The 141,379-nt window shown below is 50.5% G+C and overlaps 2 protein-coding genes across 6 annotated transcripts; one reads left to right on the top strand and one right to left on the bottom strand.

The window, feature by feature from the left end:
- Nucleotides 1-5,957: 5,957 nt before the first annotated feature.
- Nucleotides 5,958-10,177, bottom strand: PRF1 (perforin 1). The gene is made up of 3 exons (XM_007167728.2): nt 10,104-10,177; nt 8,124-8,666; nt 5,958-7,194 (listed from the first exon to the last, which is right to left on the bottom strand). Exons 2-3 carry the CDS (start codon nt 8,660-8,662, stop codon nt 6,066-6,068), a joined length of 1,668 nt encoding a protein of 555 aa, XP_007167790.2. The 5' UTR covers nt 8,663-8,666; nt 10,104-10,177; the 3' UTR covers nt 5,958-6,065.
- Nucleotides 10,178-48,914: 38,737 nt separating this feature from the next.
- On the top strand, nt 48,915-141,123 carry ADAMTS14 (ADAM metallopeptidase with thrombospondin type 1 motif 14). 5 transcript variants are annotated; one of them, XM_057531366.1, is made up of 23 exons: nt 48,915-49,288; nt 50,988-51,430; nt 74,022-74,178; nt 79,633-79,823; nt 107,818-107,901; nt 108,607-108,763; nt 110,734-110,839; nt 112,556-112,699; nt 113,357-113,489; nt 114,924-115,037; nt 117,343-117,491; nt 119,429-119,604; nt 121,870-122,003; nt 122,367-122,490; nt 123,475-123,555; nt 128,071-128,234; nt 131,354-131,522; nt 131,979-132,111; nt 133,958-134,165; nt 136,983-137,112; nt 137,222-137,332; nt 139,029-139,144; nt 139,684-141,123. In XM_057531366.1, exons 1-23 carry the CDS (start codon nt 49,207-49,209, stop codon nt 139,711-139,713), a joined length of 3,336 nt encoding a protein of 1,111 aa, XP_057387349.1. In that variant the 5' UTR covers nt 48,915-49,206; the 3' UTR covers nt 139,714-141,123. The 5 variants fall into 5 exon arrangements, with proteins under 5 accessions (XP_057387349.1, XP_057387348.1, XP_057387345.1 ...); XM_057531365.1 differs by having other exon boundaries at nt 139,055-139,144; nt 139,684-141,121; XM_057531362.1 differs by having other exon boundaries at nt 139,055-141,122.
- Nucleotides 141,124-141,379: the final 256 nt, after the last annotated feature.

Genomic DNA, 141,379 nt, shown 5'->3' with positions numbered 1-141,379 from the left:
TTTTTCTTTTGCCCTACCCAGGTACGTGGGGAGTTTCTTGCCTTTTGGGAAGTCTGAGGTCCTCTGCCAGCGTTCAGTAGGTGTTCAGTAGGAGTTGTTCCACATGTACATGTATTTCTGATGTATTTGTGGGAGGAAGGCGATCTCCATGTCTCACTCCTCCACCATCTTGAAGGTCTCCCTCCCATGACAGGTTCTTGCTTCTACTGTCAGTAACAGAGAGGAGGGTGGCTGACCGAGTCCCATGTCCACCTTGACCCAGGCAGTGTGTGGCCCTTCTGTGGCGCCTTCACACAAAGAGGAGTGAGGGACAGCCGTTGCCTGGGCTGGAATCAGCTTAGTGGTGCTTCAGCCCAACCAAGTCAGAGACAGGACCAGAGATCTAGACACAGAATCCCTGATCCACGACCAGGGCTGGACGTTATAAAGAGGTCAGTTTCTGTGTCACATGATGGTTCATGGTTAGAACCTTCTTCCTTCTGTGTAGAAGGAAGGTAATGAGTTGTTTGTCTCTGGGAGAGTTCAAGCAGAGGCTGGAAGATTCTTTGGTAGGTTTTATTCTTTCATTCATTTATCCATCTAATCACCCATCCAATATTTTTCAAGGATCAAACTTATGTTAGGTGCTGGACTAGTTGATTCAACTGTGAATAAGATAGCAATGGCCCTTGGCCTCACGGCACTGTGATGGGGAAATAATGAGGACTATGGGAGCAGGGTACGGGGGGCCATGACCTAGACCTGCAAGCCAGGGAAGGCTTCCCAGAGGAAGCCACCTTTGAAGCTGAAGCCTGAAGGCTGAGGAGGACTTAGTCCGGGTAGAGGAGAAAAGTTCCAGAAAGAGGAGGCAGCACATGTGAAGAGCTAGAGAGGGTGTGGCCAACAGAGGAATGAACATGCTCAGTGAGGCAGGGCTTGGGTGGTGGGCGGGGTAGGGGGCGGGAAAGGCAGAGTTGAGAGTGAGGTCAGCATATGGATCACACTAGGGGCTTTGGACTGTATCCCAAGAGCCCCAAGGAACCAATGAAGAGTTTCAAGCGAGGCAATGATGTGGTCAGATGTGCATCTTAGCTGGCTTCCGCAGAGACAGACCTTAAGACAGGGATTTGCAAACAGGTAGTTTATGTGGGAGGTGATTCCAGATAATACCAGTAGGGAAGTGGGGAATTGAGACGGAAGGAGACAGCCAAGAGAGCACTTGGGGTGACGCAGGTCACCATTGTGGGTACTGGAGCTTAACCCTGTTGGGAAACTCTGGGAGCCACCGCAGAATATGCCCTTCAGAGTTATCCCCCCTGCCCGGGTGGAGGGAGCTGGGCTATTTATACACCACTTCCCATTAGCCATCAGTTGAGGGCTCTTCTGGCCTCCCCGTGGGACCCTCAGGCAGAGGTGGAGGGCCAGCATGGAGCGGGGCTGAGGGGATACGGGGAGGGTGCCAGCACCACTGCGGCTGTGAGTTGGAGGGGCAGTGAGGGGGAGACAGGAGCCTAGTGATCAGTGAGGAGGCCACAGGAAGACTCGTCCAAGCAAGAGGTGTTGATGGCCTGGGCCAGAGAGGCTGTGGTTATGAGCAGAAGAGGCTGAACTGGCTGGCCTTGGTGACGGATGTGGGGGAATGAAGATCACTGCGGAGAGGACTCACAGCCTATCAGAGCTGCACGGGGCCCCCTGCCCCTCCCCCCGGGCTCTCCCCACCCCCAGACTGCTGTCCTCCAGCAGGTCCTCCTCTGCTCACACATGTCAGAGACACTGACGCCGCCGCCACAGCAGCTGGGGGCCACACCTCAGAGACCACGAGGTGTGTTTGAAGGGAGATACGGGTGCTGTGGCAACGGCTTAAAAAACAAAAACCGGGCTGTTGTCAACCACAGCCCGAAGTCTTGGAAGAGATCACTTGGGCGGGGAGAGAGAGAGAGGAGAAAAAAGCAATCCAGCCCAGCCCCCAGCCTGAGTGCCACCCTGCTCCCTGAATCTCTCCTCCGGGCCCACATCATCTCCCCATCAGACACAGGCCACAAGAGGACAGATGCTCCGCATGGCTTGTTCACTGGCCCCAGGACCTGGTTGACAGAAGGTGCTCAGTAACCATCGGTGAATGATGGAACCCATGAAAGGTCCCTGCCCTTCTGTGCTCCATGCCCTGGGGAGGGAAGTGCTGGGGGCAATTGAATGGTGGCTCTAAGGACAGGGCCCGCCAGGGTGAGGTGGGAGGATGGTTGGGAAAGGGGATGGGGGTGTTGAAGCAGCAGGGGGTAAGATGGAATGGTGTCATCACCAGGGTTCTTAGTTGCCAGAAATAGAATCCAAGTCTGGATGAAATAAGTAGAAAAATAATTCAGCCCTAACCAGTGACGCGTGGGAAGTGGTGTATGGACGCCCAGCTCCCTCCATCCCAGCTGGGATAACTCTTCATTGGCTCTGGTTGCCCATATCGTGACTTGCTGGATAAAGCCCCTTTTCTGGGTCACCCTCCCTCCCCTGGCCTACTTCCCCTCTCCCCTAGTGGGCTTCCTGGGGTCACTTCCAACATAATTACCTGTACTCTAATCTGGTCTCAGCATCAGCTTCTGGAGGGACCCCGTACCTGGGCAGCTGCATCTGACTGGCAGATCCAGTCACATGTCCTTTCCTAGTTGCAGGGGTGGTTGGAGAAAGAAGAATAGGGCATTTTCAACTTCTGAGGGGAGGTGGCTCTGCTTCCCACCAGACTCATTGGTGGTGTGTCATCAGCACCCCTATAGGAAGCTGTCCTAATCTGTTCAGGCTGCTATAACAAAATACTCCAAACTGGGTGGTTTTTTTTTTTTTTTTTTTTTAAAGGTTTTTATTTATTTATTTATTTATTTAATTTATGGCTGTGTTGGGTCTTCGTTTCTGTGCGAGGGCTTTCTCTAGTTGCGGCAAGTGGGGGCCAATCTTCATCGCGGTGCGCGGGCCTCTCATTATCGCGGCCTCTCTTGTAGCGGAGCACAGACTCCAGATGCGCAGGCTCAGTAATTGTGGCTCACGGGCCCAGTCGCTCCGCGGCATGTGGGATCCTCCCAGACCAGGGCTCGAACCCGTGTCCCCTGCACTGGCAGGCAGACTCCCAACCACTGCGCCACCAGGGAAGCCCCAAACTGGGTGGTTTTTAAACAACAGAAATGTATTTCTCACAGTTCTAGAGGCTGAAAGTCCAAGATCAAGGTGCTGGCAGATTCAGTGGGCCTGCTTTCTGGTTCATAGAAGGCATTTTCTCACTGTGTCCTCACATAGGGGAAGGGACCAGGGATCTCTCTGGGGCCTCTTTTATAAGGGCAGTAACCTACATTATGAGGGTGCTGCCCTCATGACCTAGTCACCTCCAAAGGCCCCACCTCCTAATACAATCACCCTGAGGACTACTATTTCAATACATGAATTGTGGGGAGACACAAACATTTAGACCACAGCCTAAATGGCATATTCAAATTATGGTAATTTGAGGAGGGTTTTTATTTATTTATTTATTTATTTATTTTTATAAAGGGCCTATTTACAAAGGTGTAGGGGGCTGTAGAGAAGCAGAAGGGGTAAACTCGGGTTTAGTAGTGGTGAAGCGGTTACCATCCCTAAGTCTGAAGGGATGAGAGGAGGGAGCAGTGGCTGGAACCCAGAAAGAGAGAGACATGCAGAGACTTCCCAGAGAGGGGCGGTGATACAGGGACACAGTCAACGCAAGGCCACCTCACTGAGAGGCACTGAGAGGAGCCCAGGGCCTGTCACTGTGCTCTCCCCTTCTCCCTTCCTCCCATATCTTGCTCACTGACCGGCGGGCTCAGATCGGCCAGCCTCCGGGCCAGAGCTGTGTGGAGCAGCGTACGGATGAGACCTGAGGGCAGATGGAAGACACCAGGCACAGCAAGGAACATCCTGAACAAACAAGGGGCCCCAAGTGTGACAAAATGTCAGCGAAATGTCCATGAAAATGTCTCGTAGGGCTGAGAGCTCCATAGCTGCCCCTCAACAACATCAGCCTTTCCTTTTCCTCGGTAATACCACCCCTTTCCCCCAGGGGCCCTCCTGTCGGGGTCCCACTGGTTTCTCCAGAGCTGTGCTCAGAGTGGAGTGCCCACGACTCACGGAGACCTGGCTCGGCCACTAACCTCGGCAACCACGGTCAAATCCCTTCTTCTGAGCCTCAGTTTCCTTAAATGCAAAACCAGGAGGGTTAACCGGATGAAGTTCCAGGACTGCTTCTATAGCACTGACCTTCTAGAAAGGCTCATGGCCCCCTTCCAAACAGTCCTGGGAAGGGAGTAAAACACAGATTGTCCTTCTGGGAAACCAAGGCTCAGGGGGACTTGCTGGAGGTCACTGACCACGTGGGGACTAGAACAAGCCTGCCATCTCTTGTCAGAGCTGTTTCCGGAGCCAGGCCTGCCCTGGCCCTGCTTTCTTTGAGGGTAGGGCCCATACCCATGTTTATTTTCAATGAGTGCAGCAGGCAGCGTGAAGTTGCGTGATTTCTCTTGTGCTCTTGTCTGTGCATGTGGCTGTGAAGGGAAAGGTGTAAGAACGGTGGTTTCAACCAGGCTTCTAGAGCTTGGCAATCCCCTCACCCAACTTGGGGATCCAGGGTCAGTGTAATGTCACTGCTGGGCTTTTGAGCCTGTGGGTCCACGCGGACCTCAAAGGGCTTAATTTGTAGGGAGTTTCAAAGAGAGTCAGGAGGGCTGTGTCAGCAACTCTGAACCCCACTGACAACGGCCCTTCACAGCCAAATCCTACCAGGTCTAGGAGGCTACCCTGAATCTTGCCGCCCACCCCATGGGCCTGTGTTCTGAGGCCTGTGTCCCAGGCACATGAAACAAGGACCAGTTCATTTTATATCACAAGCTGAGGCTCTGGGGATTCCTGCATGCCAAGCCCAGGAGGCCCTCAGACACTACCTGGTTGAAACCACTGCCTTCTCTCCTCGAACTGTGGGACAGGGGAGAGCTGTTAAGTCTGCCAGATGGGTTCTGCTGAAATTAGAGTTTCCAAACTGGTTGCTCCGGATCAGTCATGGCCTGCTTACATGTCCTCTTTGGCTCGTACTGTGCTTGCCCATATAGGTTTATTTTTACAAAGTGAAATGAATTGCCAACACTTATAAGTCACGCTGGGATTTCTGGTTGCTTTAAGAAATTAGAAAACCTGGCAGTACTGGGCTAACATTCCTGCCTGGGAATGTTTGGCTGGTGCAGAGCTGCCCATCTCCCCACCCCCACCCTGGATAAGCCGTGCCCTTCGGTTCACCAGAATCCTCACCATTCCCTCTTGTTTCTCGGCTCGGAGCTGAATGCGCATTGGCATTTATCACTGTTTATGCTGCTGTTTCTTGAATCAAAGAGTTATGAGGAAAGTAAAATATTTTGGGTCCCCCCATTTCCAGCCAAAGTGGAAAAATAGTTTATTTACATTATTTGCCTACCCCTGGGGTCAACCACCTGTTCTATTGGGTAGGGTGGCTAATGTAGAAGTTTATCTCCAAGGCTGTGTTTGGTCTCCATCCTCTCCTCTGCCACAACCAACACCATCATGGTCACCGTCACATCACATTTATTGGTCCTCTGTCAGGCTGTGTACACAATGAGACAGGTCAAGAGAGCTCTGGATTTGTCTGAGAGGCAAAGCTTGGTGGGCAAAGAAAACAGAGCAAACAGAGCAGCTGGGGCCAAAGGGGTTAGATCTAATATGATGAAGAATTCACCACGCTAGAAGAGGGGCTGCAAGGGAATGGTACACATGACACCAGGCAGCCTGGTGGGAACAGCCTCCTGGCCTTCTGCCCGGCTCCTGACCTGAGCTGGGACCTGTGTAGCAGTGGCTGTAGGGCGTGGCCCAACTCCAGCTCATTTCTGGGCCTTGAGAATATCGAAGAGCTAAGGTAGTTTGGACAGAGTGACTCAGGGCTGGCCTGTAAATTCAGCCACCTCGCTGAAAAAAAAAAAAAGCCTCAGTTTTCCAACTGTCTAATGGGGATATGGAGATAGGCCCTCTGGGTCCCTTCGTGAGACCCCTCCAATTCGGCACACTGGTCCTCTCAGGGCCCACTGCTCTCACCACACTGGCCCACTCCGGTTTCCTGGAGGATCCCCCAGAAGCCCTTGGGGGGCGTACTCCAGGCACGTCCCCCCCGTCAGGTGAGGTAAGCACTTAGCATGGTAGGAGAATCTCAGGTGACCGTGCTTCAGGTGGCACTTCACCTCGTGTGAGCCAGACTTTGGAGTCTGGTCACAGGTACCGAGAAGGTCATCGTCCCAGCCAGAGTCTGCATCCCAGACCTGCACCCTCAGGGGGCCCCCTGTGGTCAGGACCACATCCCCGAAGTCCAGCTGTGTCATCCACCTGGGGTGGTTATTGTTCTGCACTGTGTCGGTCCTCAGCTCCCGGCCGCCGAAGAAGACCTTCAGGTAGGCGTCCGTGGCAGTGGTCCAGTCTCCCCACAGACCCGTCGCCAGGAAGTTCATGACCTCCAGGTGGGCCAGGCCCCTCTTCCGGGGACAGCAGTCCTGGTTGGTGGCCGCCGAGCCATGGCACAGGCACTGGCACGGGTCCTTAGGGTTCTTGCGCCGCCCCGGGGGGCATGGGCGGCTGCAGTCCCTCCAGCGTGCCCTGTCCGTCACGTACTTGCTCACAGCCTGCCTGAGCGCCTCCCGCCGCGGGTCCCGGCTGTCCAGGAGCAAGTGGAGCGGCTCTAGCGTGTAGTCCACCAGGCCGGGGCTGTCCTGCAACGAGGCCACCCAGGCTGAGAACTGCTCGGGCCCAGCCTGGTTCCCGAACAGCAGGTCATGCACGGACGTGTGGTGGCCGCCAACGACCTCAGAACAGCGTTCCCGGTAGGCCTGGTGGAAGGAGGTCCCCATCTTGTGCTGTTTCTTCTTCTCCTCACACTCCTTGAATGCCGACGAGGCACTGGCGTGGCTTCTTATGCTGACCTCGGCCTCGACGGCCAGGCAGTCCTCAACCTCCTGGGCCGTGAGCCCTTCCAGGGCCAGCTCGCAGGTGCGCAGGGCGGTGAGGGCTGAGACGCGGCCGCCCAGCTCCATGGACCGGATGAAGTGGGTGCCGTAGCTGGAGATGAGCCTCCGGTAGTCGGGCTCGGTGGAGATGTTGAAGTGGGGGGGCAGGGTCTTGAGGGCCCTCTTGAACTCAGGGTGCAGTGGGGGAGTGTGCACCAGGTGGAAACTGAGGGGAGAGAAAAACATCAGATGGGCCCAGCGGTGGGTAGTGTTTTCCCCTAAATAACTCCTGTGAGATTGCCCAAGGTCACATTAAGTGGCAGAACTAGGGCTTGGACCCAGGTGGCCTGGCTCCAAAGCTCAAGCTCTGAACCACCAAGCCAGCAGGGAAACCCACCCTGCCCGTTGCCCCTTGGTGACCTAGGTACTTTGTATAGGTATTTTTGTCTTTCTTTTTCAAAAAAAGATTTTTCTTTTCTAATTTTAAAAGCGATGGTACGACACCGATGGTATCTCTCTGGCTTTGGAACCTAGTCCTGTGGCCTTTGTCTGTCTGTCCCCTGGGTTGGGCCTTGTATACCTGGGCTTCTGACAACTCTGGCCACGCAGGCAGGAGCGCCCTGTCTCACTGTGTGGGAAACACGGCCTCCCGTGAGGAAAGTCAGCGGGGGTGGGTGACTCTGGGTCCCATGGAGACCGTGCATTTCTTTGGGTGACTAGGTCCCTGAGGGCTCAGGGCATGGCTACTGTTGTTCAACCTGTAGCCCGAGTTCTTAGCACAGAGCCCGGCAAGGAGGAAATGAAGAGTGCTTGAGCGGATGAAAGAGGCCCAGGGACAGGAGGGACCCTTCCTGCCCGCAGGAAGCTAGCAATGCCCAGGGAAGTGGCGGTTGGGTGCTCAGTAGACCAGACTGACACCATCTGGGGCTCTGAGCATAGCCTTGCTCCCTTGCCCTCCACCTGTTCTCTCCCTGGGTTCTTCCAGGTCAGGGCCTCAGGGAAGGGGGTACGTGAGAACCAGGACTGCCATCTCCTCCTGGCGGAAGCGGCCGCCAGCTCCCCACGCTGCCATTCCAGGGCTCCCAGACCACCCCGAGTTTCCCACGCCTTTTCCAAGTCCCATCCAACCTCCACTCCCCCGACCCCGGCGCTCACCTGTAGAAGCGACACTCCACTGAGTCCAGGCTGAAGCGGTACTGGTCCTGGTGAGTCTTCTGGGCCGCGAAGTTGGCTGCCTGGGAGTGGGAGCCCGCCACGGTCACGCGCACGTTGCTGCTGGGCTTGGGAGTCACGTCCAGCCCCACCTGCCAGTCGTTACGGATGCTGTTGGCCGCCTCCCCAGCCACCTCCTCGGTGGAGCGACCCTCATCCTTGACCACTTTGCGGTTGCAGCCCGAGCCCTGGGCGCGCCAGTCGGTGAGCGCCAGGGGCAGGCGCTGGAGGGCGCCCTGCTGCAGGGCGTTGCGGCAGAGGGTACAGGTGCCGTCGGGCCGAAGGAAGTGCTGTGTGTCCACCGGGAAGGAGCCTGAGCGCCGGAGGCTGGTCACATCCACGCCCTCCCCTGCCAGCCAGGAGCCGGGCACGAACTTGAGGTTGCGCCGGCACTCAGAGCGTGCGGCCGTGTAGCAGGGGGCAGGGGCGGGTGCGGGCAGAAGCAGGAGGAGAATGCCGGGGAGGAGCACTCGGGAGGCCATGGAGCTGTGGAGACAGAGGGCAGAAGCCGTGGGCAGGGGCATGGAGGAGGGCCGACCCCTCCTCCCACTGTAGCTTATCAGGCCGTGTGGGATGGGGAGGGAATGAGATATCTCTTAAGTCATTGGATGTCAGTGCTGGCATGGCCTTTACAAACCTGGTCCACCCCCTACATTGTACAGATGGACCCAAAGAGGGGAGTGGACTTGCCCAAGGTCACACAGCCAGGAGGAGACCCTTGCTAGGATTTCACTATTTAAGGCCAAATGGGAATCCAGATGGATGGTTTTGTCCCCAGGACCACAGCTACAGCTGGTGGGGAGGGGGCTCTGCGTACAGAGGAGGGGACGGAGAGTAGCTGTAGAAGATTTGGGGAGGAATCTGGGGAATCTGGGAACTCTAGGGAAGCCTGGATTCTGGAGAGGTATTATTGTGGACCCAAGAACAAGCCATGCTTTCTTTCCTCACCTCACCTCTCTCATTATCTCCCCCCACCCCCATTAAGCCCTTAACAGAATTGGAAAAGATTGCATCACCCTCATTCTCCCCATTTCCCCTTTGGGGCCCTCTCTCTGAGCTCAGGGAAGAACATCAGCCTGAATTCTAGAATAAAAGCTGCCTATGCGCCTGTGCCCCTAGATCCTGCGTGGGGAGGGGCCGTTCGGTTTGCTCTCCTCCTCATGCTTGTCTCCTCTTTGGCATTCCCTGCCACGCTCTTCGGGAATCTGGCCATGTCTGCAAGCTGCCTATTGCCGACTCTCGGACAATGCTTAGCTCAAAGGTTCTTCCTCAATTTGAGGTGGCTCTGGAGCGTCACTGGGCCTGCTTATGATCTGGAATCTCCTCTCTCTACCCCGGTCCAAACTGAGCTCCTCCGACGCCTCTCCACTCTGGCACCTGCCAGGGACAGTGGCTTGTCTGAGGCCCGGGGGATTACGGAGAGCAGGAACTTCCCCTGTATTCCAGCTGGAACCTTCCGTGCCTTACCTAAAGGAGTGGCTTGAATGGTGGAATTCTAGGCAAAATGGCAGGCGCCAGGGAGGTAAATAGGAGAAGGGGAGTCTTTTGAAGGCCCTCCGATCATCTTGCTTAGGCAGCCAGCGTAGTTCATAACCTTAATCTAAAGAACTCAGTCTCCATCCTGAACCCGGGGAGCCTGTTTCCAGCTTTCTTAGTTTTAACTGTCAGCATTTGAAGGGACCTTAAAGACTGTGTACTCTAACCTCTTCATTTTGTATAAGAGAAAACTGAAGCCCAGGGTGGGCATGAGGCTGCCCAGCGAGTTCGTGACAGAGCACAGTCTGGACCCAAGTCTCTTGCCTTATGGGTTACAGCACTTCCTGCTCCATCAGGCTCTTCCCCAGACAGAGCAGCCCTACTCTTGTGCCCCTCTGTCCCCACTCAGAGGCTCCCAGCCTCCCTGACCCCCTGCTTCCTCCCTACCTGGAGTCCTGTGTTGAGATGGTCCTACGCAGACACCCTCTCTCCCCACGGGAGGCTCCTGAAATAGTGGTGCAGCCCCCCAGGCCACAGTTCACATCTCATCACGCAGGCCACAGTTCACATCACTTCTGCTTCCTGCCCCGCCCCCCAGCTCTAGTCATGGGTCCCCTTTGCTCTCCCCCGCCCACCGGCACCCAGCCTTCCCTCACCTCCTCATCCGGCCTGCTGACAGCCCTCAGGAAGCAAGCCGAGGGGGCCAGAGGCTCATGTGCCAAGCAGAGCTGCCTGGGGCATGGGAACCCGGGGCAAACAGGTGAGGTTTAGGGAGTGGAGCGAGAACACAGGGGTCTGAGAGCTTCGCGATTCAGCTCTGGTGTTGATGACAGGCCAGCAGGGAACAGCTTCCCTGCTTCTCCCTGCGGCATCACACGTGTGGGCTGTCAGAGGCAGTACAGAGTGGGAGCTCGGAACTGGTCCGCCTGGGCTGGGGCCAGCTCGGGTGCGCACTAACTGTGTGGCCTCATCAGCTTCTTTAGCCTCTCTGTGCCTCAGTTTCCTCATCTCAAACTGGGGATGATATTAGCGCAGACCCCATGGGTTGTGAAGAATTGGGGAGTGTCTACGTGTGAAGTGCTCAGAGCAGTGCCTGGCCCTCTGTGAGTGTTAAAGCACGTGACCGTTCCCTCCTCCCAGGGCAGTGGGGAGAAAATAAATGTTGTTCACATCTCCTTGCCCACTTCCTGCCCACACCTGCACCCCAGCCCAGGCCAGGTTCTGGGCCCCAAACGCGTACCCCAGGACTGGGTCTCCTGCTCCTCACTTTGTGAGGAGAACCAGTGGCCTCGCTGGTCTCCAGCCTCCTCCCTAGCCCTGGTCTGTGCACCCATAGTGCAGGGGGGCGGGCAGCTGGGCGACACTGCTGGGAAGAGAGACTTGGGTGAGGCCAGAGGCCTGGGGCCTTCTCCAACCTTTGTCTTACGTGAGGTTTCCATGGGTTGAGTGACTCACAGGGCAACTTCTGGGGGGCAAAGTCATACTGGTCTGAGGTGGAGATAGCTGGGTAAGTGGGGGACCGTTCTTGTGAGTGCACCCTCTAACCACGTTAGTGACAGGAAAAAATAGCCACAGGCCCCAGACCACATGTGACACCATGGGATGGCTCATCCCTTGAGTTTACGTCCCCCACTGTGTCCCCTGCTCTTACGGGAACTGGGGTTTAAACTGTCTTCTCGAAACCCAGCCCCATCTCCTCCCCACAATGTCCCCCTCCCTCTCCTAGAATTTGCGGCCTCCCGACCCCCTTCCAGCTCCTGCCCGCGGCCTAAGTCAGATATCCAGGCTGTGAGGAGTTTAGTTTTGACCGTGCTCAGAAGACCAGTTTGAGGGGCGTGGAACCCTGCAGAAAATCTGTAGGAAGAGAAAGGTGAGGTAGGGGAGACAGGTTCTAATCCCAGCTTCGATGCAAACTTGCTTTGTGACTCTTGGCAGTAGAGTTTTAACCCCTTTCTAGGTTCGTTTCCTCATCTATAAAATCAAAGGGAGGACTTTGGGGTTTCTAAGGATACTAATGATGAAATGTGCATTTAGCAGTTTTCACTCGGCGTATGAAGTGGCGAATGTCCAAGAGATGCTGGGCAGGGGTGGGGGGGTGGTCCATGAAAGAGTAGTGATGACATTGAAGTTTACAACTACTGATTTTGGCCTGTGTAGCTGATGACAGCTGTCCTCTCCGGCTGAAACTTAGCACTTGACATGTGTTTTAATCACAGTTTTTCCACAGAGACATAAGATGCAATTTTCAGACACCATCTGTACGGTTTATTATTAACAACTTTGTTGAAATATAATTCACATACCGTACAATTCACCCATTTAAAGTGTACAGTTCAGTGGGTTTTAGTATATTCGCAGAGTTGTGCAACCATCACCACGATCAATTTTAGAACGTTTTCATCGCTCCCCCAAAGAAACCGTGTACCCGTTAGCAGTCACTGCTCCTTCCCCTGACACCAATCTACTTTCTGTCTCTATGGATTTTCCTGTTAATTGAATCACACAAGATGTGACTTTTTGTATCTGGCTTATTCCACGTAACATAATATTTTCAAGGTTCATCCAAGCTGTAGTACATATCAATACTGTATTCCTTCTATTGCTGAATAATATTCCATTGTATGGACATACCACATTTGTTTATCCATTTATCAGTTGATGGACATTTTGGTTATTTTCACTTTCTGGCTATTGTGAATAATGCTGCTATGAACATTTGTGTACAAATTCTTTGTGTGAACATATGTTTTCATTTCTCTTGGATCTATATGTAGGCGTGGAATTGGTGGGTGTACAGTAACTCTTTAGGAACTGTTTTCCTACATGGCTGCATCGTTTTACATTCCCACCAGCAGTGTATGAGGGTTCCAACTTCTCCACATCCTTGTTATTATCTGACTTTTTGATTATAGCCATTCTTATGTGTGTGAAGTGTTGTCTCATTGTGGTTTTGATTTGGATTTCCCCAATGGCTAATGATGTTGAGCATCTTTTCATTTGCTTATTGGTCACTTGTATATCTTTTTTGGAGCAATGTCTATTTGAGTCATTTGCCCGTTTTTGAATTGGGTTATTTGTCTTCTTATTATTGATTTATAATAGTTCTTTATTTCAGATTCTAGACCCTTATCAGGTATATGATTTGCAAATGTTTTCTCCTATTCTCTGAGTTGTTTTTTCACTCACTTGATGGTGTCCTTCGAAGCATGAATGATGTTAATTTTGATGAAGCCCAATTTATCTATTTTTTTCTTTTGTTGGTTATACTTTTAGTGTCATATCTAAAAGTCTTTGCTTAACCCAAGGTCATGAAAAACCCTATGTTTTCTTCTAAGAGTCTTATAGATAACTCTTACATTTAGGCCTGTGATCTACTTGGAGTTTATATTGTGTATGGAAAGGGGTCCACCTTCATTCTTATGCACATGGATATAGTTTTGAAATATATTTTTTTGAGGTTACAAAATGTTTACTCTTGACAGAAAAGCTCCATGGATACTGTACACAGAATGCATGAGAAAGATACTGATCCTGAGGACATCTACTTATACAAACTATACCTACTGCAAACACGAACTGTAATGAAAGGAAGGAGGTCCTTTAACAAATCCAGTGTTTAGATTGTACTTACTGTGCATATTTTAGAGATCCAAAATGCAGTCCCAGGCGTTGTTCCCTTCATCCTGTGATCATTCTTTGTTCCCTTTTCTTTACAGATTTGTGAAACTTTGGGATTCTTTCTCACCCCTCAAATGAGTTATCTATAGTTATTCTCGAGTTATCACCTTCAGTCTCATGAAATAAGTTGAAGAGTTTTTCCACTTTCTCCATGCTATGGCAGAGTCTGTAGAAGGCTCAGTTTTTGTAGTTGGGTAGATTTGTAACTGCAGGGTCCGTGTCTTCAATAGCTCTGTTCAGGTTCTCCAGCTTTTTTTCTGGTATCGGTTTTGACAAGTTACATTTTTCTAGGAAATCTTCTTGTCTGTAAAATTTCACACTTGTGGGCATGAAGTTATTTACAACAGTCTCTCTCTTTCTCTTAAAAGTTTTTTTTTCTGAATCAGTAGTGATACCCCCTTTTTAGATTATAATTTTTATTATGGTTTTTCTCTTTTTTCCAGATCATTCTTGTTAAAGATTTTTATGTATTTTTGTTACTTGTCTCAAAGAATCTGCTCATGGCTTTATTCATCCTCTCTATTGTATCATTATTTTCCATTCTGTTCATTTCATTCTTATATTTTTATTTCCTTCCTTTTTCCTGTATTCTTTGGGCTTCTTCTATTGTTCTTTTTCTAATGTCTTGAGATGAATCCTTAGCTCATTAATTTTCACTCTTCTTTTTTGAACTGATGTATAACTGACGTATAACATTATTATTAGTTTCTGGTGTACAACATAACAATTTGATGTTTGTATATATTGTGAAATTATTACTACAGAAAGTCTAGTTAACATCCATCACCTTACTTAGTTACAAAATCTTTTTTTTTACTTGTGATGAGAACTTTAAAGGTCTATTCTCTTAACAGCTTTCAACTATGCAATACAGTATGATTAACTGTAGTCACCATGCTGTAGATTACATCCCCATGACTTATTTGTGGCTGGAAGTTTGTACCTTTTGGCCTCCTTCACCCATCTCACTGACCCCCCGACCCCTGCCAATTTGTTCTCTGTATTTATGAGTTTGGCTTTTAAAGAGAAGAGTCCATATATAAATAAGATCATATGGTACTTGTCTTTCTCTGTCTGACTTATTTCACTTACCATAACATCCTTAAGGTCCGTCCATGCTGTTGCAAATGGCAAGATTTCCTTCTTCTTTATGGCTGAATAATAATTATAAATATATATGTTTGTGTATCTGTCTATCTATCATCTATCTGTAATTTTCTTAATTTTCTTTATCCAGTCATCCATCAGTGGACACTTAGGTTGTTTCTGTATCTTGGCTCTTGTAAATAATGCTGCAGTGAACATGGGGGTGCAGATACCTTTTCAAGTTAGTGTTTTTGTTTTCTTTGGACAAATACCCAGAAGTGGAATTACTGGATTAGGCTTTCTTCTTTTTTAATGTAAGCATTTAAGCTTCTCCATTTCTCTAACAATCTTTCTAACTGCATCTCTAAGGTTTTGGTATGAAGTATTTTCATTATTGCCTAGTTTCTTCATATTTTCTAAATTTCCTTATGATTTTTCTTTGACCAGTGAGTTATTTTTTTAAGTGTGCTTTTTACATTTTGAATAAAATGGAGTTTTATTTATTTATTTATTCAATTTTTGGCTGTGTTGGGTCTTTGTTGCTGCATACGGGCTTTCTAGTTGCCGTAAGCAGGGGCTACTCTTCGTTGCGGTGCGCGGGCTTCTCATTGTGGTGGCTTCTCTTGTTGCGGCGCATGGGCTCCAGGCGCACAGGCTTCAGTAGTTGTAGCACATGGGCTTAGTTGCTCTGTGGCATGTGGGATCTTCTCAGACCAGGGCTCGAACCCGTGTCCCCTGCATTGGCAGGCGGATTCTTAACCACTGTGCCACCAGGGAAGTCCAAAAATGGAGTTTTAAATACTATCTTTTGGTTATTGATTTCTAACATAGTTGCACTGTAGTCAGAACATGTTGCCTATATGACAGCCATTCTTTGGTGGTTGTTGAAATTTTCTCTGTGGTCTACTAAATGTTAAGTTTTTGTAAATGTTCCTATGTATTTGAGAAAAATACCTATTTGCTAATTTTTGGTTGCAGGGTTCTATGTTCAAATCTATTGGTTTGTCGATATACTAATTACTGAGAGAATCATTAAAATCTCCCACTGTGAAGACATTCAACATTTGTAGGTTTCTCCCTGCAGCTAGAGTTCTGTCAACTTTTGCTTTAGGTTTTGAGGCTGTTTTATGAAACAAGTGTAGTATCATTTTGCCTTCCTGGTGAATTGAACTCTTTGTGTAGTGACCCTTTTAATTCCAAGTAATGTTTTTAGCCACAGTATCAATTTTGTCTCATGTTAATAGAGCTAGCCCAACTTTTTTTTACTATTGCTATTTTAGACTGTGGTAGATTACACATAACAAAATTTACTATCGTAATCATTTTTAACTGTACTGACTTTCTTTTGATTAGTACTCACTATGGAGATCTATCTTACTTTCAAACTCCTTGTGTTCTTATGTTTTAAGTGGGTCTCTGTTAAACATATTTAGATTTTGTTTTGTCATCCAATCTGAGTAACTACATAACTGCATTAAGTCCATTTACATTTATTGTGATTATTGTTCTGTTAGAGTTTATTTCTGCCATCATGTGTTATGTTTTTTCATTGTCCTGCTTCTTCTTTGCTTCCCTTTCCGCACTCCTTTCCTGCCTTCTTTTATGATAGATTGACTAAACTTTTAAAAAAGTACGTTCTTTTCCCTCTCATGGCTTAGATCTCAGAATCTTTCTGATTCTTTAGTGGTTACCCATAAAAATGCTAACATGCATTCTTCTCAAGATCTAACATTCTTTACTGTTATTCTCCTTTCCAGGGATACTTAGTATGCTGTTATCTAAAATCACCCTTTCTCTTCCTGAGGATTATTTTTTCTAATATTTTAGTTCTAGCTTACTTTTCCTCTACTAAATTAGTCATTGGTACTATTACTTGATACAGTCAATGTTTGTTTATATTTACCTACACGTTTACCAATTTCTTTTCTCTTTATTCTCTGGGCTTCCTTTGGGGATAATTCTCCTTTTTCTTAAAGTGCACACATTAGAAGGGCGTCAGTGGGTATCTCTGGTGGTACACACTCTCAGTTTCTGTTTGCCTGAAATGTCTTTGTTGCACCCTTGTTTTTGAATCATAATTTCAGCTGACTGACACTTTGAAGTTATTGCTGGTTGACATCTCTCAGCACTTTGAAGTTACTTCACTGTTTCTGGCTTCCATTGTTGCTGTTGTTTAATTGTCATTACTTTTATAGAGAATTTGTCTTTTTGGGGTGAGGGAGGCACTGTTTTTAAGATCTTTTCATTTTTGATTTTCTGAAATTGTACAACGAAGTATGTATCCAGATATGAATTGCTTTTAATTTATCTTGTTTGGGATTTGTTCTTCCTGTACCTGAGGATTCACATCTTTCATCATTCTGGAAAATGATGAAAACATCTTGGCCATTATCCCTTCATATATTCCATCTCCCTCATTCTCTCTATTTTTTACTTTTGTAATTAACAATATAATAGGCCTTCTCACTCTCTCTTCCTGGTCTGTTATACTCTTTCTTGTCTACTTTTTGTCTCTCTGTACTGTGTTCTCATTATTTTTCTCTAGTTCTTTGTTTCAGTTCACTGATTCTTGCTTTAGCTTTGTCTAATGTGCTATTTAATCCATCCATTGAGTTTTAAAATTAGGTAATACATTTACCAAGATGCAAAAATCAAAACAATATAAAAAGATATATAGTGATTAAACTCCTTCCTGCTCCTTTACCCACCTGCCCCCCCCTCTAACTTACCTCCACAGGTGCCACTTTTTCCTTTTCTTTTTTCTTTTTTTTAGTTTCTTTGGTGTCTTCTCAGAATTTTTTCACACTGATACAAGCAAATACTAGTAGAAATGTTTTCTTATTTTCTCCCTTTCTCACACAAAAGGAAGCATGTTATACATCTTGCTTTGTACTTTGATTTTGTTATTAAATAGTATAGTTTGGAGATATTTACATATCAGCACATAGTTTCCTCATTCTTTTATTTTTAAACACTTGTATAGTATTTTATTATATGGATGAACAATAACTTATTTGGCCAGCCTCCTATTGATGGACATTTGAGTTGTTTACAGCCTTTTTCTCTTACAAACAATGCTGCAGTGAATAACTTTGTACATATCTTATTTTGGGTATGTGCAGATGTATCTGTGTATAAATTTCCAGAGGTTGAATTGCTGGGTCAGAACCTTATATATGTTCAATTTTGTTATAAACTACATGTATACATGCACACATGCATACACATATACATACATATATACATATGTTACACATATACATATAGAGTATATATATACATACATATGTACATATATATACACTCCATAGGGCTGGCATCGGTTTTCACTCCTACAGCAATGCATGAGTGGACCTGTTTTCCTTAGCCTTATCTATGGAGTATGTGGTCAAACTTCCAGATTTTTGTTTAGTTCATTTTTACTTTCAGTGATTTATTATTTACTTATAAACTCTCTGTTTCATTCTGTTCCAACTTTTGTGATTATATTTTCTATTCCTTTAAAAAAGTTTAAAAACATTCAAACATACTCATTTAAAATTTTATGTCTAGTCATGCCAATACCTGTAACCCTTGGTGTATCAAATCCTTTATGTTGTTATATCAGCTGACTCTCTCCCCTCTTAGTGGCTTGTATCCTTGAGCATTTTGCTTGTAAGTTTAGATTGTGAGCTCATGCTTGATTGTCTTTATCTGTGGGAATCCCACAAAGCCTGGGTTGAGAAATTCCTCCAAAGTAGGTTTGCTTTGGTTTTATGAGGCACCTCCCAGTTTTACCAACCCATCTATTTGTATTAATTTTTTGGCTTGGCATATTCTAACCCATACATGTGGTGTAAATTTGAACCTCAAATGAAGGGGGAGGGGTAGGTCTGTGGTTATGATGTTTTAGGAGAGATTTTGTCCTTCCACTCAGGTTTGAGAGTGAGACAAACAAGTATCTTTCTTGACTCCCTTTCCCAGTAAATACTTTCTTTTTCTAGTCTCCCCCTTTCATTGACATTATTAGCCCTTTGAGCATTAATTTAGGTTTTATGTGGGATGATCTCAGCTTCATTTCTCCTACCCCACCCCCATCCCTAAGACATGATTGCCTTTTACTCCTCTGGTCATTATAACTTGGGGTCTGGTTTTCCTGGATAGGCACATGCCCTCAGGGCATCCATGGCTGGTCTGCCTGATTTTCTCCCCAGTTATTACTTCTTTGGTTTTGGCTCCTTGGGATTTCTCTTACTTATTTTAAATCTCATCTATGTTTTCTGATACATGTTACTATATTTAATTTGACCTTTCTAGGTGTTTTGTGGCAGGGGAGATTTTAAGGATAATTATTCTGTAGTATTTGATCTCACAAATATTATTCATTCAATAAATGTTTTATTCATATTTATTCAAATATTCCTATTCAAATAAAATAACACCTACTCTGTGCTAGACTATTTTATTCTAGTTTTTCTATTTTATTCCAAAAGATTCAAAAGCCTCTGATAAGTATAGCAACCACCAGCGAGTTCATACACCGTTAAATTAATGGAAACTTTTTCCTGTTTTAACAAAGAGATCTAAGCATGGTGGATGCTGACATTTTCATGTGAAATCAACCCAACTTGGACAGCACTGAGAGGGCATTTGTAACACCCTTGCTCTGAGGTTCACCCCACCACATTAATATCTACTGAGAAGTCGCTATTAATAAAACAGGAATGTAGAATGCTAATGTGTATATCATAGAAATGAGTAGTAGGAGTAGAATCTCCTGCTTTTTTTTTTTTTTTTTAAATCAATAGAGATAACGAGGGTTGCTGTAAGGATATATTACTGTGGGAATCTTTCAGAATGCTGGAACTACAAAGACAGCAGGCTCCTCCCTCTCTCCTGTCCTTTCTGTATTTCACTTTCAGACTTTGCAGTCTCTCATCTCCTCTTCTTTCTCTGCTCCTTTCTTCACTTTTCTCTAGGTGCCTTCTTGGCTCACTCATTTGCTTCAATGGTCCCTTCATGGCTGTTTAAACATGGCAGCCCAGCCTCCCCAGTTGCCTCCCATGGCTCACTCTTTTGATTTTGTATAGCATGGACTTTACAATTTACAAAGACTGTCACATACATTATTGAATGTACCCCTAATAATGTTGTGACATAAGCAGAATGTTGTTATTCCTAATTATTTTATTTAATGAAAGACTGAGACCCAGCAAGAAGTACTTGCCCAGCATTACACAGCCAACAAGTGACAGAGCAGGGACCAAACCCAGGTTTTCTGGCTCAAGGCTGGGTCTTTCTCAGGAGCCCAGTTCACATACAGCTGCCTAGTAAGTCCACATCCAAGTGAAATTCCAACGTCTGGAAAAATTGGATTTCTAACTGATCAGTGAGCTCCCAATCTTCCGATATTTCTATTAAAGAACAGTAGGTCTGGGATTTCTCTGTGAGAGTGGTGGCCTCAGATTATAGAGTTTAGAAAATTGGTGTGGGTTTTGTGAATGTCTTGGGGGCCATGCTTGGCCATGTCTGGGAGTTTTGTAATGGGTTACTAGTGGCCAAGGGCTTGTGAAAATATAAACGTCTCACTGAGCTTAAAGCTGAATGGAAAAAAAAAAAAAGTTCTGAGTAAGAGTCTGACTAATGGCTCTTTGGAAGAAATTGAGCAGTGTCTGAGACTTTTCCATGTGCCTTTCAGCTAGAAAAGTTTTGTCTTAAAACCCTGAAGCCTTATGCATTTGACCAGCACAAAGTAGTGTGCACATTCATCTATTGTAACTCACCGAGGAAGTCTTTACTGACCACCTACTATATGCTAGGTGCTGATGATTACAGAGCCACACAAGATAGGATTCTGTCTTTAATGGGGACTACAGTCCAGAGAAGTTTTAGCACCATGGTTGAGTTTATAGTCTTGGGAGCCAGACTGCCTGGTCAAAATCACTGCTGTATCCCAACTAACAATCAACCTTGGATAAGTATCTAATCTCTTTAAGCCTCAGTGTCCTTATATGTAAAATAAGGCCAATAATTGTACCTACCCAACTATGCCTATAACTCAAAGTATTGCTGTGGAGATTAAAAGGTAATGTACGTACAGGGCCTAGCACAGAGTAAAAGATCTAAATAAAAGGTAGGTCATTGGCATAAAATTTTAAAGGGGGTTTGGGATATGTGCCTTAGAAATGAGGAGCTTCAGTGGTCCAGAGTAGTGGTTTTAGGCTCAGTTAACCCACTGATGTCACAAGACTCAGACGCTCTTGAAGGATTGGTAGGTGGCAGACGTGGTGGCAGACATGGTGCATTGGTAGGTGGCAGACATGGTTTTCAGGGGGCGGAATAGCAGGAGCGATGGCATGGAGGCAGGAAAGAGAGACTCACATCAAGGAAATAGCTTGTGTTTATGAGTAGGACTAGTATGTAGGAAAAATGGGTAAGTATTAATGATTATAATTATTATAAATATCCCATATATATATTTTTTAATTTATTAATTTATTTATTTTTAGCTGCATTGGGTCTTTGTTGCTGCACGTGGGCTTTCTCTGGTTGCGGCGAGTGGGGGCTACTCTTTGTTGCAGTGCGTGGGTTTCTCATTGCGGTGGCTTCTCTTGTTGTGGAGCATGGGATCTAGGCGCATGGGCTTCAGTAGCTGTGGTTCGCGGGCTCTAGAGCACAGGCTCGGTAGTTGTGGCGCACGGGCTTAGTTGCTCCGTGGCATGTGGGATCTTTCCGGACCAGGGCTCGAACCCGTGTCTCCTGCATTGGCAGGCGGATTCTTAACCACTGTGCCACGAGGGAAGTCCAAATATCCCATATTTAACACTATCTGCCAGGCAACTTGAGAAGTGCTTTAAAATTATGATGTAAATTAATCCTCCCAGTAGCACATGAAATCTCCCCATGGAACGTTGAAACTTGCCAGCCAAATATCCCTTTTAGGACAAAGCCCTACGCTGAGGAGAAATGGCTGGGAGTGGAATCCAAACCAAACAGGACAGTGAGGAACCAAGTAAAGAGAAGATCCAGATAAAAGTAGGGGAGTGTAACAGGAAGCAGTTCTCAAACTCCTCTGAAGCCACATTTTAAAGCCATTTTCCAGTGCAACAGAAGGAGGAGCCCTAGAGTCATGAATCTTGGCCAAGAAATATGCCCATTCTTCCCATTCACGAGTACAGGGAAATCTACCTCACTTAAACACGGGCAACAGAAAAGAGTTGAGGGAAGGAACCCAGCCCCACTCAGGGTTCTAATAAGAAAAGGGACTAATGAGCATAAACAGGTCATCAGACAATGAGGTTCTCTAGAAAGGCATGCCTACAAAACAAATGACATTTTTACTTTAATATTTCAAAATGAGCTAAAAGAATTTTTTAAAAAAATGACTGAAGGTATGCAATTAAAGCATAACACAGGATCAAAAAATTCATAAATGAGATGATTGGACAAAAGGAAGACTTGAAAAGAGCTCACGTAGAATTTAGTAAGGAGGAACTATTTTTCTTTTCTAAAAAGAAAAACCATCTCAGAAATGCAAACTAGAGTGAATACAAGAGTGAATAAATAACACAAATAATATCATAAGAGAAATAGAAAATGAAAAGAAGGAAAAAGAAATAAAAATAAACTGGAGAATGGGGAGAGAAAAGATATGAGAGAAAATGATAGATATGGAAGAGAAGATCCAGCCTGTGTATAAAAGAGAACCTAAGGAAGAAGATTCAAGCAACGGAACAGAGTAAATACACAATCATAATGAAAGACTTTAATTTACTTCTCTCTGTAACTGATTAAATAAGTAGACAGCAATAAAATCAGTAAAGATATAAAAGATTTGAACAACACAGTTGGTAAGCTTGACCCAATTAACATACATAGAACACTGCACCCATGTACCAAAGAAATACATCTTCTTTTAAGGGCACATTGAACATTTCTCTAAATTGTTTATCTGTTGGGCCATAAAATAAGTCTCAAAAGTGGAATCAGGGCTTCCCTGGTGGCGCAGTGGTTGAGAATCTGCCTGCCAATTCAGGGAACACGGGTTCGCGCCCTGGTCTGGGAAGATCCCACATGCCACGGAGCAACTAGGCCCGTGAGCCACAATTACTGAGTCTGCGCGTCTGGAGCTTGTGCTCCGCAACAAGAGAGGCCGCAACAGTGAGAGGCCCGCGCACCGCGATGAAGAGTGGCCCCCGCTTGCCACAACTAGAGAAAGCCCTTGCACAGAAACGAAGACCCAACACAGCCAAAAATAAATAAATAAATAAAATTAAAAAAAAAAAAGTGGAATCAATTTCAATGGATTGAAAGTTTACAGAGAATGCTCTGTTATCTAATGGATTTAGCTAGAAATCAATAACAAGAACAAAAAACAAAAGAAAATCCCAAGATGTTTGGAAATCAGCCAATATCTTTCAATATGACCCTAAGACAAAGAATAAATTAGAAAATACTTTGAACTGGATGATAATAAAAATATAACATGCTAAAATATGTGGGATGTGACAAAAGTCAAGCTTCGAGAGAAACTTATAGTCATAAATGCATATATTAGAAAAGGAGAAAGATTTACTATCAATAATTAAAGTATCTATCTCAAGATGCAAAAAAGGGCAACAGATTAAATCCAAACAGTGTAGGAAGGAAATAATAAAGAGAAGAAATTAATGAAACAGAAAGCAGATATACCATAAAGAAAAATCAATAGCCATAGTTGTTTTTTTAAAATGACAAATAAAATTTATTAACCTTTAGCAAGACATATAGAAAAAGAGAGAGAAGGCACAAATTGACAAGATCAGGAATGAAAAAGGTGATATCAGTACAGAGCCTACAAACATTAAAAAGATCATAAGATATTATGAACAATTTCATGCCAATAAATTTGACAATTTAGGTAAAATCAATATTTTCTTAAAACCATAGCTTACCAAAACTAACATGGAAAGAAATAAAAAATTGGAATAAACCCATACCTAGAAAATAAATGTTTTTCCTTTTTAAAATTAAGATTTATGTACCATAAAAGTCACCCTTTTAAAGTGTAAAATTTAGTGGCATTAAGTACATGCATAATGTAGTGCAACTATTATCACTATCAGTTCCAGAACATTTTCCTTACCCCCAAAAGAAGCCCATATCCAGCAGCTAATTCACTTTCTCTCTCTATGGGTTTGCCTATTCTGGAAATTTCATATACATGGAATCATATGATATGTTTATGTGGCCTTGTGTGTCTGGATGCCTTCACTTAGCATAAAGCTTTCAAAATTTATCCATGTTGTAGCATTTATCAGTACTCTTTTCTTTTCATCTCTGAATAATATTCCATTGTAGAGTTATACCACATTTTGTTTACCAGTTATCAGGTGATGGGTTGTTTCCACTTTTTGACTATTATGCACAACGGGGCTATGAGTATTCGTACACAAGTTTTTGCGTGGACATACGTTTTCATTTCTTTGAGGTATATACCTAGGAGTGGAATTGCTGGGTCCCATGGTGACTCTAGGTTTAACTTTTTGAGAAATTGCCATCTGCACATGGGAAGTGGCATCTTGTTGTGGTTCTGATTTGCATTTCCCTAAGGACTAATGATGTTGAACGTCTTTTCATGTGTTTATTGGTCATTTTGTATATCTTCTGTGGGGTAATGTCTATTCAGATACTTTGCCCATTTAAAAATTGAGTTATTTGTCTTATCGTTGAGTTGTAAGTTTCTTTTATATATTCTGGATACTGGACCCTTTTCAGATATATGATTTGCAAAAATTTACCCCTGCTCTGTGGGTTGCCTTTTTCACTTTCTTTTTTTTTTTTTTTTTTTAATTTTTATTTATTTATTTAGTTTTGGCTGTGTTGGGTCTTCGTTGCTGCACACGGGTTTTCTCTAGTTGCGGCGAGCGGGGGCTACTCTTCATTGCGGTGCGCGGGCTTCTCATTGCAGTGGCTTCTCTTGTTGCGGAGCACGGGCTCTAGGCGCGCGGGCTTCAGTAGTTATGGCGCACGGGCTTCAGTAGTTGTGGCGCACGGGCTTAGTTGCTCCGTGGCATGTGGGATCTTCCCGGACCAGGGCTCAAACCCGGGTCCCCTGCATTGGCAGGCGGGTTCTTAACCACTGCGCCACCAGGGAAGTCCATTTTTCACTTTCTTGATAGTGTTCTTTGAAGCACAAAAGTTTTTAATTTTGATAAATTTCAGTTTATTAATTTTTTTCTTTTGTTGCTTATGTTTTTGGTGTCAAATCTAAGAAACAATAGCCTAATACAAGGCAGGATTGCCTAATCCATGAGGATTCATACCTATATTTTCTTCTATGAGTTTTGTAATATTAGATTTTACCTTTAGGTCTTTGATCCACTTTTTTTTTCAGGTGATAAATTAATTTTTTAAAATATCCTAAGAAAATCTCCAATATTAGAAAGAAAAACACAACTGCTATCAATGATAAACATTATCATGAGAAGACATCAGTATGGATATGGAAAATCTACTCCTAAAGCATACAGAGTACAGTCTGAGTGAAGTTGTAATGGTGGAATAAATAGAATTCCTGCTTGCTATTATTTTTTCCTTTCAACTTTATTGAGAAATAATTGACATATGTAAGTTTAAGGCGTATGTACAGCAGGATTTGACTTACCTATGTTGTGAAATGATTACCACGTAAGTTTAGTTAACGTCCTTTGATCTATTTTGAATTAATTTTATATATAATGTGAAGTGAAGGTCCAACTTCATTTTTTTTTCCTGTATGTATAGCAAGTATGTATTCCCAGACCATTTGTTGAAAAGACTAATTTTTCCCCATTGAATGGTCTTGGCACACTTGTTGAAAATCAATTGGCTATAAAAAGCATGTGTTTAGGGAATTCCCTGGCAGTCCTGTGGTTAGGACTCCAGGCTTTCACTGACGACGGTGTGGGTTCCATCCCAGATCAGGGAACTAAGATCCTTCATGCCGCAGAGCGTGGCCAAAAAAAAAAAAAAAAAAAGCATGCATTTATTTCTGGGTCCTCAGTTTTATTTCACTGATATACCTCTATCTTATGCTGCACATAAGAACCTTATGAAGGTCATTCTCAAGGGGCAAGACCTCCAGTTACTAGGAGTGTTTTAATTCCACCATCAAGCTTCTATTCTGTCTGCATGCACTGGCCTTGGAGTCAGCTTATCCTCTCCTGTGGCTTCCATTGCCGCCCAGAGGCTGATGATCCTCGGATTTCTCCCCAGCCCAGGGAGCTGGGGTGGGTTCCATGGGTTGAGTTCCAGAAACCTCAAACCTTTGTTCCAAGAAACTCTTCCCTTTCCCTTCTGAACTTCTCTTCCCTATTTCAGGGGATGATTCCCACCTGCTCCCAATTACCAAGGCAAGAACCAGTGGGATCATCTTTATTTGCTCCTCCTCCCTCCAGCCCTTTCCCTCAATCCATCATCAGCTGTGTATATTCATCCAACTTCTTGGGTTTGCGTACCCTTTCCTAGACCTGCAGCCGGTAGGGTCAGGCCTCCTCATCTCACCCACGGCCTGTTGCACAGCCCCTCATGTGCTCAGATCCTTTCCTGTTGAACAGATTCATTCCCTGTCCAACCACCTTCCGTGCCTCCCTGTCAACTAAGGGATAAACATCCAACTTGGGAAGGGAGCCAAGTAGGAGCTAGGCATCTGGAGGGTATAGAATCATGGAAGCAAAGGAGCTGGCAGTGAGGGGAGGGTGCATACTGTGGATATTGGAGGATTAAAGTTCAAATTTAAAAGTATTGTTTTGAGCATCTATTGGGGCAGACACTGTATTAAGCACTTAATGTGCATTATCTCATTTAATCCTTACACAAGGTCCCGTAGTAGGCAGCAGAGCTGGGGTTTGAACCCAGGTGGGCTCAGTCCAGAACTCCTGCACTTAACCACCAGATGGCTTCTTTGCAATGTTGCCGGCAGCCAGTCCTGCACGTCAGTAGTTGGGGTAAAGTGCCAAGGAGGAGAGCAATCCTTGCCTGAACAATCTCTCGCCCTCTTACCCCGCATTTTCTCGTCCTGCTTCTCATTTTGCAGATGAGGAAAGTGAGGCTGAGAGGTCCCTCAGCCAGCAGGAAGCAGAGCTGGGACTGACGCAGACCATCTGACCCCAGAGCTTCCTGGGAGTGTGATCCAACATGACGAATGTAGCACTGACCAAGGAATGGGGAGGCCTGGCTTCCAGGCTGGTGCACTTGTTTATGCATGAACTGGAGGCAATGGGAAAGTGTCCTGAGTGTCCGCCTCTCCATCCGTGCCCAAACTAGCCCTGCCTACTGCCAGGGCTGTTGCGAGGCCCAAGGAGCTAGAGCCGGTCAAGTGCTCTAGGGACCGGAAGCAGGCTGTGCGTGAACAAAGGCCGGTGAGCAAACCTCAGGGGTCCTTACTGCTGTCCAGCGATGCTGAGGGAGGAGGGTGTCTGGGTGCCCAGAGAAAAGACTAGACCATGAGGGAGGAGGGTCACGCTTGAGCTGAAGGTGAGAAAACAACTGTCTTAACGAGTCAGAATCATCCTGTTATGAAATGAGCATCCTTCAGAGGTAGTGAGCTCCCACCCCTGGGGAGGGGCAAGCAGCTGCTGGAGGGTGTGCACTGGGGGAGACAGGAGATGAGTCATCTCAGTTCTGAGACCAGTTCATGTTGAGATTCTATCTTTCGGAGAGGCTCTGCTTCTCCATGCAAATAGAGTTCTGAGAGTAGACCCTACTGTATTTGAAAGTTTATTGTCAAGAAGTGGGGAAAATGCTATTTTAGGTTTACCAGCAGATTTTTAAAATTGAAGAATAGTTGATTTACAACGTTTCAGGTGCACAGCAAAGGGATTTAGTTATACATATATATATTTTTTCAGATTCTTTTACATTATGGGTTATTACAAGATACTGAACTTAGTTCCCTGTGCTATACAGGAGGTCCTTATTGTTTATCTATTTTATATATGGTAGTGTGTATGTGTTAATCCCAAACTCCTAATTTATCTCCCCCCCTGCCCCTTTCCCCTTTGGTAACCATAAGTTTTTGTTTTCTATGTGTGTGTGAGTCCATTTCTGTTTTGTAAATAAGTTCATTTGTATCATTTTTTTTTTTAGATTCCACATATAAGTGATATCATATGATGTTTGTGTTTCTCTGTCTGACTTCACTTAGTATGATAATCTCTAGGTCCATCCATGTTGCTGCAAATTGCATTATTGTATTCTTTTTTATGGCTGAGTAATATTCCATTGTATATATGTACCACATCTTCTTTATCCATTCATCTGTCAATGGACATTTAGGTTGCTTCCATGTCTTGGCTATTGTAAATAGTGCTGCAATGAACATTGGGGTACATGTATCTTTTTTGAATTAGAGTTTCCATCTTTTCTGGGTATGGGCCCAGGAGTGGGGTTGCAGGATCATATGGTAACTCCATTTTTAGTTTTTTAAGCAACGTCTGTACTGTTTTCCATAGTGGCTGCACCAATTTACATTCCCACCAACAGTGTAGGAGGGTTCCCTTTTCTCCACACCCCCTCCAGCATTTATTATTTGTAGACTTTTTGATGATAGCTATTCTGATTGGTGTGTACCAGCAGATTTTTTTGCTTGTCTTCATTTGGTTTGGGGAAGAGCTAAAAGATAGAATTTATCTTTGGGTTAAAGATGGAGCTTTGGTTAAAAACAAAAACCACTTTAAAATGGGCCTTTGGAGAAGAGGAAGAGAATAGACCAGATCCTGAGGGGCCTTGGGGTCAGGCCTGCGGGTCTGAGGTGGGCAGTGAGGGACAGAGTTGTCTTCCCTGTGACTGGGTCCCACAAGAGTCTTCAGGGCCTGGCCTCTGGGGGTGGAGTGGGGAGTGTGATTGTCTCCTGTTCCACCCAGGGTGGGTAACACGCAACATGTCAGCAAGCGGAGGACATCTGGGGATAGCGAGTCAGGAGCCTCTGTAGAGGTGGGCCGCCAGCAGACTCCATGGGCTTCAGATCCAGGGTCCCGTTGAAAGCGTTCTTTGCTGTAGCCTAAGGCCCTCTTGAGGATTATAGGAAGGTTTTTGTTGAATGTCATAGTCCAGTGGCTGGTACACCTCTTTCTTCAATTCCCACCAAGAGAGAAATACACTCATGACAGGCATTTCTGTTGTTCCTTGGAGCCCCAGAGCAGCTTACTAATTTCAGAGGGACCCGGAACTTTTCCATGAGTAGACCCACCTGGAGAGGGTTATCAGGACTGAGGTGGGTAAGAGGGAGGCTAGGACAGCTCTGTTTGGTTCCCAGTCCAGGATGGGGGGGATGGAAGGAAGGCCCCTAAGTGGTCTCAGGAGATTTGGGATTAAAGCAAAGTCAAGTTCATTGCAGCCCCTTCACCCCCTGGACAGCAAGGATCTCTGAGCAGGACAGGCAGGGCCAGAGAGCCACCCAAAGCCCACATCACAGGATCCAGATAATTAGCAGCAGGCTGTCATTCTCAGAGCTCAGCAGCTCTAAGAATAAACCCCATGGGTATCAGTGCCCAGCACAGCATTGGAGGGACCAGTTACGGGTTGTTTAAGGATTCGTGAATTCATTGCCCAGCCAGGGCATCTGGGGAAAGCACCTTTACAGAGCATCTGGTGGAATAAAAAGCAGGGGAGGTCCCATCCCCGTCCCACCTCCTCCCAGTAGCCCTTGACCTGCCCCGTCAGCCACCTCCTATCCCTATATTTCCCTGGACGAAGGGCCTCAGCGGAGCTATGTCCCTTGCATTCCAGCTTCCTGGGAACCCAGACGTCTCTGGTTGCTCTTGGGGAAGGCAGCAGGCCCAGCCTTTGGGTGGGATGAGCCCTCCCCGCAAGCCCCACTGCGGTTCCTGGGAGCTCCCCCAAGACTTCCTGAGCGCTGTAGTGCAGGCACCTGGCTCATCTCAGGTGTGGGGCGCCAGTCACCTTGTGCACGAACTCCAGAGTCCCTTCACTGAGGGAACAGGTGTCTTTGACCTCCGACTTCTGGGCAGTAAGTTTGGGGTCACAAGAGCCAAGGTAGTCATCGTCCCAGCCAGAGTCCTGCGCCCTCAGTTCCCCCCACCCCGTGGGCAGGGCGTGTCATCCACCTGGGGTGATCATTGTACCACACCATGCCGGTCCTCAGCTCCTGGCCGCTGAAGAAGACCTTCAGATAGGCGTCCGTGGCAGTGGTCCAGTCTCGCCACAGACCCGTCACCAGGAAGCTCATGACCTCCAGGCGGGCCAGCCCCCTCTGCTGGGACAGCAGTCCTGGTTGGTGGCCGCCGAGCCATGGCACATGCACTGGCCTGGGTCACAGGGGCTCTTTCACTGTCCCTCCAAGGAGCCAGGAAAAACTTCGTGGAAGAGGCAACATAGAAAATGGATATGGATGAGCCTATAGGTTTGATTTTGTTTAATGTTGCCCCCTGGTTATGAAAGCAATACTTACTCATGTTGAAAGTTTGGAAAGTACAGAAAAATCATTTAAATAACATAGTAAATGCTCTCTCAGCCTAATTCTCCATCAATATCACCAACCACATCACTGACCCCCCTGTTAGTAAACTGGCACTGCTGGATCAGTCCTATCCCAGGAAGGCTCCTGCGAGGCATCCTGAGTGGCCTCTGCTCATCGCCCGTCTCCATCTCTATGCTTCTCATTGCAAATAGAACATTGCTACTCCTTCCTCCTTCCCAACATTACATTCTCCTTGACCTTTCCCCCACCCAGCAGGCCTCACCCCTGCAAGAAGCAACACTCCACCAAGTTTGTGCTGAAGCTGTACCGGTTCTGGAACATTGGCCAACTTCCTCAGGAGTGCGGGAGAGCTGGATTTGGCCCTGGCCAGGTAACAGTGGGAGCTGGAGCTCTAGGTGGGCCAGTTGGTGGGGGCCAAGGGCAGGTGCTGGAGAGTGCCCCACTGCAGGCATCGTGTCAGAGGGTGCAAGTGCCATTGGGCCACAGAAAGTGCTATGTGTCCTCCAGGGAGGATCCCAAGTGCCATAGGCTGGTCACATCCATGGGCTCCCCCGCCAGCCACAAGCAGGGCGAATGGGCCGCAGTAGGAGGAGGATGCCTGGGAGGAGCTGTGGAGGCAGGAGCACCAGCTCACGTGGAGCTGAGCCCGAGAAGGAGGTATAAGAGCAGGTCTCTGCAGCTTCTCACCTCCTTCCCTCCTCAGCCTCTCCACGCACCGCTGACTCAGCCACACCTACCCTCTTTCTAGCACCTCCACCTCCAGCACGGGCAGGTCTCCTTGGCAACAGTGGAGTGAGTGTGGGGTGTGAAGCAGGAGCTGAGAATGGCTTCTCTGAGGGTACTCAGGGGCTCTCTGGAAGGGAATAGGCCCCATTCTGAAGCCAGTGGCTCCTGGTCACTGTTAACTGAACTGAACTTGAGTCTGCTCGCCCGACATGAAGCAAAACCAATCTGCTGACACTGGGTTGTGGTGAAGGAAAGTACAGTGTTTGTTGCAGAGTGCCAAGGAAGGAGAATGGGCAGCTAATGCTCAAAAGACCCAACTACCTAATGGCTTTCAGGCAAGGGTTTCTACAGGCACATTAGGGGTGAGGGTTGCAGGGTATGTGATCAGCTTGTGGACATTCTTCTGATTGGTTGGTGGTGAGATAACAGGGTGGTATTTCAGGAATCTCAATCATCAATTTTCTTGTTCCAGCCTGTCTGGGGTCTACGTTCTGGTGGTCATCACGCAGTTAACTTCTTCTACTTGGTGGGGGGCGGGTCTTAGTTTCTGCAAAACAACTCAAGGATATGTGTTAGGATATTATCTATGGCCCTTGAGGAGGAACTAAGTGTCCTTGACTTTGTTTTATGGCTAAGCTATTATTATTTTGTTTTGTTTGACTGCTTTCCTTTGTTTTCCTCTCATTATTAACTGATTACGTTTGCTCTTTGGAACTCGGGGAATGCCTAGAAAGCTACAGCTTTTCAAAATATAAGCAAGTGGGCTTCCCTGGTGGTGCAGTGGTTGAGAATCTGCCTGCCAATGCAGGGGACATGGGTTTGAGCCCTGCCTCAGAGCTTCTGTTTTCACATCTATAAACAGGAGTATTGATACCCACTTGCCCAGTGAAGCACACAGGATCATTGTGGATATGAAAGGACCTAGTGGGGACCTCTGACAGGCGGCTGCTGGCATTCTGGTCATCTTCACCCCTGTTCTCATTCTAGTGTAGGGAGCTTGGAAAACTGAGCCCAGCCTGTGGTCACCATGTCCTTACCCTGCTGCAGCTCTATTTACTTGCTCTGCTTCGAGGCCTTTCTGATGGAAGCACATTTCTGGGCCATTTAATCATTGCCTCTCTCACCTGCACAGCTTAGTATTGTTTAAAAGGGCTTTCACATCCATGCACAATCTTATTTGGTAATTTCTCAATTTCTCATTTACAGAGCACAGAATATACCAAAGCCCCCAGACCTGTGTGTCTGAGTATTTTGTCATCCTCATTTAGAGCAAGAATACTAAATGCAGTCAGAATAACAGCTGACATTTGTCGAGTTCTTACAGTGTGCCAGGCTTTGCTAAGTACTTTGTATACAGTAAAGTCTGATAAACCAGCTCTGTGATTTTCCCACTTTACAGATGGGGAAACTGAGACTTGGTGGGGCGGTTGTTTAAGAAACGTTCTGTAAATCACAGAGCTGGTAAGTGGTGAGCCAGCGTTGCTTATTTTCCTTAAGCCCTTTGGGATCCTGCATCTGACAGGGACAAACCAGGAATAGTGCATGGAATCCCCCTGCCACAGTATCTACTGCCTGAGTTGGGGGTATCAGGCTGCTGAGGTTGGAGAGACGGTGGAAAGAAGTAGGTAGAATTGGTTGATCGGGCACCCCCCGTTGATGTGGGCACCCTGGGCAGGATGTTGGGGAACCTGGGTTGGAATATTAGAACTTGTGTTCTCCTGCAGTGTGACTTTGGCCAATTCACCTACACTTTCTGCCTTCAGTTTTCCCACCAGAGAAATTGTTGGCACACTAGTGGTCATCAATCACAGCATTGCTACTTTGTGATAGCTTAGCCTTTCCCATGCGTTATCGGGTTAATCTTTGCAAGATCCCTCATGAGTGGGTACCTTTTTTCTTTTCATTTCACGGAGAAGGAAAGTGAGACACTTGAGAGGTGAAGTGACTTGTACCAGGTCACTCAGGTGGTTGGTTAGGCTTGGACCTAGACTTGAACCTGGGCTAGTCTGGTTCCAGAGCCCAAAGCTTTAACCTCTGGGCTAAATTTGTAGAGCCCTCAGGTTCCTACCATCTGGATGAGATCTGGGTTCCACTGGGGCTTTCTCTCTTGTTAGGGTCAGGGAAGTAACATGGATCAAGCAGGAAGAAGTCCCAAGGGTAGGGGTCCTCTGTGGGCAGTCACATCTAAGTCAGAGGCTGCACCCTGGGGGGACCTCCTTATCAGTCTGATGTGGTCCTGGAAGTGCCCACCCCGTCCCCAGCCTCCTTCCCTCTCCTAGACTCCAGTTACCTGGCTCTGCCACCACCAGTATTGTCTTGGATTCTGCTTCTAGATGCTCTAGTCCAAGGCAGAGCTCAGCCAAGCGAAGAAAAGGATGTGGCTCACAGCTTGCCCTTGTATTTATGGAGGCAGGTAGCCTCTCCTGCTGAGCTTACAGGCTTGCATTGCCCCCACAGTATCTTTTGGGAGATGTCTATGGCTTTCTGTACAGAACTATCTCTTTGAGGATTTTTGCATAACAAATGGCCCTGCAAGGTGAAGATCTTATCTCTCCCCAGGGCAGAGGGCAGATTTTTTTACTGTGCCCCCAGGGCAATGATTGGGCAGGCTTGCTAGTAGCCCCTTATAAGATTGGAATTTCCTAAACTCAGGGTTCCTCAGCTGTGACCCAAACCCACCGAGGGCATGGCATCCACCCAGGCCCGCCTCCAACTTGGTGCAACTTGGGGGCAAGGGAACGTGAAGCTCATGCTGAAGAATGCTGTGAGCCGAAAGGTCCTTGATCTCCGACCGGGGAGTTTAGTGTCTTCTGCCAGGAAACTGGGGATTGGCGTACAAGTAGGGTGACATCTCAGACCCTTCACAGCTTCACAGGTTTGGTGATGAGGATGGGTGCTGATGGAGACATGTCTTTCTGGAAGAGGAGAGGATAAGAGCCCGACAGAGGCAGCTGTAGGGGGGGGATACACCCCACGGACGTGGTAGCAAAGGCTCTCACCCGAGGGGTTTTTGGAGCATAAAGGTTCCCCATTGTCCTTCCTGATAATGAGGCTGTGGGGCTCGAGGGAGGAGGGAAGTGCGCTGCCCGCCTGTCACTTCGGCTGCTGTTTGCACTGCTGCAGACGGGAGGAGGAGGAAGGACCAGGCGTCCCGAGGCTGACAGACAGCGCTGGGTGGATCCAATCTGAGCCCAGGCTGTTGCAGTGCTGCTTGAAACCCAGAGTGCAGGATGGACCGCAGCTGTGGGCATTTCTTCCGGTGACGGCTAAATCCACCTGCTTTCTGGGCCATTTGCCCCTTGACAGCGGTGCACCTTCCAAAAGCCGCTCCCTCAGGACTGAGGGAGGGCTCCCCCCCCCCCCCCGCCCCCGCCACCGGTAAGGCAGTTAGGTCACCGGGTGTGGCTGCCTCCAGAGAGGGCTCATCTCTCAGCTGCTCTCTGGGCCATGGGGCTGCAGGGGTATGTGGACCTATTTTGATCACTCAGTGGAGGTCACTTGCTTCCGAGTAGGAGGAAGCTTCCTCTGGGCCAGCTGGAGCGGACTCAGGGAAGCACACGGCTCAGGAGCCCTGGTTTTGCAGTTTGTACTGTGCAATCTAGTTTGTACTGTGCAATCTTTGCTTATTCCACATTTGGGTCTTCACTGTGTACCTCAATTCTCCCTGCACTTTGCTCTCTCCATGACCTTGTCTTCTGCGGCTCTCTACCGCTCCGCCCAAGGCTCAGCTCCACTGACCCTAAGTAACCATTCGGTGACTGAGTCAGGGGCCCTGGGAGGGATTTCTGGCCTGCTTCTCACCCACACAAGCCTCCCAGTTTCCAAGGCTGACTTGGCTAATTGATCTGGAGGCCTTGCCAAAAATCATATTCTGGAGGCTTGTGGAGCGTAAACGTGCACGGCTGGCTGTAGGGCTCAGCTGGCCTCAGCTGCTTGGTTATAAAAAGAACAAAAGTGCCGGTGGCGGTTGGGTGACTAATGGTGACCACTGGGGGTGTTGCCATCAGCTGTTGGGTGAGATGGTGTGTATCCAGCCTCACTGAGTTCCCAAGGCCTGAGTATCCCTGGAGCCTGATAGCCTTTCTCACCTTCCAGCCGGGGCTGCGGGCACTGTTTCTATCAAGAGCGTAATCAGTGCACAGAACTCAATCAGGCACAGAACTTGATCAGTACCCTGCAGTCTCCTGAGTGCTGGCTGTGGATCCAGCCCAGTTCCAGGCACCATGGGGAGCCATGTGCTATGAGGAACCATTATGAAGCTAACAATTAGGTGAGAAATGATGTGCTTGCAGACCCTCCAGGAGCTTGGAGAGCATGGATTTTGGAGTCTGATGAGCCGACTCCAAGTCCCAACTCTGCTGCTTACTTGGGCTGGTTATTAACGTCTCTGGACCTCAGTTTGTCTCATCTGTAAATGGGGACAATCCCTAACCCACGGGGGTTAAATGAATCAAGATGGTAAAATCAATTTTAACTTGACATTGGGTCCTAAGGGAAGGAGACGTTATCCTTGGCTGGGTCACACTTAGAACATCCAACCCCCCCGCCCCCGGCCCAGCCCTTAATAGCAGTCTGTGGTACCTGCACTTTGCTCCACAAATGTATCATTATCACTATTATTTAGTAACAGGAGATAGGAGAGATTCTCTCCTTGGTGACTTTTTACTTAAGCCCGGGTCCATAAACCATGGTGGTGATGGTCATCTTGGGCACGCTGTAGGAGCCGGCGGGCTCTTCTTTGCGATTACCACCCTGCCAATGGGAGCCTGACCTGCAGCTCCCCACGCTGGTGGCAGCGTAGATATTTTCTATCCTAATCTAATCCCTAATCCACACGCCCTTCATGGCAATGAGTTCAAACTCTTAGAGGAATCGTTGAGCCCCCTGGAGAGAGTGGCTCACCCAGTATGGAGGGCTGAGGGGAGGGGACCTTGACGCTGGTCCATGAAACACACATCCATTGAGCACCTACTGGGTGCCAAGCTCTGGTGAGACAAAACCTGAGCCAAGAATGGCTCCTGTCCTTAAGAAGTTGATAAGAAATGCTTCAACAAGAAGTATGTGTCTTTCTCTGGACCACGACAGGAATCTCCTAACACTGCAGCAGACTTAAGAAACCACAAATGATTAATTGATGCATTCATTCGTTGATTCATCCAACATTTACAAAGCATTTACTGTGTTCCAGACTATATGCTAGGCAGTAAGTAAAGGTGGAATGAGACCTTTAGTTCACAGTTATTAAACAGATGGATGATTTCAGCACAGGAAGTCCTACGGGCTTGTCCGAGGTATAGACGTGGAGCAGAAGAGGGAGTGATTGGATGATTTGCTGGCTGGGAGAGTGGGAGTAGTTCTATGTCTGGGAGCGTTTCATGGAGGAGGTGACCACTGACAAAGGATTTGAAGGAAGAGTATTGGCCTGCCGGATGGAGGCGTGGGGCAGAGGCACCCGGGCTGAGGGGTGCAAAGACCTGGGGGCTGAGTCATGGATGATCGGGGCTCAGAGGCACCACAGAGATGATCTCATCTACCCACTCCTGGTGCAGAGGGCAGCAGGGACTGCCCAGAACTACCCAGTCAGTCAGCAGCAGAGTTCTGACCAGAGCCTGGCCTCCTAACTTCCCAGCCAAGGTTTTTTTCTTGCTGAGCAAATGCTAGACATCATACAAAACATCATCTTCCCACTTGAATCACAAGCAGGTATGCGTTCAGGTCATCTGAATTTAGCTCAGAGTTTGTAAATGGAGAGCAGAGCTGGAGGGGCTGACGTTTACTAGGGTCTCTGCAGTGCTTTCCACCGTGCCCAGTACAGAGTTGATGCTCAATAAATGTCTGCAGCCTTCTCCATGGCTGGATGGCGGGTGACAGCCTCTCCCTCTTTTGGAGGTTGCACACATGACAGTTTTCGACTCGTGATGACTTGAAGCTAGGGCTTATGAAAGCTCTGTGCCCTGGAAGGCAAGAATTTCACAGGCAAAGCGTGAGCGCCTGGGTTGCCCTCAGTTTGAAAAGGGGCAGGTCATCCTGGGAATGAGTGAACGTAGATTCCCCTCCAACCACTCTGCCCTTTGAGTGGTGCAGAGGGCAGGGTCTTCTACGTCACTCAGGGCTTTCAGTTTTAGGGGCTAAGAAGGAAGCAGAAGTGCCAATAATATTATGCCTTCTCTGTGCTGGTTCTTAAAGAGCTTTCAGACATGGCTGGTGTGGTTTGTGTCCGTTCTTGATGGGAGACAGATATTTGTAGTCTCATTGTCCAGATTTAGAAAACTGAGGCTCAAAGAGGGGCATAGCCCAGGGCAACCTATTGGAGCAAAGTTGGCCTTGAGTAAAGAGAAGTCACCACCACCTGAATTGCATTTCAGAGACTCAATTTCACCACAGACTCCACTGTGTTGATAATATATAGAAACAAAGTAGTATTCTCTGTCCTTCTGAAGTATATCAAATATATATATAAAGGCATATATCTTTTTCTGGAAGATTATTTATTTATTTATTTATTTATTTATTTATTGGTTGTGTTGGGTCTTAGTTGTGGCACGTGGGATCTTCGTTGAGGCATGTGGGATCTTTCATTGCTGCATGTGAGTTTTTCTCTTCTCTAGTTGTGGCGTGCAGGCTCCAGGGTGCATGGGCTCTCTAGTTGTGGCACACGGGTTCCAGAGTGCGTGGGCTCTGTAGTTTGCGGCACATGGTCTCTCTAGTTGAGGCGCGGGAGCTCAGTAGTTGTGGCATGTGGGCTAAGTTGCCCCACAGCATGTGGGATCTTAGTTCCCTGACCAGGGATCGAACACGCGTCCCCTGCATTGGAAGGCGGATTCTTTACCACTGGACAACCAGGGGAGTCCCAAAGGTATATATCTTTATATTATAGTTTATATCAATACATAATTATATAACACATTATATGGTTACTAAAGTATGTATAATATTATTATATATAATAATATTATATATTAAATATGCTATACATTTATATATCATAGTATATAATATTATACATTTATTTATATTTATATACATTATATATAATATTTATAATATACATTTTATAGTATGTATTATATAAATTATATATTTAAATATAAACTATAACACAAAGATCTATATCTTAATATATGTATATCTGCTGTATTTCAGAAAGACAGACAATACTGTGATAAGCACCCCCTCCCACTATATTAACATTTTCACCCCTTCGGGCTCTAAACCCTCAAGTACCCAGTACCACAGTGTGAGTGAGGAATTTGAGAGCAGTTTTTACATCTCGCTAGCTTTCAAAATCCTAACACTGCTCCTGCCCACTCATAGAAGCTTCTGGTGGCTGCCGAGAGCCCTCTGGACGGGCCAGAGCCCTGGACATGGCCTTTTAGGCACCTCAAGGTCGGATCCCTGCCCACTTCTCTCCACCAGCCACAGGGCATGTCCTCCAGGAAGCGTCTTCCGTCGGCTCACCTGTAGGTTTGGAGTCCCTGCTCTGTGCCCTCAAGCACCTGTGCCTACGCCCCTCCCAGCAGGTCACCCCCCCACCGGAGCCCCCTTGTCTGTGACCCTCACTATGTTGCAGGAAAGAGAGTGGGGCTCGAGAGGATGGTCCCGTCCCAGGTCTCAGACGAGTCCCTGGGACAGCCACCAAGTGTGGGTCCTTGGCTTTGCGCAGGAAAGAATTCAAGAACGAGCCATAGTAAAGTGAAGGAAGGTTTATTTAGGGAGATACACACTCCATAGACAGAGTGTGGGCCATCTCAGAAGGCGAGAGTGGCACCAGGGTATGGCGTTGTCAGTGTTTACAGGGGTGGGTAATTTCATAGGCTAATGAGTGGAAGGAGTATTCCAACTATTTTGGGGAAGGGGTGGAGATTTCCAGAAATTGGGCCACCACCCAATTTTTGACCTTTATGGTTGGCCTTGGGACTGTCATGGCGCCTGTGGGTGTGTCATTTAGCTTGCTGATGTGTTACAGTGAGCATATACTGAGGCTCAAGGTCTAGTGGAAGTCGACTCATCTGCCATCTTGGACCTATTTGGTTCTTTTTTTTTTTATTATTATTTATTTATTTTTGGCTGCGTTCGGTCTTCGTTGCTGCGCACAGGCTTTCCTTCGTTGTGTCGAGCAGGGGTTACTCTTCGTTGTGGTGTGTGGGCTTCTCATTGCGGTGGCTTCTCTTGTTGCAGGGCACGGGCTCTAGGCACACGGGCTTCAGTAGTTGCAGCACGCAGGCTCAGTAGTTGTGGCTCGGGGGCTCTAGAGCGCAGGCTCAGTAGTTGTGGCGCGTAGGCTTAGTTGCTCCATGGCATGTGGGAGCTTCGCAGACCAGGGATCAAACCCATGTCCCCTGCACTGGCAGGCAGATTCTTAACCACTGTGCCACCAGGGGAACCCGACCTACTTGGTTCTAATCAGTTTATTTCGTGTCCTTGGGCTATGTCATTCTTTCATTCTTTTAAAGGTTGTGCCCTGCCCCCTTTCCTCCTGTTTCAACTAGACAGTGAGCGCAGAACACACAGACTGGTCTGCCACGGTCACCTCTGACTCCCGGTGTCCAGCACAGAGCTGCGACGGGGGCATGCCAGGAGTTTGTTAGATGTTGGCCACGAGTTGGAAGCTGGAGCAGGGAGAATCTGTGTCCTGGGAGTGAGGGGGCCACCCTGACCATCAGAGCCGCAGAGGGAGACAGGACCAGCTGTGGCATTTTGCTGAGTCGGCTCATTTTGGAAAGTTGGAATCAATCTGGGTTTCCCACGTAGTAACCATTCACTCCCCTCCCTCCTCTCTCATAGAAACATGATTTGTTCATCTTCTTCAGAGCAGCTATGGCTGCATAGGAGGGCCTTGGCCCTTGTTGGGGACTGACTGAGGAATGGGCTGAGGGAAATTCTGGACCCTGAGGGCAAACTTCTGCAAGGGGGCCTCTGGAAGCCTTTACCTTGTTCTTCAAAAGGGGCACAAGAAAATGCAGAATTCTGTAGGACAAATGTCCTGGTTTCTTCAACCAAAAAATGGAGAGGAAAAAAAGAGGAGGAAATTGTTTAGATTAGGGGTCAGCAAACCTTCTCTGGAAAGACCAAGTAGTAAATATTTCAGTCTTTGTGGGCCATGCTGGCTCTGGAGAAACTACTCCACTCTCTTTGTAGCAAGAAATGAGCCAAAGAACATGTAAACAAGTGGAGGTGGTTGGGAGTGTTTACAGGGCGGTGGTGAGATTTGGCCCTAAGTGTCATTTGCCCACCCCTGGTTTAGATGAAAAGACTCTTCTGTGACACATCAGCCAAATGCAATGTGTGGACTTTGTTTGGACCCTGATTTGAACAAACCAAGTCTTAAAAACAAAACTAAACAAAACAAAAAAATTTGTGACAGTTGGGGCAATTTTAACAATGATGGGACATAAGATGATTTGAAGGAATTGTGGTTAATTTTGTTAGGTGTGACAGAGACATTATGGTTTTTGTTGTTGATGTTTTGTTTTTGTTTTTAAACAAGAGAGAGTCTTTATCTATTAACTACTGATACTAAATGAAAAATAATGCCTGAGATTTGCTTTCAAATAACCCAGGGTGTGGAGGGGAGGAAGTAAAGAAAACAAGATTGGCCATGGGCTGATAATGATTGAAGCTGGGTTATGGGTGAAAGTGGGGAGAGGCGGGTCTTCATACTATTCTGTCTTCTTTTGTGTATGTTTGAAAATTTGCATAGTAAAATTTTTTAAAAGTGGGGACAAGAAAGAACTCCCTCTTCCATTGCCTCTGGTGATCTTCGCATCTGGTGAACATATGTTGCCTGGCATTAATGCAGCCATCTTGTGACTCAGAAGGGACAAGCCTGAGGATGAGACTAACCACAAAACATGGCAGAGTGGAAAGAGGAAGGAACTGGGGTGTCGGATGATTCTTTTGGGTTGCCAAATTAACCAGGCCAGAATGGGCCTGCTTCAGTATTCCATATTACATGGGGTAATAAATTAAGCTGTATTTAATTTTGTTGTTGTTACATGTAACTCAACTGATCTGGAGAAAGGAACAGAATGGAGGCCTGGCTCTTCTCTGCTGCAGGGCGCCACCATGGCATCGGAGGGGACACCAGGATTGGAAGAAAGGCTTGTGAGAAATGGGTCCTTGCCAAATCTCTCCGAGTCCTTCTGTCATACCCAAGGGGCTCCAGGAAGTGGGAGTGGTCCCTGCTTTCTGCCTACTGATGCCGAAAACTTGGCCTCTGTGCACTGGTGCCAAATCAAATCTCAGAGACAGAGTTTTGGGTGAAGTAGAAAAGAATAGGTTTATTGCTTTGACAGGCAAAGGGGAACACAGTGGGCTCATGCCCTCAAAAACTGTGTGTCCGAACCTGGGGGATTTGGTGCGGAGTTTTATAGTGCTGGTTCAAAGGTGGGGTTGCTGCTAAGGATCAGGGTGTGTGCAGGGCCTGCATTCCTTTAATCTGGCCTCAGGTGGTTTCCTGATGAGCTTCTGTGGTTCTCGAGGTTATCAAACTGTGACCTTCTCTCTGGAATGAAGAATGCTTCATCAAGTATTGTAGTTAACATCTTCCATTTGTTGGGGGTTTTAGTTCTGCAGAAGAGCTCAAAGATATTGTTATGTGTATCCTTTGAGGTGGAACCAGAACCCTGCCCCAAGGCTGCACTATTGTTTCTTTGTTTTTTTCTTTAATAAATATATTTTAAAAAATTAATTAGTTAATTTTATTTTTTGGCTGCGTTGGGTCTTCGTTGCTGCGTGCGGGCTTTCTCTAGTTGTGGTGAGCGGGGGCTACTCTTCCTTGCGGCGCGTGGGCTTCTCATTGCAGTGGCTTCTCTTGTTGCGGAACACAGGCTCATGGCACTCAGGCTTCAGTAGTTGTGGCACGCAGGCTCAGTAGTTGTGGCACGCGGGCTCTAGAGCTCAGGCTCAGTAGTTGTGGTGCACGGGCTTAGTTGCTCCGCGGCATGTGGGATCTTCCCGTACCGGGGCTTGAACCCGTGTCCCCTGAATTGGCAGGTGGATTCTTAACCACTGCGCCACCAGGGAAGTCCCTGCACTATTGTTTCTTTCTTTCTTTCTTTTTTAAATAAATTTATTTAATTAATTTATTTATTTGGCTACATTGGTCTTTGTTGCCACATGCGAGCTTTTCTCTGGTTACGGTGAGTGAGGGCTACTCTTCATTGCGGTGCACGGGCTTCTCATTGCAGTGGCTTCTCTTGTTGCAGAGCATGGGCTCTAGGCGTGTGGGCTTCAGTAGTTGTGGCTCGTGGGCTCTACAGCACAGGCTGAGTAGTTGTGGTGCACGGGCTTAGTTGCTCTGCAGCATGTGGGATCTTCCCGGACTAGGGCTTAAACTCGTGTCCCCTGCATTGGCAGGCAGATTCATAACCACCGCGCCACCAGGGAAGCCCTGCACTATTGTTTCTTGATTGCTCCTTCCTTGTCTCTGCATCCCCTCACTTCCCTGATTAGCAACCCGCTGAACCTGCCCTTTGGAACTCAGGGAACGTCATGGAGGCTGAAGCCCATTCCCTACAAACAAGAAACGGGGGACACAGAAAGGCTTTTGTGCCCAGGAGCCCCACAGGGTCCTGCTCGGTTTCACTACCTCTCTTGAACCCCAAAGGGCCAATGTCAGGGACTGCACTGGACTTTGGCTAGAGGGATGCTGATATTGTAATTGTAGACCGACAGTTTTGGGAGAGGAAATGGCAGACGCAGAGTTCCTGAAGGACAGCTGGCCTTTCTGGCATCCTTCCTTACAAGGACAGGGAGACCTCCTCTCCCTGAACCCTCAACACACAGTAACCGCAACCACAGAAGGTCTACACACAGGGCACGACAGCATTGTTTCTAACTGATCTCATGGTTCAGCTGGTCTCGGGGGTATCAGCTGTTCTGTAATGCATGACAAATCACTGTGGTTAACTTAGCCCATCCGGGTCTCCTAGATACGGTCATTAGACATTTGCCAACAAATGTGCAGAGGGAATGCTGGAGGAAAAAAGGAGAAGGGTGATGTGGAGAAGGGCCACAAGCGACGGTCTCTGGTTCCTCTGGATGTCACGGAGCTCTGCCAAGGACTCAGAGTTCACATAAACTCAAGCTCAGGTTTTGGAGACGGGATGGGAGGTGAGGGGGGGCAGCCATCAATAAGGAACAGGTCACAAATCCTCAGTGAGTTTGTTCTCAGTCCCACTTTTGCCCCTATTTTCAAGGCTATGCTTACAGTAGTGATTCTTAAATAGGAGCATGCATCAGAATGTGCTGGAGGACTTGTTAAAATGCAGATTACTGGGCACCTCCTCCTGAGTTTCTGATTAAGCAGGTCTGGGTTGGGGCCTGAGAATCTGCATTGATGACAGACACTGAAGTGATGCCGATATTCTGTTGCTCCGGGAAACCCTGATTTGAGAACCACTGGCCTAGAACTTCTTGGCAGGACAGTGGCTCTCAGGTATCAGGAAGAAGAGATCCAAACTTTTCTTCGTCTTCACTTTGGGCTGAGGTGGGAACCAATGATGAACGGCCAGAGGGCCCTGGTCCTGGGTGGGAGGAGCCTAGAGTTGTGATGCTCTCAGATCACCTGACCAGGAACCAGGAGTCTTGGGGTATTATTTTGCTCCTGAGTGATCTCACTGTGTGGCCTTGAAAAGGTCACCTCTGCTCTCTGGGCCTCAGTTTAGCCCTTTATAAAATGGGCAGATGGCACTATTCTGTATGTGTTAACAGTTTTCACAACAAAAAGTTTTTTGAAAATAAAAAGGAAGACAAAATGAACTAGGTGACCTCTAAGGGGATGAGGCTCGGGGAATCTCATGCCGGCACCACGGTGTACTCAGAAGCTTGCGGACTGGAATCCAACTTGGGAGTGAATATGACTGATATTAAGTAGCTGCAAGTACTGCCTGGGGCAATCGCCTAACCTTGCAGAGCCTGGAAGGGGGATGAGGATACTCATGCCTAGGGCTGTTGTGAGAACTGATGCAAATATGCAAAGTGCCTGGTCAGTAAGTGGCTGCTAAGATGATTGCTTTGTTATTTTCAATATCTCTTCAAGGGTTGGGGGGGACACAAAGGCAACTCTTCTCCCCCATCTCTGCCTGACTGTGGAGCCTGGTGACCTTCTTGTTGATGATGGAATCAGAACTTGCAAGTATATGTCTCAGGTTTTCCCCTGGAACGATTATTCTGGGAAATGCTTAACTCCCCAAATTTTCTTTCTTCCTTTCTTCCTTTCTTTCTTCCTCACTCCCTCCCTCCCTTCCTTCCTTCTTTCTTTTTTTAAATTTTTATTGGAGTATAGTTGATTTACAATGTTGTTAGTTTCTGCTGTACAGCAAAGTGAATAGTTATGCATATACATATATCCACTCTTTTCTGGTCATTACAGAGTATTCAGAAGAGTTCCCTGTGCTATACAGTAGGTCCTTATTAGTTATCTATCCTTATCTATCTATATATAATAGTGTGTATATGTCAATCCCAGTCTGACAATTTATCCCTCCTCTCCACCCCTTCCCCCTTGGTAGCCATAAGTTTGTTTTCTACATCTATGACTCTATTTCTGTTTTGTAAATAAGTTCATTTGTATCATTGTTTTAGATTCCACATAAGCAAGATCATATGATATTTGTCTTTCTCTGTCTGACTTACTTCACTCAGTATGACGATGTCTAGGTCCATCCATTTTGCTGCAGATGACATTATTTCGTTCTTATTTATGGCTGAGTAGTATTCCATTGTATATATGTACCACATCTTCTTTATCCATTCATCTGTCGATGGACACTTAGGTTGCTTCCATGTCCTGGCTATTGTAAATAGTGCTGCAGTGAACATTGGGGTGCATGTATCTTTTTGAATTATGGTTTTCTTTGGATATATGCCCAGGATTGGGATTGCAGGATCATATGGTAGTTCTATTTTTAGTTTTTTAAGGAAGCTCCATACTGTTCTCCATAATGGTTGTACCCAAATTTTCTTTTCTTTTTTTTTAACAGCTTTATTGAGATGTAATTTGCATACCATAAAATTCATTCTTCCAAAGTGTACAATTCAGTGTTTTTAGTATAGTCACAGAGTTATGCAGTCATCACTACTCTCTGAATTTAGATCGAAGCCCCACAGCCATTAGCACTCACTCCCTATTCCTTTCCTCCCCAAGCCCTGGCAGCCAGTAACCTAATTAGTATCTCTATAGATTTACCTATGCTAGGCAGTTTTTATAAGTGGTTAACTCCCCAAATTTTCCATGAACTTTTCTTTCTCCAGCTCCCATTCATTTGATTATTAATTTAACTAATATTTATTGAGGGCCCACTAGGTGCCAAACACAGGACAGGCACTGAGGATACAATTTGGAAAAAAATTCAGACAAGGTCCCTGCTCCCTGTGGAACTTATGGTCCAGGGGGGAAGCAGATGTTAATCTGTGAATCACACAAAATCAGGTGAAACTCAACCATTAGAAGTACTGTGAAGGAGATGGACAGAGATGGTGTCCCTGGTTGGGAGGGCCGGACAGGCTTCAGGTAGTGACGACTAGAAGGCTGTCCAAAGGGTGAGCAGGGATTGACTGGGCGAAGAGGCCGGATAGAGCATTCAGGGCAGAGTGGACAGCCTGTGCAAAGGCCCTGAGGCAAGATGAACATGGTGCATACAAGGAGCTAGCCTGGAGGGCTGTGAGTGGGGGGACACGGAGGCAGGAAGGTCAGCAGGACCACCCTGTGCAGAGCCTCATAGGCTGTGTTAGGGAGTCTGGTCTTTATCCCAAGAGTAACAGAGCCTTTAGAGGTTTTATAGCAAAGGCAGATACATGATCTAAGGTGTGATTCAAATATGTCCTCGGATGCAGTTGGAGAAGAGGTGTCAGGGGCCAGAGCTGGGGGGAGGATCTGTTAGGACAAACTTATGGCAGTGGCCATTGAAGGGATGCTGGTGACCTGGTGGGGCAGGGGACGCATTTGAGATGGAAGTAGCTGTATTTGGGGCTCCTTTGGAGTTGACTACATAGGGCTTGGAGGTGAGTTGGTGACTAGGGTGGCCTGGCTGTCTGGCTTCCTAACTGGGTGGATGGTGTGGCTCTCACTGAGCTAGGGTGGAATTCCTTTTCTCCTCGCCTGAGTACGTCAGAGCCCAGAGGGTCACTGGTCACACCAGGAGATATAAGAAAGGGACGCTCTGTGTGTGTTTCAGGGTAACATGTAAAGCACAGCAGCTGGCACTCAACAAATGACAGCCACCTGCTGGGCCCCCAAGCTGTGACAAACCTATGCCACTACTATGTCGTCTCCCCCATCCACATCTCGCCCAGGGACTTCCTGGCTTCTTGCTGCAGAGACCTGTCTCAGGCTGAGACTCTTACTTCCTTAGGGGCGTCTGTGACTCCCCCCTGAGGAGGGGAGATTTTGTTGTCTCAACCTCAAACCCCCTCTTCCTCCTCTTGGAAGGTGGAGCAGGGGAGGGAAACTGCTGTGCCTGGGAGAGAGGCTGTGCTCCTGCAGGTGAGAGAGCAGGTTCCTGGGTTCTGAAGCCAGGGGTTTAGTCTCACTCTAAACTAGCTGTGAAACCAGAGGCGAGTCCCCTCCCTCTCTAGGCAGAACCTGTAAAATGGGGGTGGGGCACTGGCTTGGAGACTATCTCAGGGCACCTCCAGCTCCAGTCTCTGGGGTTTTGTCTGTGCTCAAAGGAGAATGCGCCAGCGGTCGGGGGCTGCCTTCCTCCTCAGGGGGCGCTCACGGGTGACCCTGCTCCCGCATCCGGTGCGCACTTCTCCGTCCCTGTCTCTCCTGGTTGTCAGGCTTTCTCACGCACCTGTCATGTCTTCCAGGTGGTTGCCGACCGTGTGCAGTTCAAGCTGTTTGCATCTCCCCATCTCCTGCCAGGGCTTTGGACGGGAGGAATGTTGGACAAGTGTCGGAGGGCTGTGAGCAAGAGAAACATCCAAGCCATTCCCCCCACCACCGCCACCGTGCAGAATCTCAGGTGAGAGACTGGGAACCCAGAACCTGCCGTCCTCGGAGGGTCCCGGCAGATGCCAGGAGATTTCTTTGCTTTGGCTCCGATCATCTCCAGAAACAGGGCCGGCCACGCAGCCATTTCCTCCACCTTCTGGCCCAGGCTCTGAGCTCTGCTCCCATGTCCCCTCTTCCTACCAAAGACTTCCTCAGTAGAAAAGAGCTTGGACATACAATATTTGCCAACAAAAGCAACCATTGTAGCCCCAGGGAAGGGGGTTGGGGTAGAGAGTCAGGGAAAGGTTTTGCTCTCTGCTTGCCGAGACTGGCTCCAGGGAAGGCCCCAGCCCACAGTTCATGAGTCAGGCTGCTGGGGTCCCAGCTGTAGTCTCACCCTCTTGACTTACCAAGTCTAAGGCAGGAAGTATGGGGTGGAGTCCAGGGAGAGCACTGCAAGTTCCTCTGGGATGGCCCTGCAGAGGGAGAAAATTAGCAATCACATGCCACCACTTTTCCCTTCTGTCGCCACAGGGCCCCCACTCTGCAGCTGGGAAAACTGAGCCCCTGAGAAGGGAGGCAGGCCATTTAATCCTGAGCTCATCTGGTGGGTTTGCGGAGGGCCAGAATGGAGACAGTTCACTGCCTCTCCTGCAAGTTCCCACTGACACGTGTACCCCTCATACTCTTGCTTCATCAGCCCTCACACACAAAACCACAGTCTGGCCCTTGACTTCACAGATCTTAAAGAACCAGAAAGAGGAGAAAGAGAACTCTATTCTTCCCAAACTTAATATAGATCTGTTTGGTGGTGCCATTTCAAATAATTGGATGCTCTGATGTTGCTTGGAATAGAACGCACTCTGCATTTCCACAGGACTTTAAAGTTTACGTCTGTGACTCCTGTGATCCTCACCACTTCCCCTTTGACAGATGAGGTACTGCAGCCCAAAGAGGGAAATGACTTGCCCTTGGCCACTTGGTCTGTACTGGCAGTCTAGCCTACAACAGTCTCCTGACCCCTACCCTTGTCTCTCTCTCCTGCTCAGCACTAGATTCTGGGTCCTGACGCCAGCTCTGCTGCAGATGAGCTGTGTGACCTGGGACACGTCACCTCAGCTCTCTGAACCTCCTTCATAAATGTACTGGCCCTCCAAAACCCTGATGTCATTTCATTCATTCCACAAGTGCTGCTTTTCAGGAGGCCCTGAGTCAGGTCCTGGAGCCGTGAGGATGAAGATTCCAGCTCTCTGCCCACAAAGTGGGACCATATTCAGAGCCCAGGGAGGGTGTGGACTGGGAAACCTCACATAGAGAGAAGAGGGCAGGAACCCAAGTTCTCTTTCAGGGGACCCAGGGATTCCCAAGAGAAGTCTGGTCAGAGAATTTGCATCCACAAGTTGGCCTCCCTTTAAGAAAGCCCTACAACAAAATGTCTGAACTCAAAAGAAAGATTAGGGGTCTTTATACACTTTAAGGTTCTTTACTTTGCAGTTCTTAAAAACAAAACAAACGAAAAAAAACAAAACTCCTTTCTCCAATTCCCACCTCTGGATTTACAGTGCATTTGAAAATTGTTAGGAACACATTCATAGAGTAAAGCAGGAGAGGAAAGCAGGAGTTGGGCTGTTTGCCTGACTACTGAACGGGTCTCAGCAGCATTGCAAAACCAGCAGCCACTCTTATCTCTTAGACTCAGTTTTTCCCACCTTAGGCTGTGTGGTGGGTACATTGGTGCCAGGTGTGGAAGCAGAGAATGGTTATCATTTATTGAACCTTACTATGTGCTATAATTAACACCCATTTCACAGACGAGGAAACCGAGGCTCAGAGCTAGGATTTCAATCAGGTCTGGCTGACTGTAAAGCCAGGGCTCTCGGCTGACCTTGCTCAGCCCTGCTCTTGACTAAGACACAGATCAGTCACTGCACTTGGGGGCCCAGGGAGCTGTAGTCTGCAAAATGGGTAGATCCAAGGGGCGGAAGATTACTGGGGGCATCAAGACCATTAGGAGAGAAAGGAAACACTCTCTCGGGGCGGGGGTTGGGGGTGGGGGTGGGGGTGGTGCTCACCATCTCCCCATCCAAAGGCAGTGGGACATCCCATCGGCCCAGGAGCTCTGGAAACTGGGCCCTGCAGTCAAGTAAAGGGGGGTGGGGCGGAGGAGCCTAGGAAAGTAAGGGCCATCACTCCCGGGGAGCCCATGAGCCTGAGGGGACACTCGCCCAGGGCGCCCGAAGCCCCAGCTCGGGCTCCGCGTGGCACTTCCGATCCGCGCCCTGCGCCCCGCCCACGGGCGCTCTGCGCCCCCAGCTCCGACCCGCGCCCGGCCCCGCCCCGCCCCGCCAGTGTGCCCACCCCCGGCCCGCCCCGCGGTCCACTTGCCCGGCTCCCGCAGCGTCCCGGAGCGTCAAGGCGCTGGCGGACTGACCCGCCAGCAGTTGGCACTGGGGGCGCTGGCGCGTCGGCCGCTCCGCTCTCCCGCCGGCAACCTCGGGCTCCTGGAGCCAGCGGTCCAGACGGCGACGCCGCGCGTGGGGCCGGGATCGGGAGGCTGGAGGCTGCGAGGCGGGAGGCGGCGGAGGAGGCGAAGGCCGGCCGGAGCCCCGAGCGCGCCCCAGCCTCGCTCGCAGCCCGGAGCTCGGGGCTCGGCGCCCTCCCGGCCCGCGTGCCCGCGCGGCCACATGGCTCCTCTCCGCGCGCGGCTGTCCTTCCTGCTGCTCTTGCACTGTGCGCTCTGCGCCAACGCGGGCAGCAGGACCCCAGGTGCGTGCGGGTAGGGCGCGCAGGGGCGCGCGGGGTCCGGGGTGCACGCGGGTCAGGGTGGCCCGAGGGTGCCCGAGGAGCCTGGCAGCTTTCGAGGGGGTGGGAGGCTGTGCGCACGCTGGGTCCGAGCTCTCTTTTCTTACCCCAGTGCCACCGATGCTGTCCGGGGATTTCTCTCCCTTTCTGGCACAAGACTAGGGAGAGACCCCAGGAGAGCACTTGAGGATAGGAGCCTTTTCTTAGAAGCTGTGTATCTGTCTCTTGGTCTCTGTGTTTCTCTCTCACTCTCTGTCTTCGCTCCTGTGTGTCTTTCTCTCAGTGTCTTCTCTGTCTCCAGCTTGTACGCATGTGTGCACATATGTGTGTACATGTGTGCAAGTATCTGTCACACACAAAGAATCAGGCTGGCAGGTGGCTGCCCCACCCCCCGGTGAACACCGGGCACTCACGCTCCTGCACAGAAACACACATGCATCCCTCTCCCCCAGCATTCTCACACTCTGTGCTGTGCAGACAGCCTCTCACACGCAGATCAGACACCCTCCACCCTCACTTTGCAGTGTGAGGTGCCCTCCTGGTGGCTCTGAGCATGGGGAGGGGGCTCTGGTCATTTCCAGGCAGGGTGCCTGCTTGTCTTTGAGCTCTGTTCATGGACCAAACAGGATCCCCCTAGCTGAAGTCTTGGGGGTGTTCTGCTGCAAAGGGTAAAACCAGAGGAAAGTTCGTCATCTCCCTCCCGCCCTCCAATAACTGCCTTGGGCAGGAGGGATTTTCAGGGCACATCATTTTCTAGGTTTTATCAGTGCCGTGAAGGGGGCTGGGGACACAAGAGATAGAGCTGCCTGGAAATGAAAATTCCTCCCTAACTCCTATCCATGAATCACTAGGCCTAGAAGCCAGGGAGCTGTCATTCCTGCCCGGCCTGGCTGGGCTTAGCGAGAGCTGTGTGAGGACGGGCTGCTGGCATGCAGCCTGGAGCATGGGGCCATGACCTCACACTTAATTCAGTCCGAGTGGGCAGGTCACCCCTGCGTCTCCTTTTATTTTTGAAGATCTATATTTACCCGGCTTGGGGCTGGGCCATGTAGAAATCTCGGCAGCCACTGTGCTGCTTAAAAAAGTTTTCTTTCTAAACTTGGAAAAATGTAGAACCTGTATTCCCTCCCTTCCCTCTCCAGCTCCTCTTTTCTCCTTGACACGTGCCCAGGAGGCCCTGAGTTTCTAGGTGTGTTTGTTTTGCCAGCTGTGTTCCAGGAGCTTGGTGACGAGGGCCCTACCCCGGGGTGGGCTGGTGACTTCAGGGCACTGGGGAGTTTGGGCACATCCAGCCATCCCTCTTTGCCCTGGGGGCTTTCGGGGAATTTCCACTGTAGTGCCCAAGCTTGGAAGGTTTGTTGCTAGAGTGACAGGACTCTGTTTGGCATCATTTGTTTTCCTACGCTAGCTGTAACAAGGGCCTGGGGACTATGGGGTGCAATGTGTGTCTAGCAGTTTACAAATTTGAACACCGATCATCCAAGTGCAGAGATCCAGGGGCTCTGGAAGCACTGGATGAGAAATAGATGAACTTGGGCTAAGGGGTTCCTCCAAGGTGACGGTCAAGGTTGCAGAGCCCTTCCTGCCCCCATGGGATTTCCAGCTTCTCCGGCTTAGCTCTGCCCAGACGGCACCGAAGTAACTTCTTCTTTATTTCCAACAGAGTTGCGCTTCTCAAGAAAGCTCAGTGACTATGGTGTGACAGTGCCCTGCAGCACAGATTCTCAGGGACGCTTCCTCTCCCACGTGGTATCTGGGCCACCAGCAGCCTCCTCAGGGAGTACAGAGGTGGACAGACCACCGGCACCACTGTCACACTCCGGTCACCTGCGGGTGGCTCGAAGCCCACTGCGCCCCAAAGGAGTGACCTTGCAGCCTGCCAGGGTGGGGCGCTCCTCCCTCTACTTCAACGTCACTGTTTCTGGGGAGGAACTGCACTTACACCTGCGGCCCAACCGGCGGCTGGTGGTGCCCGGAGCCTCGGTGGAGTGGCAGGAGGATTTTCGGGAGCTGTTCCGTCAGCCCTTGCAGAGGGAGTGTGTCTACACCGGGGGTGTCACGGGCATGCCAGGGGCAGCTGTCGCCATCAGCAACTGCGACGGATTGGTAAGGGACAAGGCTTTCATCAAGCAGCACCCCCCATCCTCCCCCTTTCCTCCCCGTCGCCCTCACCGAGCCAGACCGACATGGTTTTGTCCTTGGCTCCTGTGTGTTTGGGATTCCTGTGGGCACAGCCTGCAGTCTGGGCCAAGTCAGGGGCTGCGCCGCTTTCCAGAGAGAGCCCCGCGTGCCCCTTTGGCCACCAGGTTCATACTGTGCCAGCTGTAAAGTGGCCGAGATAGGATGGTACCTTATCCTGTTCATCCCCTCACCATCTACTGACACACCGGGACCGTGGCTCACCTGTCAGGGGTCTGAGTGCAGACACACGCAGGCGTGAGGAGGGCAGGCTCTGCTGGGGTTGAGTCCTGGCTGTGCCGCTCGCTGGCCGTGTCACTTTGGATAAGTTACTTGCCCTCTTGTGGTCCTTTCCCTTACCCATGAAGTGGGATTTATTCATTCTGCACGTATTTACTGTGCGCGCTCCACGTGCCAGTCGGGCGCTGGGGCTACGGCAGTGCCTGAGACAGACACAGTCCCCTGCCCTCCTGGAGCTGATGTGCTGGTGATGAAAATATGACCTACCTCACCAGGCAGCACGGCCAGTGGTTGGCACCTGCTTGGCACATGGTCAGGGCTGTCGGTATCAGCTGCTGTTATTATTTTTACTGCTGTGTCCTTCCTCGTGCCCCACTGTCTCTGGTCCCGAAGCCAGCCTGCTCCTCCGTGGCTCTCTGATCTGAGTTCCCTTTCTCAGGACCTGCTCCCTCCTCCCAGGCACAGGGAACCCCCTGCCATGTTGCAAACCAGAAAGCCACAGGTGGCTTCTCTCCTTCCTGTGCTCAACTCAGGCTGGATCCCACTCCCCTTGCTGCCCTGTCTGCTGTGTATCAGCTCCAGGGCCTTGATGGGCACTGTTTTCATGGTCTCTGCTTTGCCAGGCATGAGCTGACATGTCCAGGAAAGGACCTGCTTGCCCCTCTGCCTTTGAGCTTTAAGAGAGGGATGAGTCAGATGGGGGGATGGTAAGGGGAGGGGTCTTTCCTTACTGGCAGGGCTGGGAACACTTCTTACCATCTTCCCATCCTTACGAGGTGTCCTCCTGCTGAATGTCATGGCTGCCTTTGTCTAGACCAGGGTTTCTCAATCTTTTTTTCGTTATCATCCCCGTGAGGAGCCTTTTAGACATTTTTTCCCTAATTGCTCCCCAATGAGACCTTAATACCACAGCTATGCTGAATATCTGTTTTTAAACTCTATGTATATCTGTGCTTTATTATGAAAAGAGTAAATTTTTTGCCTCCCGAAGAACCAATTTTTGCCCCATTGGAGGCACTAGAGCCCCCATTGAGAGGAATGGTCTAGGCAGTGGTTGGTTTTCAGAGTTGAGTGTGCACCAGAATCACCTGGAATGCGAGGGTTCGTGGAGCGGACTTTGAGGAACCCAGATTGTAAGGATAGCTGGAGAAGGCTGAGACCTTGTCCTGGTGCCAGGGTGAGCCTTGGCCGCCATCCTGCCCTGGCTCAGCAGTCCTGGGACTCTCCTCAGCCTGTGACTAGCGCTGTGCTGTAGCCACAAGTTTTGGTTGAAAATCCAAAGTGACGTGAGGAATCACCTAGAGATCCAGTGTCTGTGCAGATGGAGAGATAGAAAGCACCAGTGCACATCAGTGGCTTGGGCTGAATGACATGGTGACCTGAAGTCATCAGCCAAATGGGCTGTAAGCTGTTCAGTGACAGAGCTGTTCTCCCGTTTCCTTGACTACCTCCATAAATGTCCACGGGGACCTAAACAAAGGCATGAGTGGATGATCATCGCCATGAATATGTAACTGCCCACACCCTTTGCACCCTGGAAACCTTCTTATCATTGAACCAGCTCAGCAGCCATTGACAAGTGGTCACTGGATGCTCAGCTGATGTTGCTGACTTTTGGTGGCCTCTGAGTAAACGTTCTCATTGGCTGTGTGACCTGGGCAAGTCACTTCCCCTCTCTGGGCTTTACTCTTCTCATTTGTCCAAAGAGGGGCTGCACTCACTCCTCCCTGGCAGACAGAAATCGATTCTACGTGTCATTTGCAGAAGCTGGGTCAGGTCTCGGAGGCTCCATGGATGAGCTTCTGGAAGCCTGTTCTGCAGTGGAACTGAGGCTCCGGGAGTGGCTTGCCTGGTCCCTGCGTTTAGTGAGAGGCAGAATTGGACCTCCTGGGCTGGGACCCTGCTTGTGCCCTGGGCTCCAGAGTCCAGTCCCTAAGGCCAGTTCTCAGGGGTCTCCCTGACCTGGTCCCTGACAGGGACCACAGCCCAGCACAGAGGCTCTCTGTCCAGGGCAGGGATTTCCTCACATCCAGCCCACTCCAGAAAACTGCCCTGTGTCCCGTGAGAGCAAGGGCTGTTCACTGTCACCCAGCTGAGCCACCTTTGGATACAAAGGCCACAGTGTAGCCCTTCTGATGATAAGATTTAACTCTGCATCTTTATGTGGACTCTGAGTTTTAACCCCATCTTCTTCCATGTCTCAAATGCTGAAGTCATTCAGTCCAAAAAAATACGTACTGAGCACTGGCCATGGGCAAGGTCCACAGGGAGATGTAAGCAAGTGAAAGTGACACAAATAATAACAGCAACAGTCACGAGCCATAGCCATAGCCCAGGCACAGCACATATACTGTCATGTGCATTCATTAACTTCATCCATCGTGTAAGTGGGGAAACTGAGTCATGGGGAGGAGATGTGAAGGTAATATCAATACATATAGCTTCCGTTGGCACAGGACTTTATAGTTTATAAAGCCCTTCAGTTGTATGAGTGCGTACACAGATATTGTTGTAACCCTGCTTTGCAGAGAGTCAGGTCTCTGTCCTCAAGGAACTTGGGTGCTAAGCAGGGGGTACCCCACAAATAGTTTCAACAGTAACTTTTTGGTTTTCCGTAGCACAGCAGGGATGGCTACTTGGTAAATGGGAGTGATTATTATCTTTGTCTTAGAGAAGATAATATTTGAACTGGGTCTTGAAGGATGAATAGAAGTTTGTTGGGGCCAGAGGGTGGGTAGGGTGTTCTGGGCAGAGGAAAGAGCTTGCCAGTGAGGGAGCACCATGCTGGACGGGGCCGGGGAGGTGATCCTAGAAGACACTGGGCAGGTGGGCCTTGGTCTGACCTTGAAGGAAGGGCAGGATAGGAGACGGGGCCCAGGGCAGGGAAGCAGCAGCCTGTTATCTGAGAAGAGTCTGGGCTGGGAGTTGGGAGCCATGACTGTGTGATCCTGGGCAAGCTGCCCTCCTTCTCTGGGCCTCCCTTGCCTCCTGGGTGTATCATGGAGCCTGTAATGGATGAGCTCAGAGCACCTTCTAGCTCTGGCTTTGGTACTTTGTGACACAGGGCAGACCTTGCTGGAGGAGCTTGAAGCCAGGCCACTGTAAATCTGTAGTTGACTGCCCCTTCCTGGCGGGTCCTGGGTCTGCTCCTGCCAGGCCTGGGCGGGGCTGCAGGTGCAGAGAGGAAAGACACCAATCCTGAGCTTGGCCCTCATGGCTTAGCAGACCTTCCAGTTGGAAGACGGTCTGAACAAACCCTCCTCTGTGTGGACAGACTTGCAGCCGTTTGGACTTTAGCTGCTCTGGTGAGAAGTGCTGTGTCTAAACTGAGGACTCGATCCTCCTTTCCAGCTGGAACCTGCAGTGGGAGCAGTGACCATGATCTCTTCCACTTCTCCTGCCATCCCACAGAGTCAGTCACCACGGGCACCGGGACAGACACTGGGCGGGTTCTGTGCACGGCGGTTAATTCATGCCTGACACTGAGGAATGGGCACTTTATCTCACTTCCCACCTGCTCTGCTGGAAGGCCTGGTGTGTCGTAGTCGGGGAGGGGGTCGGCGGGGGGGACCAGGAATGAGGAAGCCAGGACCCCTGCCCTAGATGAGTCTGGAGGATAATGGGAAACCAGACATAAAAGCAGACAGATTACAATCCTGTGTGAGGCAGCAGCGGGAGGACCCGTTTGTTTTGGTTAGGGCATCAGGGAAGGCTCCTGGAGGAGGTGGCATTGGCTCAAAATTGTTCAGACATTATAAACATGAAAGAAAGTGCCAGGCCCTTCGCCCGCAGAGAGAACTACTGACCCAGAACAGGCTTGTGGGTGTTTGGGGGAAGGAAATAGGCGATGTGGGGAGGCCCAGTCGTACTTGCAGAGTGTTTCCTCTGGGGTTGGGGGCAGCTGTCAGACACGGGGGTCCCGGATTGGGAATGCACCCAGGCAGCAGTGGCAGCCTGCTGGTCTACTCTGCAGAGCCTCCCCTGGGGATCCCGGCCAATCAACGTGGCAGTCCCCGCAATGTTCCTGTGACCTGAAACCTCAGGGCCTGTGGGCAGGGAGGGCCTGGGTCATCTCAGGTCCCCTGGCTGGGGCCAGGAGCAGAACAGACTCTCTGCTAGCAGTTGTGGTTTGAAGTCCTGAGAGGCACATGGAGGCCTGGGCGGGGAGGGCACTACTTTGTGGGTCCTGGAGGGGTTGTGGGGTGCAGGAATGAGATCAGCAGAGTGGGACCCCTGCATACCATCAGGAGCCCAGGCTGCCAGCCTCCTGAAGGCCACTTGCCCTGCTTCTACCTCTGTCTCCCGGGCTCCTGGGCCTCGCTGCCCCTGCACTGGGGTCACGGGGGCTGGGAGGCGTCACGTCCCCCCCTCTTTGCCCTCAGTGCCTCTGTGAGTCACGGGCCTGGCGTGGAAGCAGCCGCACGTGTAAGATTTGTCACCATCTGGTTCTGTTTTCCACCCTCTGCAGAACGTGCATTTTGAACGGGTTACAGAGTAGACCCCTGGCAGGCGGTATGGGGGGAGGGCAGGGGAGGCTGCGTCCCAGCTCTGCTTCCTAGCCTCTGCCCAATGGTGTGCAAGTCCCAGCGGCTCTCTGAGCCTCAGTCCTTTTGTCTTTAAAATGGAATTAAGATGCCAGGTGGAGGGTGTGTGTGTTGGGGACTGACAGTTTAAATGGCCCGGGGTTTCTCTGTGGGGTGATGAAACGTCCTAACGTTAATTGCGGTGGTGGTTGCACAGCTTTATGCAGAGACGAAAAGCCATTACATTCTGCACTTTATTTTTTTTTAATTTAAAAAAGAAATTTTTTTATTGGAGTAGAGTTGATTTACAATGTTGTGTTTCAGGTGTACAGCAAAGTGAATCAGTTATACATATACATATACAAACATTCTGCACTTTAAATGGGTGAATTGTATGTATATGAATTATGTTTCAGTAAAGCTGTTACCAGTAGGGCCTGGCCCATAGAAAGCCCCATGACAGGCATTTTTAGTCATAATTCGGAAACAGTCTAGGGTGGCAGAAATTGTGGAGTCTCTCTACTCTAGTACAGACTAGCTGTGTGACCTTGAATAAGTTTCTAAATCTCTCTGTGCTTGGGATTCCTCATCTGTAAGGAGGAGAGGAGAACAACCGTCTATAGGGCTGTTCAGAGGATTAAATAAGAAAATGTAAAAAAGTGAAGGGTCTGGTATATGGTGGGGCCTTAAAAAATGGGGATTATTAATAGTAATATTTATTACTTTTTTATAGTAATTACTATAGTAATTACAGTTATCATTAATGGTGAGAAATACTAAAAGTATTGCTGGAGTCCCTTGTACTGCAACAGTAGGTAGATTATCAGTGCTCTCTGATGTGAGCCCGAGGCCACCTCTGGTTCCCGGGTTGGCCAGGCCCCTCCCCCCCTCTGCTATGGCAGCTTTCTCTGCAGAATGGGCCAAATGGTGCATGCTCAGTGCACGGGAGTGTATTACGACTGGTCTGTAATAACCCCACATTCCTTCCAGGGCAGGAGGGTACTGAGAGGTGCCAAGTGGAGCATTCTGTTAACAATCTGTGGGCACCTTCCCCCAGCCAGGCCCTTGACCAGCTCCTGGGGATGCAGGGTTGAAACTCACCCCTCTCTCCCTGTGCTCCAGAACCCATGGTTTAAAGAAGGCCGGTATGCACAGTAGACAGCATGAAACAAGACTGATCACACTAAATATCAGTGTTGTGTAGGAAGGCAGGGAAGCGTAATGCACTTGGTAGGTGGCCTGGAGGTGCGTACTGAGAAGGAGAGGTGCTCAGGGAAGGCTTCCCAGCGGAGGGGACATTTGGGCTGGGTATAAAAGCATCAATAGGAGCTTTTAAAGCCAAGAGGTAGGAATTTTAGGCATTCGCAGGGAAGGAAATCCTATGTCTTTGCAGGATTCAGGAAATGGCAAGTCATCTCAGCTCTCCACGGGAAAGGGGGGCGATGAAAATGTAGTTTGGAGAAGCTCTGCCTCACTGTGGACTTAGATTTGCCCCTGTGGCCATAGGGAGCCATGGGAGGTTTGTAAGCAGGAGTCACTTTAGTATTTGGGGAAGATGCTAATCCTTCCAGCTGCATGCTGGCGCAGTGCTATTGTAGCAGATTTGCCTGGGGCTCATCGGTGTCTTTGTGCCAATATCTGTCCTTGCCCCGGGGTTGCTCCATGATGTCTAGGGAGTGAGTGAGCTTTCCTGGCAGCTCCTTGGCAAGCACCCGGCTCTGCCTTGCTGTCTGTGCCTGCCCTGGGATGTGGAGTGTGAGGCCTGGAGTTTCAGAGGTGCCCTCACCCAACTGCCCGGCAGACCTGTCCCCATACATCGTGGCCTGCGGGCTGCCTGCCCTTACACATCTGTGCCGACAACCCTGGGAGGGGCGGGGGATGTCTGGCCCCGCACTGGTGCAGAGCTCGTCTCCTTGCTCCACCTGCCTCTCCAGCCTCGATGGTGGATCCTGCCCTGCAGACCCTTACCCCTCCCCAGCCAGCCTGGTGTGTTTGCACCTCACTTTGCAGCCCATGCCTTTGCTCATGCTGTTCACACCTCCCACGGTGCCTTCCCTTCCCTCTGCTTGAGGCATCCCCCATCTTGGCCACCCAGTTCCCAGAAGTCAGGAACTGTCTTAAATTTTTGCATTTCTCTGCATGCCTAGCACAGGGCTGGGTTCACGGTACACAGGAGGTCGGGACTTCAGCTGCCTCTAGGAGCAGGGATTAGCTCAAGGGAAGAGGGCCAGGTACTAGGGGAGAGGTGGGACAGCGGCAAATTCCTGTTTAAAGGGACTGCCAATCTGGTATTGCATTTGAGAATTTTAAGGGAGAAATCAGAAATATGGATTTTTAAGCAAAGTGTTCTATATTTTAAGACAGTGTGTGGGCCCAATGCAGCAGGGCTCTTAGCTGGAGACCTTAACTTGCCAGTGAGCAGTGCAGGGGATGAGAGCATGACCCCTGCAACCAGACTGCCTGGGTTGAAATCCCAACCTTGGCTTTTTCATGCTGTGTGGCCTTGGGCAATAACTAAGCCTCTCTGTGCTTCAGTTTCCTCATCTGTAAAGTGGGGATAATATTAGTCACTTCATAAGAGTTGTTATGTGTGCAAAGGGCTTTATTAGCACAGTGCCCGATATGCTTCAACCGTCGCTATTAAATGGTGTGGATTTATTGGTTGAGTCCACTGGGTCTGAGGGGATGGGAGCGGGAAAGAAGAGGAGAGGAAGTCAAGAGCACACCAGCTTTCTGCTTTACGACCCCAGAGGGGTCTCTGGGCCTTTAGCTGGGCAGGCAGAGCCCATTCCTCCCAACCTCCTCCAGGCCTGTTCATTTTTTTTCTCAGGCTGCAACTTGCTTCTCACCGCCGTTTGCATTCTTCCCCTGGAACATTCCCATTGGGCTCTCAAAGGGCAGGGTCTGAGCTTAGTCACCTGTTTGTCTCTATGACCCTGGCACCTGCCACAGGGCAGGCCCTCAGTGGATGTTGGGTGGGCTGATGGACCGGGAAAGGGAACGTGGAGGGCTCCCATTCAGAGGCGGCATAAAGCTCACGTTTGCATCTTCTCACCTCTGTCAGATGGGGAGGGACAGCGGGCCTGTCCTTCTCTCTGTGGCTGTCTGTCTGCTCCTAGGCCAGCGATGGATGACACATGGCACTCGCAGTGCCACTTGGCCTCCTGCGCGCCCGGCAAGCCCTGCAGGTCAGCTGCGCACGCTGCCCCCGGGTGCGTGTCCCAGTGTGTGCTCCAGGCACCCATGCCCCGTGGGCCTGAGCCGGTGGGTGAGGCGAGGCTGTTTGCTTTCCTGCCCTCAGTGTGCCCTTTACTGGCGAGCTTCTGTCTCCAGAGCTCGCATCCTCTGCGAGGGTGCAACCAGCTTCATCACGTTTGCTATTCAGGTAACCCAGTTCCCTGAGAAGCCTTCAGTCCTTTGTAGAATTTATGTTTCTATAACGAAAACAAGAAATTGTCTTCTTGGAGAAAAAGGGAGCTTCTGACCTGCCACACCAGGGTGACTGTGGGTCTTCAGGTAGAAAGTGGCCTGCAGCCCTTCTTACACTTCATAGAGTATGTCCTCCGTGGTCACTTCCTGCTTGTGGGGCTGTGGTCTGGGGGCTGCAGGCAGGAGCAGCAGTCAGCATGGGGTGCCTTGACCCCAACCAGATCCCAGGAGGCGGGAGCACAGGTTTTCCTGGGGAGATAGGTAGTGTGGGGAAACTGAGTGACTGTATCAGTTATCCACAGCTGTGAAGCAGACCAGCCTAAAACTGCTGAACTTAAAACAACAGCATATTTTTTCCACAATTCTGTTGGTTGGCTGGGTGATTCCTCTGCCGGTTGCTCCCTGGACAGTTGGCGAGGCTGGAAGGTACAGGCTGACCTCATTCACACATCCGGCATTGGTGCTGGCTGTTGGCTGGGCAGCCTCAGTTCTCCTGTCTGTGGCCTCACATCCTCCAGTAGGTAAGACCAGCTTCTTTTACGGCAGTCTCAGGGTAGCATTCCAAGAGGGTAAAAGTGGGAGCTGCAAGATCTCGTAAGGAAGATCTTCTAGTCTTGGAAGTTGCATAATGTTGCTTCTGTGCATTCTATTGGTCAAAGCGAGCCACAAGGCCAGACTAGATTTTCCAAGAGTGGAGGAATGGACCCTACCTCATTTCAAAGAGGCATGGGAGCAGAGACAGGAGGAATTGTTGCAGCCATCTTTGCAATCGTTCTCCCATACTGATCCTAGGCAAGTGGCTCGACCTCTCTGAGCCTCAGTTTCTGTATCTGTAAAGTGGGTGTTCCTACCTTGTAGTTTTGTTGATTAGAAATCAGGCACTTAAAAGTGCTGCCACAGTGTCCAGAACAATAAATGGTAGCATTTGCTGTTATTATTGTTATCTCTTGGTATAAATATAGAAACTGAGGCAGGTTCCACAGTGGGTTTGTTTCCAGACCCCTGGACACCCATTATAGTGCTCTTGCTTCCCAGAAGGCCCCATCGCATCAGGGCCTCAGTCTGAGTGGCCCAGGGTCTGGATCCTGGGTGGTTTTCCAATCTTCGAGGCGGTCTGATCTTGCAGTTTCACTTCCCTAGTTTCCCCACGGCTGTGCCTTGCTGTCTGCTCTGGGTTAATAACTTATTTATGATATGGAATAGAAGCCAGACATCACCTCACTGCTGCTCCCTCCGAGCAGAGCCGGCCTCCCATTCCAGGGAGGGCTGGTCTAGGAGCTGGTTTTATTTTACTTCCCTGGCATCTTCGGGCTGGCTGGAGGGAGGGTGGCCTCTGGGCTGCTCCGTGGGCTGGTGAGTGGGGTGGGGGCTGTGCTTGCCTTCCACCTGCCTTCCAGCCTCAGTGTGGTCCAGGCCCGGGAGTGGGCTTTTGGTGAGGACCTGGGGAATTTCCGCATTCCCCGGACCTTGCAGTGGAAAGTTCCCAAATCATCCGCCAGGCCTGGCCTTCTGTTTTCAGCATGTGGGCCTTTTCCTGCCTTTAAAGCCTTAGAAACAACAAGAACAACAATAAGAAGAACAACAGCAGCAGTACTATTCGTAGGCGGCCTCATCCCTGGCAGCGCCAGGGAACTCCGTATCAGCACAAATAACCCTCCTGTTATGAACACCTCCGGCGGTGAATCTCAGCTCAGCATCACTGCCAAAGTTCACCCTAACTCAGCTATGACTGGAAGAGGTTTTGGGGGCCTCTCCGTCCCCTTCTCACTTTCCAGACAAGGAAGCTGAGGCTCAGGGAAGGGAAAAGACTCACCCAGGGTCACACAGTGGGCGACTGTCAGGGCCAGTGGGGTCCAGGTCCCTGACTCCCAGTCCAGTGCTCCCCCCACAATCCCGTGCAGCTTCTCCTGAGTTACTAGACGCGAATCGTTCCTCGAGGTCATAAACTCTGTAACGGCCAGGGCCTCGGTGGCCATGGCAACGACTTCAGAGCACAAACACTGAAGGGATTGGTCCATCAGTTGCCTTGTTAGGGGCGTCCTGGGAGTCCTTGGGCCTGGGTGCCGAGTGGAGGTGTTTACGAGGCTGGACAGCTCAACTTCTGCGTGTCGATGTCCTCCTGAAGACTGGGAAACCTGGAAAGAGAAAACAAATGCCAGCATCCCAGTGAGCAGGATTTGAAGCTCAAATGAAACCTTCTGGTGCTTCTCAGCTCCAAGTCACCATTGCTGCTGTTTTTTCCATTTTCAGAATTTTGCAGGGCCGTGGGTTGCCATTATGCACACATCACTTGACATGGAACATTAAAACCCTGCACTCTCCTTTTCTTCTGCTTTCCATGACACGGCTGAGGGGGCAGTAGATCAGGCCCTTTTAGAGAAACCTCTGAATGTGGGAGTGTTTGTTAGGACCTGGTCGCTCTGAATGCAAACCCTGTTCCCAACGGGTTGCTTGAAGCCCTTTGTCAGTTTTTGCTTTTAAGCCAGCCAAATATTTATACCTTTGATGTGTCCAGAAAACATTCGTACCCCCAGGCCACCGCGCCCCACAGCAGAAGTTAATTTCCGCCCCTTGAGGTTGGCAGGAGCCCACACTCTGAATTCGCTCCTCCAGCCCAAAGAGGGCTTGTTGAGTGCTTGATATTTTGTCACCTCATAATTCACAGTCCCGAGGCTGTCCCCTAAGCCACAGCCGTGTTTTGTGGGAGAGGACTCTCATTAAGGGTGGTATGCCCAAGGGGGTTCATTTTGGAGACTTGGACCTGAGGATGTTGGCCGAAGGTGCTTTTGTTCAGAAGTTGGTCCTGTGTTGTGGATCGGTACTTGTGCTCTTGTGGAGAAGCTCACATCTGGAAGAGGGACAGACAGACATATGTGAGCGGGATAGAGCACCCGCCAGAACCACTGGGGGCGTGGAGGAGGGGGCGGTGATGGGGTGACATTTGAGCTGGGCTGGAAGGGCATCCCGCAGAGCTCTCCGCAGGGCAAAGGCGTGGAGGCCCGCGTGCACAGGTGTGGCTTTCCAGCCAATGTGGTTTTGTCCACTTGTCCCCAGTGTGCAGAGGAGGGCAGCGATGCCTGGAGGGGTATGTGTTGTAAGGACCCCCATGTGGGGTTAAACCTGGGCCCGGCACAGGGGTTCGGGCATCTAGGTCCACTCATCTTTCCATTCTCCTGTGCTCATCTGCCTTCTGCAGGGCCCTCTGGGGGCAGGCTGATGTCAGGGTGGATCAGAGGGGAGCCCTGGCTGGGACAAGTGACCTGCTGGGGGCCAGCCCTCCGCTGCAGGCAGGACTGGCCGCACCCTTTCCTGGAGCCACCCCACTGTCCCCTGGCTTGCTTCTGAGCTGTAGGGTTCAGGCCTTGAGGCGGGGAACCGTTCCCCAGCTCGGGGCCTGGCAGCTACACCGCCTCCTGGCGTTTGAGGGCTGCTTCCTGTCTCCTTGTCTTGAAGCCTCCGCTGCTGCCGGGACTTTGGGCCAAGCAGGGAGTCAGGTGGAGCTCCCAGCCCAAGCTTGGTGGGCCGTCCGTGGTGGTGACTGAGGGGGGAAGCCTCAGAGCCACTTGGCTCCTGGGCGTGGGGAATGGAAATTAATGGTGGCTGCCAGCCTGGCAAGGTCTGCCCTTGACTCTGGCTGGGCTCCAGGGTGGGGGCTGGCAGCACAGGGGGACTCTCTGAGCACCTGCATGTGAGGCCCCGCCCTGCCGCTGGGCCAGGACCCCTGCCACTGGGCAGGGAGGGGTGTCATAAACAGCAAGCACCCTTCCTTTAAGAACATTTGCCAAGCCTGAAGAAGGGCTGCGGGAAGACCTAAGCAGCTCCGTTCCCCGCAGAGCCAGAGGACAGACTCGCTCGCCGCCTGCAGCAGCAGCAGCGTAGAGCTGTCGCTCGTAATTGTCCTCACTCTCTGCACGGTGGGCTCCCAGCTGGGAGGGCTGTGACATCATTGCCCACTGGCCGCCCGGTAGATCACAGCCTCCCTCCCCACCTCTCAGACCCACCCAGCTCAGGGCAATTTTGGCGAATTCCTCTTCACTCACGGTGGAGTGGCACCTTAAGGGCAGGGGGTGGCTAGGTTCTAAGATAGCACCTAAGGCACAAATCACGTGTGGTCCGGGTGATCCTTGGTCATGCTCAGCCCGGGGAGATGCTCACGGTGTAAGAGGTGTGCAGTCACCCGGCCTGTCCGGACTCCCCTTCCCCACCCCCGCAGCCCCTTGGTCAGGGCGTGTACTCACTGTTCTCTTGTCCCCTCTCTGTCTTTCTTGCCCATTTCCTGTATTATGACAGACTAATTCTGGTCGAACACCCGATGCTGATACTTCTGTCTTTGTGAAACATGGATGATCACTTAAACATTCCATTTAGTACCATTACACCATTTGGAAGCTTCTAGAATTGAGACCAGGGATTCCTAGCCCTGGATGCACATGAGAATCACCTGGGCAGCTTTGAGACAATACTGATGCTCGCTCCGCCCCCGCTGCCCCATCTCCCTAAATGTGATTCGTCTGGGGTGTGGCCTGGGCGTCAGTCAGTCTGCAGATTCCCCAGGTGATCCTAATGGACATCTAGGGGTAAGACCCACTGCTGTAGCCTCCTGGAAAAGTCTACTTTGTGTTTGACGGAAAAGTTGGGGGACCAGGAGAGCCAGTCCGAAGAAAGAAAGAAAGGAAAAGGCCACACACCTGCTGTGGGCCAGGCCTCAGCAGGGGGCATTTCCCCTTCATTATGTAATTTCATTTCGTTTCAGGCATGGAAACTGAGGCTTGGAGAGTGTCACCCAGCTGGGAAGGGTCCAGGCTGGGACAGAGCCCCAGGTATTTCACTCCCAAGTGTAGCTGCTACATCACTTGGCAGGGAGGTTGAATGACAGAAAAGGAGGGTTACATTGGGTTTGTTTCCTTCTTTTAAACTTTGTTTTAACATCATTGTTATACAATTTTTTCTTGCTTATTGTAGCAGGCAGACATTCTGTGCAGAATCAGGTTTCCTTTTCAGATAGGGGAATCATAGAAAAGTTAGAAAACACCTAAATGTTTAAAGAGAAGGAAATTGCCTACAAGTTCACACCCAGGTGGTGCATTTCCACCAGGCTTTGGTTTGCCCGTGTTCTTTCTCACATTGACAATTCCTGTGAATCAGTCTTTTCTTGGTAAGGACTTTTCCCCTTAATGATGCTTAACCACTGGTACTTTTTTCTCAGGGATTTCTTCCCGTGTACAGACAGGGGATCTGAGCAGGTCAAAGCCAGGTTGCAGTGGAGCCAGGACTTAGGGGCAAACCATCCATGGTTCCAGAATGTTGCTCCCAGCACTCCCTTCATGAGCCACTGGCACACTTTGAATTTTGGTCGTGATAATCACAGCAGCAAACTCAGACACTTACACAGCACTTGCTGCCAGCTCTCGGTGCTCTATGTATGTTTCTCCGAGCAACCCACAGGATCAGTACCCTTATAACCTGAAGCACAGGGATGTTTAGTAACTTGTCCAAGATTCCATGGTTTGAGAGTAGCAGGACCCAGGGATTCTGGCTTTAGGGTCTCTGCATTTACCCAGCACACGCCCCATGCTGCTTCTCCCCTGAGAAGAATCTTTGCTACAAATGGGCTGGGCCCACCAAGGCCCCAGTAGCCTTTCACCCAGCACCTCCCAGGGTGTGGGGCCTGCAGAGGTCATGACCCTGGGAAGTGGGCTGAGCCAGCAAGCGTTCATCCCAGGTAACTGCCTCCAGCTGGTGGAGGCTCTCCACTTCCCGTGATTCTTCTGAGCCTCAGGGCCTTCTGGGATTTCTGCTGCGCCCGTGTGGGGTGTCTGTTGCCCTTTGAGGACAAACCTGGCGGTTCTCGGCTCCGTCCTCCGAGGGCTCCTTCCTCCTGCCTGTCCCCAAGGCTGCAGCTCGGCATGAATCAGCTTTTGGACTCTCCTTGGCTTGGGCCCAGGCCTTGGCAGCCCAGCCTCCAGCAGAGCTCCTGTGGCTTGGGGCTTCCACATCAGGTTTGAATTATGTGGAATCTCAGCGTCCGCAGGCTTTCATCCCAGCCGTGCTGACTCACGCTTCCATGGTAGCGGGCAGCCTGTGCGCCTCATGCATGTGTGTCGTCTGAGTGCATGTGTGTTGTCTGCCTGCTTGTGTGTTGTCTGTGTGTGTGTCATCCCTTTGTGTGTCATCTGGGTGCATGTGTGTCTCTTGTTCCTGTGCATATGTGTCATCTCCGTGCCTATCTCTTATCTCCCTGTGTGTGTGTCATCTAACAGCTTTATTGAGATTCACATACCATGTTAAGTCACCCATTTAGAGTGTGCGATTCAGTGGATTTTTATTATATGCCCAGAGTTGTGTAATTATCACCATGTTCAATTTTAGAACATTTTCACTATCTCAAAAAGAAGCTCTGTGTCCTTTAGCTATCGCCGCCGCCTCTCTCTGCCCCCTCTCTCCACCCCCTCTTGCCACCCCCCAGCTGGGATCCGTTACTCCAGCCCCCGGCAACCGCTAATCTATCTTCTGTCTCTATAAATTGCCCTATTCTAGAGTTTCAAATGAATGGAATTGTATAATATGTGGCCTTTTGTGACTGGCTTCTTTCACTTAGCATAATGTTTTCAAGATTCACCTATGTTGTAGTATTTTTCAGCATTTCTTTCTTTTTTATGGCTAAATAACATTCCATTGTATGGACACACCACATTTTGTTTATCCATTCATCTGCTGATGGGCATTTGGGTTGTTTCCACTTCTTGGCTGCTGTAAGTAATGCTGCAGTGAACATTTGTGTAAAGGTTTTTGTGTAGACTTATGTTTTCATTTCTCTTGAGTTTATACCAAGTGGAATTGCTGGCTCATGTGGAAACTCTGTTTAATATTTTGTGGAACTGCCAGACTGTTTTCCTAAGTAGCTGCATCATTTTACATTCCCACCAGCAATGTATGAGGGTTCCAATTTCTCCACATCCCTGTCAACACTTGTTAGTGTCTGACTCTTTGATTCTAGCCATCCTTGTGGGTATGAGGGATATCTCATTGTGGTTTTGATTTGCATTTCCCTAATGACTAATGATGTTGAGCACCTTTTCATGTGCTTATTGGCCATTTGTATATCTTCCTTGGAGAAATGTGTACTCAGATTCTTTCCCCATTTTTAACTTGGGTTGTCTTCTTCTTATTGAGCAGTGAGAGTTCTTTACCTATATTAGATGCAAGTCCCTCACTAGGAGAGCAGAGGCTGGTTTCATATCTTTTTGCACCCCCCTCCCCCAAGCCCAGCACACAGTAGATGCTTCGTAAAGACCTACTGAGAGAGGGAACGATGGTCTCAGGCTATGGGGGTGTGTGGGGTGGCACTGGCCCCCTCACGTTCGTCGTGAATCAGAGGCAATGGCCCACGATGATCCCTCAGAGGGTCTGGTCCCTGCAGGTTATGTTGGGTGTGTCTTTCAGTTGAACTGACTTAACCACTGGGGAGGTGGAAGGACTTGAAAAAAACCTAATCCCTGGGCCCACCACTCCCCTTGATTTTTGGCTTGAGTAACTGGGGAAAAGATAGTGTCATTTGCTGAGATGGGGGAGCATGGGGAGGAGGAGCAAGTCTGCTTTAAAGTTTGTGGTGCCCAGCAGAAGCCCAGGGTCTCTATCAAGGAGGCTGTTGGACAGTCTTACATGGAATTTCGGGAGGGGTCAGAGCTGAGGATGTAATTTCGGAGTTACCTGCAAATACATAGTCCCCATAGGATCAGGAGAAATCCCCAGGGAGCATGGGTGTGGCTGGAGGAGCTGAGTGAGACCAGGACGAAGAAGTGATTTCTGGCTCTGGCCACATGAGTTCACAGGTGACTGTGATGAGAGCAGTTTCCAGGAAGTGGTGGTTCTAGAAGCCCCTGTGGTGTGGATAGAGGCGAGGCATGGAGGTGCAGGCGGTGAGTGTGGACAACTCTTTCTGCTGCGGAGGGAAGCAGAGACGCTGGCAGTAGCTGGACAGGGCTGGGAGGGAATTTCATAGATGGGAGGTCCTCAAGTGCACTTATCAATACATGTCAACGAGACTGAATCAGGAGAGAGGGAGGGCCTGGTGATGCCAGAAAGAGGGATGCTAATTGCAGGAGTTAAGTCTTGAGGCGGTGAGAAGGGGGTGGTCCTGAGCACAGGGCACGGCTATGGGAGTTCATGTGGTGGTGGGAGAGCCTGCCTGATGGTGTCTGTTTTCTCCTTGAAAACAGGAGAGGGTGGGGGCGGGACCAGTGTTAGATGTCCAAGCCAATGGGAAAACGGGAACACAGTTTAACGGGGCAGTGCTGCAGAATCCGCTGCCTGCATCGTGCTCACGTGAGAGCTCTGGACACTGATTCCAAGGGAGACCAGTGGGCACCGTGTGCATTTTCTCCATCGGTGTGCAGACGTGGAGTGGGTGGCGGCTTGGGTTGAACCAGAGCAGAGGCTTATCTGGGAGAGTAGGATGCAGGGAAAGGCAGGAGAGAGTTATGGGTGTTTGCACAAGAACTATTATGTGTCTGGATCGAGAAGTCCAAGGTGGTGAGAGGAGAAGTGAGGACTTGGAGGGGGGATTGACAGTGCTAGAGTGGTGGGGCCATGTGTTGGAGGTCTTGATGAAGTTTAATCGTAGCTGGAGCCAGTGTGCTAGAGTTAGGTGAGCAGGATGGTGGGGGGAGAGAAGGAGACACCCGCAATCAACGTTTCTGAGGTTGTAGCAGGTGATGTGATCTCGGCGCAGCCTGGCTGGCAGTGGCTGGGGATAGAAGTAGGTGGCTCTGTTGGGGGCGAGCCTAGCGGAAGCCACTTCTGATTCTCATGCCGTTCCCAGTGTGTGCATCACCCAGCCTCCACTTGCTGGGTTTACTTTTGTTTCCTCCAGTGGAGCAGTTTCAATCTGAATTTGCTGGAAGCCTAGAACCTGAGACAGCACAGCTGGCAGTAAAACCCTCGTAATGGAATTTCCAGAACAAGTTCAGGCCCGAGAATGCACTCTCCTTGGGAGGTGGCAGGATGGTAGGGTTGGCGGTGGCCTGCTCTGCTTCTTTCCCTGCTGGGGAGGCCCCACATAGGCCGGCCTTGGAAGGAGAAGGAAGGGGAGACCTGGCCCACACCTCAGCTGGCTCCACTGCAGCCGCCATCTTGAAATGGGCCCTCCTTCTGGGCATTTGACAAAGGTTGGCCAATCTGAGGGGGCAGCAAGGGGGCTCGGGATTCCCCTTTCCCAGAGGGCCTGCAGCTGTCCTCTCAGAGCCAAACCGTTGGCCCCGCGTGGACCCCAGGCTGGGTCCTTGCTCATTGTCTCTGCACGTGACTCAACACAGATGGACCCCTGCCCTTGTCCAAGTCTGGACTTCTGCACTGTCCAAGGTGTCCTTTGGGATCTCGATCTCTGGCCTCCCTGGAGATCTGTTTGTTGGCTCATTTTACCTGTGCCTCCCAGTTTACATGCAAGTACGTGCAATTTTAGAATAAACACGTTTATATATACACATTCCCACATACATACGAATTTCAAAATAGTATGACCTCAGTTATCTGCTGAAATATTTGGGACCTCACCCTGATGACAGACAGCTGCTGGTAACCAACTGAACTCTTCAGTTATGACTCACGGCAGGACACAGGTGATTTCTAAGGCAGCAGTCACCTACCCTGTCCTCACTTGTCTCCTTCAGGTGCCCTGGAATTACACTCTGGATTTGGGGTTTTTGCCTGAGGGGAAGCTGGACTGGAAAAGCTTAGTTAGCATGGCCTGAAGGCCTGTGGATGAAGACGCAGAAGAAGCTGTCACCTTTGCAACCAAAACAGTGTCACAGCCATGTTGGAAAATTCAAACAGGCCCCTCCCTCAGCCACACACCTGCCAGGAAGGAGTCCTCAGGAGCAGCTGCATTAAAGGGTCTAGAGCAGGGCTGAGGCGGCCAGGCTTGCCCACTGGTGGGTTTCCATTCAGAGAAATTGCCTGAAGGCCTATATAGTCTGTGGCTCAATTGGATATAATCAGCTGTTTGTTGTTGTTTTTATTGCACGAAGGATCTTTCTGGAGTATATTTCCTACTTATTTACTGTTTCCAGAAGAATAAGTTATGGGTGAAAACAGATACAGCTGACGTTTATTTTCCATTCCACCAGAACTTATTTACTCCCCCTTTCTTGATTTCTTATACAGAAATTTGATTTGATTTTAGTGCTTAAAATTAGCCACCACTTGTCAGAAATATAAACATCTCATAAACTGAGAGACGGGAGTAATTTGGTGAGGAGGCAGAAAGCCAGAAGGTTCCCGTTGCCAGTGTGTCTGCCCTGAGCGGTGCCTGGTTTCCTGGCCAGGGCAGCGCTGGAGGGGAGCCTGGGCCAAACCTCTCCTGGTGCAGACGGGGAAACGGAGGGCCGCGGGGAGGAACTGGCCGGGCCTGCCTTGCCATCCCTTCTCCAGGAGGAGGGTCTCGGAGGCCAAGAGGGAGCCCAGACGTGGCCCAGAGCTGCCAAGGCCTGGACATGATGCCCTAAATAGATGAGGATGATCACTAGGGAGGTTCTGATCTGGATGCCAGTGGGGGGCGGTGGGGAGGGTGGAGGTGGGGCTGGTGGGATCTGCAGTTACAAAGAGGTTTGAAACTTATTTCCTAGTTTTGAAACTTATTTCCTAGCCCTTGCATATGACAGGGCTTGGGTCTTTGCCCTAAACAGTTCACTGGGTGGAAAAATAGGGGTTCTTTTTAACTCTTCCCTGGGGAGAGGGCTGAGGGTATGGGGGCTAGACCAGTGCCAGGAATCCCAGGGCTTCCAGGTCTGGCAGAGGAGAGCCGGTGTGTGCGGTGTGCGGTGAGAATCCTTTCGGGTGTGTGCGTGGAGGGTGGTCAGCAGGCAGTGGGAGGGGTCTCCTCCTAAGGCTGTGTGCTGAAGTTTCTCCTCATCCTCACGTCGGTGGTGGGAGGTGGACCGGCTTCCATCGAGCGTTTTCGTCCAGAGGTGGGAAATGAATATCCGGCTTGCTCTGCAAGGCCAGACCAGAGGCCCAGGGACTTGCAGTCGGGACTACGAAAGAATGTTTCCTTTGAAACATTCCTATGAAAGAATGCTCCAAGTGGGCCCCCAGGGCAGGAGCAGGGCCCGAGTGGCCTGAGGTAATAGAGCCTAGTGGTTCTAGCTGGGCAGAGCCTAGAGCTGGGCTGGGCTGTTGTTCTAGTGCTGTCCCTTACTTGCTGTGTGACTCTGGGCAAGTTACTTAACCATTCTGAACCTCTGTTTCCTCATCCATGAGATGAGTCTAATATTAGTGCCTATCTCATAGGGTTGTCGTTAAGATGAATTAAGATGTGTAAATGTAAGTGGCAGGTACTGTTATTAATAGCAGTGGTAATAAGACTGTTCATAAAGGGCGGAATGTAGAGAAGTGTGTTTCAACTCAGTAAGCCATTACGAGTGTCCCCACACAGAATAGGTTACATCTTGAGAGAGGGAGCTCCCTGTCACTGGAGGCATCCAAGCAAATGTCAGAGGTCCCCTGACTGGGGATGTTGTCAGGGTATTGAAGCCTCAGACTGGGGCAGGCATGGCCATCTTGAAAGGGAGGGGTGGGCTGGAAGGTAGTGCCTTGCAGCCCAGCGCTATGCTGTGCGCATTATTCTGGAACCTGCATCCCTCATATGAGGCACTGAGGTCTGGCGGCCACAGGGACCCAGTGGGTGATGAGGCAGGGAATGCGAGATTCTGAAAAATCCTTCTGTGTAGTGGGTTAACCAAGTCCCTGAACGGGGGAGGCTGTGATCAAGTGACCCAGTGTCGGGGGCGGGGGGCGGTAGCTGAATGGAGTCTCCTGCCCCCTGGTCTGGAGAATTCTCTGCCAGGCTGTTTCCAGAGGTGTGATGGGCAGAGAGAAACAGAGCAGCTACAGCCCTCAGTGAGCCTGGGTTTGTGTGCGTTTGGCCTGGGTGAAGCACAGGTTGTCTGACTTGTGCTGTGAGGGTCTCTTGCTTTGCTTGGTCCCGGGGGGCTTCGGTGGGGTGGCAACAGTGCCCTTGGGTATCAGACAGGGGTACAGAAGTTGGGATGGGATGGATGGGCGTGGGGCTTGGCAGAGAGTCTCTCTTGGCAGCCGAGCTACAGTCGCTTTGGGGGGAATGCCCTGGGCCCTCCCATCCTGCAGCCCTGTGTACCCTGGAAGACGGCTTCCTTCGGGGGACTCTCTGGGTCCACAGTGGCAGAGGCCCTTTGACTTGACCATCACTTACGCAGGTTTGGCTCAGCCTCTGCCCACGAGCCTGAATGCGTCCCCAGCCCCACACTGCCCTTCCTGCTTGCACACCTGTGCCCGGGTCCCCTACCTGCTGTGCCCTTTCCAGCTCACGTAGGTTTCTTTTGCCACCCTGTCACTTTCTGCCTTCTTCTGATGCACTGATTACCCTTCCGCTGGCCATGGAGGTCGAGCGGAGACTGCCAGTCCCAGGGTGACCCTGTGACTCAGGCCGGACCAACCACAGTCTCCCTTGGGCTGTTCCGGATGGGACTATGCCAGGAAAGCCTGCTTATCTGTGGTGTCAGAGCAGAGATGTACCTCTAAGAACATAGCCTTGTCGGGGAGAATGAAGCTGATGCAGAGCGGCCCATGAGGAGGGTGGAGAGGGAGCTGAGGGCACTGGGCCCCTCCCTTCCAGTGCCTGCACCTGCCATGGTTTGTCCAGGGGCCAGCACGCTCCCCTTTGGTCCAAGGGGGTTCAAGTTGAATTTCTGCCCCTTACAACCGAGAGCCTGATGGATACCTGTCCCTCAGGTATATCCGCCAGTGCGCCGAGCCCAAAAATTTGGTCACCCTCTGCTCCTCTGTGGGCCCCTCCATCCAGACAATGAGCCACTCACAGCCAAAGGCTGGGCCTTATTTATCTGTTTCTCCCTGCCCTGGGCACATGGCAGGTGCAAAAGTAAAAAAAGGGACAGCGCTTTAAATGAAAGGACGTGTGCTTAATATAGAGTTTGACATTGTCATTTTAGTAAGCAGACCAGAACTTTTGCAGACAATTGAGTGTCACCTGATAAAATGGTTACCTTGGGAAGCCCCAAACTTATTCGGGTAATGCTGGCTATTTTCCCTAGAACGTTTTTTGGCCTCCTGATTGGAGCAGAAGTCCATCTTGGATTTGATCCAAAATGGTGTTTGCAGTTTGATGGAGAGACATAGCAGGAAGGGACGGAAGAAGATGGGCTGCTGCTGGGAGTTCGGTGTTGTGTGCTCAGGACGCCTTGAAGGGGGTTCCCCAAGAAGCCAGCTCAAAACAGGCTGAGGTGGGACAATTGGTGGAATTTTGTTGTACACAGTAGTGGCTGCTTTAAAAAGAGGCAGTTCCTATTCAAATGGGAAGGTTTATAAAAATGGTTCCTTCATTCCCTGTTTTGTGTTCACAGCTGCGTTCCCAGTGTCTGGCGCAGGGCTGGTATGTAGTAGGCACTCCGTAGGTATTTGTCGAATGAGTGAAGGAATTCAACAAGTATATATTTTTTAAGGTTTGCCTCCTATTTTCCAGGCACCATGATGGGTGTCTCTTACTGCTTTATAGAGCTGATGTGTGGGTGGTAGGTAGGGGACCTGTACCACGTCTATTCACACACATCCAGTTACATGTTTCATTGGCCCCTGTGAATATTGCCTTCATTGGGACCTAATAGTTGGCTGGGCTTGGCCAAGGTTATATTTTTATGTTTTTATTTCCAAGGCCAACACTTCATTTTTTTTTTTAGGGACCTGTTTTGATGCAGGCGAAAAATTAGAGTAAAAACAGAGCACACACTCCTGGGGCACTGTCCTGGCTCGTTTATCGTCAGCAAACATGAGCTGCCCTCCCTGGTGTGTATGCACACATGCTTTAAATCTGAAATAACAGCGCTTTGTACTGGAGTTGGGGTCCAGTGCCCACCTTAGGTAGGGATAATTAACCTTTACTGATAGGACTTTCCCTTCTTGTCTGTCTGTAGATAAAGGCAAATCCGCAGGATAGTGATAGCACTTTGGGGTGCTTTGGTGTGTGTACCTAGTCCTTGTGACAGTGACCTGCCATTTTAAGCCCTGGAACCCTTTGTTTAAATGAAATGTTACGTGGAACCCCGTGAGTGTACAACACAGTGGAAGTGGATCTGCTCTGCTTGCAATGGGCATGTTGCAGTGGGCACCCTCTCCCATGTCCCTGCTGGCATCCTAGGGCCCCCCAAGCCCCTAGAGGAAGAGTCTGTACTCGTGTAGTCACACTCGTTTGCGGTCACACACGCTCACCCATTCTGCCGTGTGTTCACATCTCTTCACTCTCCCCCTCTTTCCTCCTGCGCGCTGTGCCCCTGGTTCAGGCGGGCCTCATCCGCACAGACAGCACTGACTACTTCATTGAGCCCCTGGAGCGGGGGCAGCAGGAGACGGAGGCCAGCGGGAGGATGCACGTGGTGTACCGCCGGGAAGTCGTCCAGCAGGCGTGGACAGAGCCTCTCGGGGACCTTCACAATGAAGGTAGGCTGTAGGCGGGGCCCCCAGCTCTACCTCCGTCCACACCTCGGGGGTGTTTTTGGGTAACTTCTGGCCTGAACTTCTCAACTCCTGGCCTCAGTCTTCTCAGCTGTATAATGGGACTGAGCCATGTAGACCTACTGCACCAGCAGAGAAATGCCACTGGGTTTTAGGGGCTACCATAACAGGCTGGAGTTGGGGGCCAGAAGGGTACTTGAGTCCCCTGAACTGTAGTCCTTGGGACTCCATAGTCTCTGAGGGGCTCAGTGTTGCTTTGCAAGGCTGTTTCTCTGCCAAGGCAGAAGGTGGAATGGCTGCGGTTAGCTCTTCCCCCTGAAAATCATCTCAGCCCCTGGGAACCACGGGAAGGAGGTTCTTAAGGCACTTGTAGGGAGACTGCCTGGGGTCAGGCCACCAGGGTCAGCTCTGTGTCCAACAGACCATTTAAAAATCCTACCTCCAACACTGTCTACTGTGTGACCCCAACAAGTTACTTAACATCTCTGAGCCTCTTTTTCTAATCTGTAAAGTGGGGGAGATCATTGTTACCTCTAAGGCTGTGTGTATTATAGTGTGTATAGAAATCCCAGCATGGAGCTTAGCATGTAGTAGGTGTTTGATGAATGGTTGCTCTTATCACGGTCTTGTTATTAAGGTAACTGCTGCCATGTTAGGGTGAGAGCCCTGAGAGGGGCGTCTCTGCACCCCAGTGACCAGCACCGGAGCCTGCACACTGGCCTGCACGCCTACTCAGGACACGTGGTTGAGCGAATGAAGCAGTGGATGCGGCCTGTGCTGGTCATAATCTGACTGAGCTTTGTCTCGAAGCCCCTTTGGCCACTAGGACATGAGACCCTGGGTGGAATCTGGCCATGAGTGACCACACCCTCCTGCCTGGGCCCTGGCGGGGTTGGGCCCAGTGTGAAGGAATGCCTGGAAACCAGTTGTCCCCACGTATAATGCCTCCTCTGAAGCCCCAGCTGCTCTCCCCCTGTTGCTCATAAGTGATGCTGCACTTATGTCGGGACGGTGGAGGGCTCTGCAGGCCTGGCGGGGGTTGGGGGGGGAGCTGAGGGACTGGGCGGAGCCTCGGGGGGCTGGGGAGGGTTTCAGGAGCAGGTGGTGACCATTCCCACCACCATGGCTGGGAGGAATGACAAGTCTCCCTCGGGCTCCATTTTTATCTGAGGCCAGTTCTGAATCAGAAGACCATAAATCCTCCCTTCTGGGGAGAGACCTTGGGGAAGTCCTACTCCAGGGCTGTGAGCCTGGAACTGACCACACAGTCCACCACCACGGTCATTGGCTGGGAGGCCGAGACCGCTGAGCTCAGGGTGGGGTTCAGGCCCCGAATGCTGCTTTGACTCCCTGTCATCAGGCTGCCCGGCTGAACCTCCTGTGGGCCTGTGGGTGGCGTCATGCCCTTGGCCCATGTGGGTCCTTCCTTAGAAAGACAAGGGTGATAGGGGACTTTCTTGAAAACCTGTGACTCACTCACTCTGTTAATTTAAGGCCAGCGTTGCATCTGAGCCCAGTTTGTGAAGTGTTTCTGGATGCGGCTGTCTCCATTTAACATCTCGGTTACGATGAAAGGTTTGACCTTGGAGGCTGTGCCCTGGACGTTCCCATGCTCCTAATGCTGTCCTTTCCTCAGTCCTGCTCTGTAGCCCCCTTCCGACCCTCAGTCCTGCTCTGTAGCCGCCTTCCCACCATCCAGGTCCCTGGGGCCTGGATGCCAACAGGCCATATGTGCCTGTTGCCAGAGTTCTGGCTCCTCGGCTGGGGGCCAGGGCTGCCAGACGCCAGGGCAGCTTATCCCCTGGCCAGGCTGGGGCTTAAGGCTGCTGCTGCTTTTTCTTAATCGAGAGAAAATCCATTTTAACATATACAATTCAGTCTGGGTTGTTTTTTTTTTTGGTTTTTTTTTTTTTTTTTTACTATATTCACAATTTTGTGGGACCATCACCATTATCTAATTCTAGAACACCTCCATCACTCCCATAAAAAACCTGATACCCATGATTTAGCTGTCACTCCCGTTTTCCTCTCCTCAACCCCCTGGCAACCACCAATCGATCTTCTCTCTCTGGAGATTTGTCTCTTCTGGACATCCCCTATAGATGGAATCATAAGGTCTGTGGCCTTTGTGACTGGCTTTCTTTCGCTTAGCATGTAGGGTTCATCCATGTTGGAGCATGTATCAGTACTTTACTCCTTTTTATGACAGGGTAATAGTCCATCCTGTGGAGAGACCACATTTTGTTTATCTGTTCATCTGTCGGTGGACATTTGGGTTGTTTCCATTTTTTGGCTATTATGATAATGCTGCTATGAACATTCTTGTACAAGGTTTTGTGTGAACATATGTTTTCAATTCTTTTGCATATATACCTAAGAGTGGATTGCTAGGTCCTATGACTACACTGTGTTTAACTTTTGGGGGAACTGCCAAACTGTTTTTCAAAGCAGCTGCACCACTTTACATTCTCATGGGGCTTCTTGGGTGGGCTCATTGAAAGTTCCCAGTGACCTGCTGCCCTCACCCCTCCTCGCTTTGAGGATTCCCTATGTCTGGCCCGAAGGATGAGAGACACATAAAAGAGGGTGTGACTGGAACATCTCCAAGGTCTATAGCTGATGTCAGCAGGCCCTCCCCAATGCCCCTTACTGTTTTTGTTGAGAGAGAAACCTGGGTGGACCCGGTTAGGGTGTGATAATGGGGAGTGGCAGGTCTGGGTTTACATTCTGGCCTTTTGCCATGAACTTGCTGTATGACCTGAGATGAGTCAGGTAACCTCTCTGAGCCTCCCTTTGACAGGCCTGGCAGGGAGAGCTGTGAAGGGTCCAGTTCCCCGTTTCACTTGCAGTGCTGAAATCTCCAGGCACTGTTCATGTGTTGGAAGTGGCTGTTATATTCTACTCACTCCATGGAGAGAGCCCTTGCCCCTCCTCCTCCCCTTCTGGGGGTCTTCTCCCCTCCCAGGAATTTGTCTCTGGGCTGCTGCACTCACTGTTGGACTCAGACAGCAGGGCCACCAGGAGCTCTGGTGCAGTGTCACCTGCAGGGAGAGAGGCATTGGCCTCAGGGGCAGTGAGGGTGGGCACCAGCCTGAGCCCTGCTCACCAGGCTGTGCATTGTTCAGAGGGCCGGCTGCCCACTTCTGGTTCTCCACTAGGCCAGTGGCCATTCATTTTCCCAACTCTTTTTTTTTTCCCCATAGATTTATTTATTTATTTATTTTTGGCTGCATTTGGGTCTTCGTTGCTGCGCGCGGGCTTTCTCTAGTTGCAGCGAGCAGGGTCTACTCTTTGTTGTGGTGCACGGGCTTCTCATTGCGGTGGCCTCTCTTGTTGAGGAGCACGGGCTCTAGGCACATGTGCTCAGTAGTTGTGGCGCACGGGCTTAGTTGCTCCACGGCATGTGTGATCTTCCCGGACCAGGGCTTGAACCCGTGTCTCCTGCATTGGCAGGCAGATTCTTAACCACTGCACCACCAGGGAAGCCCGGCATGCGGACTCTTAGTTGTGGCATGCAGACTCTTAGTTGTGGCATGCGTGTGGGATCTAGTTCCCCAACCAGGGATTGAACCCGGGCCCCCTGTATTGGGAGCGCAGAGTCTTACCCACTGGACCACCAGGGAGGTCCCCATTTTCCCAACTCTTAAATCGAGTGCTTTCCTTCCTTTGCACGATAGCACTACTAACCAAAGGGAAAACAGAAACAGTAACATGGAGCCCTGTGGTTCCCTGTTGCCCTGTGCTCAGATTTCAGTCCCTGAAGTACCCATGTGCATGGAGGCTTAGAGGCAGAACTTGGGTGTCCGTTGATTCATTCCTGAGGGTCACCCGCACTGTGGGCGGTGTCTCCTTATACTCGCAGTAGACCCTGCAGGTGCAGCTCCCTCTGCTCGGGGCCCCGTGTTCGCCGTGTTGTCTCCTGCTCCCCGCCAGCCAGCTCAGATGTGCCCTTCCCCAGCTCCCCAGTCCCGGTTTGGGTCTCGGTGTGGAAGCCTGCCCTAGTCAGTCCTACTATAGCCCTTGACGTTACTCTATTGATACCATCTGGTTTCTTATCTGTCACCTGCACTAGGCAGGGGGACTCAAGGACAGGGCCCTGCCTTCATCACCCACCCACCCTCCCTCAACCCTTCTAGTAAGTGTGGGGACCCTCCTGCAGCCACACCTCTGGATACATGCTGGGATTGTAGTGGTGGCATCTTTACAGCCTCAGCCCCTGGCCCAGTCTTGGGGGTGGGGGGGGTTCTCAAATAACAGTGGATAAATGAATAGTCTTAGAAATCAGTGCACAAGTATCAGAGCTTCAGGGTAGGATGGCAGGAAAGTCATTAAGTTCAGCTGAAGCTTTCTCGAGGGACCCCAGCCTCCTGTCCTGCTTTCATAGCTTTCCCTATGGTGTCCTCATGCACCCTCACTCCACTGCCCCAACAGATATTGCTCCAGTCCTTATTCAGGCTATGGTGTAAATGACTGATAACTGCTTGAGGTGTTGTTACCTTTCTAAGTAGCAGTATGTTTCAAAGCAAGGCCTTTGGATTCAGACAGACATGGACACACTACTTTGAACCTTAGTTTGTTTGCCTGTGTAATGGGGTCGATAACCTGACAGAGTTGTTGTAAGGACTGGATTGGATTGGATTAGATTAAGGGTCAGAAACTAAGTCCATGGGCCAAATGTGGCCTACCATTGTTTTTGTAAATAAAGTTTTATTGGGACCTAGATAGACTCATTTGTTTACATATTTTCTGTAGCTGCTTTTATGCTCCAACAGTCGAATTGAAAGGCTGAGACAGAGACCAGAAGGCCCACAAAACCTAAAATATTTACTATCTGATCCTTTACAGAAAAAGTTCGACAACTCCTAGATAACATCATACAAGTTAATAAATGCTGGTTAAAAAATAAATATTTTGCTTTTAGCCAAAAGGCCAAAGCTGTGATGGTGAAATTTGGAGTTGCTGGCGGTGATTTGGAGGGATTTGAGGGGCACAGGGCATGCTCCAGGGGTCCCTAAAATGCCCCGCATAGGCCACGGTAACATCACAATTTTTTTCCTTTATTAAGATGTTTACACCCAGTGCCACCTCTGATTTTTACAGCAAGCTTGTGGGGCAAGAGATCAAGGATTATCCCTCCCCATGTCATAGCAGGGGAGGGGAGCCTGGAGCAGCGGCGGGGCTTGGGCTAGGATGCACAGGGTGATGGGACCCAGTAGGAACTGGAACCCGGGCCAGTTCTCGCTTCTCTGCTCTTCATTTTCTCGCGGTGTCCTCACGCCAGGGAAAGGGCTCTTGCCCCCCAGTTACCTGGTGTGGCACAAACCCTCATGCTGCCTTGGCTTTCAGAGGCAGGGAAAGAGGCACACACGACAGAGGCAGCGTCACGGTGACAGTCCCTTATGTGGGTTTGACCTCGGTTTCTTCCCGTCCCGGTTCCAGCTTTTGGCCTGGGTGACCTTCCCAACATGCTGGGCCTGGTGGGGGACCGGCTGGGAGAAGCAGAGCGGAAGCGGCGACATGCCAAGCCGGGCAGCTACAGCATGGAGGTGCTGCTGGCGGTGGACGACTCGGTGGTGCGCTTCCACGGGAAGGAGCACGTGCAGAACTACGTCCTCACCCTCATGAACATCGTGAGTGTCCCCGAGTCCCGGGGCTGGGGGCAGGGGCTGGGGTGGGGGCCACCGGCGCTGGTCTGATGGACAGTTTCTCCCGGGCCTGGTGTTTTCTGGGCAGACCCGGGGAAGTCACTGCCTGCTCCTTAGTCCAGAGGGACAGCGGTTTCCGCGGTGAGATGGGCCTGAGCAGGCATGACGTCCATCCCAGGCCGCAGCCTGGTCTCAGCTGTGCATGCCTGTGCTGAGGTGCCTACAGGCAAACCAGAGCCCGTGGCCAGTGGCTTCTGGGCTTGGACACATTCAGAGCCCGGGTCAGGCATGGCTGGGGGCCTCACTTGCCTTAGAGTTGAAGGGACTTCCCTGAGATTCATCATCTGGAGAAAATGCCCAATCCTAGGCTGGGGAGACTGGCTAGTGAGCTGTCAATCTGCTAGGGGGGATCCGAGGCCCCCAGTGTGGGCCTTGGGTGTTCACAGAGATCAGACGGGCAGGGAAAATGAGGGTCATGGGCAAATTTTGAGACTGTGAAGCAGAGAGGCCATGCACTGTCCAACGTGGGTGGTCACTGCTCAGCTGCCACGGGAGGCTCTCACGCCGAGATGCAGGGCTCTTGTCACAGAAAGGCCAGTTTTTTAAAGAAAAGTCAGAAATGCAGACAGTTTTGTTTTTTTAAAAAACTTTTTATATGGAAAATTTAAATTGAGGTATCTAAGTGAAACGCCCAATTTTTAAAAATGCTAAAATAAAAAAACCCACTGAGAATGCTGAATAAAACCTATTTACAACACCACATTTGGCCTGTGGGCTATAGTTGGGTACCTCTGACCTAAAGGGGCAGAGATGAGGGAGACCAGGGGAAAGGAGGGTGAAAGCGTCAGGGGTGGGCTTGCACTGTTTCTCTTCCGGCAAGAGGCCTTTGTCAGAGGCGCCTGCGGCTGTGGCTCTGGGAGGATGGGGACCGGTCTAGGCGCAAGCGGGACCTACGGTGGGAACTGCTCAGGCCTCGGCCGGATGCTGGGGAGACGGGGCAGGACCGCAGGCCCTCCTTTATGAAGCCAGGTGGAGGGGTGACGTGGGGGTCAGGCCCCAGCTCAGAATACTAGGGTGCTGTGGAGTTCAGGCAGGAGGAGGCAAGTACCCCATCAGCCGGAGACAACAGGGCAGGGCCTTCACCTTGGAGTCTGCAGGGGACCCAGCTCGACGGCTTATCATAAACATTTATCCAGAATGTAAGAGCTGAAGGAAAACATATATACATGGTGGGACCTCTTTATTTTTTATTTTATTTAAAAAATTTTTTTATTGGAGTATAGTTGATTTACAATGTTGTGTTAGTTTCAGGTGTACAGCAAAGTGAATCAGTTATACGTGTACATATATCCACTGTTTTTTAGATTCTTTTCCCACATAGGCCATCACAGAGTATTGAGTAGAGTTCCCTGTGCTATACAGTAGGTCCTTATTAGTTATCTATTTTATATATAGTAGTGTGTATATGTCAATCCCATTCTCCCAGTTTATCCCTCCCTCCCCCTTCCCGCCTGGTAACCATAAGTTTGTTTTCTACATATGTGACTCAATTTCTGTTTTGTAAATAAGTTCATTTGTACCAGGTGGGGCCTCTTTAGAAAGCCAAAGTTTCCAGCCCCTGCATGGGCCTCCACTGGCCTTAAGGTTAGGGTCCTCTCACCTGAGGCCTGTAAGAAAGTTGGCTGGCTGCATTCTCACGCAGACCAAAAGGTGACTGCAGCGGGGCCAGGGCTGCGATAGGATCAACTTACACTCAGTCTAACATGGAAGGTTCTTGGAGGCTGTGACGGACGTGCAGCCAATCACAATGATCACAGTAATGCGTGGGGAGGAACGTTAGTGGATTGGTCAAGAGCGTGGGCTTTGAAATCAACCAGTCTGGCTCTGCCCCTTCCTGTCTTTTGACCTTGGGGGCAAGTCAAAACCCCAAAACACCAACCCTCTCGAGTGTCCCTTTTTTGGGGACTTCAGGTCTTATCTGCGGCATGTGGGTTCTTTCATTGCGGCGCGTGGACTTCTGTCTAGTTGTGGTGCGTGGGCTCTAGAGCACATGGGGTCTGTAGTTTGCGGCACGCGGGCTCTCTAGTTGATGCGCACGGGCTTAGTTGCCCCGTGGCATGTGGGATCTTAGTTCCCCGACCAGGGATTGAACCTGCGTCCCCTGCATTGGAAGGTGGATTCTTTACCACTGGACCACCAGGGAAGTCCCTCCCCACTTTTAAAACAGCATTACCTGGGGACTTCCCTGGTGGTCCAGTGGTTGGGACTTCACTTTCCAGTGCAGGTGGTGTGGGTTCGATCCCTGGTCAGGGAGCTAAGATCCCACATGACTCGTGGCCAAAAAACCAAAACGTAAAACAGAAGCAATATTGTAACAAACTCAATAAAGACTTTAAAAATGGTCCACGTTAAAAACAAAAACACAAAAACAAAAACAAAAAACCGAAAAAACAAAATAAAACAAAAAAACCCCAGCACTACCAATACTTAACTACGCAAGGGTTTGGGGAGATTAAATGAGGCGCATAGCACATAACATGGTACCTCGCATGGCATAAGCTCCCAGTAAGTGGTTGGTGATAATAATATGGCTTTCATGAGGGAAGTGGTAACACATTTCTGGGAACTAAACAGTTGATGAGCAGAAGTGTCAACTCCATGGTCATGCCAATCCCCCTGGCAACATTTGTGGGAAAATAAAATAGCATGATGCTGCCTGTGCTGTCTGGGGCCCATAATCCAGCCACACGGGAGGCGAGGTGGCTCTTAGGAGGGCATGCAGCCAGCCCCTTGTAAGCTGTGTGACCTTAGGCAAGGGACCTGTATTCTTTGGAATGTGTAGCTTGTAAGTGATGGAAAACGAATTCAAGCTAGGTTAAAAAAAACAGGACTAAAAGAAATAGGCCAGGTTGTGGAAGGGATGGGATGGAGCTGGCTATAAGTGTAATTGATACTAGAGGCTTACATGGACTCTGTTTTTAGGTTCCCTTCTCTCTGTGTGACATCCTAATTCTCTTTGACCAACATCTCTACAAGACAGATTCTGGCTATTAGCATCATGAAGCTCTTTTTTTTTTTTCAGTTTTTTAATTAACGTATAGTTGATTTACCATGTTGTGTTAATTTCTGCTGTACAACAAAGTGATTCAGTTATACATATGTGTACATTCTTTTTTAAATATTCTTTTCCATTGTGATTTATCATAGGATATTGAATATAGTTCTCTGTGCTAGACAGTAGAACCTTGTTGTTTATCCATTCTAGATATAAAAGCTTACATCTGCTCACCCCAACCTCCCACTTCATCCCTCCCCCAGCCCCCTCCCCCTTGGCAACCACCAGTCTGTTCTCTATGTCCGTGATTCTGATTCTGTTTCTGTTTCATAGATAGGTTCATTTGTGCCATATTTTAGATTCCACATATAAGAGATATCATATGGTATTTGTCTTTCTCTTTCTGACTTACTTCACTTAGTATGATCATCTCTAGTTGTATCCATGTTGCTGCAAATGGCATTATTTCGTTCTTTTTTATGGCTGAGTAGTATTCCATTGTATATATGTACCACATCTTCTTTATCCATTCATCTATCCATGGACATTTAGGTTGTTTCCATGTCTTGGCTATTGTGAATAGTGCTGGTATAAACATAGGGGTACCTGTATCTTTTTGAATTAGAGTTTTGTCTGGTTATATGCTCAAGAGAGGTATTGCTGGATCATATGGTAGCACTATTTTTAGTTTTCTGAGGAACCTCCATACTGTTTTCCACAGTGGCTGCACCAACTTACATTCCCACGAACAGTGTAGGAGGGTTCCCTTTTCTCCACACCCTCTCCAGCATTTATTGTTTTGTAGACTTTTAAAAAAATTTTATTTATTTTATTTATTTTTGGCTGCATTGGGTCTTCGTTGCTGCAGTCAGGCTTTCTCTAGTTGCGGCAAGCGGGGGCTACTCTTTGTTGCAGTGCGCGGGCTTCTCATTGTGGTGGCTTCTCCTGTTGCGGAGCACGAGCTCTAGGCGCGCGGGCTTCAGTAGTTGTGGCGCGTGGGCTTTAGAGCGCAAGCTTAGTAGTTGTGGTGCACAGGCCTAGCTGCTCTGCAGCATGTGGGATCTTCCCGGGCCAGAGATTGAACCCATGTCCCCTGCATTGGCAGGTGGATTCCTAACCACTGCACCACCAGGAAAGCCCTGTAGACTTTTTAATCATGGCCATTCTGACCAGTGTAAGGTGGTGCCTCATGGTAGTTTTGATTTGCATTTCTCAAATAATTAGTGATGTTGAGCATCTTTTCAGTGAAGCTGACTCTTATTTTGCCATAGCTCCCTGGCCAGAGACAAAAGAAGTTTCCCCTGGAGTTCCCAGGCAAAAGTTCCTGGGGCTGGACTCTGATTGGTCTAAGTTTGGGTCACATGACCACACTTTGGACCAATCACTATATGTTGGAGAAGGAGATAGAGTTTCCCAAAGGAGGAGAGGGACTGGACATAGGCATGGTCACTGGAGAAGTTGTTCTGAGCTCACCAGACACCCCAGTCTGTGTCTGTTACACTATTTAATCCCTGAGAGCCTCCGTTTTTCAAAATAGTGTCTGCTGTTGGGTTGAATATGTGTTAAGTATTTAGCACACACCTGGCACATAGAGAGTACTCAAGCAATGTGTTCTGCGTTCTTATAGCTGTATTGTCTTTGTGTGTGTGTATATGTGGTTCTTTGTCTAAGTCTCTGAAGGTGGGGTCCTTGAGGGTGAGAACTTTGACTTAGGCTTTTTTGAAACCCGACAGCACACAGCATAGGTGTCTAGTACAACACCTGATAGGTGATCGGTAAATGTGGAAGTGAATGGTGTCTATGGGAGAAGCAGGGAGCCAGCATGGGAAAAGGGGAAAACAGCAGATTTCTGTCTACAATGCCAGCATTAAGAGAAGGGCAGGGGTAGAAATCAGCTCCAACTACAGGAGCCCCAGGGAGGGGACGGGTGCCAGAAAGTCTGCCCCTTGCCACCTCTTTGTTTGGATACTAATTCTTTTATCCCTGAAGTAGCATGTGGTTTGCCACTCAAAAAGCAGAGGCTTGGGGCATCCCTGGTGGCGCAGTGGTTGGGAGTCTGCCTGCCAATGCGGGGGACACGGGTTCGAGCCCTGGTCTGGGAGGATCCCACGTGCCGCGGAGCGGCTGGGCCCGTGAGCTGCAATTACTGAGCCTGCGCGTCTGGAGCCTGTGCTCCACAACAGGAGAGGCCGCGACAGTGAGAGGCCCGCGCACCGCGATGAAGAGTGGTCCCCACTTGCCGCAGCTACAGAAAGCCCTCACACAGAAACGAAGACCCAACACAGCCATAAATAAATAAATAAATAAATAAATAAATAAATAAATAAATAAATAAATAAAAAAGCAAAGGCTACCATGTGCAGCCGTTTGAGAAAGAGAGGGAGGGAGGGCGGGTGACTCTGCCTGTGAACACACGCATCTCACTGGAACACTTGACCACCCACCCAGACTCTATAAATTGCTAGCCCAACCTAAGACCACATAGCTGAGTACTAATCCCATTAATGGCAGAGCCAGGTTGGCCCCTGGAGCCAGCAGGTGGAGAACAGAAGGGAGAGCGGGACGGGGGCAGGGGGCAGGGGAGACCTTAGGAAGAGCTCGGTGCTGGGACCCTCGGTCCTGGATCCTGAAGACCCCAGGAGTGTGAGCTGGGCTCTGTTCACAGCCCCAGAGTTTGCTAAAAGGTAATTCTCAGAAAAAGGTAAAATCATGACTCTTCGCACAGAAATAAAAGCGGGCGTTGTGTTAAAGATTTTACTCTACTCACTGCTCAGGGAGGGAACCAGACAGATGTTACAAGCCATTCAAAAGAGAACCCAAAGAACAGAGACATTTATAGATCAGGAATTTTGAAACGAAAACGTGCAAATAGAGACAAAATTGGCTTTTTCACAGGGTGGAAGGGAAGACAGAATTTACATGTCTGCAGACAAGAGTTTTGCATTGCTATCAGTTACCTAACACTGCTGTCAGTTGTGAAGTAGCTTCTGTGGCATCAGATTCAGATAAGGCCAATAGGTGTGCTGTGGACAGTGCATAGTTTTCATGGAAGTACACATTTTTATTCCCTGAGTTTGCGGCCTGGACTGGGTCGCAGGTAGAGAGCCCTTTCCATGGACGGCGGGGAGTCTGGTGGCGCACCTGACTTACGGGCTGCGTCCTCCCTCCTGGAGCTAGAGGAGTGGCAGATTCCCTCAGGACACAAGGGCACACCCTGGATTCTGGCTGTGTGACAGGACTAAGCAACCAAATGGTGGGACCTTCCCCCCCATACCTCCCCAAGAGCTGACCTGCCAACGCCCCTCCCTTTCTGGATTCTGGTTGGGGAGTAGGGTGTGGAGAGAAGGCCTAGAGTTAGGAGTGCTTGAGAGTGGGTAGTCTGAGGAAGACCATAGAGCTCTCTTTTCCTGGGCCACGTGCTCCATTCTCTCTCGCATCTCTCAGAGAAAGCTTCCTGTCTGGAAGCATTAAGGATTGTGTTGCTCGGCTTCTCTTTAAATGTCTCTTGGTTGGACTGAAGTGTGAGCACGGCAGCAGGTCCTGGAAGGGTAGAACAGACTTGCTGGAGCCCCACTCCCCAGCTGGCCTCAACCCCAGTCTGAGCTGTCATTCATTCATTTGTTCAGAGCCAGGTGCTACGCTGCCTCAGTGGGCCTCCCCTATGCTAGGCATTTGGCAAGATGGGGGTGGGTGTGATCTGGGCTCTTATGGTCATAAGTGACAGAGACCCAGCTCACACTAGCTTAAGCCAAAGAAGGGATTTATGGGACAGGGCAGCTCCAGGGACTCGGGCCTCAGGTCCATTAGGATGCTATCTCCTCCCTCTCCTCCCTCTCCTCCCTGCTTGTCTGCTTGGTGATATAAGCCAGCAGGAGCCAGGCTTTCTCTCCGTGGCAGGAAGGAGGACCACTGGCAACCCCAGATTCTCACACTTCCTGCTCTTAGGACCCAAAGGCAAAGGGATCCTTTCTGCCCTCCTAGGGAGGATTAGCCTGGGTTGGGTCACATGGTCATCCCGGACTAATTGCTGTGATTGGAGCGTTGGCTTGGGCCCCCAGGTCTACTGCTGCGAATGCAGTCAGGTGGAGCAGTATCTCTTCCTAGAAATCAAGCAGTGAAGCATGCAGAGAGAAGAATAGCTTCCACAGTGGAGGGCTCAGATAGAGTGGAAAATGTATGTAGTCCCTTCCCTCAGAGCACGTAAACTGTTGTATGTCCACAAACAATTGCAAATTGGGGACTTTCCTGGTGGTCCAGTGGTTAGGACTCCACACTTCCACTGCAGGGGGCCCAGGTTCGATCCCTGGTCGGGGAACTAAGATCCTGCATGCTGTACGGCACGGCCAAAAAAAAATAAATTAAAAATAAAAATAAATAAATAAATAAGACACCATAGTGAAAGCCTTCATTTATTCATTAAAAATACATTAAAAAGACAATTGCAAATTACATAATTTTAGAAGTCATTAGAATCATTTTTGAGCAACCACCGGGAGCCAGGCTCTTTATAAACGTGACCTCGTTTACTCAAGTCTCCCAATAACCCTGTGAGAGGTCTGAGTATCCCTGATGTCCTTACACAGAAACCGAGGCGCAGAGAGCTGGCTGTAACTTTTTGGTCTCCCATCTGGTCGGGTACGGGGCTGAGATCTGAGTGACTCTCTGTCCACTTCAGACCCACCCTCTTCCCACGGCCTCTGCAGAGGTCTGTAGCCTCAGCCAAGTGGTGCTGTCCATGGCTGGTGACCCAGATGTCAGGGAAGAAACAACTTTTCCTCTACCCTCTTAGGTTCAGTACCTGGAGACATGCAATTTAAACTGACAAAAGACAGATTAGCAAGAGAAAAAGAAAGTTCGTTTACGTGTGCAATGTGCATGTCCATGCAAGTGCTCAGTGATGAGTAACTCACAAAAGGGTGGTTAGAATTTGGGGCTTATATGCCTAACTTAATAAATGGACGAGAGAGGAGAGGAGGCTCTATGGGAAGGGCAAATAGGTTTCTTTAGGAAAGATAAATGGGCTTTAGGAGAACAACTGGGAAATAAGAAAGTTTGTGATAATATATGTTTATGCAGGTGCAAGTGGGCTTTCTGCCTTTTTTTTTTTTTTTTTTTTAATGACCATGAAATTCCCCTGGGGAGGGGATTTATAGTAGCTCATTTTCCCAGAAGTTGCTGCTTTGTCAGAGGAGGGAATTTCTGAGATGGTTTCTTTCTGCATCTGTTGAATCTCAAATGTCTTCAGCTTAAAATAATATTTATACCAACTCTGCAGTTCTGAGTGGGTCCCCACACAGGCCAGGAGTGGGACCCCGGGAGTGACCCCAGGAAGTGAGTGATTATATGTGTGTGTGTCCTGGAGGGACCAGGGCCCTGTGCCAGTCCCTGAGGTCCCCGCTTAGGGTAGAAACCCACATGTTGTGGGTTCTGCGCCACTGTGTGCCCTTGGCAAGGCCCCTACGGGACACACACCACTGAAGACCGTGCCAGGAGGGCCTGCTTTGGAGGCCTATTTCCATAGTCTTGGTTCTACCTTCCTTCTCACAACCTACCAGAAAGTAGGTGAGGAGGAGAGTAAATGTCTTCTCAGAGGTTCTGGAGGGCTGTTTGAGGCTGGTTCCTTGCTCACTGCTGCCTTGCCCTTGTGGGTGTGGGAACAGAGGTGTGCAGCTGAGACAGAGCTTCCCTCGAGGGCCTGTTCCTCTGGGGAAGAGAGGCTCACAGCACTGAGATGGGCCACGCCTAAGGAGCTGCTGCCTTGCAAACCTGCGGCTGCCCCGGGGGGAAAGTGAGGGTTTGGGGTTCTGACTTTCCCAGGTGCAGTGGACAGCCAGCCAGAGTTCCTCCTGTGGCAGTGAGTGGAGGGGCTGCCGACAACCTCTCCCTCCCAGGGGACCAGCAGCACATCCTGTCCATTGTGTGGGAACTTGTATTTGGTTGGAATGCTTGAAGCGCTAATTCCCTTAGGGATTTCATGAAACCGGTAAAAAGGGTGTCCCTTTGCTCTTCCCTCGCAGCACCTGCCTGCCTGTGACCGTTTCTGATCCCGGTTTCCGGGGCCAGGGCTGGCCTGGTGGGATCAGAGAGAGATCTGGTTCCCAGGATGGATGGTCTCATTGTGCTAACCCAGGGAGGAGGGGACAAAGCCCTTAGAGGAACTCGGAATGATCTGATCAGGCCATCAGGCCCCAGTCACTGCAGCTCTCAGGGGCATCTTGCCTCTCACTTTACTTTTGCATTAACCTGGGCATGTGCTATAAATATTCATGCAGCTCCAGATGGTGGGCAAGGACTCCTCCTCAGCTCTCCCTCACATGCTGCTGGGCCCTGGATGGACTTGGCTTTCCAGGCTGTTCCTCGCTTTACCCATCTGTAGTGGGTCTCTTTCCTTAAGGCTTCTTCAAATCTCAGGGCAAGGGAACCATTTAAAAATTTTTTTTATTGGAGTATAGTTGATTTACAATGTTGTGTTAGTTCCAGGTGTACAGCAAAGTGAATCAGTTATACATATACATATATTCATTCTTTTTCAGACTCTTTTCCCATATAGGTTATTACAGAATATTGAGTAGAGTTCCCTGTGCTATACAGTAGGTCCTTGTTGGTTATCTATTTTATATATAGTAGTGTGTGTATGTTAATCCCAAGCTCCTAATTTATCCCTCCACTCCATGTTTCTCCTTTGGTAACCATAAGTTTGTTTTTGAAATCTGTGAGTCTATTTCTATTTTATAAATAAGTTCATATACATCATTTTTTAAAACTAGATTCCACATGAGTGATATCATATGATATTTGTCTTTCTCTTTCTGACTTCACTTAGTATGATAATCTCTGGGTCCATCCATGTTGCTGCAAATAGCATTTTTCCATTCTTTTTTATGGTTGAGTAATATTTCATTGTATATATGTACCACATCTTCCGTATCCATTTCTCTGTCAGTGGACATTTAGGTTGCTTCCATGACCTGGCTATTGTACATAGTGCTGCAATGAACATTGGGGTGCATGTATCTTTTTGAATTATGGTTTTCTTCAGACATATGCCCAGGAGTGGGATTGCTGGGTCATATGGTAGTTCTGTTTTTAGTTTTTTAAGGAACCTCCATACTGTTCTCCATAGTAGTTGTACCACTTTACATTCCCACCAACAGTATAAGAGGGTTCCCTTTTCTCCACACCCTCTCCAGCATTTATTGTTTGTAGACTTTTTGATGATAGCCATTCTGACCTATGTGAGGTGATACCTCATTGTAGTTTTGATTTGCATTTCTCTGATAATTAGTGATGTTGAGCATCTTTTCATGTGCTTTTTGGCCATCTGTATGTCTTCTTTGGAGAAATGTCTATTTACTTATTTATTTTTTATTTTTATTTTTTTGGCCACACTGCACGGCTTGCAAGACCTTAGTTCCCCGACCAGGGATTGAACCTTTAGCCCCTGCAGTGGAAGTATGGAGTCCTAACCACTGTACCACCAGGGAATTCCCAAGGAATGTCTATTTAGATCTTCTGCCCATTTTTTGATTGAGTTGTTTGTTTTTTTCTGACATAGAGCTGCATGAGCTGTTTGTATATTTTGAAGATTAATCCCTTGTCGGTTGCTTTGTTTGCAAATATTTTCTCCCATTCTGTGGGTTGTCTTTTTGTTTAGTTTATGGTTTCCTTGCTGTGCAAAAGCTTTTAAGTTAAATTAGGTCCCATTTGTTTATTTTTATTTTTATTTTCATTACTCTAGGAGGTGGATCAAAAAAGATATTGCTGTGATTTATGTCAAAGAGTGTTCTGCCTATGTTTTCCTCTAAGAGTTGTATAGTGTCTGGCCTTACATTTAGGTCTTTGATCCATTTTGAGTTTATTTTTGTGTATGGTGTTAGAGAATGTTCTTTTTTTTTTAATTTAATTAATTAATTTATTTATTTTTGGCTGTGTTGGGTCCTCATTGCTGCACACGGGCCCCGTCCACTTGTGGTGAGTGGGGGCCACTCTTCGTCTTGGTGCGCGGGCTTCTCATTGTGGTGGCCTCTCACATTGCGGAGCATGGGCTCCAGGAGTGTGGGCTTCAGTAGTTGTGGCTTGTGGGCTCCAGAGCGCAGGTCCAGCAGCTGTGGCGCATGGGCTCAGCTGCTCTGTGGCATGTGGGATCCTCCCGGACCAGGGATCGAACCTGTGTCCCCTGCATTGGCAGGCAGACTCCAAACTACTGCACCACCAGGGAAACCCAGAGAATGTTCTAATTTCATTCTTTTACATGTATCTGTCCAGTTTTCCCAGCACCACTTATTGAAGAGACTGTCTTTTCTCCATTGTATATTCTTGCCTCCTTTGTCATAGATTGACCTTAGGTGTGTGTGTTTATTTCTGGGTTTTCTATCCTGTTCCATCGATCTATATTTCTGTTTTTGTGCCAGTACCATATTGTTTTGATGACTGTAGCTTTGTAGTATAGTCTGAAGTCAGGGAGCCAGATTCCTCCAGCTCCCTTTTTCTTTCTCAGGATTGCTTTGGCCAAGGGAAACATTTGAAACATAAGGGGCAATTTTCAGCATTTAGTGAGTGCCTGGTGTGTACCTAGTATGACAGACAGACTCCTGTTCTAGGGGACCTTTGAGGGCAGTGCTGAAGGAGGCGGTCAGTATTCCTGTGGACTCGGGGAGAGAGGAGAGCTTTCTGGAGGAGGTTGGTGCTGAGCTAACCTTGGCAGGGAGGGGTGGCAAGGTGAAGAGCATACCGGCCAAGCGTGGTGACAGCCGGGCAGCACAGCCCTGGTGTGCAAGGGAGGTGACAGAGGCCTGCAGAGAACTCTCAGTAGTATAGCTGTGGCAGGATGGTCCATCAGGCAGTAGCGTGGGCTCTTGAGTGGAGAGAACGCATGAAGAACATTGCCTGATGGTGGCACCCAGGTGGATTGAGGGCAGGAGAGGATGGATGCCAGAGGCCAGCTGAGGCTGTGATGGGACAGCAGAAAGACCCAGGATGCGGGGACTCCGAGCTATCCTGAATATCTCAAATATCACAGTGTCATTCCAGTACCTACCGCATGTCAGGCACAGAGCTGAGGACTTTACAGGCAGGCTCTTTGAATCCTCACTGCTGCCTTATGCAGGCAACGTTCTGCGGCTCTGAGAAGCTAAGTGGCTTGCTCAGAATCTACACAGCTAACAAGTGGCAGAGCTGGGATTCGAACTCATACCTGTCTGATTCCAAAGTTTTCACTTTCCTTCCACTACTGCTGTGGCAGAACTTGAGGAGGGAGAAGCAGGGTCGCCGGACTCCCGGCCCGGGAGGTGGGAAGAACGTTGCTCCTTTGCAGAAGGAGCCTCTTCCTGAGATGGGTCTCCCTAGCAGAGTCAGGATCCTGAAGCTTCACCCTCGGGCACGTTTCCTGCTCTTGGCTCCTGGCTGTGGCCAGGCCTGCTGGTGCCGGCAGGAGCCCTCTCCTTGTCTGGGGTGACGCACCAAATCTTCTCTGGGATGAAGAATCCCTTTGATGTGAGGATATGGGGATCCTCCTCAGGCCTGGAGCCAGGGCAGAGGGAGGTGAGAAGAGCAAAGAGGCCCTTTCATTGGTCCTCACCAAGCCAGCCTGCAGCCGGACCCCTCTTGGCATCCCACCTGTCTGGGTGGTAGACCCTTTGCCCACCCTGCTCCTTACCTGCCCCACTCAGCTGACACTACAAAGGTGCTGAGCACCTCTTAGATGGCCTGCTAGGAAAAGCTTGGGTCCCCTTCTAGATCCAGGAGGTTTGGCTGTCAGACCTGGACCTTGGTGGCCTCAGCCTGGGAGCGTGGCTTTCTGTTGTCACTAAACGTGTTAGATATTCATCATAACAGCTGGTTTGGAACACCACGAAAACTGCTTTCCTGCTGACAGAGTGTTGCTTTGCCAGATTTCTTCCTTTCAGGGATATGTGAGCAGTTCAGCCTCCCTGCTCGTTGGAAGGATGCAAATCCCCCTCCTCCCTCTCCTTTTGGTCCTTTCTCTTTTTTTGTCTCTCCCCTAGAAACTTTCCACTGCTTTCATGACACTCAGAGGCCACCCCCCAAAAAGGAAAAGCAAAAATTCATTTACTTTAAGGTAGTGTTTCTTAACCGGGGGCAATTTTGCTCCCCAGGGGACACTTGGGAAGGTTTGGAGATATATCTTGGTTGTCACAGCTGGAGGGGCTGGGGTGCTTCTGGCATCTAATGGGAGGGGCTCAGGGATGCTGCCAAACACCTTCCAGGGCACAGGACGCCCCCACACGAGAGAATCATCAGTGTCAAAGCGTCCCTCGTGACCACGTGTGACCCCCGCCCTAAGGTATAAGCTCCTGAGTTCCCTGGCAGTCCAGTGGTTAGGACTCAGTGCTTTCACTGCCAAGGGCCTGGGTTCAATCCCTGGTCGGGGCACTAAGATCCCATAAGCCACATGGCATGGGCCAAACAAAGAAAAGGTATAAGCTCCTGTTGCCCCACGCAGGCGAGCCCACCGGGAAGAGAACAGGCCCGGTGCTGGGATTCCCGGCAGACATTCCTGGCAGGAGAGCCCTGATAACAAGCAGCACCCTTCGGGGGTGAAGACAGCCTGACGGCTCACCAAGGGCTCTCGTATCCGGCTTCTCCCTCGCAGGTGTGGAGGTCAGACTCCTGACTGCTTCTAGGGTGATCTCATGGGCCGCTCCTCAGCCGCCACAGTGGGAGTTATAAGTTTTAAACTGACTAGCCGTTGCTCTTGGTTGAGCGCAGGCTGTGTACCAGGCCCTGTTCCAAACGCTTGACCTCTGCCTCGCCTGCTGTCCCCAGGCCTCCACAGGCTCAGAGGAGGGTCGGCGCAGGGCGAGATCACGCGCAGAGCGCGGGTCTTTCCAGGCCTCCTCACTGCCTCTCTTCACACACAAGCAGGCTGACCTGGGCTATAACTGCTCCTGCATTTTGGAAATAGGTCACGGGGGATAAATGCTGACTATTGTGGACTCATGAAAGGAACTCTGTTGGGCTGGGAGGCCTGGCCCTGAGCACTCTGGAACCAGGCTGCACGAACAGCCTGGGTGTGAGGTGGGCTGAGTGGCCAGGCCCAGGAGGACGGCACGGGCCAGCCTGCAGGCTCTGGGAGCCCCGGGGACAGCCGCACCTGAAGACGTGTGCTGCTTAGAGGCCGCTTAAGTGCCGGCCTGTAGCCCACACCAGCCCATGACTGAACTCGCGGGGAGGGGACGGAGTAGCTGAGCCTGTGGCAGCTGAGAAAGGAACCGGGAGATTCAGCGCCCTCCTCGCACCACCCAGAGAGCAGCCTCATATTCAAGATCTCACTGGTGACCTTAAAGGCAGGGCCTGCCAACGTGGCATATAAGTCAGCATGGCTCCCTGGTGAGGCCTCAGTGTCCCAGCCCAGGGCACAGCAGGGCCCAGCTCTGGCTCCTGCGTGGGTCAGCGCCCGAGGGCCTGGGGAGAGCAGGGACCCCAGGCTGTAGGCAGCAGTATATTGCGGACATACATCCGCACGTGTGCATGCAAGCACGTGTACAGTGCATGTGTTTACACACGTGCATCTACATATGCCCACATCTATCCGTGTGACATGGATACATGCACATGTGCACACACAGATGAGTTCAGATGTGTGTGAACACATATTTACCACATTTCATGAAATCTAAGACCCCATCAATCGTCAGATGCTCCGTTATTTCACGGACTCGAGAAAGAGAAAAAATGCTACCGATTAAATTCTGATATGATGTTTTCTTATCACTTAGCATTTGTATTTGTACTTATTGGAAGAGCTCTTTAGCCTTGTTTAGGCTTAGATTTTGATCATATATTACTCTTGTATGTACACAGATGTGACAAAGTGGGGAACTAAGGTATTCCCATAACTTCCTCACATTCAGAATATTACTTGTCCAAATCACTTTCAGCACAGAGTCATCAAAATCTGTGCTTTTCCACACAGTATTGTCCCCTGTGCCATCAGGAGCCTGGGTGATGATGCAGGAACGCTCCTCTCTTCCTCTGGGGTGTCATCCAATCCAGACACCCATTCTGCAAGCTTCCATGCGGTGCCTTCTTGATCCTTCCTGAAGGTGGCAGTGGAGGTTTTTAGACACCCATGATTCACATTCCTTCCTCAGATAGTCCCTAAATGGTTCATTGCCTGAAATGTGGAGAGATTGCGGTATCCTGTGAAGCCACCAGGAATAACAAGAGGGTCTTGTTTGCACAGGCAGTGGCAACACACCTGAACTGCCACCTGGCCTCCTGCAATCATAAACAAGGGGAAGGAAGAGCGTCCTGGCCTCATGAGATGCAGGGTGCATTGGAGCGCCTGGTCTGCAGAGTCGCCGTGTGCCATGTTGCTAGAAGGGTCAGGGATTGGAGACAGTAGGACTGGCCCCAGAGCCCAGTATTGAGAAAGGGCTGGAGAAGTCATTGTAGCCATTCCCCGACCTTCAAGCAATGCTGCCCGCATTCTGTTCAGGTTCAGAGGCACTGAGTGACCAGGGAAGGCACGTGAGTGGAGGCTGCGCTTGAACGCCAGCTGTGGTTGCTGTCTCTAGACGAGCGCTTCCATCACTTTGGGCCAGCTTTTCTGGCCGTGAAAACAGAGATAACATACCATGCTCCTTGGAGCTCCTTAGAGGAGTGGCTGACTGTAGAGCTGGGGCAGGGAATGCCCAAGATGAGCGTCTTGTAATGTCAGAAAGTAAGGAAGTGCCCCCCCAAGACCCCCCAAGCCAAAAACGATGGGAGTGTGTTAAAAGGACAGGAGCCAACTGAAAGAGCTAAAGCTGGGACAATTTGAGCAATAAAATAAATAATGAGGTATTGGATTATGACCCAGAGTATAAAATAAATATCCACGAGTCCATATTGATAAATGAATGATTGAATACATAAATAAACGGGGAAGAAGAAACAAATCTCTGCAGAAGAATTTCAAATAAATGACGTAGGTCCTTTGCCCTCAAGGAGGTGGATTTTAACTCCCCACTCCTGAAGTGGGGGGCTGTGCATAGTGACATCCTTCTAAAGAGCAGAGCATGGAAGCCAGGGCCGGGTGGCGGGGGGAGGTGGTAACTTTACAGTGGAGGAAACTGGCAGGCAGCCTCTCTTGCAGGTGATCAAGGTCAACATCACCAGTGATGTGATGTTGGTAGCACGCACTCCTTTTATTTTTGTTTTTTTTTGGCCACGCCGCATGGCATGCGGAATCTTAGTTCCCTGACCAGGGGTCGAACCCGCACCCCCTGCAGTGGAAGCGCGGAGTCTTAACCCCTGGACCGCCAGGGAAGTCCCACAGCACGCGCTCTTGACATGATGTGATGAAGGCGCTCACCTCTGTGTTCTTCCTCCCTAAACCCATAACCTCAGTCTAACCGTGAGGAAAACAACAGACATACCCAAATTGAAGGACAGCCTGCAAAATACTTAACCAGTATTCCTCGAAACTGTTTAGGTCATCAAAACCCAGGAAAGTCTGAGGGCCATCAGAGAGGATAAACAGCCTGGAGCAGTCGAAGGAGATAGGATAACTAAATGTAATGTGCTGACCCAGATGCGATCCCGTAGCCAAAAAATGGGACAATACCCCTACATTAGGGAAATCTGAAAAAATATGGACTTTAGTAAGTACTAATGTGTCCGTATTGGTTCATGCATTGTGACAAATGTACCATGGTAATGGCAGATATTAATAACAGGGACCTCTGTACTATCCTTGCTGCTTTTCTGAAAATCTAAAGCTAAAATTGAAAGTATATTGATTAAAAAGGAAAGAAGGGCAATGACTTCCTTGCGAGCAGGTTGCTGGGAGGATTCTGTGAGGTGCTGCTGGGGGGTGTGGGCTGTGCCAGCCCTTAGGTGGCAGTGAGTACCCTCTCCTGTTTGAGTGAGGGGCGGGCTTAAGACCCCAGGGTCTGGCTTTCTCCGCGCTGCCCCTCCCTGTGGAGCCCTGCTGAACCCGGCTGGACATTCTGCTCCGTAGCCCCTCAGAAGCAACATTCCCTAGGGAGTGAGGGAACTTGGGGTTGGTGGGGGACCATTCTCTGCTGGAAGCAAGAAGGAGAAGTCCATCTTGGCTTGGTCCAGAAGGGAAGGCTGCCAGCTGCCCTCGCATGGGCTCCCCGGGGCCTAGCTCTCCCCTGCCAGCCGTGGGCTGAAGCCTGGGCATTGCTGCTGTAGGTGCCCAGATTCTGACCCTCCTTTGGGCAGGAGAACAGATTCAGAGCTCCCACCCCAGTAGACCCCCCTTCCCTTCTTCCTGCTCCCTGGGCTTGACCACAAGGCCCCCGGGAGGCCTGGCCACACAGGGTTACAGGAGAAGAGGGAAAGGGTTCTTATAACAATCCCTAACTGGCCGAGTTGCTGTTTACTGGACATGGAATCCCACTCCCCTCATCTTCTCTTCCAGGCCAGAGAAAGCCCACCCCAGCCAGCCTGCCACAGAAGCTGGTTCTGGAGAGCAGCTGTGTGTAGTGGCTAAGACTCACAGAGATCTGAGTTCAAATCCCAGCCCTCCCACTTTCCAGCTGGGTAGCCTTGGGCAAGTTACTTAACCTCTCTGAGCCTTGGATTTCTCACATATGAAACAGGAATAGGTCCTGCCTCCATAAGGTTGCGTGAGGTTGCATCAAAGCCCTCAGCACAGTGCCTGGTACATTGTAGGTGTTCAGTGACTAGCAGTCACCCTTCAACACTAGTGCTCTCTAGCCATCCTCTCGCTTCTGCTGTTTTGTCTCCCCTTGGCCAGAGGGAGTCCTGACCTGTGCTTGTTTTTCTGATACACATCCAAGAGCCATCCCAGGCCAATATGTTATGTGGAACTCTAACCTGGGTCGGGGGGTCTTGGTCTTGAACTTGGCTGAGGTTGGGGGAGCAGGGAGACCAGACACAGTGTTCTTTTCTGCCCCGTGGGTGTGTCTTGCAGCAATCATGCTTTTGCCCACAACCATGGGAAGCGATTCTTGATCTCCCCTGAGCTGGCGAGCTGACCTCACCTCTGGCATTTGGGAGACAGCCGTGGGGGGCAGAGGCTGACAGAGCCAGGCTTTGAGTGCACAGCCAGGCTGGAGCCTGTCAGGGAGCAGCTCTGTGTTTATTCCAGAGGGCTGGGGTCCTGGGTCTCTCAGGCAGCCTCATCTCCTTGCTGGGGCACCAGTTCAGGGCTGTGGGTGGAACCCATGTGCCCACGGCCTCTGTGGTTCTGCTGGACACGGCAGCCCTGTCCAGCCCCCTCCTTGGCCTGTGCAGAGTGTCAGGGTAGCTCCAGCTGAATCAAAGCCACTGAGGTCCCCACTCAAGGGCTAATAGGGGTGTGTACAGATGAGCCGGGGCCCCAGAGACAGACCAGACCCCTGGAGTGGCAGGGCCAACCCTACTTTTGCGGGGGCGGAATATGGGAGAAAATTTACTTCATTTTCATTATCCTTATTTAATATAAGAAGAGACCAGACTATCTCATTGTGGAACCCTGCTCCTATCACAGCCTCAAAACTATTCATCCATTCTCGTATTTAGGCTGCCTTCCATCTTCTTTACCTGCAGATCCTTTAGTGGGTCCGTGTGCCTGTCGCAGTTTTCTTTCACTCGATAATGTCTTTATTTCATTATGGTTCTTAAAAGATGGTTTGCTGGGTCCAGGATTCTAGGTTGATGGTTTCTTTGTCATGGTGCTTTGATGGTGTTACTTCAGGGTCTCCCTTGTTACTGTTGAAAACCTACTCCCAACGCAATGGTCCTTCCTTGGTGAGTGATCTGTCTTCTGTCTTGCTGCCTGTAAGACGTTCTCTTTGACTGACGTGAGCTTAGAGAGGAGTCCCTGGGAGTCGGTGGTGACCATCTGTCTCCAGGAATGGAGCCGATGCGCTCGATGAAACTTCAAGAGGGAGACTTGAGGCCAGTGGGGGAGGTGGGCAGGAAGGCCGAATGGGGCTCATGGCACAGAGAGCTTTCTAATGGCCGAGAGTGCCCTGTTGCTGGAGGTGTGCGGGCATGGGCTGGGAAGAAACTCCCCGTCACATGGGGATTGGCCTCAGTTACCTTGATGGCCAGTGACCTTGGGGCTGTCTTGGTGGCTCCACATGGTTCCCGCGTTCCTCGCTCCTGCATCAAGCCTCTGCCCGTCTCCAAAGGGTCAATGACCTTCTCAGTCAAGGATCGTTCTGGCTCCTCCAGTAAGACCTGCCTGACCCTCCTTCCCACAAGCACCCTCTTCCTCTCCCCTAACCCCTGGGGTGGGGCACGAGGGGTCTGCACCACAGAGATTGATACACCAGTGACCGGAAGCCTTTGGTGTCCAGATGATTTCAGAGCGCTGAGTGGTCTCTCCAGATGGTATGTCCCTTTCTGCTTGCTCAGTATTTGCATTTAGGCCCGTTACCTGGGAGTGGGAGTTGGTGTCAGGAGGCCCCACTCAATCCCCTACCTGTATTGGACACTCAGGCTCTGATTCTTCCTCCTGCTCAGAGAGCAGCAGCCCCCTTTCCAGTTCTGTGAGGACCTCCCAGTGTCCCGGCCTGGAGATGCAGTGTGGAGCAGGGGTCACTGCAGCCCTTGATGAGTGGGTTTGGCCTGCGGAGTGTGGGACAGAAATGAGTAATGTGGCAGGATTCTGGCAGCAATCTGCCTGGTCCACTTTGGAGAGCGAGGAGGGCAGGAAGGCCATGGCCTGGGTACTCTAGATGGCCAGAGGCCCTGCAGACGCCCCACCCGTGTACCCAGTGACCACTCCCTTCCCCTGCCCTGGGGTCACTGGTGGGTTTACACATGTATACAAGGTGCACAGATGTGGCTGTGTGAAGCATGCATTGCTTGTGACCCCATCCTTGGTCTGCACTCTTACAGGGCACCATCAGGGAGGTCTGAGACACTGGCCACACCCTTGTGTAGAAGGAAGGCGATGTACTGGTGTTGGAGGGGCTGAGATGTTGGGCTTATCTGAGTCATCCTACTGCAGATCAAGTGTCGTTTCAGTGGGTCAGCAAAGAGTACTCAGGTTGGAATTCTGTGAGGGAGAAAATGTGTGCGTGTTCTCCTAGGATGAGTCGGGGCAGGTGGGTGGAGAAGGACATCATCTATTTATGCATTTGCCCACTTTGCTCCCATGATGTCTTTGCTCCTGCAGCAGAGGGTAGGAGGGTGGAGGGAGGTGCCCCCACCCATCGGACTTTCCACTGTTATGTGTGATGGGGTTTGTGGGGCCTGCTGTCCCCCAGCGGGCACTGGTCTCTGGTCTCGGTTGGGGTCAGACATGGGTGCCAGGCAGGCCCTTGGGGGAAGCCTGGTGCTGGCTGCTCTGGAGTCTGCACGCTCATGGGTTGGGGCAGCTGCCAGGTGTGGGAGAGTAGGCTGGGGCTTTGTTCTTGTGTCCCAGGAGGGGTGCGTCAGCACAGGAGCAGACCTCCGGTCCCCCTGCTGGCCTTCCCCTCCCCATGGGACTCTCATATGTAGGGTTGGCCACACTGTCCCTCTCCATCGGGTAGACAGCAGTCCCTTTGTGGGTTGTAGGCTGGCTCCTTTGCTCATGAGCTGAAGGGCGTGGAGAGGTGAAATGGTGAGAACAGGGTCATGCATGAATCTCCATCCCCGCTCCCGGGAAGCCATGTGGGCAGGAGTCAGAGGCTGGTTCCACCTCTGCCTCCATCACCGACCGTGCCCGTGGGCCTCTCTGCCTGTGGGGCTCAGTCGTAATCCCCAGATGTTGAGTTGGCATGAGAATCCACGTGCCAGCCCCACGACAGCCATTATGATCCCCAGTCTACAGAAACAGAGGTTCTGAGGAGTTACCTGTTGTGCCCCAAGCCACCCAGCTCCTAAGAGGCAATGCTGGGGTTTGAACCCAGGACTCTGGCTCCTGGCAGCTACACTGCTGTGTACTGACACTGACTTGCTGACCATGTCATTTCTTCTCCTGGACAAGTCACTTCTCCTAGGGGAGTAGTTACGTAAGTGATGGCCCATCACGTGTAGACATTAGAGGTGATGCTTTTAAATCCACAGAATGATGTTTCAGGAAATAAGAAAAATACAAACAGTATATTCAGCATGATTCCAATTTTGTAAAATCACACACACACACACACACACACACACACACACACACACACACGTACACGGCAGGAAGCTGTGTTAACCATGGTTATTATATATCTGGCTAATATATAATAGGAGACAACTTTTTTTTCTGTTTTCTTTTCATAACTTGGGAGCTTTTTTTTTTTTTAATTGAAGTCTAGTTGATTTACAATGTTGTGTTAATTTCTGCTGTTCAGCAAAGTGATTCAGTTATACATATATACATTCATTTTTAATATTCTTTCCCATTATGGTTTCTCATAGGATACTCAGTATAGTTCTCTGTGCTATGCAGTAGGACCTTGTTGTTTATCCATTCCATATTATAATAGCTTACATCTGCTAACACCAACCTCCCTGTTCATCCCTCCCCCAACCCCCTCCCCCTTGGCAACTACAAGTCTGTTCTCTGTATCTGTGAGTCTGTTTCTGTTTTGTAGATAGGTTCATTTGTGTCGTATTTTAGATTCCATATATAAGTGATATCATATGGTATTTGTCTTTCTCTTTCTGACGTACCTCACTTAGTATGGTAATCTCTAGTTGCATTCATGTTGCTGCAAATGGCATTATTTTGTTCTTTTTTATAGCTGAGTAGTATTCCATTGTATATATGTACCACATCTTCTTTATCCATTCATGTGTCGATGGACATTTAGTTGTTTCCACATCTTGGCTATTGTGAATAGTGCCTCTGTGAACATAAGGGTGCATGTATCTTTTTGGATTAGAGTTTTGTCTGGATATATGCCAAGGAGTGAGATTGCTGGATCATATGTAATTCTATTTTTAGTTTTCTGAGGAACCTCCATACTGTTTTCCACAGTGGCTGCGCCAACTTACATTCCTACCAACAGTGTAGGAGGGTTCCCTTTTCTCCACACCCTCTCCAACATTTATTGTTTCTAGACTTTTTAATGATGGCCATTCTGACTGGTGTGAAGTGGTACCTCATTGTAGTTTTGAATTGCATTTCTCTAATAATTAGCTATGTTGAGCATGTTTTCATGTGCCTATTGGCTATTTGTATTTCTTCTTTGGAGAAATGTCTATTTAGGTCTTCTGCCCATATTTCTATTGGGTTGTTTGTTTTTTTGTTGTTGAGTTGTATGAGCTGTTTGTGTATTTTGGAAATTAAGCCCTGTCGGTCATATTGTTTGCAAATATTTTCTCCCATTCTGTAGGTTGTCTTTTCATTTTTTTATGGTTTCCTTTGCTGTGCAAAAGCTTTAAGTATGACTAGGTCCCATTTGTTTATTTTTGTTTTTATTTGTATTGCCTGGGGAGACTGACCTAAGAAAAACATTGCTATGATTTATGTTAGAGAATGTTTTGCCTAGGATCTCTTCTAGGAGTTTTATGGCATCATGTCTTATGTTTAAATCTTTGAGCCATTTTGAGTTTATTTTTGTGTATGGTGTGAGGGTGTGTTCTAACTTCATTGATTTACATGCAGCTGTCCAGCTTTCCCAACTCCACTTGCTGAAGAGACTCTTTTTCCCATTGTATATTCTTGCCTCCTTTGTTGAAGATTAATTGACCATAGGTGTGTGGGTTTATTTCTGGGTTCTCTGTTCTGTTCCACTGATCCATATGTCTGTTTTTGTGCCAATACCATGCTGTTTTGATTACTGTAGCTTTGTAGTATTGTCTGGAGTCTGGGAGGGTTATGCCTTCTGCTTTGTTCTTTTTCTTCAGGATTGCTTTGGCAATTTTGGGTCTTTTAGGGTTCCATATAAGTTTTAGGATTATTTGTTCTAGTTCTGTGAAAAATGTCATGTGTAATTTGATAGGGATTGCATTAAAAATCTGTAGATTGCTTTGGGTAGTATGGCCATTTTAACAATATTCTTCCTATACAAGAGCATGGATGTCTTTCCATTTCTTTGAATCATCTTCAGTTTCCTTTATTAATGATTTATAGTTGTCAGCATATAAGTCTTTCACCTCCTTGGTCAGGTTTATGCCTAAGTATTTTATTTTGGGGGTTGTGATTTTGAAAAGTATTGTTTTTTTACATTCCTTTTCTGATATTTCATTGTTAGTGTAAAGAAATGGAACCAATTTCTGTATGTTAATCTTGTATCCTGCTACCTTGCTGACTTCATTTATCAGTTCTAGTAGTTTCTGTGTGGAGTCTTTAGGATTGTCTCTATGTAGAATCACGTCATCTGCCTATAATGACAATTTTACCTCTTCCCTTCCAATTTGGATACCTTTTATTTCTTTTTCTTGTCTGATTGCTGTGGCTAGGATTTCCAATACTATGTTGAACAGAAGAGGTGAGAGTGGGCATCCTTGTCTTGTTCCAGATTTTAGTGGGAAGGCTTTCAGCTTGTCACCATTGAGTATTATATTGGCTCTGGGTTTGTCATAAATAGCTTTTATTATGTTGAGATATGTTCCCTCTGTAGCCACTTTGGTAAGAATTTTTATCATAAATGGATGTTGAATTTTGTCAAATGCTTTTTCTGCATCTATTGAGATGATCATGTGGTTTTTGTCTTTTCTTTTGTTTATGTGACGTATCACATTGACTGATTTACATATGTTGAACCATCCTTGTGAACTTGGGATGAATCACACTTGGTCGTGGTGTGTGATTATTTTTATGTGTTGTTGGATTCAGTTTGCTAATATTTTGTTGAGACTTTTTGCATCTATATTCACCAACGATATTGGCCTGTAATTTTCTTTTTTGGTGGTGTCTTTGTCTGGTTTTGGTATCAGGGTGATGGTGGCTTCATAGAATGTCTTTGGGAGTGTTCCCTCCTCTTCAATTTTTTGGAAGAGTTTGAGAAGGATCAGTATAAATTCTTTTTTGTATGTTTGGTAGAATTCGCCTATGAAGCCATCTAGTCCTGGACTTTTATTTGTAGGGAATTTTTAAATTACAGATTCTATTTCAGCTCTAGTGATTGGTCTGTTCAAATTATCTGTTTCTTCTTGATTCAGTTTTGGTGGGCTGTATGTTTCTAGATCCTTGTCCGTTTCTTCTAGGTTGTCAAATTTTTGGCATATAAATTTTTGTAGTTTTTTATTTATTTGGGTGCTCCTACATTAGGTGCATTAATGTTGACAAGTGTAAAGTCCTCTTCTTGTATTGATCCTTTTATCATTATATAGTGTCCTTCTTTACCTTTCTTTATGGCCTGTGTTTTAAAGTCTATTTTGTCTGATACGAGTACTGTGACCCCCCGCTTTCTTTTCATTTCTGTTTGCATGAAATATCTTTTTCCATCCCCTCATTTTCAATCTATGTGTGTCTTTTGCCCTAAAGTGGGTCTTTGTAGGTAACATATTGTAGGCTCTTGTTTTTTTTGTTTTTTTTTTATCCAATCTGCCACTCTGTGTCTTTCGATTGGAGCATTTAGTCCATTGACATTTAAGGTACTTATTAATAGATATGTATTTATTGCCATTTTAACCTTGTTTTCCTGTTGATTTTATATTTCTTCTCTGTCCCTTTCTTTTTCTTTTTGTTTTTCCTTTTGTTGTTTGATGATTTTCTTTTGTGTTATGCTTATGTTCTCTTCTTTTTGGTTTTTGTGAATCTCTTGTATGTTTTTGATTTGTGGTTACCCTGTTTTTCAAGTATGTTAACCCCATCCTGTTTCTACTTGCCTTAGACTGGTAATCGTATAGACTCAAACACATTCTAGGAAATGAAAAAAAAGTCTACATTTTCCTACTCTTCTCCCCTGCTCTTTATGATTTTGATGTCCTTTTACATCTTTGTGTTCATCCTTTTGCTGTTCATTGTGGTTATCACTTTCACAGAAATTTTTTGATTTTTTTTTTAATCTGTGGACTGGCTTATTTAGGTGATTTTCTTTCCAGTTGTCATTTTCTCTTTCCTATATATTCTTACTTCTTTTCTATTTAGAGATGACCTTTCAATATTTCCTTCAGGATAGGTTTTATATTTCTGTATTCTTTTAGTTTTTGCTTGTCTGAGAAATACTTTATCTCTGCTTCTATTCTAGATGATAATCTTGCTGGTTAGAGTATCCTAGGTTGCAGATTTTTCCCTTTCAGGACTTTGAATATATCTTGCCACTCTTTTCTGGCCTGCAATGTTTCTGTAGAGAAATCAGCTGATACCCTTATGGGGGTTCCCTTATAACTAACTCTTTGTTTTTCTCTTGCTGCCTTTAGAACCCTCTCTTTAACTTCTGTCATTTTTATTATAATATGTCTCGGTGTACGTGTGTTTGGGTTTATCTTGTTTGGGACTCTCTGTGCTTCCTGTACCTGGATATCTGTTTCCTTCTTTAAGTTTGGGAAGTTTTCAGCCATAATTTCTTCAAATACATTTTCCATCCCCTTTTGTCTTTCTTCCCCTTCTGGAATCCCTATTATGCATAGATTGGCACACTTTATAATATCCCATAGGATATGATATTATCCCATAGGATATTATCGCATATCCCATATGCGTAGATTGGCACACTTTATATTATCCCTTTATATTATCCCATAGGCACACTTTATATCATCCCATTGGCACACTTTATATTATCCCATAGGTGGATTGGCACACTTTATATTATCCTATAATATATTATCCCATATAATATATTATCTTATATTGCTTTCATTTTTTTTCATTTCACTTTCTGTCTGCTATCCTGATTGGGTGATTTCCATTGTTCTGTCTTCCAGGGCACTTATTCATTCTTCTGCATAATTTATTCTGCTATTCATTGCCTTTAGTTGCCTTTTCATCTTGGCAAATGAGTTTTCTAATTTTTCTTGGTTTCCCTTTATAGTTTCTAGTTCCTTTCTACAGTACTCTGCATTTCTGTAGATAGCCTTTCTTAATTCCTTCAGTATTTTCATTATCTCCTTTTTGAAATCGGTGTCTATTAGAGTGAAGAGGTCTGTTTCATTGTTTGTTCTTTCAGGGGAATTCCCTTGGTCTTTCAACTGGGAGTGGTTCCTCTGCTTCTTCATTTTACTTATATTTCTCTTAATTCTCTGAGTTTAGGAGAAACAATTATCTACTGTGGTCTTGGAGGGCTATTTATATGTGGGAGTGTCCCTGTGTAGCTTGTGTGGGTTTAATATTTTTGGTGCAAGGGCTGTTTTTAGTATGGATGCATGTCGCCTCTTTCCTCAGCGTGTGCTGGCCGTTATCCCCTTGACATAGGGTGTGCCGATGCAGCGGCTGGTGCCTAGTCGTGGGGTTTTTGGCAGCGGTGGCAGCTCACGCGCACCCTTGGAGCACGCCGTGGGAGCAGAGGCAGCTCACGACCGCTCCTGGATCCCGTGTAGGCAGTGCCCTGCTGCCTGAGAGCTCACACAGGGAAAAAGGCTGGAATAGCAGGTCCTGCCCCTGCCCGCACACACCGCCCACACAGTGGCGCTTGGCCTCTAAGGCGGCCCAGGCTTCCTCTGTGTACACCCCCAGTTGTGGTCGCACCAGACTCCAGCCCCTCAGGGTGTTTCCACGCAGCCCTCCGCAGTCCTCTCCCTGGTCTGATCTCTGAAGCCCAAGCTTCCACACCCAGCCCGCGTCCACACTGGTGGCCACGTGTCTCAGGCTGGGGAGTGCAGAGCGATGGCACTGACCATCTGTGCAGGTTTCTCTGCATTCTAGCTGTTGCAGACCCGTTGCTGAGTTCTTCTCCGAGGCTCCGAAGCCCCCCTCTGTCCCTGCTGATCTCCCCACCAGTGAGGGGACTCCCCAGGGTGCAGGAACATTTCCTCTTTGACAGCTCCCTCCCAGGGGCACAGGTCCTGTTCTGATTCCTTTTTCACTTGCCTTTTTTCTTTTGCCCTACCCAGTTATATGGAGATTTTCTTGCCCTTTCAGAGCTCTGAGCTCTTCTGCCGGCGTTCAGTAGATATTCTATGAGAATCATTCCACATGTAGATGTATTTTTGATGTATTTGTGGGAGGAGGTGAGCTTCACGTCTTACTATTCCGCCATCTTGATCGCCTCTGACTTTTTTCTTTTACTTTTTTGGGGTATTTTTCAGAGTTTTTAGAGTGAAATATTTTATATCCAGGAATAAAAGTTATTTAAAACAAAAAAAGATGGACTTGTCCAGTGGGACCACTCAGGAGATAGGCGTCTTCAGGAGCGGGTGAACTGCCTGTCCTTGGAGGTGGGCAGGCAGAGGCGGTGTCCATCTGTTATGGACACAGTTCCGGGACTTCCTGAACAGGGGAGTGGCTGGGGGCTGTGTTCTTCGATGAACTGTGCCATGACTGCCCCAAAGGTCCCTGAGCCTGTGGGAGAAGGGAATAATCCAATGCACTGCTCCTCTCCTTGAACTTGACCGTGCCTGAGAATCACTGGGGATCCTGTTCTAACTCAAGACTCTGACTCAGGAGGCGGGCCCAAGACTCTGCATTTTTAACGAGCTCCAGGTGATGGTGGTGCTGCTGGTCCAAGGCCCTAGAGCCACTTTCCTCCTGGATTTGCCCTGGAGGAGTGCCCAGGCACTGCAGAGCAGACGGATGGTTCCAGAGGCAATTGGAAAGGTACACAGGGCTGTGAGGATGCGTGACCTGAGCTCAGTGACATTTCTGGAAGGACTCTTCAGAGATATAAAAAGACAAGCTTCCATCCGAGTTGTTGGGTTTGAGACCAGGTCACCTCATGCTTTGGCTTCGTGGAAAGAGCTCAGTGTTGGAATTTGGTGGCTAGGATTTGAAAACCAGTTATGCAGCTTGTTAGCTGTCCTTGGGCAGGTCATCTCCCCTTCCTCTGCCTCAGTTTCTTCATCTGAGGATAGGATGCCTGCCAGAGAAGGCCGTGGTAAGGATGAAGTCGGATAAGGTGTCAGATACCTGGCATGCAGTGGGCCTTTAATGAACTCTTGCTTCCCCTAACACCACACGCTCTTCTCTTCTTGAAGGTGGATGAGATTTACCATGATGAGTCCCTGGGGGTCCACATAAACATCGCCCTTGTCCGCTTGATCATGGTTGGCTACCGACAGGTAAACCCCTGTGTCAACAGGCAGTGTTTGGAGGGAGAAGGGGTGGGGGGCCAGAGCATCAGACCAGCTAAGGTATCAGGGAGGGATAACAGCATCTAGGAAACATTTTGTTTCCAAAACTAGAAGCCCAAAACCATTAGAATTGAGGTTTCAGTGGCAGAGGCATCTGGGGTTGGTAAGCGGGGACTTATGAATTCCCTCCAATCAGGTAAATGGACAGTCCTCAACCCCTACAGCTGGAGGTCCTGCTCCATGAATCAGTGGGGAAAGTGGGGCTTAGAGGGGGGGCAGCGACCGAGACAAGTCCTGCTAGGGTTGTGGCCGGGGGTTCTGGGCTCTGTTGCTTGTTTTCCCCCATACGGGAGTAAAAACAGAACTCTCCTCCAGGGGCTGTTGTGGAGATTAATGACAATGAATGCATAGACGAGATGCTCAGCACAGCACCTGCCTGTGGGTTACTTGAGGAATTAGCAACAATGTGAGTTCTCAGCAGACAGGTGCCCCAGCACAGGGCTTGGAACAGGAACGTTCCCTAAAACGGAACGGGGCTGTGTGCCGGTGGCAGCCGGAGCCGGGACAGCGGTGACCTTGGGGTAGGCCCTGCCGTCCTGTGGGCCTCGGTGTCCCCTGCTGCCGGGAGCACAGCGCTGGGTGCCTGCTGCAGTCCGTGGGCTCCGACCGGCACTCTGTTCTCTGGCCCCCCAGTCCCTGAGCCTGATCGAGCGCGGGAACCCTTCTCGCAGCCTGGAGCAGGTGTGTCGCTGGGCACACTCTCAGCAGCGCCAGGACCCCGGCCACGCGGAGCACCACGACCACGTCGTCTTCCTCACCCGGCAGGACTTTGGGCCCTCAGGTACGCAAGGTACTGTATTTGCCGTGGCCAGGTGTGTGCAGCTGCAGGGCGGAGGCCAAGGCTGTCTCTGGGGCCAGGTCTTCTGGCAACAAAAAGATCCTTGGGACTTTGGAGACAGGACCTGGCTGGACAGGTAGGCGAGCTTTGGAATGGTTTCTCGGGGGCCAGGGGAAGTGAAGGGGCCCCGCTCTGGTCCCTGCTGCCTTGGTTGAGCCTGCAGGTCGCTGTGAGTCAGGCCCTAGGCCCTGTGATCACCATCCCGGAGCCTGGCTGCTCGAAGACCTCAGTGATCTTCAAGATGCTTCTGCCCACGTTGTATCCTTCTGTCCTCACTGCAGGCCATGGGGCACCTAGGGCGGGGCTGGTGTGGACTTCAGAAAGGAAGGCCCTGCTCTACCCGCAGATCCATGCCTCTCCAGCCTAGTGATCCAAAATCATTCATCTCCTGAGATTCTCCCAACTGTGGAATGGGAGAAATAGTAGTATTTGCCTTCCTCCATTCCCGGGCTGCTAAAAGGGCTGAGGGATGCATCCAATGTCTGTGACAGAGGATGGCTGAAAGTGCTCTGCAGACACAGGAAGCTTTGATTACCCCCAGGTTTCTGTATGGGGAAACCGAGGCACAGAGTGGCAACGAGGCTTGCCTAGGCCTCACAGCAGAGAGGAGACAAAGCTGAAACTCAGACTGGATCTCCAGGCTCCAAGTTGAGGGCTTTGTAGTGTTTTCTGGTTTGATGCTAAAAGAGAGTCGGCCTCTACCAAAAGGGCTGCTTGTCTGAATCCCTGAAGCCCTAAAGGCAGGCTTGTATGCACACAAAGAGATTTACACACATACACACATACAGACACACACGTGTACAGACACATGCATACTCATGCACAGACACACATGTACAGACAGATAGACACACGTACACGTGTGTACTTGCATGCCCTGTAGAGCACATCCAGACCTCCAGGACAATCGGGACCCAAGAAGCCTTCTCACCACAGCTTCTCATTACACCCCCAAAACCATCTCAAATAAGAGAGGATTTCAGCAATTCCAAAGACAGGGAATAGCTATCTGGTCATGGTTGGCTGAAAGCCCGAGGCAGGGAGCGCTCTCTACCATCTCCCCCTCCTCAGATGTCTTCCCCAGCCCAGGCTGCCCTCCCAGCTGATTACGGGCCCTGGGGAGGCGGGGAAGCAGCCCCCGTAGATCACGGGCCTCGCACACAAAGCTGCTCACTCAGTGCCACGCTCAGGCCCCCTGCACTGCCCGCGGCTCCTGAGGCCTGCGCAGCTGTGTCTGCACCTTGCCTGTGCCCTCCCCTCCACCTGCCCGCCCCCCACCTCCCCAGAGTCTCTTACCTGTGCTCCAGGCCCAGCTCTAGGCCCCCATGAGTCATTCCCCGGTCCCTCTCAACCCCTTCGGTCAGAGCCATTCCCTTCCAGCCACCCCGCACACCCCTCTGTGCTCCTTGAACTCCGGCCCTGCAGGCCCACACCTAGGCTGACCTCGTGACCCCTAGTCTCCCTGCTAAGCCATCTGCCCCTCCAGCGTGTGGGTGTGCTGGGGCGCTGCGGGCTCGCGCCTGATTCCTGTTTTCCCCGTAGTCTCTAACACGGTGCCACCTGCTACCCCGCGTAGACACATTTGGAGCTTGTTTGTTGACTCACCAGCGGACTGACTGGCTGGCGGGATGTAGCTCGGAAGTCGGCCGTATGCAGGCTCGGGGCCGACAGGCACAGAGAGCTGCAGGCCAGGAGGGAGGGCGGCAAGCCTTAGGATGTGGGGGGCAGCTTGGCCCAGGAGCTGTACCGCGGGTGCATACACACGGGGGGGCGCGTTGGAAGGATCCTTCTTCCTCCAGGGACCCTCCGGTGGTGACCAGGTCCGGACGTCCCTGCGGTGGCTGGCTCGGCACAGACCTCGTCGAGTCCGACCTCACCTGCACGTGACCTCTCTCTCTGCCCTCTCTCCCTCTCCCTGGCAGGGTACGCGCCTGTTACTGGCATGTGCCACCCCCTGAGAAGCTGTGCCCTTAACCACGAAGATGGCTTCTCCTCGGCCTTCGTGGTGGCCCACGAGACCGGCCACGTGTAAGTGGCACCGAGGGGCGAGCTGTGCCTTGAGCTCTGAGGAGGTCTGCGGGTGTGGGAGGCTTCGCCCCAGTTTGGACTCCCTTCCAAGTGTCCAGGGAGATGCCAGAGGAGCTGCCCCGACGGGGAGGGAGCCCTGGGGCCCAGACAGCAATTCTGGGCCTGCCTTGGGCCCAGCCCCAAATCCAGGGCCTTGGGAGGCCAGATGTGGCCCTGCCTTTGGCAGGTCAGTAGCAGTGTTGCCTTATAGGCAGTGCTGTGCTCTCTGGGTGGCCTCTATCCCTCCATCTCAGCCACACCTCAGGGCCCTCCCAGTGCTCTGCGATGGAGCCCTGGCCTGAGTCCATCGTAAACAGGGGCACTTAGACCCAGGCCTCGGGCCAAGCGGGTGGCGGGCTTGTGTGATCCTCGGGCCCGGATTTGGTTGAGAGCATGTTCATTCATTCATTCAACCAGTATTTCTTGAGCACCTGCGGTGTGCCAGGCCCTGTTCTAGAAACAGGGCTGCAGTGGAGAACGGGACAGAAAAGCACGCAAGAAGCTACGTGCTGGGAGAAAACAAATAATCCACCATCCAGTGTCTGGTGGTGACATAGACCTGTCACAGTCACGTCTCCTGGCCTTGTCTGTCCACAAGGGCAGAGCTACGGGACCCGCCCCCAGCTTGCCCGCCTCCAGCCCACACGCAGAGTGAGGGCTGTTTTCTGCAGCTGGAAGGACATAGGAAGGAGAGCAGTGGGCCAGTCCCGAGGGCGAGCCTGCCATCCGTGGTTGGCCATGCCCCTCTCTGCATCTGCCTGCCCCTGCAATTTCATCCCAGCCTTTCCCCTCACTGGGTGGGTAGCACCTCCTCTCTGGGGCCTCCATTTCCTCATCTGCAGCACAGAGGCTGACACCAGGGAAACCTCTGAGGGCCCTTCCTGCCCTGGCAGCCAATGCTTCCACATATTCTGGAGCTAAGAGTTTGTCTTCCTGTATGTGGGGGGCAGGGCGTGTCCACTTTTCACTCACAGAGCCCCTCCCTATGGAGAGACAAGGTCAAGCTTAGAGGCCCATGTGTCTGTCTAGCGGTCAAGGCCAGATGCAGACGCCTGGGAGTGTTTAAGAATTTAGAACCTTTGGGCTTTGGTGTTAAATACTAACTATAAAGAGCAAACTTTTACATTTAAACTATCATCATGGCAGGTAGGTACCACACACAAAGCTCTGGGCTGGGTACCGCGGGGTCTAGGAGAAGCTAAAGAGGCTGGCACCTAGGGAGGGCGCAGTAAGGGAGATCGAACTGAACAGAATGAAACTGGTCCTTGCACGTGAGACCTTGGGTCTGGAGGGAAGACAGTGCATGGCGTGTGAGTTGTTAACGGTGGTACAGGCGTTCCCTGCTGTGAGAGGGCAGCGCACAGGTAGGGCGGCCAGGAAAGGTGTCCTGGGGCCAGAGTGGGGCTGGAGCTGACCTCGGAAACTGTGAGGACGTGGGTAGGGTTTGAGGAGGGGGCAGGAGGGCAGAATGAGTCCAGCCCCATTGGGGGGCCAGGCGGGGTCTCAGCTTCCATCCAGAGGGGTGGCCCTCTCCACTGCATGGTGGGGAAACTGAGGCCAAAAGTCACAGTCTGAAGCCTGGTCAGGGCAGGGTCTCAGGCCCGCCTGGTCACCTTCCCAGGGGTGGGCTCCCTGGGCACGACTGAGGGCTCCCCTCTGTCCTCCCCCACCCTCTAGGCTCGGCATGGAGCACGATGGTCAGGGGAACGGCTGCGCGGATGAGACCAGCCTGGGCAGCGTCATGGCGCCCCTGGTGCAGGCTGCCTTCCACCGCTTCCACTGGTCCCACTGCAGCAAGCTGGAACTCAGCCGCTACCTCCCGTAGGTCACCTCCACCCTCTGGGCCGGGATGGGGAGCAAGTGGCCTGCCACTCCGTCTTCCCCAAGTTATCTCCCCTCCTAACACCATCCTACTCCTGACACATGCTCAATTCTGGGTTTGCTGGTCAGCTCCTGGGGCTCCGGGGACGTGGAGGCCCAGGACGAGCATTAGACTCAGGAGCTCAAGGCCGAGAATGGGCGCAGAGTGGATTTGGGTGGGACGGCTGCCGGCAGAGATACTGTCACTAACCTCATGCAGCAGCCGGCCGGCGCCCAGTGTATGTCCTGCACGGCGGGCTGACTTGTCTTCTTCTCTTAGTGCAGTGAGCCCTCAAATTGTCCACAAACCAACCCTTAATCTGGGCCATGATGTGTCTCTGTAATGCGGGCAAAACAGGCCCCGTAAGGAAGCCACAAGCTGAGTGCCTAACCGCAGTCCTGGGTGCCCTTGCCCTGGAGCTCCCAGACATGGTCGTGGGTGGAAGCGAGGGGAGGGCAGGGCAGCCCGTCCTCCCTGGACAACACAGCTCCTGGCACAGGGCAGCGGGGGCGGATTCCTGCAGGCCTTCCTGGCTTGCTTAACACCCCCTCCTCTGGGAAGGGAGAGCTTGGGCATTCCTGTCCCCGCCCTGCTCACCTCCCTGCCTCTGCCGGCAGCTCCTACGACTGCCTCCTTGATGATCCCTTTGCACCTGCCTGGCCCCGGCCCCCGGAGCTGCCCGGCATTGACTACTCAATGGACGAGCAATGCCGCTTTGACTTCGGCACTGGGTACCACACCTGCTCAGCGGTGAGTTCCCACGGCCTCTGCCAGCTGGATGCCAGGTCAGGTCCTCCTGGGATGCAGGCTGGTCATTCACAGAGCACCTTAGCCCAGGCAGGGTGACCAGGGCCCAGGCCCTGCCACTTTTTGCCATATCCCCGCCCCACGCAGTCCCACTGAGGGGTGGGGGGGCCAGCGTGTGTGGTGGCTGGAGAATGCCTGGAAAGATGGGAACAGAGAGAACAGAGAGGGTGGGCCACCGCTGGGATCCTGGCTGGGCTGGTCACTGGGGGAGTTTTTCTGTCAGGTGGCCCATGTGTCAGATCAGGTGCTGGGCTCTGGCCTGGTGGAGAAATACTTGCCACCCTCTGCTCTTTGGGCATTTGGCAGGATGTTTTGGGCAGACTTCCCACACTGGTAAAGTTCTCCTGTGCCCCATATAACCTCTCTCCAGGGGGTCAGTTGCATGCTTCCCCACCCCTCCCCCACCCCCATCCCATACTTGAGGAGATAGATACAAGGGAGCAGAGAGCCCTGTCCCTACTCTGCAGGACAGGGCAGGGGAGAGCCTGGAGCCTGGCGATCAGCTAGAGCCACCTCGGAGAGAATTGAACAGCTGCTAACCAGGGCCCAGGCGAAGGCTCAGAGACGCGGACATCCCAGGGCAGGGGGCTCTCTGAGGGGTCAGGCCTTGGTGCCTCGAGTACCTCAAACCACCCCCATCCAGGAACGCAGCCGCCTCCTCAGCTCTGCAGGACCAGAAGGCCCTGTGTGTGGCCACCTTGCCCACTGCCCAGGCCACACTGGAACACCTGGTCTCTGCTTTGGGAGTGGAGAAACATCTGGGATATGGGATTTCAGTGCCCAGATGCTGTGTTTGTAGGACACTAGTCTGGCCAGCAGAGGATGATAGGAGAGAAAAGGAAATTGGGGCTTTCCTGGATAGTCTGAAACAGAAGGGTGCCAACCTCTGGTGTGGCTGGGTGAGATCAGAGGGAGGTGGGAGTCCTGACCTTGCCTGGGTGCTGCAGGGCCTGGGCTAGACTGGCAGCCCTCTCAAAGCCCCTCACAGGCACAGAGCTCAGTGGGTATCAGTGGACCCAGCCTCCCCAGAGCCTCAAGCCCTGGTCCCTGCTCAGTCACAGAGTGGCCTCTGCAAAGGCAGGGACGGAGGCCTGGGGAGGGAGACCAGAGGCATGTGGGCTGTGGCTGGTGCCTTCTCCTCGGTGCCCTGTTGGAGAGAGGAGGGGTCGCCGAGGCCAGTGGCGCTTGGGGTGGGGTCGAGCTTCTGTGCGCACGGGGCTCTGGCTGGATGGGCCCCTCCTGCCTCCCTCGCAGTGTTCTGGCCCCAATGCCCACCACACCCTCCCCTCGCTCTGTCGCTGTCCTTTGCCCCCTGGACAACTCGTCAGAGCTGGGGAGCTAGTCTGGCCCAGTGACCCCGTTGCCCTTGCCGCGCAGTTCAGGACCTTCGAGGCCTGCAAGCAGCTGTGGTGCAGCCACCCTGACAACCCTTACTTCTGCAAGACCAAGAAGGGGCCCCCGCTGGACGGGACGGAGTGCGCGCCAGGCAAGGTACCTGCGGGCCGGGGGCTGCAGCAGGAGTGCCTTCCCGGGGCGCAGGCCCCACGGGAGACCCGCCTCGCCGCTGAGTGTGGATATGAATGCGTGGCGGGGGGCTGGGGGAGGGCTGAGGACAGGAGCCGGCCTCGCGTGCGGACAGATGGGCAGGGAGTCCTCGCGAGAACTCACACACACGCCCTCTCCTCTCCGGCACTGCAGTCCTTGGCTTCTACAGCAGCAGAGTTTGGCCTTGTCTCCCAGCCCATCGGCAGGAATGCTTACTGCCATTTGAGGAGAATGCAGCCCAGGCAGGTTAGGGAACTTGTGGAGGTCAGACAGAGGGTGATTGGCTGAGAAGGGGTGAAGGGAAGATTCCAGGTGTTCTGCCTCTTCCCCCCGCCCACCATGCTGTTTCTTGCCCCTCCCCCCCAAACCTGCCCCTTCATGTACTTCCTGGGGTGTGTTTGCACCCTCTTGTGTGTGTGGGTGTCAGGAGGACCCCGGATCTGAGAGCCCTGAGCTGAGGTCTGATACCCACCTCTGCTCTATCGCTGGCCCTGCCCCCCCCATCTCTGTGTGGTGACCTTGGGCCATTCATTGACCCCTGCTGAGCCCTGACCAAACATCCTTCCCACTCCTCAGGTTGTTGTGAAGTTGTGAGTCACGTCAAAGCAAATGCGAGGGCTTGGAAGAAGCAGGGTGCTGCCCCCAGCAGCCTGTCCTCTGCCCTCCACCCTCTGCCCTCATCTGCTCTTCCCATTCTCATCTATAAATGGTCTGTCCCTTCACAGATGTGTGGGGCTTCCCATGGCCTTGTACAGGTCCTGTGGGCTCCAAACCTGGAGAGCTATTATCCTGGAGCCTCGGGTCTACCTGCTCCAGGTGTGTTCGAGTTTCCAGGCCCTCTCCTATCACAATTTCACATAAGAGTTAATCAGTGGCTCTCAGTTTTGTCTGCATATTAGAACCATCTGGGGAGCTTTAAAATCCCCCACACCTCAGAACAGGGAGTGACTGCAAATGGGCACAAGATATCTCTTACGATGGTGGAAATGTTCGAAAATTGGATTGTGGTGATGGTTGCCAAATGCTGTAAATTTATGAAAAGTCATTGAATTGTACGCTTGAAATGAGTGAAGTTTATGGCCTGTAAATTTCAGTTGACCCTTGAATAACACAGGTTAGGACTGCATAGGTCTGCTTATATGCAGATTTTTTTTTTTCAACAGTAAATACCACAATACTACCAATCTGTGGTTGGTTGAATCTGTGGATGCAGAACCATGGATATGGAGGACCGACTATAAGTTATATGTAGATTTTCAGCTGCAGAGGGCAGGCACCCCTAACCCCTGAGTTGTTCAATGGTCAACTGTATAGTGCTTCTTTTAAAAATTACCACTTCTTTTAAAAATCCCTACCTCTAGAGAGTCTGACTCAGTCTGGGGTGAAGCTGAGGCATCCAGAGTTCTTAAATGTTCCCCAAGTGACTCCAAGGCTGAGAACTACTGAGTTATCTCTTGAAAAAGACCCAGAACTTTGCTGTATTTCTTACCTATGGCCCTACAGGAAAAGGGAAGGGGGTTAACTTTGGTTGAGCCCTCCTTTGTGCCTGGGCTTGTGCTGAGGGCTTTGTAAGTGTTGCTGCTTTCAGTTCTTAGAACAGTCCCATTTAACAGGCAAGTACACTGAGGCTCAGCAAGGTGAAGCTGTGCCAAAACCACACATAGCTAGTAGTGGCCGAGCTGGGCTTCAAACCCAGGCCTCTTGGGCTTGAGGCATATGCTCCCTCCACTGCATGGATGGACCTCCCGGGTGGCTGGCTTCCCTCCCATGAACGTACCTGCCTGGGGCCCCTGGATGGTGATTTCAAGGTACAGAGCCAAGATCAACTCTAGATTGTGTGGGAAGATTGTGTCTTCTCTCCCTTATCAGCCCTTTGTTTCTCTGGGGTTGGTAAACCAAATAATTCCACAGTTACTGTCATCATTAATAATACCATCTGCCGTTTTTGGAGGGCTGTGTGTGCCAGGTGTTATCTCATTGAATGCTCACAGCAGCCCTGTGGGCAGGTGCTGTTATCGCCATGGTACAGTTGAGGAATAGGATTAGAAAGGGGAGCCCTTTGTTGAAGGTCCCTCAGCGCACGGTAGGGGTGGGATTCTGTGTGACCCTGAGGCTCGTGCTCTTAACGTTCCTTTTTCTGGGCTCACCCGTGGTGCCTGCCAGCTGTGTCGTGTGCCCGGTTGGGCACTTTCTATGGCAGACTAGGCAGCGGTGGCCCTAGGGTGACCTCGCACCCTCTGCTCCATCCCAGTGGTGCTTCAAAGGTCACTGCATCTGGAAGTCGCCGGAGCAGACTTATGGCCAGGATGGAGGCTGGAGCTCCTGGACTAAGTTCGGGTCATGTTCACGGTCGTGTGGGGGCGGGGTTCGATCCCGTAGCCGGAGCTGTGACAATCCCCCGTGAGTGCACTTGGCTGAGGTGGGCAGGGCAGGGGCCTGAGGGGGTTGGAGAGGGAGTCTCTGGGGGGCAGGGCACAAGGAAGAAGGTCCCCTGCAGGTGGCTGTGTATGTAGATGACGGCCCAGAATTGTTGGGGGCGCCAAATCACTTCCACCTGGGTCTGACATCTCCCTTTGTGTCTGACTGACATCTGAGAATGGGTCCGAACCAGTGATTCTCAGATTCTCGTCTGCGGAGAATCTGGGTGGGCCCAAGGCTTGGCCAGTTTAACAAGCCCTCCTGTGACCCTGATCCTCCAGCTAAACTTTGAGAAAACACTGATCTAAATGTTCACTAGCCATGTCTTGGGAGGATAAATTCCCCAAGTTTGTTTCCTACTACATGAAGCAAAACTTCCTTCAATTTTTCTTAACTTATCTCTTTCTGACATCAAGTCCCCCCCTCACTACCCCCTACCCATATGTCAGCATTCTGGGGGAATAATCTATTTCTCCCGTTTACCCCCTCTGTGGGGATCCCCTCCCATGGTTTTGGAACTGATGAGCACCCGCTTTTTATGGCTTTCGTCTCCCAAGCTGAAGCAGCCTGCTTAGAACAGCTTCATGAGAGATGGGGGCTGGCTGGGGCCGGCCGTGTGGGTCAGCTGTCTCCACGTTCAGTGATTGTGAACCTCTGTGGGGCAGGGCCGGTCCCACCCCTCACAGTGCTGAGTGATGCGATGGGGACCTCAGAATGGCAGGGTCCTAGGATCACAGAGGCTCGGTGGTGGTCACCCTCCCTCCAGCATCCTCAGGAGTGGTCCTTCATACTCTGCTGTGTACCTCCAGGGATGGGACGCTCAGTGCCCCCTGGAGCAGCGTATTCCTGTGACTGACCCTTTACAAATATGAGCCAAAATGAACAGCCTTGTAACTTCAACCTGTTGGGGGTATGAAAGCCAGGTTAAAGAAAGGCACGGTGATGCCCACTCTAGATAAACCATCTCCCAGTCATGACAGACAGTTATCCCCTTGATCAAAGCTCCCATTTATTGAACTCGTCTATGATAATAACTATTTTTATTTTATGAGGCTTAAATGAAGTATAATCTGTGCACTGTCAACACCATGCCCAGCACAGATTAATAGGCAGCTGCTGTTATAGTTACTCCAGTGTATGGAGCACTTTCTCTGTGCCAGGTGGGGTGCTAAGCACTTCATGCATAAACCCACGTAATCCTCCCAGCACCTCTGAGCAGAGTTCCAGTAACCTTGTTCACTTGGGTACTTTGTATCCATAATCTTACCGAATCCTTTTAATTTAATGGGGAAGAGAGTACAGATTTAAATACCTTTTTAAAATTTATTCTTCACAGACACAACAAGAGGTAGGTAAAATAAGAGGCGTTGTGGTCCCTCCTTTAAAGCAGAAATTAAGGCACAGCAAGACTTGGGGTTAGATTTAGCCAGGTCTTCTTACTCCAAATCCAAGTCTCTTTTACCACTCCTCAGTTTATTATGATATTAAATGGAAGTGGATGCAAATAGGAGCAGTTGAGTCATTTATTGAGGGCCTACCATATGTCAGGAGCTGTGTAATGGTTGGAAGAATATACAAAGATGAATCAGATTGATTTCTCTTCTAGCCCAGTTGGAGGGGGTTAGTCATTCCCTCCTGTCTTCCTCCCTCTCCCTCCCCCCATCTTTTGCCCCCTTTCTTTTGCTCATTCTCTCCTCTCCCCCATCACACACACACACAATAGGTGGCATACGCCTGAAGGGACCAAAAGGCTCTGAGCTCAGCAGTCCTCACAGTGGGGGTTCCTCTCTAGTTTATAAGTTAGTGGAGCCCCTTTTTATGCTACTCTAAAAGGCTGGGCTACCCCAGGTCACCATGTGGGAAGCCTGGCCCCACCCCCAGCCTTTCCAGCCAGCACGGTCTCTCTGCGCTTGCCCCAGCCCAGCCTATGGAGGCCGCCTGTGCTCGGGGCCCACGTTCCAGTACCAGGTCTGCAACGGCGAGGAGTGTCCGGGGCCCTACGAGGACTTCCGGGCCCAGCAGTGCGCCAAGCGCAACTCCTATTACGTCCACCAGAACGCCAAGCACAGCTGGATCCCCTACGAGCCGGACGACGGTGAGCGGAGCCCTGCTCCCCACGCCCACCCTGTGGCCTTGGGCATCTGCTGGGTCCATGTCTTCCCAGGCAGGGCTTCCCACTCCTGGCCCACCAGTGAAGGCGGAGGGACGGTGGTGGCACCAAAAGGGATATTGCAGTCAGCAAGTTTGCCGTACGCCTTTGTGCGGGCCTTTGCACTGTGTGCGTTGGGGGAACCACAATCCTCATCACAACCATCCTTGATTTGTATGCTTATGCTGACCGTTTTCTGTCAGATGCAAGGACAGTGTCTTGAGCAAGGGTTACTTGGCCCAGAGGTACCGGCTGGCAGCAGTGCTGGCTGTTGGGCTTGGTGCCTTTCGGACATGTACCTTACCTGTGCGGAAGGCCCGGTCCAGGTGCGGGTGCCCCTCGCTTTGCATAACCGGCATCCTGAGAAGCTTTGTCCTATTACATACCATGTTTTTAGGTTTTACTGATTGTGCTACTGTTTCAGTAGTTAATGAAAATGATTTGAAAGTCAGGCCAATGAGAGTCTGTGGGATCCTCCTACTGACCCCCTACAGGCTACCCTGGACACAGGTCTCAGGACTCACGCGGAGGGTCTGAATTTTGGGGCCAAGCCAGTGCCTATCTGTTTTGGAGCATTTCTAGTGATGGCTCTCGTAGCAGCAGAGAGAACCCAGTGAAGGGCTGGATTAATGCCCTCAGGCTGGAAGGGCCTTTAACAGTCCTCTCAGTCTACTTTCCCCTGCCGGCCTCTCCACAGTCCTTCAATAGCCTGATGCTTACCCCCTAACATGTAGCCCTCGGCATCAGAGGGCACTGATCAGAATGGCCTTTCCTGAGCCCAGGGCCACCTCTTCGTAGCCCTGGTTCCAGAGTATCAATTGCAAGACCCTCCATCTTCAGCTCACATTTAGAATGACAGTCTTCAAGTTGGGAGGGACCTTGGAGGCCTGTGTATTGCCCGCCAGTGCACAGACGCCTCCAGAACATGCTTGTAGGGAGTGTCTTCTCCCTGCTTAGACTCCTCCTAGTCTGGGGAGCTCACCACTCCCGTGCCATTGTCGGCTGGCTTCCAGGGCTGCCCAGAAACCCACCTGCCTGGGGTGCACTGGTCAGGGTCCTGCCTGTCTTCGGGAGGGATGCAGCCCCCCACCCCTTAGCCCCTGGCCCAGGTCCCACCAGGAATATGACTCCCCCTTTGCATGAAATCCAAAGTAGTATTGGATGTTGTGGCTCTGGACTTGAGTCCTGAGTGCTGGGGCAAGATGTCACCAGGTATCCTGGGAGCCCAGGGATGAGGAGCAGGGAGCCAGATGGTTCCTTACAGATTTTGCTTTGGAAGCCTTGCACATCCATCCAGACGCACACAAGCTGCTGCAACACGGGGTGGAGAAGGGCTGCAAGGCCAATGGGGCATCTGGACTTTGGGTTTTCCCAGGACTTTTAGACAAATTCCAGGAAGTTAGCTAAGCCCCAACCTCCCTTTTTTTAAGAAACACAGCAAGTGTTTATATGTTCTCCGGAACCTACTTTTGTAGGACGTTAATAGCCTTGATTTGATTGTTAGAACTAGAAAGGATCTCCCTCCTTCCCTCACTGCTGCTCTATTTTGTAAACCCAAACACAGACCACTGTTCTGCCTTACTTTCATGCAGCCTTCTAATGTTCACAAGCATGGTAAGATTCACCATCATATGTGTGACTGGTGATGTGTACGTAGAGGTCAGAACAGGACTCAAGCCAGACTGCCTGGGTTAGAATCCTGGCTCTGCCACTTACTGGGTGGCTGTATGGCCTTGAGCAAATTCCTTAACCTCTCTGGTCCTTGGTTTCCTCGTCTGTAATGCTACTTCCTTGGGGGTATTGAGAGGCTTAAGTTAGTTAATTCACGAAAAGCATTTAAAGTTGTACAGTAAGAATGTATAAAGGTTTTAGAAGTCTGGCACATAGTAAGCTTTCATTAAGTGTCGGCTTATTATTATTGGTATTATTATTTTATCACTTGATGTTTCTTAACAACGTGATGTGGCATTTTACTGATCAGGTGTAATAAATAAGGAACTGAGGCTCAGAGAGGTCAGATCATTTGCCCAAGGTCACATGGCTCATAAGTGACACAGCAAGGATTTTAAGCCCAGCTCCACACCTAGCTCTCCCCGCCATTGCCCAGAGCTGGCCCCTGGAGCTTCCTGTTCAGGCCATGCATTAATGTCGGTCTAGGCCAACCCACTTTCTCCAAGCCCAGCTGGCTCAGTGTGGTCCCTTTCCCCACAGACGCCCAGAAGTGTGAGCTGATCTGCCAGTCAGAGGACACAGGGGACGTGGTCTTCATGAACCAGGTGGTCCACGACGGGACTCGCTGCAGCTACCGGGACCCGTACAGCGTCTGTGCCCGCGGCGAGTGTGTGGTAGGTGCCCCCCTCCTGGCCGCCCACCCTCTGCCGGCCCCGGGAGACTGGGGGGCTGCACTGCCTCCTCCTGCTCCCTGGGAAGACAGGCATCGCCTCCCCTTCCTCACCCATGACACCCCTTGGTCCTCAATATGACCCTGGGATGCTGGAAAGGGGTTACTGCCCAGCCCCATTCGAGGGGAGAGATGTGGCCAGGTCTAAGACCTTAACCATGTCACGCAACGAGTCCAAGAACGCCTCTCGGTCCAGGGTCCTCTCCTGTCAGGGCCTGGGGACTGAGGAGGAGGCCAGGGGCTGCCGACCCGGGGGTGGTGGTGGGGCACGGAAGCCTCTTCCCGCTGACCCCATCTCTGGCTTCAGCCCGTCGGCTGTGACAAGGAGGTGGGGTCCATGAAGGCAGATGACAAGTGTGGAGTCTGTGGCGGCGACAACTCCCACTGCAGGACTGTGAAGGGGACTCTGGGCAAGGCCTCCAAGCAGGCAGGTGAGCAGGTTAGGGCTGGGGGACCACCAGGAGGGGCTGGGGTTCTGGCCCAGCTAGCGTCCCTAGAGCCCGAACCATCCCTTAGGTGGGCCCTCCCTCCTTGAGCCGGGCCACAGTTCAGGGTGGGGAGGGGGGGCCCTGGAGTCTGTCTCAGACCACAGCTGCCCCCGGCTGTGGTCCCTCATCTTCCAGGCGTGCTGCGCCTGCGCTTGGGCTCAGGACTCAGAAGCATTTCCTGCTTGGCACTGTGTTGTCCTAGGAACTCAGCCATCTCTTTGGCCTGGAGCTGTTAGTGGGAGTGAGGGTCCAGACAGGAATGTAGATGAGGCCCAGGCTGGACTGGTAATTTCCTTTTCGCTCTTCTCTCTCACTTTTTTTTTTTTTTTTTTTAACTGAAGTGCTTCCTGCTTTGAACTCTTGGTACCTTAGAGTTCCTTGACTTCCCTCCCCACCTCCAATCTGGACACACGTGCTGTTGAAAAGGGCCAGATATTAGTCCTTTACACTTTAGTATGAACTAGATTTATTTCCCCTTGGGGCGTGTTTCAGCTTTGCCATGCCTCTCCTTGTTGGGGGAAAGTTGATTGCTCTGAGAAAGGTTAGTTTTCAGGCCTCGGATTGGGAGGATCATGGGGGCCCCCCCATGCTGGATCTTCATGGCCTATTTCATCTAAATCTCTACAGTGGCTTAAAGTGTGAGAAGAAAGAGGGGAGGGAAAGTCAGGAGAGAAAAGGAGGGTCAAGAAAGTGGCAAATAATAGGAACTAACACACACACAGAGCCCAGTAGTATTTACAGAGCGTTTTAAGCTGTATGAACTGTGGTCCTCTCAGCACCTTATGGAGAAGGGCCCATTCCTATTTTACAGACAAGGAAACTGAGGTTCCTGGGTATCTGTGAGGAGAGGGGGTGATGGGGGATGCTGGGCAGTGGGGCCACCAGCTCAGGATGCTCATGGTTTTTCTGGATCCTCCTCTGTGGCAGGAGCTCTCAAGCTGGTGCAGATCCCAGCAGGTGCCAGGCACATCCAGGTTGAGGAGCTGGAGAAGGTCCCCCACCACATTGGTGAGTGCTGGGGGTGCCAGGAGATGGGCAGCCGGGCCCCGGGACCTGCCCTCGGGTGTGGGGAAGCTGGGAGGGCAGGGGAGAGGATTCTAATGCAGAGGGCGTTTCACGAGTTCGAATAATGGGAGAGAACCCTTTTTTATTGATTGATTGATTTTTATTCATGTTGAAATGGGAACCTGCTCCATGGTTCAAATATCAGAAGGTATGAAAGGAGATCCAGTGAAGATTCCCTCCCAGCCCACAGACTCCATGGTCAGTTTCCTTCCAGGGGCAACCACTGTTAATTTCTTGTGCACATAGGCACATAGGTGACTTTTAAGGGTAAACCATTTTCATAGAATGTATTAGTTAAGTTTTGCTGTATAACAGTATAACATAGCATCCCCAAACTTAGCAGTTGCACACAGCAAGTGTTTGTTTATTTATTTATTATTTATTTATTTATTTTTATAAATTTATTTATTTATTTCTGGCTGCATTGGGTCTTCGTTGCTGCGCGCGGGCTTTCTCTAGTTGCGGCGAGTGGGAGGCTACTCTTCGTTGCAGTGTGCGGGCTTCTCATTGCGGTGGCTTCTCTTGTTGTGGAGCACGGGCTCTCGGCACATGGGCTTCAGTAGTTGTGGCATGAGGGCTCAGTAATTGTGGCTCACGTGCCCTAGACCACAGGCTCAGTAGCTGGGGCTCATGGGCTTAGCTGCTCCACGGCATGTGGGATCTTCCCGGACCAGGGCTTGAACCCGTGTCCCCTGCATTGGCAGGCAGATTCTTAACCACTGTGCCACCAAGGAAGTCCGACACAGCAAGTCTTTATTAGCTCCAGGTCTGTGGGCCACCAGTTTGAGCTGGGCTCAGTTAGGTGCTTCTTCATACTCATCTGCCTGGACTCACTCATGCAAATGCAGTCAGCTGGTGGGTCTGTAGGGACCTGGTTGGTACTGGCTGTCAGCTGGGTTCACAGGGGTGATAGTCTGTCACATGGTCCTCAGGAGTAGCAAGAGTGGGCAAACGCTGGTGTGCAAGCACTTTGCAAGTCTCTGCTTATGTCCTGCTTTCTCATGTCCTAATGGCCCAAACAAGTCTCTTGGCCAAGCCTAGACTCAAGAGGTAGAAACAGACTGTCTCTTGATGGGAAATGTGGTATGTCACAGTGCAAAGAGGTGAGCATACAGGAATAGGAGGAATTTGTAGCCATTTTTGCAGTCTACCACAGGGACCCTTCAATTATTCTTATTGTAATGATACTTGAGCATGTAGTCTCTAAGCTAGATGCCTACCCGTTATACATATAGCAGTTATATAGTTATAAAGCCAAGACATTAAACATGAGAGCCCCCAAATCAATCAATAGAATTCAAATTAAGAACATAAATATAATGGGGGAGATTTTTGTGTGCTTCTTTGCTCTGTTGTGTTTTTGCTGAAACTAAATTGGCCCTCAAAAAATTAACATGTCCAGAATAGGCAAATCTATTGAGACAGAAAGTAGATTAATGGTTGTCAGGAGCTGGAGGGAGAGGGAAATGGGAGTGACTGCAAATGGGTCTCAGATTTCTTTCGGGGAAGAAATTAGATGTTCTGGAATTAGACAGTGGTGGTGATTGCACAGTCACTGAATTGCATACTTTGAAAGGCAGAATGGTTTGGTATGTGAGGTATATCTCAATTTAAAACACGTGAGCATGGTTTGGAGGAGGCTCCTGGTGAGCAGGTGGGCAGAAAGCCGCTGCCCGCACGTTGGGCTGTGGCTGGGTTCCGCCACACTCGTCTGTGCTCAGGCTCCTTACCGAGGGCATGTGGGCTGTGAAGTCACTGGGCCTCAGCATGTCCCAGAGGCCGCTCTTACCCACTGTGCCCACCAAGTCACCCTGCTTGTCACCAGCTCGTCATAACCACGAACCCGAAACCTGACATCTCTGGGCAAGCTTGTATATTACAGAAGTGCTGACTTTTCATATTTTTAGGTTATTATTAAAATAATACAAGACATTTTTAAAGTCTCCTGGAGAACTTGCACTCCCTGGAGAATACATCTGCATTAGCACAGCTGTAAAAATTCCTAACCTGCTCTGGAGGGCACCTGAGTGTAGTCCAAGCAGGCATAAGGCACAAGGGGAAACTGATGCCCAAAGTTGCTTGTGGGCCCTCTGTGTGCCCTCATTCACTTGCGGGGTGAGCCAGTCTGGGCCTGGGTCTCCCATCTTCTAGCCCCGTGCCCCTGCCAGCTGCACCTCTGCACGGGGGGTGTGAGACGGGAGGGCTTTGGCTTGGCCGCCTCCCTGCCCACTTGCCTGTCTGGCTGTGAGAATTACGCCTGCACAGGGGCAAGGAGAGAAGGTCATTTACCCCTGGAAGAGGGTGGTTGCTTACAGACACTGCTACTGCACCCCTACAGATGATTCCATAATGTCAGCAGCCCCTTGGACCCCTGGCCAGCCCCTTCCACCCACGGCCCCCCCACCCCGCTCAGATGTCCAGCCCTTCCAAGGAGCTAGATGGGCTTGTAGGCAGCAGATGGGCTTCCGTGGAGGTCGGGGCAGAGGCTCCTAGCACCTGCGGCAGGCTCTGGGCGGGCACACTTGCTGTGTGTTTATGGGGTGAGGGTTAGAGCTCTCCAGGAGCCTGGGGGTGGGGAAGCAGAACTGAGACCTGTCGTCGGCACAGGTTGCGTGATTATATGTGTGTGAGATCCGCAGCGGCCCTGGTGTAAATGTGCAGAATATGTATGTGGGCGTTGAGTGTGTGTGTGACCGTGTGTGTGCACACGCGCGCTAACAGGGTATGTACTCTCTGGAGAAGCCCGGGACAGGTGGCAGCCTTGGCAGTGAAGGCCAAGGCCCTGTCCAAATGTGTCAGGCGCTCCTGGAATTTGGGGGCATGGACTCTGAAAGGAAGTGAAGGGAAGAGAAGCCGTGCTGTTAATATCCACCGTGTGTGGGGCTTTGAGCTGGCACTTTTCATTCGTTATCTCGTTGGAGCTTCACGATAACCCTCTTGTTATCCCATTTTGCAGTTGAGGAAATTGAGGCTCCGAGAAATTAAGAGAGTTGCTGGAGGTACCGAGTGGGTCAGTGGTAGGATCTGGGCTCAGAGCTGGTAGGAGGTGGTGGAGATTCCAGCCCACCAACCCCAGGAAGGCGGGGTGTACATCCAGGGACCAGGGACAGCAGTGGTCGTGAGCTGTGGAGGCAGACAAGGGCCTGAGGAGATGCTCAGCTCTAGCCTGGAGGGTCTGGTGATTCTGGGGGCTGACAGAGATCAGGTCGCGGGAAGGGAGGGGGCGTCTCTCCTCCCACTCAGCAGGGAGGCTGGCCCTCCGGAGAGCTGGGCTACCGGCCTTTGTGTGTCCAGGACAAACCCTTGCCCCTCTCAGGGCCTCTGATTCCCCATCTGGATTAATAACAGCACCAACCTCAGGATGTGTGTGAGGATCCCACTGAGGAGGGAGCAGAGTGACCGGCATGTGGTTCATGCCCTGGATCCTTAGCTCTTATGTTATAATTACAGCAGGTGGGGACACCCCGGGGCTCCAGAGCCTTTGCCATCCCCACCTGGCTGGGGGCTCGGGTCCCAGGGTGCAGCCATTCTCTGACCCCGATGCCTCCAGGTGAATGAGGCTGTGACTCGGGGGCCTTTGCTGGGGTGTCTGCACTGCACACCTTCCGCCCGCCGGCCACCCAGTGCCTTTCAGTTACAAGTTGTGAGTCACTCACTGACTGGGACTTTAAGGGGGAAAAATGGACAGATATTTTTTATACTCCCGCTCTGTGCCAGGCCCTGTGCTGGGCCAAGGACACTGAGATGGAGGAGATACACTGACAGGCTATGGGAGAGACAGGATGTCTGTAATTGCAACAGTGCTAAAAGTCAGGTGCTGATTTGATGACAGTAATAGTGCCTACCATTTATTAAGTGCCAACTGCATGCCATGCACTCTGCCTAGTTCTTTATATATATATGAACTCCTTTAATTGTCCCAAGAGCCCCATGGCAGGGTAGGTGGGCAAGGGATACTGCGATTATCCTCATGGGGCAGCAGCCCTATGAGCTAGGTAGAATTATCATTCCCATTTTACAGATGGTAAAACTGAAGCAACACAGGGAGGCTAAGTAACTTTCCCAGATCAATCTGGCTCCAGAGCCTGTACTCTTAGCCTCTATGCTCTGCTGTCGAAGTTGTAGGGAGGGCAAATCCCTGAGGACTGGACAATCAAAGAAGACTTCCTGGAGGAGGGGAGAATTGTGCTGAGCCTTAAATGTGGGTGGAGATTAGTCAGGCAGGAAGAAGGGGAGACAAGGTGAGAGGAATGGTGTGCGCCAGGGTCCAGAGGCAGGGGTGCTATGTGGGGGCAGTGGGATGACCCATCCGACGGGGGAAAGGCTCAGGTGGGAAGGAGTGACAGGTGGGCAGGGAGCCCCTAGGGGCCCACTGGGACGGCCTTGAAACCCCTGAGGTGTGGCTGGTGCTCCTGTGGAGGGGAATAGAAATCTGTGTGACCCTCTCCCCACGGCCAGCGGTGAAGAACCAGGTCACAGGCAGCTTCATCCTCAACCCCAAGGGCAAGGAAGCCACGAGCCGGACCTTCACTGCAATGGGCCTGGAGTGGGAGTACGTGGTGGAGGACGCCAAGGAGAGCCTCAAGACCAGTGGGCCCCTGCCGGAAGCCATTGCCATCCTGGTGAGTCCCCACCCTGCATGGTGGCCCCTGCCCACCCCCGCTTGCTGCCCCAGCCCAGTCCCCTAGCTCACCGTCTCTGCTGCTGAGCCAGCGCAGGCCTGGTGGAAATCCTCCTGTTCTGGTGTCTTCAGGAGCCTGGGCAAGGCCAAGATGCCCTCTGTGCTTCGAGGCTGGCAGGATGGCAAGTGAGGAGGAAAAAAGAAATGGTTGTCTCACTGTCTGATCAGAGATGCCCCACACAAGGAGTCTGTTCTCCTTAACACAGGGTCAGAAATAGGGCCCAGGAGGAGCTGGAGGGACCTGGGTTGGTTCCCCCATCGTTCTGCCATCATCCAGTATCCAGTTGCATTATGGCTTTGCCAGCAAGTGAGTCCAGGAGTCCAGTGGCCTGTGGCCCAGGGGTGCTGTCTGGCACTGCCATCCTCCTGAGAGGGAGATGGGGCCACTGTCCCAGCTGAGGCCCACCTCTGCCCACACCCCCTCTTCCTAGACTATAAGCCAGGGCTTACGGAGCAGGGATTGTTAACTCAGGAGACCAGACCGGGAGGGGCTCTGTTGGCACTGGCTGGTGGCAGGGAGACCTTCTACAGGCTTTGTTCCTGGTGCTACCCTCATTAGTCAGGGAGGCCCTAGAGGGCAGGGTCTGAAGCCTATTGATGTCAGCATATTAATTCAATCCAGCACGTGTTTTCTACTCACCCTATATTTGCTGTCCACCCATACACCCGTGGCTGATTAATCTTCAACGAGAGTACCAAGACCATTCAGTGGGAAAAGGAGAATCTCTTCAACTAATGGTGCTGGGACAACTGGATATGCACATGCAGAAGAATGAAGTTGAAGCCCTGCCTCACACCATATACCAAAATCAGCTCAAGATAGAGCAAAGCCCCAAGTACAAGAGCTAAAACCATAGAACTCTTGGAGAAAAGAGAGGGATAAATCTCATGATCTTGGATTCTTAGATATGATACCAAAAGCATGAGCAACAAAAGAAAAAAAGAGATAAATTGGTCTTCATGGAAATTGAAAGCTTTTGTACATCAAAAAAGATGTTTTTAAGAAAGTGAGAAGATAACCTGAACAGACTGGGAGAAAATATTGGCAATCCTATATCTGATAAGAGTCTCTATTGTAGACCATCTTCCAGAGTCAGGCAGTGTGGGTGCTCTGGTGAGCAGGACAGACCAGCAGACATGGTTCCTGCCTTCATTGGAACTTAGGTGTGTGGGAAGGAGAATCACCAATGGGCACACAGGCTGTTCTCAGGCCTGGCACACAGTAGCTGCTTAGCTTGAGTTTTTTGTTATTGTTGTTAAACATCTTTATTAGAGTATAATTGCTTTACAATGGTGTGTCAGTTTCTGCTTTATAACAAAGTGAATCAGTTATACATATACATATGTCCTCATATCTCTTCCCTCTTGCATCTCCCTCCCTCCCACCCTCCCTATCCTACCCCTCTAGGTGGTCACAAAACACCGAGCTGATCTCTCTGTGCTATGCGGCTGCTTCCCACTAGCTATCTGTTTTACGTTTGGTAGTGTATATATGTCCATGCCACTCTCTCACTTTGTCCCAGCTTACCCTTCCCCCTCCCTGTATCCTCAAGTCCATTCTCCAGTAGGTCTGCATCTTTATTCCTGTCTTGCCCCTAGGTTCTTCTGACCATTTTCTTTTCTTTTTTTTTTTTAGATTCCATTTATATGTGTTAGCGTATGATATTTGTTTTTCTCTTTCTGACTTACTTCACTCTGTATGACAGACTCTAACTCCATCCACCTCACTACAAATAACTCAGTTTCGTTCCTTTTTATGGCTGAGTAATATTCCATTGTATATATGAGCCACATCTTCTTTATCCATTCATCTGTTTTTTTAAATTATTTTTTTAAACATCTTTATTGAAGTAGAATTGCTTTACAATGGTGTGTTAGTTTCTGCTTTATAACAAACTGAATCAGTTATACATATACATATGTTCCCATATCTCTTCCCTCTTGCATCTCCCTCCCTCCCACCCTCCCTATCCTACCCCTCTAGGTGGTCACAAAGCACCGAGCTGATCTCCCTGTGCTATGCGACTGCTTCCCACTAGCTATCTATTTTACATTTGGTAGTGTATATATGTCCATGACACTCTCTCACCCTGTCACATCTCACCCCACCCCCTCCCCATATCCTCAAGTCCATTCTCTAGTAGGTCTGTGTCTTTATTCCTGTCTTGCCGCTAGGTTCTTCATGGCCATTTTTTTTTTCCTTAGATTCCATATATATGTGTTAGCATACTGTATTTGTTTTTCTCTTTCTGACTGACTTCACTCTGTATGACAGACTCTAACTCCATCCACCTCACTACAAATAACTCAGTTTCGTTCCTTTTTACAGCTGAGTAATATTCCATTGTATATATGTGCCACATCTTCTCTATCCATTCATCTGTCGATGGACACTTAGGTTGCTTCCATGTCCTGGCTATTGTAAATAGAGCTGCAATGAACATTGTGGTACATGACTCTTTTTGAATTATGGTTTTCTCAGGGTATATGCCCAGTAGTGGGATTGCTGGGTCGTATGGTAGTTCTATTTTTAGTTTTTTAAGGAACCTCCATACTGTTCTCCATAGTGGCTGTATCAATTTACATTCCCACCAACAGTGCAAGAGTGTTCCCTTTTCTCCACACCCTCTCCAGCATTTATTGTTTGTAGATTTTTTGATGATGACCATTCTGACCGGTGTGAGATGATATCTCATTGTAGTTTTGATTTGCATTTCTCTAATGATTAGTGATGTTGAGCATTCTTTCATGTGTTTGTTGGCAATCTGTATATCTTCTTTGGAGAAATGTCTATTTAGGTCTTTTGCCCATTTTTGGATTGGGTTCTTTGTTTTTTTGCTATTGAGCTGCATGAGTTGCTCGTATTAGCCTGAGTTTTGCCATGTGGCTACGGGTCTGAAAGGCCTCGCCAGTGCATGCTCAGTGCTGCCCCCTCCTGGCTCTCACTGGTTCTGCTTCTGACCCCACATCCTCCCCTTGGACCCCTCCTCCCCGGTCCCCCTATGCTGGCCTTGCTTCCCTGCTCTCCAGTCCTTTGCCACCTCGTCTGTCTCCCCTCAGGTGCTCCCCCCAGCTGAGGGCGGCCCCCGCAGCAGCCTGGCCTACAAGTACGTCATCCACGAGGACCTGCTGCCCCTTATCGGGAGCAACAATGTGCTCCTGGAGGAGACGGACACCTACGAGTGGGCACTCAAGAACTGGGCACCCTGCACCAAGACCTGCGGAGGAGGTACTGGCTTGCCTTACCGCAGACGCCTTGTGGGAGGAGCGGGAGGGGTCGGGGGCCTGACATCGTCTCCACTTGGCGTGCCCCTGGCTCGTGCCTCAGTTTCTCCTTGAAGGTCTCTGGGGCGTGGCAGGGTGGCAGGGTGCCTGGGCAGGGCCTTGGGGCTGGGCTGGGGGTGCCAGAGCAGTATCCGGGGCAGGGCCTCTGCCCTGTAAGGGCTCACCAGCTGCGTGCAGAGACAGCAGCCCACGTCCCCACCTGTGCTATACCAGTGACACCTGAGATGGGCTGACCAAGGAAGCCTTCTTCAGAAAGTGACTTGGGGAGGGGAAGGTGCAGAGGCACAGAGGGAGGGGGGATCGGCTGCAGTCTCTCCAGAGCTCACTGTCCCTGAGGCTCTGGGCAGGACAGTGGGGGCCTGGTGAGACTGACCCCCACGGCAGGCTGTCCTCCCTTCAGGGATCCAGTTCACCAAGTACGGCTGCCGGCGCCGACGAGACCACCACCTGGTCCAGCGGCACCTGTGCGACCACAGGAAGAGGCCCAAGCCCATCCGCCGGCGCTGCAACCAGCACCCGTGTGCCCAGCCTGCGTGAGTGCTTCTGGGGGAGGGACGAGGAGGCTGACCGCAGACCCTCTCTCTGCCCTGACGCCAGGACGAGGGGCTGGTGAGCCTGCTTCCGCCAGCGCTGGAGGGTGGAGGCACGTAGCCCCCGCAGCCGGGACCTCCTGAGCAGAGAGCACCCACACACCAGCCTCTGCCCATGGCCAGCGCTGCCTTCCTTGCCCGTCCATCCCCTCTGGGATTTCTGCATTAACTTTCACTCCCAGAAGGCGGAAAATGCTGCCTTTGTTCTGCCCCTCCCAGCATTATTTTACAGATGGGGAAGCTGAGGCCCGATCTGGGGACAAGCTTTCCCTCAGTGTTCCAGGGGGTCCATGCAGGTGAAGGGATTTCAGTGTTTCCAGGCCTAGGCCAGGACGCTGTCTACCAGTTCCTCTCTGCCCAGTCATCTGGGGCCCAGGGATGTGGTCTGGCCTTCCAGCCCCCAGCTGTGGTCTAGCCCTTGATTGGGATGCCCTGGCCTGAGGACACAGGCTCCATTTGAGCCCAAGGTCGTGTTCTTGGGGTTACTTGGAGGTGGCTTTGGGGAGAGGAAAGAGCGGTAATTTGTGGAGGATCGATGTCTGGTCTCTGAGCCTGTTGCGCAGCGCCTCCTCAGCCCCAGCAGGCTTGTCTAGTGGCCCCCAGGTAGGGCCGAGGGTGGCTGGCCAGTAGGAAACCATGAAGAACTGAGTCCATCCTCCTGCCTCCCAGGAGTCCTCCCAGGGTTGGGGGGTTCCAACTCGGCCTTACTGATCCACAGCAGCTCTGCTCCCACAGGGTGGAGGGACCTCAGAGCCAGGGCGGGAGCTGGTGACCGGTGCTAGAGCCTGCCATGGCCTCCCTGTGCCCGGCCCAGGCCACGATCCCCAGCCCCCTGGCTCTCCGTGGTTCTTTTTTATGCGTTACTTTTTATTCAGGCCACTTTGCCCACAAACATTTGTGATCACAGAGCATGCGAGGCTATCTCTGCCATGACCCCTAGCAGGTCACCCCACCCCGGCTTGTCTCCTTATCTGTAAAATGCCAAATGAAGTTTCGGGGCTTTTTGTTTTGTTTGTTAGGGGAAGGGGTTGGCTAAAGCCGTGGTTTACTAAATGATGCCTCAGGAAACAGAGGGGAGTGGGAGTTGGGGGCTGCGCCTCCCTCCACCCCACCAGAGCAGTTTTGCTTTTGTCTAACTCTTCCAGTGGGCGCCTGCTTAAGATGCTGCTGGAAGTTGCTCTGTGGCTAAAAGATGCTTGGAGACTAGCGGCTTAGCTGATCAGCACCAAAGCTCTGCAGGCACTGACGGTGATAATAATAGTGCCTGCATTTATGACATGCCTACTGCATGCCATGCACTCTGCCATGTGCTTTACATATACAGGTCCTTTAACTGTCCCAAGAGCCCCATGGTTGGGGCTTCTACTCTGCAAGCTGTGATTTTCATCTGTTTTGTGCTCGGCTGAATGTCAGTACCTAGGACAGTGCCTGCACGTGATAGACTTGCAAATATCTATGAAGTGTTGAAAGAATCCTGATGTAAAGATGGGGTAACTGAGGCTTAGAGGGGTTAATAGCTTGTCCAAGGACCTGCAGGGTATCAGGACTTAAATATCCATTATACCCATTTTTCAGACGAGGAAACAGAGGAGAGAATACGTGACCTCCCTAAGGCCACACACCTGACAGCTGCAGAGCCACGTGGATGGTTGGCTTGGCCCCCAAGCATTCTGAAGCCAAACCCTCTCTGTGGCTCCTGCCTTTGGTGGTTCAGGGGGTGGGAGTGGCCCTGGGAGGAAGTGTCCCATAGTCCCGCCTTTCCTCCACCTTTCTCCCTGTCTGTCTCCAGGTGGGTGACGGAGGAGTGGAGCGCCTGCAGCCGGAGTTGTGGGAAGCTGGGGGTGCAGACTCGGGGAGTGCAGTGCCTGCTGCCCCTCTCCAACGGTACCCACAAGGCCATGCCGGCCAAGGCCTGCCCCGGGGACCGGCCCGAGGCCCGCCGGCCCTGCCACCGCGTGCCCTGTCCAGCCCAGTGGCGGACGGGAGCCTGGTCCCAGGTGAGCTGTCCTCAGGGCGTGGGAGGGGCTGGGCCGCCAGGCACCTTCCTTGCAAAGTCAAGGAAGAGGAGGGTCTGGGTGGAGGAGCTGCAGAGAGATCTGGTGCTCCCTGCAGGCGGAGTGTTTCTGGCTGAATTCCTCTCCCCACATCTGATCTGATTTTTCTCAAAACTAAGTCCAGCAGTATGCTGGGCCATGGTTTTGGGCTTGGCCTTTATATTCATTCACTATCAGCTTTGACCTTCACAGAGTTAGGAGGCCTGGGCTAATATCCCTGTGTTACAGATGAGCAAATTGAAAGACATTCTTGTATTAAGAAATATTTACTGGGACTCCCCTGGCTGTCCAGTGGTTAAGACTCCGCACTTCCACTGCAGGGGGCACGGGTTCAATCCCTGGTCGGGAAACTAAGGTGCCAACTACGTTCCAGGCACACTGTACTAAGAATGCCTGGAGCCCATTGCCAGCCAGACAGACCTGATTCTTGTCCTCGGGGTGCTTACAGTCCAGTGAGGGAGACATAAGAGACAAGTACCGATAAAAAAGCTTTTACAGGTTGCAGTTGGAGCTGAGCAGAAGTAAACAGGGTAACATATCAGGGAGGGCCTCTCTGAGGAGGTGACATTCCAGCTGAGACGTGAGGTGTGAGCCATATGAAGACCCTGAGGCAAGAACAACCTTGCCACGTGCCAGAAACCTGAAGGACATTGGAACTAGAGCTTAATGAGAGGGGCAGAGGTTACACGAAATCTTTGGAGCGTGGGCAGGGGGTCAAATCCTGCAGGGCTTTATGAGGAGTTAGAGTTATTCTAAAGAGCAGTGGGAAACTTGAAAGGTTTTAACGTGTATGTCACCAGCTCTGATTTCAGGTTTAAAGATCACTCTGGCAGCTCTGTAGCAAGTTCATTGCTGGGAGGCCAGGGAAGAAAAAGGCAAACAGTAAGAAGGTTGTGGAATAGTCCAGGGGCCACAGGGAAGTTTTTTCAAGTTTTGTGTTTTCTCTTAAAAATTCGTTTGATATGAACCTTGAAGACATTATGTAGAGTGAAATAAGCCAGACACAAAATGACAAATACTGTATGATTCCACTTATGTGAGATACCTAGAGCAGTCAAATTCATAGAGAGAGAAAGTAGAAGTGTGGTTGGCAGGGACCAGGGGAGAGGGGAATGGGAAGTTAATGTTTAATGGGCACACAGTTTCAGCTTGGGAAGAAGAAACAGTTCTAGAGATGGATGGTGGTGATGGTTACACAGTAATGTGAATGTACTTAATGCCACTGAACTGTACACTTAAAAATGGTTATGATGTAAATTTTATGATCTGTATATTTGATTACAATTTTTAAAACCTCATTCGATCATGGAAATAAGCACAATGATGTTTATTGTAATAGCAAGATATCAGGAAATATTCTAAATATCCATCCATAGGAAATTGGACCCCCCCCAAAAAAAACCCATGGTCTATTCATATAATAAAATACTACAGCAAGAAAAATGAATAAGCTTGAACTGTACTTATCAATATAGATAAACCTCAGAAAAACAGGTGAGAAAAAGCACTGAAGTATGAAGAAAAAAGCACTACCAGTGGGGATACCATTTACTTAAAGTTTAAAAAGGCACAACACAATATTTGAAAATGCGCCAGAATACTGATTTATTAAAGTTGCTAGTGGGGGTGTTTGAACAGGCGTTCATGACCAACTTCCTCATACTTTCCTGTAGGCTTGAAATATTGCATAATACAGAGTATTTTAAATAACTAAAAATCTCCACACAACCTGTGCAGATTTTATATTCTTCTCCATAATATATAGCTTTATTTGTTTGAATATAAACCAGAAAGACTGCTGGTCCATAATGGGCCCCTTACATAAAACAGAGAGGTGACAGCTGGTGGAAGATAGTTGCCCCTGTAAGATGGGCAGAGCATTCCAGAGCTATTGCTGTTTGTAATTATTCCTCCTGGGAAGACGAGCCGTCTTTGTCCCCCTGTTCTGTGTGGCATGTGACCCTTGTGTCTCCCTTGCTCATCACCTGCCCTGGTATGAGAAGTGGACCTTTGCAAGTCCTTCCCATCCCGCTAGGAGAGGCTGTGCTCAGTGCCTACAAACCCAGTGACCTGGTCACGTGGGGCACCCTTGCTTTTCCTGAAGCCACCCCACCCCTTTATCAGAGTATGTGGGTTCCAGGGCATGATGTGTGTGGCAGCCCTTTCAAATGGCCTTCTGTTCCTTGTACCCACACCTTTCCCTCTTAGAGAAGAAGACACTTTTGAGCATGTCTCTGCAAGCTGAGTGTTGGAAACAAAGTCATTCAATGTCAGAGCTAGAGGGGTCCGTGGTGACCCCATCACCCAGCTCTCTCAGCTTAGCCGTTGTTACAATCTGGGTTCCTGCATCCCCTTAACAAGGTATCATCAAGTGCATGGACCTGCCTCAGGTCCCTTGGGCTAGTGGATGGCAGCGGGGTGATACACAAAATATTTAAGGACCCAGGCACAGGCCAGACAGAGTGGACACAAGCAGTAGTGCCGGAATGGGGTCCCACAGGCCCCCTCCAAATGGTGGGAAGGTTCAGGGGACTCTAAGATCAGGGCAGTGGCTCTTTCCCACCTGGTACAGGAGTATTTGACAGTTGCTGTGCTGTCCTGAGAGGCTGTTGAGAGCAGTCCTTGCATGTCCCTCTGGTCCAGCAGAGACTTGGCACCCTTCTCTGTCCCCTTTCTGTCCTGGGCACTGGCTGGACTTCGGAGCTCACCGCCTCCTTCCTCTGTCTCTCCACACCCCCCACCCCTGTCTCCCCACGGCAGTGCTCCGTCACTTGCGGAGAGGGCGTCCAGCTGCGGCAGGTGGTGTGCCGGGCCAACGCCAGCAGTCTGGGGCAGTGTGAGGGGGACAAGCCGGACACGGTCCAGGTCTGCAGCCTGCCCGCCTGCGGAGGTGAGCCGGGTAGGATGGGGGGGCCAGCCCAGCTCCTCTGGCCTAGACCTGAGGCCCAGCTTGGCTGGCTTCCCAGCCCAAATACTAGAGCTGCTTTTCCCCCTCACAGGAAATCTCCAGAACTCCACAGTGAGGGCAGACGTCCGGGAACTTGTGACCGCAGAGGGGGAGTGGATGCCACAATCTGGGCCCCTAGATCCCATCAACAAGATATCGTCAAGTAAGTGTATCTCTGGACCCCACCCCCTCCCCAGTCTTCCAGTGTTCACGGCATCGTGGGCATGGGCCGTGCAGTGGAGTGGACCCAGGTTCCAGTCTGTCCACGTGACCTTAGCCTCTTGGAGCCTTGGGTTCCTTAGCTGTGAGGTGGGGATGATGCTTATATTGGTCCATGATTCCTTATCTGCAGTTCCAAAATATTGAAAGCTGCAAGTGTCTCCCTAAATTTGGTGCAGACTCACTGGGCAGCAAAATCTGAACTGAACTAACGAGAGATTAGTTATTTTTTTGCTGCGGAAACATTGCCGTATTTGGTTGCAAGGTGACCTCCAGTCTCCACTGGGGACATTATATAATATGAATACACTGAATATTACTCTTCTAACCTCAAAAGTTCTGAATTATGAACCACATCTGGTTCCAAGATTTCTGGATAAGCAGTTGTAGTTCTGAGCTCTCTTTATAGGGCTGTTGAGAGAACTAAATGAGATAATGCATGCATTCCTGCGTAGCAGTCAGCCAACAACAAATATAGTAGCAGTCATTTCTCTCTGCTTCATGATCAGGAGCCCACCAGCTCACCCACTCATCTTTCCATCCATCTGCCCATCCATCTAACCACCCATCCATCCATTAATAAATATTAACTAAGCACCTACTATATACCAGGCTCTATGTTCTGTGCTTCCTTCCTAGGTTCCTTCTCTGTTTCCCTTTCTTACCTTCCCAAGGACCAGGGTCTGACAAGATGAGTAGCAGAAAGATCCCAGACCCTAACTCCTAGTTAGAGGATCAATTGGCTGTGTGACCTTGTACAAATTTGTGAAACTCTCTGAGCTCAGTGACCTCATCTGTAAGATAGAGGGGTCTGATTAAATGTCCTCAAAGGAGCTTCTGGCTCCAGTCTTGCTGCTGCTCTGCTCCTGTGCTGAGGCTCAGGCTGTTCAAGTGCTTGGGTTTCCTTTCCTTTTCCTCTGGGAGCAAAGGGGAGCTCTGATTCTGATCCTAGAATTCTGGCGCCATCTAGAGGCCACTGGCTTTCCATTTTCTCTAGTCTCTCTCCTGGTCCCCTAAGCCAGCACCCTACCTTTTCTCTCTTTTCTTTCTCTCCCTCTCCCTCTATCTCTCCCCCTCCTCTCCTCTTCCCTGTCCCCCTCCTTTTCTCTTTCCCTGGCAAAAATTAATAGAAAGCAAAGCTCCTGCCTTCACATTGTCTGGAGAGACCTACCTGAAGTTATCACAGAAATGCAAAAACATTTTTAGATGACATTTGAACAAAAGCAAACAAAACTAATATAATGAGCACCCCTCTATGCCAGGAACTTTACAAATACTATTTACAATAATAATATTATTATTCATTGGTAAATGTCAGCATTATCCCCGTTTCACAGAAGAAACTGAGTGTTGGAGAGTTTAAATGACTTGCCCGAAGCCTTGCAGCTTTTAAGTGGTAGAGCCTTGATCGGAACCTAGATCTGCTTGATTCCAAATTTATTGGTGGGGGGCTTACTGTTCCAAATGCGTGCTCACCAGGGGCAGGATGTTTAAGCTGCTTGTCACAGTGTGAGTAACCCGGGCATCTGCCTGGCCCTGGCCAGAGTGGATCGGATTCCTTTGGGTTGATTGGGAGGTGGTGAGGGCGGGAGACGGAGGGCTGAGTGGGAGTTGTAACCTGGCTGATGGGCGTCCTCCAGCATCGGTCCTTGTGCTGTGTGTGCAGCGGAGCCCTGTGTGGAGGACAGGTCCATCTTCTGCCAGATGGAAGTGCTTGATCGCTACTGTTCCATCCCCGGCTACCACCGGCTGTGCTGTGAGTCCTGTACCAAGAAGGCCTCGGGCCCTGACGCGAGCCCGGACCCCAGCCTGGCCTCACCACCACCCTTCTCCACTCCTGGGAGCCCCTTCCGAGGACCCAAGTCCCCTCCAGAGGCTGTGGAGCCTGCTGTGGGACCAGCGGGATCAGACGACCATCAGCATGGCCGACCCACACAGCTCCCAGGACCTCTGGGCACAAGCTCCCCAGTGAGCCAGCGCTGCTTTGCTGCCCAGAAACTGAACCCTACAGTATTCTGGGGCACTTCCCCTAGTGCCCCCCGGGGACTGCCCTGGGGCTGGGCTGGGGCCCCTACACCAGTCTCTGAGGATAAAGGGCAGCTCAGGGAAGACCCGAAGCATCCAGGCCCCAGCCTTCCCACCACCCCCCCGGGGACATGAGCCTTGCCTCGCCCATCCCACCAGTCAAGTTTACACTCTCTGTGCTGCCCCAGACATCCCGGCTCAGAGGACACACAGCGGGGCCGGGGCAAGCACGGACTGCCTTTTAAATTATTTGCCTTCTTATTGTTCTAGTTTGGGGCTGTGACACTTTTCAGCCCATGAAGTGGGTCTATGAGGAAGAAAAAGATCAGGGAAAGCCCTAACCGGAGATACCTCAGCAAGCAGCCCAGGTGACCGAATCGAACCTCTCAGGGGCTCCTGTCTGTCTCTCCTGCCAGGACTGAGGGCCAGCTAACTCCCCCCAACACACACACACAGCCACCGGGCCTCACACCGCCTCCCTTTGCCAGAAATTGTGGGGACCCCTGTGGAGGCCCCGTGTACCAGGCCCGTCTGCCAAGAGGGGCAGAGCAGGGCCGGGAAAGGTCGGGGGAGCACTCACAGGGTGGTCCAAGAGGAAGCGGGCCGGGGCCGAATGTGGTCGTGAGGCTGCAGGGCTAGGGTGGGTGGGAGGCCGGTTCATCTCAGACCCAGCTCTTCGTAGCGAGAGCTCCAGGCAGCGCCTCTGGGAAGGCCAAGGCGCAAAGTCCCCCTTGCATTCGCTGGCTGGAGGGCCGTGTTGGTGGCCACCTCTGCCCCTGAAGATGGCACTTCCTACTACTTCTGGTGCCTCCAGTTTGCAGGTGGGCCTTTTAACCTCACCCCAGCCCCCCTGAGAAGGGGGCTCTGGACACTCTGGAACATGTGTCCTCATCATCCAGGGGGTTCCCAGCTGGTGCCAGGCCCCCTGGCTGGACCAGGAACGGCAACTGTGGTCACCACTCCGGCGCGTGAAGAGAGCACGGCCTGGAAGGTGACTTTGTGGGGCACAGAGGAGACGTGAGTTCTCAGGCTGAGCCCTGCCAATCATTGCCCTCTACCAAAGACCGCTCCTGCTGGAGTCATGGGTCTTCTTCTCCCACCTGGCTTAAGCTGGACCAGAGTCCACTCGTAGCCGGGTCCTGGGGGTGACAAGGGCCAAGTGCCCCAGGGCAGGACGTGAGCCTCTGCCCCTCGTGCGGGTGGGGAGGAGACAGCACTGTGGGGCCTCAGCTGCACCCACGGTACCTCCGAGGGCAGGTAACTTCCCTGGGCCCTCTGGCTCTCAGGAAGCCGCCCGGTTCCCAGGACCTCTCCCAGGGGTCCTCACTCTAAGTCATGCAGAGGGTCTCCCAGACTCCTCAGCAGGCCGTAGAGGTGCTGGCTAGTTCTTCTGTTCCCAGGGCGAGGGGGCCTCTCTGAGCCAGGCTAGAGGAGTAGGAGCAGTGGGCCCTGGGTGGCAACCCCCGGAGAACGGAGGCCCTAGAGGGGCTCCCCAGGTGCCCCCTCCACCCGCTGCCTGCCCCCTTCCGACAAGGCTGGGGCACACACTGAACCATTCCTGCGCGACCCAGCCTGCCTCTGTTAAGTGCCTTTGAGATCCAGATCCTTACAATTTTATGTATTTATTAACATTGTCCTTGGTGTTTGTTTTGGACCCCAGAACATTGTGCTGTGTTTTTCTTTTTCTCTCTGTTTTAGTGGAAAGGGCCAGCAAAGCCAGAGCTCTAATGTGCTGGGCTGGTAAGATGATTGGGGTTGGGGGTGGACAGGGAGGGGACAGAGCCACGAGAAGACTCGGCCCCCAGCCTCCCCGCCGTGGCCCCGCTTGCTCTGGGGCTCCTCTGAACAGCACCTCAGGGTGGAGAGGCAAGAACGGGCCTGGGGGCCTGGGGGTCCTACTTAGACTCCTCCACCAAGTAGCTGTGTGGCCTTGGGCAAGTCACTGTCCAGAACTTGGTCCAAAGGG

This window comes from Balaenoptera acutorostrata, chromosome 16, assembly GCF_949987535.1.
Source record: "Balaenoptera acutorostrata chromosome 16, mBalAcu1.1, whole genome shotgun sequence".
NCBI lineage: Eukaryota > Metazoa > Chordata > Mammalia > Artiodactyla > Balaenopteridae > Balaenoptera > Balaenoptera acutorostrata.
This window is presented reverse-complemented; position numbering and strand designations above follow the sequence as displayed.

Excerpts from the sequence above, each read along its gene's own strand:
- PRF1 (XM_007167728.2), bottom strand. The coding sequence starts at position 8,662 with ATGGCCTCCCGAGTGCTCCTCCCCGGCATTCTCCTCCTGCTTCTGCCC. Across the intron at positions 7,195-8,123 it reads GTGGAGTGTCGCTTCTACAG|TTTCCACCTGGTGCACACTC; the intron begins GTGAGCGCCGGG and ends CTCTCCCCTCAG.
- ADAMTS14 (XM_057531362.1), top strand. The coding sequence starts at position 49,207 with ATGGCTCCTCTCCGCGCGCGGCTGTCCTTCCTGCTGCTCTTGCACTGT. Across the intron at positions 51,431-74,021 it reads TCAGCAACTGCGACGGATTG|GCGGGCCTCATCCGCACAGA; the intron begins GTAAGGGACAAG and ends CCCCTGGTTCAG. Across the intron at positions 134,166-136,982 it reads GGACGGGAGCCTGGTCCCAG|TGCTCCGTCACTTGCGGAGA; the intron begins GTGAGCTGTCCT and ends TCCCCACGGCAG.